Here is a 132,346-nt window from a genome sequence, read left to right as displayed (position 1 = left end):
ATTCATTTAACACTCGTCTGAGTCTTCAGTGAAGCATTTAGCTTTAATGTCGTTCTTTAAGAGTATATTTTAGAAGCTTTTCATGAAATTCATTAATTCATTTTCTACCGCTTTTCCTCACGAGGGTCACGGGGGTGCTGGAGCCTATCCCAGCTGTCTTCGGGCGAGACAGCTGATCGCCAGCCAATCACAGGGCACTTATAGACAGCCATTCACACTCACATTCATACCTATGGACAATTTGGAGTCGCCAATTAACCTAGAATGTTTTTTTGGAATGTGGGAGGAAACCGGAGTACCCAGAGAAAACCCACGCATGCACGGGGGGAGAACATGCAAACTCCACACAGAGATGGCCGAGGGTGGGATTGAACCCTGGTCTCCTAGCTGTGAGGTCTGCGCGCTAACCACTCGTCCGCCGTGCCGCCCTTCATGAAATTTGAGAATATAAAAATAACCAAAATATACAACATGAGAATATAAAAATAACCACTACACACACAAGCCAAGTAGTATTGGAATATTTGAGTTACATTGTTCAATATTTCAAGAAAGCTGCCCAATCATGTCCTTCATTTACGCTTATTTGTTTTTTGTGTGTTTTGTTTTGGACGAAAACACAACTGTGAACGTACAGTAGCCTCAGCAAATATTTTTGTCCAAAAATTAGTCTTTTATGAAAAAGAAAAATAGGGGTTGTTTTACATTTAAGGTTGGAAAATACTAGCGATATGCAATACCACTGATTTGCTATTCTGATCCAATACTGAATAAGATACACGCTAGGATTGGTGATACAGATCCGAAACCTGGCTGGCATTTTGTGCCTATGGCTTCTCCAACTACCACCAAACATTCATTCACGTTCATACGCCAATGTGATCAGCACTGGAGGCCTGGGTGGCCTGTCTTGCCCAGGGACACAATGACAGCAACTGGGTGGAGGTAGCAGAGATTGAACCATCAACATGGACCACCTGATCTACCTCCTGAGCCACTGCTACCCCAAATCAAAATAAAAGATACCACACCTCTGAAAATCTATTTAAATCTATCTATTTCATAGTACTTGAATCAAGTTATTATGAGTTGCATTCAAAGTTGCCACGTAACTTATGTAACCTGTTTTTCCGAAGTAAGAGTTCCGTTTAATGTCTATTTCTAAGTCAGCCAATGCCATAGCAAGGTGGGATCCAAACAGATCTCAAGTCACTGTGAGTGGAGTAATGGGTGTTAATGGAATTATGTACAATTTTAAAATCCCAGCAGGTTGCAAAATGTAGACACGATAAAAATGCATTATCTCTAAGGTTGCTATATTAGAATTGCTTTACAATATCCCAGCCACATTATTATCCCCTGGCAACCTCACTGGATTATTCATTCCTTTCTTATTCATTAGCCGTTGTCCCAGGCAGCAACCCTGACTGTCGGCAGGACGACAGCATCGATGATAGAAATTAGTCTCTTGATAAAGCAAGAGAGAGAATGTTGCATCACAGGAAATTACAATCAATACCAACTCTCATATCCTCATTGGATATCGACCGCACGTCGGACCGAGGAGCACGCTGTCAGGCATGGATACGAGTGAGGGTAGTACATCCACACCTCCACACTCATAGTAAACACAACTAAGAGTCGCATATACTTACACATGGACACAAGTATTGGGACATCTGGCTGTGGCTAATTTGCCTATTGCATATTTTTGTCTATTTGTGAGTTCAGAGGTGAATACAATTAGTCTGTTCCAGGGTCAAACGTGAACCCTTTAGCAACTGTAACACAGTGACATGCAGTGAGGTTCATGGCTGGTGAGGCACTGACTCCTTTAAAATAGTTTTTAATGTTAATACAGGTTGCTCGTTTAGAGAATATCAAGGAAAACGAGAATAATTCACTTGCGTGAAAAACATTTGCTTTCAACTTGCAATTCGTGGTCTTCTTTATCTGTGTACAAAGTATATTCACCCTATCCTTCATACGTATGCTTTGTTGTAAAAGTCTGATCACCCTCTGGTGAGCTTAGATATATAATCCTCCATTTTGACAGTCAAATTAATTCATGAATTCAACACAACATAAACATATCTTGATTGCAATTGACTTTCTGCTCTCCAACTGGTGGTGCTGTCCAAAAAAAAAAGTACCAACTCCACCCCTTCAGTATGAGAAGGGTACTGCATCTCCGTCGCATATGATCTTTCTCTGTGTTTTTTTGCCAGTTAGCAACAATATTGATGTTACACTTACATTAAAGTCATGGTGTATAATAAAAGTTTCTGCGACATTATATGAGCCGTCCAAGCTGAGTAAGACCAATCACAGCAAAGTGGGCGTGCCCGGAGGCGGGCCGTGATTGGAATAAACTTAAACAGACCATTTAAAAAATCCAAGGAAATACAACTAGAATAGGTGCAGATTCTGGAAGATCTAGAAAGCTTTTGGTGCGGGTTATCGTGTGTTGCTGCTCTATAATAGTGTAAGGTATAATAAAAATGGTCGAAAATGAGCATGATAGGTACCCTGAGCACAACTGGTTCCTCAGAGAAAATCTGAATGCACTGATGTAGGTACAGTTGTCCTTCGCTACTACTACAAAGTTCGAACATCGCACCCTCACACGAACTGGCGAGCTGGCTTTATTAACCCGACTCAGACGGTGTGAATAACAAACTAAACACTCTGATAAGTGAATGAAGTATTTGACCGGTGTCCATCATACATTGAGTCCAAAAATGTCTTCATTAAACCAAAAGGCATTAATCTGTGTGTATTCCTACTCAAAACCAAGAGATGAACACAATCTCTTTCGAGAAATGTAATTTTCCCTCCAATTAATATTTCATTTAGGAGAGTCATTTCCGAAAGGTGGTGGCGTCGAAATGAAAGTGACCTTCTGCCCCGGTGTCCATCTCATTGCTACTGACCCTTGGACCTAAAGCTTCAATTGTGGATCAAGCTTCCATTTAGAACAGGCGTCAATAATTGACATAAAGTGAGGCTTCTATTACCATACACATTAGCATAGACATTGCTCTCGTGCCTCCGAGGCGCTTTAGATGTCTTGTGAGAGTGACTGACCCGCTTGGCGCCTCTGGCACACGGTCCAGAGGACACTAAAGTCTAATCAATAAGTGCTTTAATTATAACGGCGCACAGCCTGTGGTTCTTCACGCTTGGGCGGCGTGCAATGCCACAGCTGATCCAGAGCGATCATTTCAGAGGCACTGGCTTTTCACCGCCTCAGTAACTTGTCTCTTTCATGCCAGCGCCATTATAGACAGCAAATTGTCCTTAGATTGGTAAAAGGAGCCGATTAGTAGGAGGTGGAGAGCACTTTTTTATTCCCTTTGTAGCTTTTTATTTGTTCTGTCAGGCCACTGGGGCTCACGTTGTCATTGTTTGCTGCTCTATTTATGTTTAATGAAATGATATAAACGGCTTAAAGGGGAGCTGCTCTTTTTGGGGAATTTTGCCCATCATTTGCAATCCTTATGTGAACCATGAACACATATTTCTTTCCCTTTTCTGTGCATTCTAGTGCGAGAAAACAAGTTAATATGAGCTAGCTAACGATACACATTTTGACGCTAAATCCCTCACATACAAACTCAAAAAAATTCCAACAGGGTTGCATTTACATAACTGACTTGTATATAAATCAAGCTACAACGATATTATTATTATTGGAGCAGCTAACATGGAAAACTATTTTTATCTCATGGACTAACACAACGCATTGCTAATTTCTAGTCTCAGCGTCATTCAAAGACGGAAGAGGCAGTGCCAGTGTGGATATCGAGCTCTCAATTTCGCAACCAAGACCCAACAAGATGCTCGTTTTTTACTTTTTTACTGGAGCACACGTCTGGAGCTATCCCAAGATCCCATCTTATAATCATCCCAGATCTTTAACAACAATAATAATAATAATAATAATAATAATAATAATAATAATAATTATTATTATTATTATTATTATAATAATAATAATAATAATAATAATAATAATAATAATAATAATAATAATAATAATAATAAATTATATAATAATAATTTTGCAACAGTATATATGAGCAGATTGCTCTGCTTTTTTTGAAATACCTACTGCATCTGTGTACATTTCCTTGATCAAGAATGGAAAAAACAACCAATTATTTGATTAATTGATATTTTCCAAAATATTAGTGTATTTATATGATGGGATAATTTTAGGGAGCTGATGCATTGGTCCCGATTGCAACTTACTGCCATTTTTCTTTTTATTTCCACTCAGGCAGCGTCACAGCTTATGGATTTTTCTCTTCAAATTAATCAAATTCATGTTTCTGGCTACTTTGTGTGCTTCCCTGGCTACTTGTTGCTAGGCAGAATTTGTGTACCAAAATTATTTATGCCCCCATTGGTCGATGAAAAACAAATCAAGTACCATTGTAGGTTTTTAAATGAGAAACTAGAAACACAAAGAGGAAGTACACACACACACACACACACACTGAAGGAAATGAAATCTCTAATGTTGTAGGCGATTATCTATGTTGCCCTTAATGCAGTTACCACTGACAACAACATGGTTCCAGTAGGTATTGTGATGATGCATAATGCATCTCACATTGGTCAGCATGGATTCTATGTGTTCGTACACTCATTAAAAGCCATCTTTTGCACAAACTGTATGATGATTAATACTGTAATAATAATTCTACAGCAGCTCCTTTTGTGGACCACTAGATGGCGAGCTCTTCCTATACTCCCTTAGAGAGATGAGCATGTCAGTCTCTGTGAGAGAGCCATCCAAATTTAGCCCAGTAGTTGAGAGCTGTAAAAAAATAAATAAATACGCCTTCAGGCCCCCGAGGCTACAACTGACATTATTCTGCTCTTCATGACACAACAGTGAGTTGTAAGGCTAAAGAGATAAAATGTCAGTTGGCCTTGAACAATTTAGACATCCCATTCTTTGCACATCAGCTTTTACTACTGCAGTAGTATGATATTGTGCTTAAAGAGCTCAAAGCAGGTGAAAATGTGCTGATTGATGTCCTTGTGTGGTCATTGGTCATTTATTTCCTCAGTGCTGTGACAAGACCTCAAATTGGAAGAGCATCAAATAGGATGGTTTTATTTGACAACACCGCCCTCATTCAACATACCTCACTGCAGCAAGGTCTCATTATTTGTTTGCTTTGATCATATAGTCCATTTCTAAACCTCCAAATTCTCCTTTCTGCCTTTTTAGCAGGCGACGAGGAGGGCTTTGTGGGTTCGGCACATGCTCCATGATTGGCTCCCACCATCATTCCAAACTCTTCTCTTCATCCCCCTCTTCCTACAGTTCTATTTTCCCCCTGTGACACCGTGCTATTTGTTCCTCTGTTGGGTTAAGCAGGGTCAAATCAAAGCCTTAATCCCCAAGTGTGTGTGTGTACTCCTGTTTGGGCTAGATTATTCTGAGTTCCTGACCCCTGGGTGATGAGTGGGGCCCGTGTTTGGCAACACAACCACTTGTCTTTGTCTCCCAGGCCCAGCGGGGGAGCTTGGCCAGAGGGGGCCTCTCTTGTCGCACTAGTCCACTAAGCACACAACCCGTTCTGGAGTACATCCGCTGATCCATCTTAATATCAATATGGTGTGAAAGACAGCTGTTTGGGCATGACAACGCTCCCTCGTCCAGACGAGTTGTCTTGTGAGCAAAAACATTGATCCCGAATCCCCACATGCAGAGTTCATCTGGCCCCAATAGCCATTCAAGTGTATCTGCTTCATCGGATGTTTGCAGATAAGAAAGATTCCTCCCAGGATGTGTGTAAACATGCGCAGAGGCGTGTGTGTGATATTGATTGTTGAGTGACATGGAAGTATAGATCCAGAGCAGCTGCTAAGACTTTAAATGAGGCCTAAAGCATATCATTGCCTTTCTACAATACTGCCAAAATACTCTGTTACTCTGTTAATACACTAATCAAATCAAACCTACCTGAAACCCTTGTAAATATGTTTATAACGCCTTCCTTGACATGAAATAACACCCCATAGTCACATTTACACTCATATCACCCAATATAGTAGATATAATAAGAGTATTTAATCCATTTAAGACGTAAATAAGACTATTGTGTGTCATTAAAACTTTATTTTAACTACAGGAGCTTATAGGGCAGACACATAGTGAAATTGGGGGTTCAGTAGCCCGTGTTTTTATTAGGGATTATTGTTCCTGTTGTAAGATCATTCAAACCTGCCATATAATCATGTTGTTTGAGCATGTTGTTGTCGCACCAAACATTACAGTAAGATTACTGCCACCTAGTGACCAGTGTAGAATACTACATTTAATTCACAACATCTTCAATGTTTTCTGGATGCCTTATATTTGTACAGTGTTTTAGTTAATTTTGCCATTCTTATGGTTAAAAATGCTTAATTTAAGCAAAAAAAAATACTTTAAAATAATAATAAAAAAAAATAAATATGTATATTTTTGACAAGGCGTGCTTGGACCCACGTCACACCAAAGGCATGGCACATTTGACTAGTGTGAGCGCACTAAATCTGTACCAGTAACACCACACTTGCTCTCAATGTGTGGTAGGGTATGATTCGTTTTCATGCACTGCAATGTAATTGTGCCTTGCAAGTTCCTATTGATAACCAACACATTTACTAATAGAATTTAAGACTCAAAATAATCCCAAAGTCAAACCCACAGCACCCTCACTCACCTGAGTGAGGCTGAGTGTCATTTAATTCATGCGATCTCTCCTCTCTAAATTAATTAAGGACAGTCCCGACATTATAAAACAGAAATAATCAGAACGACTCAAAATAAAACAGGAAATAATCCACAATGGCCGAGAAATTGCAGCGAAACTGGACAATAGAAGTGATGGGACACGCCAGAAGAGGGAAGGGGAATCATGTCCAAGTGCAATCTATTGAGTATTTAAAAAATAAAAACTTAACACCGAAAAGGGCTATAGTTCCTGAATTCCTTCCATATAACAACTTCTGGATATAAACAAAAATTGTGGGGTTATTTCAGGTGTATAAGAGTGAAGTATAAGAACCAAGAGAGGCCATTTCTTGCTTGGGATCAGTGGCATCATCTTCCAGATGTTTTTAAAAAAGCCTTCCTGCAATAGTGGAAGTCTGCAATAGTGGAAGCATAAGGAAATGTTCACTTTCCTCTCAGCATGTAGTCCCACATAAGAGGATCTGGCTAAAGCTGCTATCCATCCATTGCGTGCCTTTCTGCTTCTGCTTTATGCTTTGTCCTGGCAAGCTAGAGGAGCACGTTCGCAGACTCAGAATGACAAAGTGTTTCCGAACAGTCCAAAAATATGGCCACCACCGATCATAAAGAATCACCATGGGTGGGGCTTGTCAAGGAATCTTCTATAAATCAGGCAGTGCCGGAGCAATCCTGATTAAATTCATTGGAGACATCCTGTGCCATGTCTGGGCCATAAATGTCATGCTTTGTGCATGGAATAAGAAGCGAGGAACTGCACAAAAGAAAAATCCTGCTTCAATGAAGAACTTAGTAATTTTCAAAAATGAATGTTCTTTTGTCTGCATTTTGCTTACTATTGACAATTTTTAGTATTCTCTCATTTGCCATTTCCTTTGCTAAGTGCATGCTGAACAGTGGAAGCAAAACAATTTAACCGCAGGGATCAATAAAATGTGATTTATACAAGTGCAGTAATAAATGGCTGGAGTGAATCCCTTTTCCTTGAGACAAGTGAAATAAATGAAGTTTAGCATAATGATTATTATCATTATTGCTATCTTTGTCACCGTTATTAATCATGGCATTTATATTCTAGTATGTCACAGTGCATTAAATCCTTTTCCGGCTCTATGACAGGAGAGTACTGGATGTGAATATAAAGCTCACACCTGTCATTTGTCATCTTTGGTGCACAACGCTGCAGGTCCGACTAAGTGTTTGCAGCCACGCTGGGTATTTGTTTGTTGTTGTAGTCACAACTAATTGCAAACATTAGCATGCAAATCACCACCACACCACTCACAAACTAATCCTTGGCAGGTAAAATACTGCCTGTGGATTTGCACCAGAAAATGTATGCATAAACTTAAATGAAACATGTATATTAAAAAAAAGCAAATGAATGAAATACATTAACTATTGAATGCATTTTTCACAGGAGAAATCACGTCATAGTTTAATTACATGAAGTTGTTATTATTACTTTTAATAGTTACAGTAAAGTCTTCTATTTGCATTAATATTAAACAAAATGTTACATTTTAGCTGCACAGGCCACACAGTTAGGAAACCTGAGTTCAATTCCACCCTCGGCCATCTCTGTGTGGAGTTTGCATGTTCTCCCCGTGCATGGGTGGGTTTTCTCTGGGTACTCCGGTTTCCTCCCACATTCCAAAAACATGTTAATGTTAATTGGCGACTCCAAATTGTCCATAGGTATGAATGTGAGTGGGAATGGTTGTTTGTCTATATGTGCCCTGTGATTGGAGACGACCAGTACAGGGTGTACCAGTAGTAGTGCAAACATCCACATTAATATTGCATCTGCACCAAATTGCATGGCAAATGATCTACGAGGAGTCGAGACTCCCCTGAGGGAGCTTCGTGGTGCCGTCACATTTTATGAGCCGACATGTGGAAGGATGTGAAAGTTGTATTTTGACTATGTTAAGTGTGAGTTGAGGAAAAAAACCACAATTCCATCATTACTAAGAGCAAAGTTCTCTTTCCTCTCAGTTCTCAGATCATATTGAGCACCACCCTGGCACAGGTAATGCAGCCACAGAGCAGACAGACTGATGTGTTTCTATTATGGGATGGAGCGGCACAAAAGAGGAGGTCCAGGACAAACAAGAAATGGGAGGACGGGAGAGAAAGCCAGTAACGTATACATCAGGACCACGTTTCATAGGAGAGATGGAAACAAGAATGATAAACGGTGAGAAAGAAAGGAGACGACAACATGAGGAGAGGGAGTCGGCCTGTCAATCCGATTATGAACCAATCATTTGGCAGGGAATTGCTTTGACCTGAAACTTGGCAGATCACATTCTCTCCCACGCACACACGCATGCATTCCCACATGCACTCAGCATCACTTCCACACAGTTGCATGGAGATAAATGTGTCTAGCTCGTATCCAGTCTGGTGGTGTTAAGTGTGTGTATTAGGGTGTATCAGCATTCATGTGTCTATGTGTATGAGCGAGCGAGGGAGAGAGAGAGAGAGGGTGTAAGTAAGCGAATGAGTAATGAGTGAGTGATAGATGGATGATAATGCACATTTAGCCTCTCTCACAAGGGCTTACATGTCTCGCCTGGCTCATGCACACTTGCTCTCAAAACTGCTTTTCAGTCCTTATTTGGTGTAAAACATGAAGGTATAAATGTCTCCCCTGCTCACTTTCTCGCTGTTTAGCTTTCAGGACATCCATTTCCCACTATCTTCCATATCTCGGATCTTTAAGTTGTCTCGATCTGTCTCTTTCCCACCCGTGCTGTCTGTCTCTTCGTAATGGAACTAATTTGTTTAGCACACAAAGAGTGTTTGTCCATTAGTGCAAGCGTGTCTGTGCCTCGACAGATGGTGACAAATCACTGTGTCTTCTCCGTGTATGTGTGTGTGTGTAGAAAAGCAAAAAAATGCACATTTCCTCAGTGAGCTTATTTACAGTAGGGTCTTTTTTACTATGACAACCATGTGAGGTAAAGGACTTTATTGCAGCTTTGAGCCTCTTTAAAAAGGCAAACAGACTGGAAAAATGTTTACTGAGCTTCTTCATATTTCCAGTTGACTTTGTTCAGTCATGCAGGTGCAGCTAGAAAGTGAGCTTCTCTTGGGACCTGCAAATGTAATTATTTTTTATCTTTCAAGTTTCTGGCCTTCAGTGAACACCGTAACTAGTGTTGGAGATAAGTAAAGTGAGAAAAACCACTCAAGCACCGTGCAGCCTTAATGCTATTTATTACATCTAAATCAGGGGTCTCAAACTCAATTTACTTGGGGGACACTGGAGCTCGGGTCTGGGTGAGACTGGGCCGTATCAGGTTCCCCCCCCCCAAAAAAACGCATTTATTAAAAACAAAAAAATTAAAAAATTTTGATTCCAATTTTCTACAAGAAAAGCTCTGATAAAACATTCCACTGTTCTCAAATATCTTACTTTTTATTTTTCTACACAAAATAAGATGAAAAATAAATAAACAAATCAAGAATAAAGAAAATCAATCAATCAGTAATAAATAAATATAATAATAATAATAAAACGGCAAATAATAAAAACTTAAGAAACCACATATAGTTGGTGGGTAGGCAAATTATTTTTTGGGTAGACAAATTAAAATGAACAAAGTATTATTAGAGCCCTGTAGACATGACAAAACACGACTATAGTCACATTTATACTCTTTTTATTTACAACATATTGCACAACTGCATTGTCTTGAGACACATGCTAACTCGCAAACTAGAGAGCTAGCGACCTAAACGGTAGCGTTCAAGTTATTTCCTTTAAACTTAAATAGACAAAAACTTACCACTTCTACACGGATAGGGAGGATAACTATTAACAGTTATTTAACCTTTAACATGAACATTAATCAAACGTAATAAAAAACTGCAGAGTCGGTCCGTAATAATATCATCCCTCTAGAGAAATGTGAGCTATAGCTAATCACTATTAAGCTGCAGCTGGGTCCAAACACATGCATCTCAGATTGATAAGAATGTGAGTGTGAAGGGGTGTCTAAATGTGCAATATATTTACTATATATACTGTATATGTATATACATCACCCGTGACCTTGAACAGGATAAGCGGAAGAAAATGGATGGCTGTTTTACTCTTGAATATTGTTCGAGTATCGTTCACCTCCTCCCCTCTGCTGAATCGGCATGTTTTGTCATCTTCACTGATAGGTCAGCTCAGGCGGGAAAGTGATCCAGGAAGGCAAGGTCAGTTTATATTGATTGTTTAAATCATTCCGCTGTTTGAGGAGAACAGGAGTGAGACATTGGCTGCGACTTACGGTAAAGATCCTTCCTCTGAGTGAGGGCAACTTTCACAGGGCCTACCAATCAAGTGTGTGAGTGTACATGTGTGTACGTGTGTGTATGTGTAAAGGCTGTGTTTGTGTCATGAGCATCGATATTTAATTTTTCCCCTTACATTATACAATTTTTTTCTTTTCCCAGCCTTTTATATTTTTTCATTATTTTATAATGAGTCACGAACCAATTAAAAATGAACAGCAGGCCATAAATGGTCCCTGTGCCGCACTTTGGTTACAATAGTCTCTTATTCTCTCCAATTGTCTGCATTGTTGGTATCACTTTTAATGAGAGTCTTTTTCTCTTGCCCTCCATTTTGTGCGTGAAACTGGCAGATTATCATTAGCTTGAATCGCTACTTTCATCTCTCCTTCTATATTCCAGGCTGAGTGGCTGTCAGGATTGAAGGTTTCTGGGCCTCCAGAGACATGATAGTTGATGTGTGTGGTGCATACTATCCAACTAGTGGCAGTCATAAGCTGAGGTTTGAACACACCGTATGTTTCCACTGACCTGGCCAACACATCCTGCAGTATGAAAATATTGTACAACTGAATGTATTGGTTGAAATGTGGCTTTTAATGTACTTTTCAGCGAGAATGGCTCCAAAACTTCCCAAAATACCGACCCACTAAACACAAATATATCCACTTTGTCATGATATTGTAGCTGTACTACAACAATGCTTCCTACTACTGTGAAATCAGAGGAAACGGAGCTAGCTGCAGCCAATCGTTTTCTTGTTTGGGGTAGTGCAAGATGGGGGATGCTTCAAGTGTCGTTGTGCCTGCATATGTAACCAAGACAGGGACACAGACAGGGGGCAGGGAGGGCTTTGTGCACCAGCCCTTTCCCACACTCCCTTTCACCTTTTGTTGTATGGAAGCTCCAGGACTCGCTGACATGACGAATCGCTCTGCCTGCTTAGCCCAGACACAGTCGTAGAAAAGTAAAAATGGAATGAAGTGGAGTGAAGTGATGAATGAATGCGTGTATGTCTCGTGTGTGTAGTCCTTAAATCTCAATCTGTGCTTGCAAATGCTAATACCGCCGGGCAACTTTCTGAGCCGGATGCAGAGAAATTAAGGTATCACAATTTTGACATCTAGACTCACATCCTCCAACAAGAGCCAGCCAGCCAGCACCTCATATTAAGACTCACGCCTCTGTCCTAATGCCAGCACCAAGCTGTTGCCCATAAAGCCTTTACCCAGGCACAAAGGAGACATTACCACATGAGTGAGTGACTTTGAATGCCTCTAAGGGCTTGTGTGTATATAGAGTGTGGTGGCTACAGAGAAGAAGGGGTGCAGTTCCTGACAAGCCAGATGACCCTATCATCACCTCCGACCTTTGTCAAGCAAGCGCTTGCCGCCATTTGCCGCATTCATGCATCACACACTTCAGCTGCAGGTGGAGTGATTCTCCAAATTTAGGGAATACACAGGATCAGATATTTAAAGTTCAGTTTGTTTGACTGGTGTGAGCACTTCAGTGACCCCAGCACACTTTGAAGGGGTGGGCCTGGTCTGGTACAATTGCTTATAATAAATGTGTTTGGTTCTTTTGCAACTCTGAACCAACGTAATAACATTTCAGAGCACTTTTAAGCCATAAAAACGGACACGATTTAGAAGAAGTGCATTTGATAAGAGGGGATCAGCAGGGATCATTTCAATGGAAGAATCACGCATGACAGGAAGGAGGAAGTAACGAGTAAGGAGGACGTGGAGGAGTGTAGCGTGCAGAAGCAACACATTGTAGGGACATTTTCACATGTGCGCAAAAGTGCACAAGCGTCCATACGCATGCGCACACACAGTTCACACACACCTTCTCACATGTTCTCATACACACATGTTCTCCTCGTGCGTGCATTGTGTATTGAGAAATGGCTGGGATTGAATGAGTTAATTATAACCAGTACCTTGCATAGTACAAATATACAGAAAGTAATAATTAAAATAATTCCAAGGTCTGAGGTTGGCTTGCTGATGCATGACCACATGAGCATGCACAATTTTGAAGTATTTAATGTTATCGTAACTGATAAGAATGATAAGAATACACATGGAGAGAGTTTGGATGGCTGGTGTTTAGGAAGGATGCTGAAAGTTATGTCATCTGCATAAATGGGGTGTTTTTTAAGTGTGGCACACAAAATAAAATATTAATAATATCATATATAGCCGGTTGGGCAATTTAGGCAGATGCTAGGACCGTAATCGCCTCTGGGGGGCGCCAAAAATTAGGGGAAAGAATCGTCTTCATTTTAATCATACTACTACTACTACTAATATTATGAATATTAATTAATAATAATTATATGAATACTATTATTAATATGAATCACAATATTAATAATAATAATTACTATAGTAACTCTTAAAATGCTCACATTGATGACAATGTAAAGCAATGCCCAAGCAATATTACAAATGATAACAAATAAGTCAAATCATTTCAAAGTCGGAGTAGCTTTTGTATAGGCCAGTTATTAGTTATTTCATATTTAAAATGTAGCTTTTATATAGTGTTTGCATCCAAATTGTGTGGTTATTTAAGTTGTTTCATGTTGACTGTTGTACATCAACTTGGTAAGTTAAAAGGTTTAAATTTTGTGATAAGGTGCTAATAATATTCTCTACTTTTTTTATTTATTTCTTTTATCACAATTTATTAACCATGTAAATTGGTTTAAAAATTTAGGACATTCATTCATTCATTTTCTACTGCTTATCCTTACGAGGGTCGCGGGGGCGCTGGAGCCTATCCCAGCTGTTTTTGGGCAAGAGGCAGGGTACACCCTGGACTGGTAGCCAGCCAATCACAGGGCACATATAGACAAACAACCATTCACACTCACATTCATATCTATGGACAATTTGGAGTCGCCAATTAACCTAGCATGTTTTTGGAATGTGGGAGGAAACCGGAGTACCCGGAGAAAACCCACGCATGCACGGGGAGAACATGCAAATACAGAGATGGCCGAGGGTGGAATTGAACTGGGGTCTCCTAGCTGTGAGGCCTGCGCGCTGACCACTTGAGCGCCAGGCAGCCCAAATTAAGGACAATGCCATTAAATTTCTTTTTCAGGCTATGTAAAAGAGGGGCACCATATAAAATCTCCCCTAATCACTTTGAGTCGGACTGCTTCTGATGAAAAAAAAACATAGTAGATGAAAAGATGAAGAGCTGCAGGTTAGTTCAAGTTGTGAATAGCTGAGCCATAGAGGCTCGGTGGGGTGAAGGTTCAGCATTAAAGGTCAACAAATGCGGGAAAAGGGATGAGATCACAACTCCCGTCCTTCCTTCCTGGAAATAATGCCAGCCGTCATCTTTAGTAATGGTGATTGTTTCCACAAGGAAACACGGGACATGCCTCAAATGTGTGGCATAAGCGATGGTCACTCAGCCATGACTGTGTTCTTGTTGTGATATAAGCATGCACTGGTGGTCCTTTAAACCGACAACACCCCTCCTTCCAAGCTTGTGTGTGACTGTGTTGAATGAAGGCCAGTGTCACCACAGGGTTACATGGTTTTGTCACAGTGGAAAGGAATGCAGCATCACGGCAGAAGAAGATGAAGGGAGAAAAAAGAGGAAGGAAGGAGTAAAAAGAAAAAAAAATGGCCCACCCCCCCATGCACACTGAATGGAGAATTAGGTCATCTTAATACAACCATTGTAGGGAACAAATCATCATCATCATAATTGGACCCTTAGCCAATTGGAGAGTATACTTCAGACACTCACACACACAATCCACAGAAGCTGTCACACACCTCTAGAGCCGCTCACACGACCCTAGGAGCGGGTAACACAGAATTCCAACATAAATCAGCGTGTGTTTGACACTTTTATATCTCATTCACGAGCCTCATTTGGGGACAGAAGCATGATAGAGGAGCGTAACTTGTGCTATATGTAATTGTGGTCGTGATCTTTCCATCAATCACAACGTGCTTACATCACTGAAGCCTGGTGCCTGGCAGGGCAGGGGAAAATATCCATAGGATCATTGCATGCAGCCATCCATGATGAGCACTGAATAGAAAATGTCTAATTATGCCATATGATTAATTGGTCACCAGTCCAGGGTGTTCAGTCCAGCTGGGATAGGGTCCATCTAAACCATGACCCTGAACAGGATAAGCGGTAGAAAATAAATGAATGAATAGCCTCATTATATTTAAATCTGCCCTTCAAAGGAATTAAAATGAATAATGTACCCTTTTGGAATAAAATAGTCTTCAAAAGTGAAGCACACCATATATTGTGCATGTTTCTTTAATTCTTAATTCAGCCCTTTGTATTGAGTTGTGGACTCCAATAGAGCAGCTACACAGAATAACCAGCACAGAAAGCTTTCTAGGTCTTACAGAATCTGCACCTATTCCAGCTGTATTTTTTGTGATTTCATGCTTCCCAGGAAAATGACCTATTTTAATTAATTCCACCCACGGCCTACCTCCAGACACACCCACTCCACTGTGGTTGGTCACACTCTCAAGTTGCTCACAAGGCTCCCAAACCCAACTTTATAGGAATTGATTATAAACAACAATTTATATTTAAAAAATGTCCGCTGTTGACATACAGCCATATGTCTTGGATGCCGAATTTCTCAAGAAAAGAGGTTACCTCAAGACGTCTCTGAATGGTAAGTAGCTTTAGCATTTTAGCATTTTGTACAACATTGGTAACATGTAATGTGGTCATTATACGTTTTTGAGGGACTACCTGTGTTAAAAAAAAAAAAATCTGGTAAACCCACTGATTGTAGTGGGAAATGGCTATTAGCTACTCCAGACTCGATGAGTCAGTCTTGCAATCGGCTCCCTGTATGCACACTGCTACACAAACACTCCTTTTGTTCCATGATTTACCCAATATAAACAGTCAGGGCACTAATAAATTGTTACCTGTTTGACACGACCAAGTACGCTAGAAAGGCATCAGGCTTCCGTAACAGGTTGTCTGCTCAGCACACTGCATTAAAATATTTTTTCTTTTGCTGGAAGAGAATCAGGAACTCCAACCACATCTGCATGATGTTTGCCACGTTAGGAATTGTAAACAAATTTCTCGTCCGAAGTCAGCCGGAATGGGCTCCAGCATACCCTTGTGATCTTGGTGAGGATAAGTGGCATAGAACATGAATAAATGGATAAACACACAATATTAGGACAATTAAGTCATAATATTAAGAGTAAAAATTACATATATTTTTTTAACAAGAGAGAGAGAAACTAACAAAACAACAAATAAAGTTTGAAATTTAGGAAAATTGGTTTTGGTAAAGGTTATAATATTTTGATAATAAAGTCAAAATTCTGAGAATAAAGATGTAATATTCCAAGAAAATGTATGGAAAGAGAGTTCAAATACTTGTAAAAAGGAGCAAAAAAGTGTAAAGTAAAGAGAACAAGTTCATACTTTTTTTATTTGTCACCAATAACAAAAAGATGATATACAGGCGATATTTTTCTTTAAATATCGAAAGTATTTTTGTCGAGCTGAACATGTAAAAGTGTCCCCCATATCCTATCATTTTATAGTATGTGGGCCACGGTGAACAAAGTTTGGACCCCCCTGCTGTAGTCCTTCAAAATAAAAGGAGCACTCCAGTACAATCACACAGTTGCTCCACAGTTGGATTAGGATATGTTGGAAATGGTAGTGGGAAACCAGACATATTTTCCAGAAGATTTAAAATATCTACAAGTGCAAATGATGACAGGCATGAAACAGCGTCTTCCTTCCACGAGTGGCAAAGGTTTCGCCGCATGAGCCCTGTCAGCTGGCGATTGCATAAATAGGTGGAAGACTGAGCGTTTGACCTCAGCTCCTCCTCACACATTTCATACGAGGCTTTGCACATTATTTATTCATGTTTCAAAACAAGTCTGTTGAGGGCATTGCCAAGATCTTCAAACACACACACACACACACACACACACACACACACACGCTTAACAGACAATGTGTGATATAGGCAGTTTAAATTGTCCTGTTCCACTGTAATCTATTGCATGTGTGGGTTGCTGACATTTGGAGGAAACATGTCAACAACTGGGCAAAGACAAAGGCGAGAAAAGGCAGAGCTGACACTAATCTCCAAGGTAGCATGTGCTCTTGTTGCCTATCAAAATAATTGACAGCGTTTTATACAGCGAGATGCAAGAAGTGTTTATCACGGCAATGCCCACACTGTCGATTATGCATCTTAACAAGTGTGGAGCAGTAATGAGACGTCTGGAGTTGTTGTGGTGGTGTCTTAGTGGTGGCGGTTACACACATCCACTCACTTTACAGCATTGGCAGTTTACATTGTAATATAACAATCTCACTGCATATTAGGACACATTACTGATGTTAAGTAGCCTGAAGTGTGAGTCCACATTCACACTGCGCTGTCATCCACGCTTCAGCACGTGTACACGTGCCATCACTCAATGATACAACGCTGTATTACTGTGTTGATTACGCAAGATTCATCAACCTCTTGCAGGAGTAACAATCCCGTCCACCTCTTCCAATCGGGTTTGAGCACGGCACAGAAAATTCACACACAGACTTCAGGTGCAAATAACTGCTAGAGTGGTATATAAAACAGATATCCTATTTTTTAGCAGTTGCTTGATGACTCATTTGTTGTTTGCTAACTTCCCCAACCTTCTGCGTGTATAGTGGCTGCATTTCTCCAGGTGACAGATACATATGTGTGAGCGGTAGAGAAAAAAGCTCTGGTTTACTTGGGGAAAACTCGGGTGGCACCACCTTTGCATGTCACTTATGGTGTAGTTGAGACTTTTTTCTAACGGTCCCATATTATTAAGTGTTTTGCACAAAATATAGCCTTGATGCTGAATTTAGACTTTAGAAAAAGTTTTTAGTAAGCCAAACAGGAAACACACTGTCCATGCCTATCTCTGTAATGCTGAACTAATAAATAATACACTAATAAAGCATATTAGCAGCCATCTACAAAATTTCTCAAAAGAGGAGCAGGTAATAGATTTTTAGAATCTTGGGTGTCAATTTGACCCTGGAACAGTTGGACCTGTACAGTGGTACCTTAGTTAACGTCCGCTCCCGGTTTGCATGTTTTTCAGTTAACATTCAAAATGTATGCAAACATTTTGCCTTGGCTTGAGTTTGCCTGCTTGGTTAACAAGCAATATGGCGCGTGTAAGAAAATGTATTTGTGCTCGATTTGTTTTTGCAGCCATCTTGGATCACAGGAGCGATATTTAGTTTACACTTTACTATGACAGCTTGTGGTGTGAAAAAGAGATTGCTCCCCCCAACAGAGAGAAGTCATCACAAAGTTTGAAGTTGGTGTCCATGTCTCACCATGATGTGCCCTCATCAACAAAAAGTTAACTAATGTTGCGAAAGGAGTAACTGTGTTAACAAAACAGACACCACAAACCATCAAAGATATTGAGAAGTCTTTGCTGGTGTGGATCAAGAGCTAGCGGCAGCTAGCTTTGCAAAACTAAGAAAAGGTGATGTTAAATATTAATCACTTGTAATTATTTGGCCATCATTTTCATTTTCATGTAAAATACGTGTTTTGTGTTAAAATGTTGGGGTTTCTGAAACTGATTAATTGGATTTACATTATTTTCTATGGGAATACTTGCCTTGGTTAGAGTCCGTTTTGGTTTGAGTCGACCTTTTACAAGGCTTTAATGACACCACCACTGCATTTTCATTTCCATTATTTCCTGTGGTAAAAATGGCTGCTTGAGTGTCCAACCCAGTGTGTACAAAAATTACCTGGCACTAAACGGGTGTACTTTTTTTTATTTTGCACTTCCCACTGTTTTGACTTTCACTCTGCAGCAGTGCGTCCACAGGCTCGCAAACAGCCAGGGGGAGAATGGACATGATTGACATCACTTGGCCGGCCGTAGGAACCCTCCTTCCCGTCGTCTCCTCCTCCTCCTCTCCCTCTCCCTCTCCCCCCACTCTCTCCATCTCCAGGCTGCGAGCTCAGTCACACTCCACGCAGCCAACAGGGATGCATCGAGGGCGCAGCGCAGCCTGAAAAATGGCCCCGACTCCGCGCGTCTTGTGGATCTATCCTTCCCGATTCCTGCTTTCCTTCTTGGTGCTTTTTCACGTGTTCTCGCCGTGCCAAGCATTAAGGAATTACCCGGAGAATGAAGGTAGGTGTCCATACTACTTGGTTGCGTGGACCCGGGGACTGGGGAGGTGAAGGGAGCCCCCTCTGGAGCGTTCACTTGCCGGTGGACATTCCCCATAAAAGTGCTCCACTTGGTTATGAATCATGTATGAAGAGATACAAAAAGAGCAAGGAGGGATAGAAGGGAAAGTATGCGTCACGTTTTTTCTTTTGCATATTGACATTAAATTTGCATGACATGTGACGATAGAAGGCGGCACATCAGTCCACCAAAGTAGGGTAACTTCGAACAGTTTTACACGGACATGTTCATTAAAACACTCTGAGGGATGATGCCTTTTTCTACTGTGGATTTAAGCTATCTGACTCAAGTCTGCAAATGAGAGGCAGCAATTACATTACATTTGTCACAACCTCTCTCTGTTATTATATTAACATCGATGCTTAGCCTCAAATGAGCCAATACATTTAGTCTCTTAACTACTCCCGACTGCTTCTAGGGCTGAAACACGCAAGATGGCTTGTTTGAAGGAAAAAAAAGAGCACATCTGCTTGAGACTGATGATGAACACTTTGTTAAACAAGTTATTAGTGAAAGGAAGACATGATGCTGTCAGGCGATGTCGTTGTCAAGCACATCTTGCATGTGTAATTTGACAGAATGAGGAAATGAAATGGCAGTTATTTCAGAAATTGTACACAGACGCAGGAAAATGCTTAAAAAATGCATAAAAAATAAGCCTCGCCAACATATCATAGCAACCCTAAGGGTCCGCACACCCTTAGGGTTGCATTATAGTGCTCATAAATGATATTAGTAGGTTGGCACATGACAAAATATAGTTGATTGACAGAGGGGAAAATTAACAATTGTATTATTATTTATTTATTTTATTATTTGTTTTATTGTTTCTATTTTAAAATTAAATAAACACTTGGGAATTGTTTTTCTTCATAGATAACAAAACAACGCCCATAGCTGATGTCATGCTCTTCTTTAAACGGCAAACTAGTTGAAGCGAAATCAACAGCGCCTCTGCTGGTTGCAGCCAAGCATCCATTTTGCGTCAAGTTGCTTAGAGTGGCAATTCATCAACAACAACCGTTTTTTTTTTAAATGCTAGAAGTAGTAACTCATCAAAAAAGCAGCTTAAGAATTCAAACCTCCATGTGAAGAAACGTTGGAGCTGTTATTGTAGCCCTTTATGGAAAAAAAACAACTACGGTATTTGGTAATTTAAGTCAAAATGCCAAAACTATGCCAAACTATAAGGCAGTAGAAACATGTGAAAGGCAATAATCTTCAACAATATTATTAAAGTTACAAAAAACATTGCACACGCATTTACAGCAAAGGAGGCCGCCCCTCAGCATAGATGGGACCCCCAATGTGAGAGCCGTGAATAGGTATAGAATGCTGAATGTATGTCACAGCCCGGAGGACTTCATACGGGCTCAGGAGGGTAGACGGCAGGAGCGAGGATGAAGAAGAGGGAGAGGGAGCGGCAGCAGTCAGGGAGGAGTGTTTAAACAGGAGGAGACAATGCATGTGATGAAATATTCATAGTGGTGAATGGAGAATGAAGGATGATGAATTGAAACTCCTGTTGATTTGGATAAATGAGTTGCAGTGCTTGTGGCGGATATGACAAGCTGCAGTCGTTGATCGCTTTATTTGATATGAACACTGGCTGACTTTTCCTCCAGTCATCTTTCTCTGTATCCTGCTGTTTCACACTACATTGACCTAATTTGCACCTTAAACACCACTTCGTCATAGCACAGGCACAAATATGGCAATATGATGAGAGTGAAACTACTCCGTTTTGATAGTGGTCACTGTAGGATAATTATAATTAGGTCTAATGCAGCTAAATAAGGTTATATAATGTTCTTTGTTCTGTTGTTTTGGTAAATCAATGCCTCTCTGAAAGTGTCAATCAAAAGTGAGCATTATCTTTGCACACAGCTTTTGTTTTAGATTGTACTTAATGTTGACGTGAAGTGTGCTTTACAACTTTGCTTTACCTGGAAGCTCTCCATAGCTAAGAAATTGTACCAGTGTGTGGTTTTGTGTGCATCCTTGGCTTGACTGTGACCGTGCACATTGTCCACCCTCATATTTCAGTTGCCACTTTATTCCAGGAATGCCTGCGCCGAAGCGAGGCTGTCGTAAAAACATACAGTTCCCCATGCAATGACCAATTAAAGAGCACAGGCCCCTTGGACGGAGCCGATATTGTTAGCTAAAATAGTGTTACACTGTCAACAAGCGCTGTTTACGACGGCAGTGGAAATTGTTGGCATTTACAAGAAAAGCAGTTGCTGAGCTGGACAAGTGGAACAAAGTGCCTGGAGGATAAAATTGATGAAATTGGTTCAAATTGGTGCTAAATGCAGACAGCACGGGGAACGTGATCCACAGTGGAAATGACTTCATAAGTCGCTGAGACGATGGATCCCTTTTCAAAGTCAGCAGCACTAAAGAGAGGAAGAGGAGAAGGAGGCGATGATGCACCAGCAGAGGGAGCCCCCCCACACACACTCTGAGTTGTGTGTGTGAACCCTGAGGGTAAACTGATGTAACATCAGGTCGGGTGCCCCCAGGACTAACCCCTCTGTGTGTGCAGCGTTTGCACTTTTTACATCGTTTTCCTCACTCCTGCCATTTTCATCTCCACTGTTTTCTTTTTGTGCACATCAGTCCAAGAAAATATGGCAGGAGCTGCCTTTTATGTTATATTAAAGATACATTATTATGCAAAATTCAGTTTTTATGTCAGAAATGTCAGAAAAATGTTATCATCTTTGAAAGAAGAGGTGCCCACACAGTTATGGGCTTCGGTCGTAGGCGTGATACTGCCTCTGATACCACGAGATAAGCAATGGACAGCTTTGTAAAATACAAAAAGGCTTCATTACGTATCCAAAATTAAAGCCTGGAGCTCAGTCAAAACGTTCAGCTACCAACGTGGTAGCAAGTTTTATCATTTTGTTTTCATCAGGGAATAGGCTAACCTTGCATGATGTTTGTTTGTTTCTTTTGGCTTTTTCCTGATTACGGAGTCATGTAGAGCAATAACAAATTCACATGAAAAAATATAACATTGGGGTTGAGAGTTCCTTGAGTTTCGTTAGTAAACGTTTATTCATCAGTTCAGTTCAGTGGTTTCCCTCTTGGGAAGAGATTCTTAATCCATTGATAATGACGAAAAAAAACAGTCCTACCAGCTCGCCACTTCATTGTAAAGGAATGAAATCCAGTAAACAAGTTTTTAATATTTCACACTTCAGTTTAATATGGCAATAAATATCAATTCACAATTTACTCATTTTTAGTTCATGGATTCAGTAGTATTTCAATAAGTTTACATAGTAACCATTATACACAGTGCATCTTCTACTTCGAGTTAGCATTGAATTTAGCAATCATCCAGGATACAATAAACAGCGACAATTATTTAAAAAAATAACTTAATAAAAAAAATTAAAAAATAATAAATTAACAAACAAGTAAATAAGTAAAAACACATTCCTGCAATGGCGTTCATGGCACGATCGGCGCAAACAAGCAAGTAATCTTTCTACACAACCTACACAACATAGGGTGGCACACAACAATTGTGAGAGGTGTGTGCATCTTACCGCAGAGTTGTTTTATCCGTCAGCTGCCAGGTTGCTTTCATGCTGAGACAGCAAATCGGAGCGTACTGCTGTGTGGCTCGGGTGTTGGTCGTCTCCCAACCTGAAGGTTGTGGGTTTGATCCTCCGTCCTGCAGTCTAAGTATTCTTGGGCAACCCACCAGTTGCTCCTGATGCTGCGTCATCAGTAGGTAACTGTGCTAACAGTGTCTTTGGAAGTGGAAAAACCTTATGTAAGTGCCGCATTACAGCGGATACACATCACGGTTTTGAACTTGTCTTTTTTTTTTGCATTTTGTTGTCCTTCTCTTTCGTTGCCTTGTAGCTTTCTCGAGCCTATTTAAACTTCCCGCATCTTCAAACACCCGCTTCCTTCTTATTCCTCTGCGATTCCTTGAAGCAAAAAAAAATCCTTCAATATTTTTTGTGATCGAAGTATTTGAATTATTTGAGTTATCGTTGCAGCCCTACTTCCCAGCGTCACTCGCTCATGATGTGGGGCCGTTTTTTCCATCGGTGTTTAACAGCTTAATGTCCAAGCAGAATCTGTAGTAATGATCAAAGTTACTTAAGATTTGTCAGATTAAAATACAATCACTGCATATCAAAACATGTGATGCAAGTGTCTATTTCACTATGTCCTTTTAAAGCACCCGAAGCATCATGGAAACTGCAGTTCTTTTACCGTGAACATAAAACTAATCTGCAGCAATTTATGTGTCTTTTTGTAATTACAACTCAAACAAGAATTATCAGAATGAGTGTAAAAGTGAAAACCTACCTGGTTTTCATTGCACTAACCACATTTGGCATGAGGCTTTGCATTGCATTGGTCCTCAGGCGAGGGTAGTGGTGGGGGGGGGGGGGGGGGGGGTGGTGTGGGGCGGGTATGGCTGTATTGCTTTGTAAGGTCAACACGAGCAGTTATTGCAAAGGCAAGCATATGTAAAACATGCCCTCTCCTGACACACACACACATGAACACACTCTCTTCTAATGATTCACACAAGATCCTGACTGTGGTATAATGCAGGGTCAAAGGTCTCCTCTACTTTAATTGCTTTAATCTATAAGGCTCGCTTGTTGCTATCGGCAAAGCCATACCTCATGGAAAATGTGCCTTTGTGTGATGGCGGCGCTCCCGTGTAACAACCGTGACCTTGAACAAAAGACAATATAGATCGCTACTGTCATCAGAGAACGGCAAAAAAAGCACAAGCATCCACCTGTTTTTTCTTTCTTTTTTTTTTTTAATCTGCCTCTTTCATATTTGCCCTACTTTGCTTTATCTCGCTCTAGGATTGTTTTCCCTTCTGCTCTTACTTCAGCGCTTTCTCATACATTCCCCAGAGCTCCCAGGACTTGTAATCGGGTAGAGCTGTGTAAAACATAGGCACACAGAGTCTGAAGCACATGCATGCACACCCACAGACACTCATTTCATCCTAATGTATGGCTAGGGGGCAGTTTGGTGGTCTTGGTCCAGAGAATAACGTCAGGTATTCCAGTGGTTGGCTGATAGATGAGGCTATAAATACAGCACGGTGACAGAGAATGATTCTGGTGTGAAGGCTGTGCGTGTGTGTGTGTGCATGAGAAAAAGAGAATGGTATTATCCACAGAAAAGAAAAGAAGGCAAATCCATCGGAGTGAGATGAGAAAAAAGAGACAAAGAGAACACACTCATGGTAAGCAGAGCACCCAATGAGGCTTTGTCTTATCTATGAATGAGAAATAAGCCAAACCAGTCTACCGCTATTTTTTTTAAAGGCTTCACATGTTAAGAAGGGAGAGGAACACTCATCGCATTGATCGTCACTGCATGCATTTCCCTCGAAAGTTGTAAAGTGAGATGAAAAGATACTCTCAGCGTATTTGCATAGTAACCTACATATGAATGGAAAGCAAGTGGCTGTGCAGTGTACAATGTGTGCCAATGTCTCCCGAGCATTTCCAGATCTACTTGTGGAACACATTGGATCCACATGCCTTCTCATTCTCAGCTCCAACTATTTGCATTTTCATAGGAAGATGATGACTGACGTTTTTTTTACACCGACCCATAAAAACATGACCACCATAAAGCATGCACACAGCCAAAACGATATACGGGCCAATTGACCTTTCACACAATACAATACAACTGTCTCAGCATGAACATGTAAACATGAGCCAAGTTGGATCTTAGAAATAGAAATCAAAGTGTCAGCCATGATTACAATCGCAGAATTACGTGAATTGTCAAAGCTGGAAACGTAATGGGGATGAACTGGAAAACTGCAAGCTATATGTTGACATTTATTTTTGACATTATTTGTTTTTTTCCACTGTTGATTAACTTGCATTAGCACAGTTGAAGTTATGCTTAGAATGGCATTGGTTTTGGTAGATTTTGCTCATTCATGACAATTAATTCCCTTTAAATCCAAATCTCAGAAACCAAGTGTGGTCGGGTATAGAGATGCTGTTATGCTGGTCTTATAAGCATACCGGCATCCCATGCCATACAGGCATAGAGAATGCAGGAAAATACAACATAGGCTGGTCTGTGCTGGTTGCTGGTCTTTGGTGGTATTTCCAGCAGGGTTTCGTTTATGGCACCTTTTTTCAAAAGTGGAACAAACATGTGAAGAAGATAGCTTTTTCTCATATTTGGTGGTCATAAACTGACTCTAGTATTGTTACACTGCTATAACATAATTCGGGTTAATAAGGATTGCTTAATAAGGGTACGTCAATGTCAAAGGATGTATTTCTCATTAGTGAAGTTTATATCAGTGAACCCCAGACTAGAAAAGCCCTTAACTGGTAACAATCCCTGATCACCAGACCTTCTCTGTTCTTTACATCGACATTTGTATTCCTCCTCACCCCCCTCACCCGCACATTAACACATTAACACGCACACCTACAAGCTGCTGCAACCACTTTCTTGACCCCAAGTTTGTTTTAATTGAATTAGTTTGCTTCTGCTGTCTCTTTATACTGCCCTCTGTTTGCAATGCAGGCTTGGCTCGTGCTGCGCCATCGAAAGGCAGCAATAAGCAGCTTTACAAGCAAACAAGGCAGGATTTGGGCTCACCGTACAGAAGAAATGGGTGTGCTGGATGTCTTTTTCCTACAAATTAATAGTAAAATACCAGCAGTTCAGTCTGCAGGTATTGTCTTCATGGCTGCATTGGTTATAGAAAGCGCTATATTTTTTCACAGTTAAGAAGTAACCAGAAGTAGAATAAAATAGTGTGCCCTTGAAGGGAACCATTGTTTTGTCTGGAAATACAACAACAAGACATAGCAAATGTTTTCAAAAAACATAGGCACATTGAGACCAGCTGTACTGGTATTTCATAATACAGTGGAACGTTGGTTAGTGTCATGAACCTGTTGTAGTAGGTCAGGACCGGGATATTAAACATTGTTCTATAGTAAAACATAAATATGTTGAAAATACCAAATATGACACAAAAAACATTTTTTTGCCAAAACAAGCAAAACATTTTTGATATCCTGTAATTAAGGATGTGCTGATCAGCATTTTGGGCTAATTTTTGGCCTCAAATTGGATTTGATTTTGAGTCCCGATCTTTGACAATGTTATAGATTAAGGAATGTTTTTAGCAAGGTTCTAAAGTAAATACAATAACGCATTCTTATAATGCTCATTTCATTTGCTAATACAGTAACCCCGGGTTGATCGTAATTCGTTGGTTCCTGACCCGACCGTGATCAGTAAGTTTCCGCGAATTAGGATTTCTTATATCTGAATAAAATGTTATTAGAGCCCTTTAGACATGAACCAACACCCATATGTAGTAGATTGTAGACGTAATATGAGTAAGTAAGCCATTTAATACATACATTAATGAGACTTGTGCTTATGTATGTATGTTGCTATAAGGCTGCACGGTGATTGCGTGGTTAGCGCACAGACCTTACAGCTAGGAGACCCGAGTTCAATTCCACCCTCGGCCATCTCTGTGTGGAGTTTGCATGTTCTCCCCATGCATGCGTGGGTTTTCTCCAGGTACTCTGATTTCCTCCCACATTCCAAAAACATGCTAGGTTAATTGGTGACTACAAATTGTCCATAGGTATGAATGTGAGTGTGAATGGTTGTTTGTCTATATGTGCCCTGTGATTGGCTGGCGACCAGTCCAGGGTGTACCCAGCCTCTCGCCCAAAAACAGCTGGGATAGGCTCCCCGCGACCCTCGTGAGGATAAGCGGTAGAAAATGAATGAATGAATGTTGCTATAAATGGGTTTCAGTGCTAAGAGTGGCAAGCGGACAGCTAGACTATGTCGGGGGTACAAAGTTGAGTTTGTACCCACTTGCTGTGCATTACGACCACAACAGTAGCCTGTGTTTGTATTATGGATTTTTATTAGAGATTATTGTGTGTGTTAAAATTAAATTAAATAAAATTAAATAAAATTTTAGCGCTCCTGTGAGAATGCCGGCCTGGGCAATCGCAATTGCATAGCTAGAACCGCCACTGGACATGGTCTTGTTTACCTCCCAGTCTGCTGCAAAAACAAAGCATTGTGCTTTACGGCACCTGGTGGGCTCATCCTTTGATTGCCGATCAATAAAGAAAACAAAAAACCCTCAGTTTCTCATAAATTTTGTTACCTATCAGATGGCATTCTGACGGTTGTGTATCCATAGGGCATATTTTAGGGGATTTTACAAGCAATGTAAGTTAAAAGAATGGTGGCATAGTATGAGCTGCATTTCTAGTCAAACATACGCAATTCAAAAATCCTTTTCATATAAAATCCTACTAAATCATGAAAACAAACTGGAAGGAGACAGCATACCAGACAAAGCTCCTTCAGAACCTCAGTTTGGCACTGACAGACATGTGTGTGTGTCTGTGTGGGTGTGCATCAATCGTAACAACCTGTCTGCCATGTGATTTCCTATCTGAGTCAACTGCCAAGGCCCACTGCTCTAATTTCCCCTCCTGTGGCCAACCACTGTGTGACAGCAGTGCGGGTCCACAGGGTATCGGCACTCTGCTCTCATCAGGAGAAATGTCGTAAAAGGTCAAGAAGAAGCACCGAAAGAGTACCGCACACCTGAGCGTGACAACTTCGCACATTGTGTTGTGAGCTGAGCTGTCTCGTTGAGGAGAAAAGCGGCTTTTGTGATCATTTGTTCTTTTAATGGTGTTATTTGATTCGCCTAATAAACGCTGGGCGTGTGTAGCCACGTGTCATGTTTACAGTTTGTACTGCAAGTTGTTTCGGAAACCCCAAGGTCTCTGCTGTTTGTGTGTGCAAGTGAAGGCATGTGTGTGTGAGCTGCTCTTTGGCCTTGATGAGTTGTCGGAACTGCTTATTAAAAAGAAACAAGTGTCTGGGTCTGACTGGGTGTCACAGTTCAACACTGCAAGCATTCAACCAGCAGACAATCCTTCTCTCTCTCTCTCTCTCTCTCTCTCTCTCTCTCTCTATCTCTCTCTCTCTCACACACACACATACTACAGCTTCTTCAAGCAACAAACTGGGGCAGCGCTCTTGTCGTCGTTTGCCAGAATGGTGGCTATTTGCGTTACGTTAGTGCTGTGACTGTCAATGCACAATATATGTAATCGCAGTTAATATGCCTTCTGGAGGGAAGTGCTCGCCCATGCCAACAGACAAGCGCTATTGTGCATCTTTGAAATATTGAACAGAAATACATTATAATCACATGCAATTATTACAGATTTAGAGTTATTTCTGGAATTATCACAAACACTGTACAAGCCACTGTACAAGAGGAAAAAACAGATTTGCACATGCATTATATAAGCTGCACCAGACTACACACCGTACATATCCATATCAAAAAATGGAATATTGTGGTGCGCACAAGTTGGTGAGACTATATATTTCAAATTTTATTTGAAAAAGCCGAAAGATACAAACAAATGAAAATCAAATGAAAAAGCCGAAAGATACAAACAAATGAAAATCAAATCAAATAAAACCTGTTTCATCGTTGAATATGGCCCATGTATTAGTCAAGGAATATGTATATTGAATCAATTATTTTTTGCCTAAATTAAGCATTCTCAAGCAGTATGACTAAATGAGTTAAAATATAATATTAGGCATTCAAAAGACTCATGAATAGATGGATAGCTGTGAAATGATATGCAGTACTGTACACTGGTCACTGGGTGTGAGTAATGTTACTGTAATGTTTGGTGAGTGTCACGTTCTTTTGGACTTTGGCCAACCCGCACTTGAAAAGGCCAAGAAGACCACAGAGGACGCTTTACCAACTTAACTCACACAGATTGTCTTGAGTTTTATTTCACACTTCAAATATTTACAGGAGCTCATGAGGTTTATACACTATATGTTGATAAACTTTGAATCTAAGAGGAAAGTTGTTCCATGCCTGTGGTGTCTCCTTGGTCTTCTCTCAATACAATCATTTGAATAGTCGTGACAGTAACATTTGTGATGTCCTCCATATGGCATATCATCATCTCATACGGTGGTCTGGAAAAAGTTTTTGGTCCCTTACTGATTTCTTAGTTTTTTGCATTTGTTTGTTTGTTTTGGCCACAGAGGATCTTTTTGCATGTTTGTCATAATTAAATGTTTCAGAAAACATCAAACAAATGTAAATATGACAACAAAGCTGAACACGGCTTTTATTATTAAGGGAGAAAAAAAATCCAAAGCCCAGTGAATGAGGCCCCATTAAAACATAAGTGAGATTAAGTGAGATCTATTAGGTTATGAAGCCATTTCTAAAGCTTTGGGACTTCAGCAACCCACAGTGAGAGCCATTATCCACAAACGGCAAAAACACGGAACAGTAGTGAACCTTCCCAGGAGTGGCCAGCCAAGCAAAATTGCCCCAAGAGCGCAGCGACGACTCATCCAAAAGGTCACAAAAGACCACACAACAACATCCAAAAAAACTGTGGGCCTCAGTTAAGGTCAGTGTTCACAGCTCCACCATAAGGAAGACACAAGGCAAAAAAACGACCTACACGGCAGAGTTTTAAGACGAAAACCACTGCTGATCTCAAACATCTTGATGACCCCCAAGACCTTTCGGAAAATACTCTGTGGTCTGATTATAAAAAGTTGAACTTTTGGGGAGGTATATGTCCCATTTCAGAAAAAGAACATCATACTAACAATAAAATATGGTGGTGGTAGTGCGATGGTCTGGGGCTGTTTTGCTGCTTCAGGACCTGGAAGACCTACTGTGATGAATAGAACCACGTATTCTGCTGTGTACCAAAAACCTTAAAGAGAATATGAGATGCTGTGGCATGATCTTAAAAAGGTGGTTCATGCTGGAGAACCCTCTAATGTCGCTGAATTACAACAAATTTGCAAATATGAGTGGGCCAAAATTGCACCACAGTGCTGTAAGAGAATCATCGCAAATGATCACAAACATTTGATTGCAGTTGTTGCTGGTGGCTCAGCCAGTTTGGGGGCAATCACTTTTTCACACAGGACCATATGGCATTGGTGTCAAAACAAGTCCATTTGCCATCAGAATTTGTATCAAGGATTTGAAAGACATGCACTTTTAGCGTCATAGTTGTCATAAGAATTGTCATACTATTTGATTAATACCACGCACAGTCATGTGACACTTACTTTTAGCGATTTTTAACAAACCAGACTTGATTGCTGGAATAACAGGCTTTTATTACAGGTTTGAATGATCTCACAACAGGCACAACAAACCGTTGCAATCTGTTCAAGGAAAACACTTCATACATTGCGCCAAATGTGTGGTATTAAACTTGTTAACATTTTTAATGCTGGCAATTAAATGGTCAAGATGTAAATACTTCACAAAGACACCATGCAGCCGATAATTGATGCGTGGTGGTCCATTAAGAACCAAAGACTTCTTCATAATCAAAACAGTAGCGTCCCTCAGCAAAATATGTCTCTATGGTAAATTTCAGTATGGAGCCTAATCACTTGCAAATGAGTTCCATGCACAGTAATATAAATAAATGATCATATGTGACTTTTTTGGCTATTACATTTCTAGTCACATTTGTGCTGTGTTGTGGGTATCTCCTTTAATGTTCCATGGAGCGATATGCTTCATGATTCCATGATTTGTTATGTCAAACCTGCTGGTTATTGCTAATTCTCTGTTTTCCATTCCAATAGTCGGTTTTAAATCCTTAGTCAAGGTCTGCTACTCTACCCTTCTTAGTAAATAAACTCCATTGAGTCCATACTGTATTGACTTGGTCATTCATAATCATGAAAAACTTTCTTACATGTTCTCTACGTCTTTCCTACTTTGCGTGTGGAGGACCATTTACAAAACAACCATGGAAAGTCACAACACACACAGCTTCCTATAAAGTGACATGAGCAGGGGATGAGAGCGCAGGCAGAAAGTGGTAACAAGAGGAAAAAAGAGCACAGAGCCTCCGGTGGGTTGCGGACGAGTGGAGAGAGGACTGATGAAAAGACAGCAGCGAATGGAGCGCTCCCACTGCATGGACACTCCATTTCTAAAGTTCAGGGCTCAACTGTTTTGAGTCCTTCATCCTGCTCACTGTTGGCCCATGTCGAGCAGAAGCAAATGAAATCCACTAAGTACACTACTAGTCCATAGTGTGTACAATCTATAATAACAAGGGCTGGGTGACATTTTTTATGTAGCTATTTATCAAAATTCTTCAAATGATAAGAACGTGACTTATACCGGTATAAATGATAAACGGAAACAAGCCAGATTGATGACTGCGCTCCACCGCGGACATATATGATGCATCATATGCTGTCATCGTGAGGAGAAGGATCTAAACAGGTTGACATGGCAAAAGTTGTCAAAGTTGTCTGGAGGCAGGGGTAAGATTAGTTTAGCATGCTCGTGTGGTTGTGTGTGTGCGACTCGGGCTTGATGAGTATATTTTACAATATACATACGTTTTATACCTAATACCCAAAGATGACTTGCAGGTTCTATGTGAAAGAAATACAAGAAGCATGTTTATTTTTGAACGCAGCTTGTCTTAACTGTAAATACAGATTCTCTACACACATAGAACACAATTTACGTGACCATAAGAGCGCCGTTTGTCCCATGTTTATGTAAAGAAAATATAAGTGTCATAAAACCTATCTTAGATATGCAGTTGGAATTGCATGGGTGACTACATCTTCCTTATTCCCAAGCACAGGTATTATAGTTTGTTGAATATTTAGTAGCAATGTGTGCAGAGGCTGTTGGCCAGTTTTTAACAATATATAAATGTGCTTTATTTTTGAGACAAGTTTAAATTCTATGTCCTTTTATATTGTCATATTGTGATGCATCCCAAAAATAGTGATATATGCCAAGGTCCATATTGCCCAACCTTAATAACAATACTAATTACATGCTGATTTTAAAGAGCAATCAATCCCTCATTTGTATTTCATATTAACAAGGTGTTTTTTGTGGCTCAATTGCTGGTGACAAATGTTTGAACAAAGTAGCAGTTTTGCCTTCGTAGCCAGATACAGTGTCCTATTCTACACTTAATTAAAATCATCCTAATTACTATTGCATGAAATCATGCACTGTGCTTGGAATTGCATCAAAGTGGTGGTCTCTTTCCCTGTAAATATGTGTGCATGCATGTGTGTGTACAGTCGGTGGCTATAAGCATCCTGTTGTCTTTGTCAGCCAGCCAGGTGGGCTGTTGGCAGTGCTGCTTGAATCTTGGCAGGCAGGTGCTGCCCAGCTTACCCAGCGATGCCCACCAGAGAGAGAGAGTTAGCAGAGAGAAAGAAATCCCAAAAGGGCAGGACACAAAAGACAGCAGGAACAAAGGCAGACATGGAGGGACATGAGACAGTACGACATGACAATGTTTTCTTTATAGAAACAACTGTACGATTTTAGTATTTGGAGAGGAATTTAATCACTCATCTGCCGCCTCCTCTATGCTTCATCTTTCAACCTCATCCTACAACCCTCACATTTGGTGTTTCTTGACAAATAAATACACATTGTAATGTACGAATCATTAGCAGTTCAGGTCCTTTAATTCTGGGAAGAGTGACATGTCAGGAGACCATTAAAGTTTTCCAGAAGATATTTATGGCTTCGGTAAGTATTTTGACAAATAAAAAAGCAAGCTATTATTTTCACTATAATTAAAATAACAACTGGAAGCTGAAATAAAAACATCTTTCTGAGCTGCATGTAAATTAATGATTCTGCGTGTAGAATAATCCCTCATTTATTCCGGTTAATGGAGTCCAGACACGACTGTGATATGTGAATTTCTTCCAAGTAGGCTTCCTTATTCATATATGGAATATCTTTGTAGTTAGAGCATAGAAACCCTGATTACAACATTCTAAAAATTTTTTGGACATTAGAGCCATGTAGACAGAGATTAACACCCCTATAGTCACTCTGACACTTGTACCATCCAATGTAGTAAACATAATAAGAACAAATAAGCTATTTAAGATGTAAATAATATAAATAGTTATAAATATGTTCCCTTGAGGACCTGAGTGGTAGGTGGACACGGTATTCAGAGTTGGGTTTCAGCTTGACGTTGGCTGTGGTTGCAAAATATATATTTTATTTTTTCAGGGATTTTTCTTAGAAATTACTGCACCTATTGTGAGATAATTCAAACCTGCAACAAAAGCCAGTTGTTCTTGTGGTCAAGTGTGATGTTTGTGGTTCTCACCGAACATTGCAGTAACATTACTGACACCTAGTGAGCAGGGTAGAATACTACATATCAGTCACAGCATCTTTGAATAGGTCTTCTGATTGCCTTATATTTGCATTTTAGTTAATTTAGCCATGTTTATGCTTGAAAATGCTTAATTTAGGCTAAAAACGTAATATTTGCTTTATTTATTGGCTAATAATATGCGGTATTCAACCATGAAACAGCATTATTTATTTATTAATTAACATATCCTTAAAAAACAAGTGAAGAAAGAGTGAAACCGTGAAATTCGAACCGTGCTATTGGTTACATATTCATCGGCATTGATTGATGATACATCATAATCGGCCTGATTTATTTGCCCACTGATAAATCGGTCGGGCTCTAAAGACAACCTGTATTATTCTGATTTGTTTCATTAACAGTTGAGGGCCTTTAATTCTGGAAAGTTTGAAACATGTCAGGGGACCATTGAAGTTTTCCAGAAAGTATTTAGGACTTGTGCAAGTAAGGTGATGAATAAAAAAGCAAGCTTGCAGAATTGAAGAACTTATAGAATGATGTGGTGCTGGGGCAGTGCGCTCCTTCTTATATAAAGTATGAGTATGTTCAGTATACAGTGTGTGTGTGTGAGGGAGATAAGAGATGACTTATATTGATGAATTTACTTTAAAAAAAACTACCAAAGAACCCCAAACAACAATTGGTTCATTTTGCTTACAGGGTATTTTTTGTGTACTGTATGTTTTTTTTGTTTATGTAATTAAATTAGAAGGTGGCCGAATATGATGTCATATTTCGATGCTCGTCAAACCGGAAATTATGTATGTGTGTGTGCCAGAGAGGGAAAGCGACTAACAATGAGCCGGTCCTGAGTGACTGAGTGGTCTTAGATTACACACATACACACTTTAGGGTCCCATGAGGAGGAGAGAATGGGAAAGAGGGAGAGAATCATGTTTGCAAAGGACCAGATAGACATGAATGCTTCCTGATGTTTGTTTAAGGAAGAGCTACATTCTCTCCTTAACTCATTAGCTCAGCAATGAATTGCACTTGCATACTGTATACTGTTGGTTTAACTACTGTGTGCATACATTACATTTGCATTTGCTTAAAAGGTATAGACCTGCATGCTGATGATTAATAAGAAAATGGTCCCTCATTTTATTGCCCCAAAGTGTCTGAATGATGCGATGCTGTGTCAGCAGTACACAGGAGCTAGTACATTATTGATGAGTGCATCCATTGATTATAAGTGATAAGTGGTATTGACAGGAGGTGCGATGAGAATAGGAATACGTGTTGATGTTCACCTTTATGTCCGTCAGTGTTTTCCCACAGGGTCTTAAAATGGGCTCGGGAAATGTAAAACCTGTGAAAGTGATCCAGCTACAAGGTCGCTTTTTCTATGAGAAGAAACACACTCACCGACCATGGCATTTGGTACACCTGCACAATCAATACAATAAGTGGTGCCTTTAGATAATGTCAACAGCAGGGGGATCTCAATTCGATTTTATAACTCACTCATCATTTTCCATCTCTCTGTCTATTTATCCATCCATCTATCTATCCATTTTATATACCACTTATCATCATTAGGATTGCGGGGGTATGCTGGAGCCTATCCCAGCTGACTTTGGAAGAGAGGAAGGGTGTACCCTGGATTGGTTGCCAGCCCAGCAGTATCTATCTATCTATGTATCTATAGTGTCCATTTCTATTCAACACTGCATGATGGTTCTTTTTAAAATTGGACCCATTTAGAGTAAATGTATATAGCCTGGCAACCTTTTGAGTGACCTTAATGGCAAACAGGGACCCACACTGAGGAAACCTTTCAACTCAAATATCCTTATATATATATATATAGTTTAATATTGAAGTAGTGCAAAATAACAATGTGCCATCACAATACAAGTTAAATGAACGTTTCTGGAACGATACGTTTTAGCCTAAAACTCAAAATGATTTCAAGACAGTGTTTTTTATTCTGCTCCTGTTAACGTTTAGTCTTCTTGCTAGCTCAGCAGACAGATAACAGGTTTTCAATTAATACTCCAATTGGATTCCATTATAAAGCCTGTGCTTTGAAGCACTATTAAAGTTAACATGCAGAAATGAAGCATGTCCATTATATCTTACATAAGATGGAAAAAATTTCACTGTGACATTTAACTAAAAGCAAATGCATTCAAACATGTGCTACTTTACTGCTAATTTACATTGAAAATCCCATATACGAGATTCACATTAGTAATTTTACTTGGTGAATTTGAACTCCTCCTCATATGACTGTTAAATAGACCACTAAGATGTGCCTTCCACTTAAATAGATGCTATATAGGAAGTATAAAATACTTACCGGCAGATACTGTCTTAAGGCTCAACAAGTGGATGGCACATTAATTGTCTTAAAGGGGACCTGTTATGCTCATTTTCCAGTCCTTTGTATTGTTGTGGACTCCAATAGAGCAGCTCCACATGATAACCAGCACAGAAAGCTTTCTAGATCTTCCAGGATCTGTACTTAATCCAGCTGTGTTTCCTTGGATTTGTGCTTCCCGCCAAAATGGTCTGTTTTGATTTATTCCACCCATGGCCCACCTCTAGGCACACCCACTCTGCTGTGGTTCGTCACATTCTCAAGTGATAGGGAGGACTTTTGTCGTTGTGCCGCTCAGCTGTCGAACCCAACTTTATAAGAGTTGATAATAAATCTTTTTAAAATGTCAGCTTTTAGCCATATGTGTTGGATCCCAAATCTGACCCGTAGTAGAGACTGGACAGTCCCAAGTTTCTCAAGAAAAGGGGTCACTTCAAGATGTCTCTCAATGGAAAGTAGCTTTGGCATTTTATCATTAGTTGTTACATGTGGTCATTACATCTCCTTTGCTAATTGTTGTGGGAAATGGCGATTAGCAACCCTGCTCCCTGTATGCACACTCTATAATGCTACACAGACAACTGCTTTTGTTCCATGACTTACCCAAAATAAACACAGTCAGGACACTGATAAATTGTTACTTACTGCTTGCTCTTTTGACTCTTCTACACCACCAAGAGAAGTTAGTCCAAGCTGGAAGGTTAGTCCAGCTGCATAGTGGCCCATGTTCACAAAACAGTCCAGTGTGAAATGCCGTTGACAGATTAAAATCTTTTTCTTTTGCTGGTAGAGAATCAGGAACTCCAACCACTTGTGCCTGATGGCGGCGTCTTTAGGAATTGTAAACAAATGTAGCTTTCCCTTGCTAACAATGTCAATACAGAAGCGGAGCTCGTGGGAGGGCAGAGAGCATATCAGGCCTACAGACACGCCCATATCAGGAAGCCGGACTGTGTATGACATCACAAACATACATTTTACAACAGCCTCTGAGTGTTTTGAGCCATCCCAAACTTTCATGTCTCACTTTCAAATGCACAAACCTCATTGTTTGGCATAGTTTAATACGAGAATACAACATCCTAAAAAACATAACAGGCCACCTTTAAAGCCCTAACTAACAAATGTTATTGGTCTTCCTCCGTGATCACTGGTTTCATATAGCACTACAAAGTATTAATAGACAAAATCCCCTTCAGAATAAAAGCGTACATTTATTTATAATTTTTTCCCCCAGCAAAGACCCCCATAGTAGGTTGGGACCCATCAGTTGAGAATCACTGGTCGATACCTGATTTGCACAAACATGTTTTTGCAATAATATATATTAGTATTTGATATTTATCATTTTTTCCGCAAATAAATGATGATGCTTCCTTGAAAAGCTAGTTCTTGTGCGTTCGATGTAAAGTGCTGGGAACAACAGTCATGTATTTTTAGAAACTGAACTGATTAGTTACCCTGTACAATGCAGCACAGCCTGCATCAGAAAAGACTGTACCCCCTACTGTTTAAAATATATTATTTGTTGATATTCCCCGTTCAGTCATTTTCCTCAAACACTCCTGAGATATATCTTTTATCTCTGCAATCTGCACTCTTTTGAAGGCCCCAGATATCACATATAATTACATTATTAGGTACCCTTTTTGTACGCCTCTCGACAGAGGGCTGTCGTCTAAATGGTCCTAATGTGTAAGGCTGGAGGCTGCTTGTGACCTTTAGCTGCTCAACACCTCTCCTTTTCTCTTCCTTTGTCATCTTTCTCGTTTCTAATACACACACACATACATATACACACACTAGTATAGCACGGCGTCCCACTCTGCTGTCACAGTGTGTTGAGCTGAGGAGAGGAGCCATAGCTGTGTTATGGGGGAAGAACAGCACCAGTGAGAGAGAATGATGTTGGAAAAAATTGTGCAATTGTCTCTTTGTTGTACCTACAAGCTGAATGGATACACAGGAGATTATATAAACAGGCTTATATAGCTTTTGTGGAAAATATGATTACACAATGTATTTTTGGAACAGTTCTGCTGCGTTATGCAACTGGAGGGAATATAAAAATCTATAATACAAGACAGTATAAGCACAATCAGGCTACAATGCACCAAATCATTGCTTGAGGTTTTGAAAGAAGGACGCTATAGTAAATGTTGAGATGGGAAACAGCAAATGTTACCTTTTTGAGTACAGGGTGCTGAATAAAAGTTCTCCTAGATGGTGTCCATACTGTAATCTGCATAACAGAGAAGCTTGACATGGCGGCGGCCGAGAGGAGAGAAGAAAGAGTGAAGCAGCCGTCTTTGCAGATGGATGCTGATTAAATATTGATGATCAGCAGCACTGAAGGCTTGATTAGAACCTGACTAGAAAAAGTGCAGCCACACACATTAAACACACACACAGGTGAAGAAGCAGGTTTTCATTATGCCTCCTGCTGGTCATGCTGCCATCACTTGTCATGGTCACTCAGCGTTTCCCACAGGACTGCACTATTTGTGGTGATGGTGAGGGTCTACATGACGTCATTGGCTAATTTACATCATTTGCCATAGCGCATGTGCATGTAATTGTAACGGATACTGTAGGAGAGAGGAATAAAGTTGCGAGAGAGACAAAAAGTGAGTTAAAAAAACATGAAAGGCAAAATAAATGTGTTTGGAAAAAGAAATGAGCTTTCTTTTGTTGCCGAGTGGTTAGCGCGTTTAAATCCCAGCTCAGGCATCTCTGTTTGGAGTTTGCATGTTCTCCCTGTGCATGCATGGGTTTTGTCCCAGTACTCCGGCTTCCTCCCACATTCCAAATACATGCTAGGTTAAAACGTCATGTGTCCATTATTTTGCAGAAAGATGTGCATATCGATTTGGAATTAGGTAAACATATCCCAAGAACTGGAAGGATTTGAAATACTTTTGGGATGAACTAGAGAGAGGGGAGTCCCTCTTTCAGGTCCAACATCAGTCACCTCTGACCGCACAAATGTGCTTCTGCATGAATGGACAAAAGTCCCACAGACACCTTCACATCTTGCTGTGATGTAGTACACAATATGGAACATTACAACAAGTTGACAACCTAGTACAGCCATGTTCCACAAGTGGTGGTTGATACTGGAAAGAGCTTTAGTGTAACTCTTGGCATCCTGGGCCCCGTTTCACGAAGCAGGTTCAACCAACTCTGAGTCTAACCCTGAACTCTGAGTTGATCTACTCTGAGACAGGAAACTCTGAGTTGCGGGTTTCAGAACAGGTGATTTCATTTGGTTCAATCAACACAGAGTTTGTTCACTCTGACTTAAGCGCGTGCACCACGACTTTAAAAAGCCCTCATCAATGGAGCCCCGTTCCCTCGATTCACAATGGGTGACCATGTAGTTGGTCTACATTTCTCATCAAATGTCTTTACACTTAAGACACCACATAAAAAGTAACTGTTTTTCAGGCAATTTTCACTTGTTTCACGCACATTGTAAATTGAAATAAGTAGAAATAACAAACTTGCTCCACTGACAGATTTTTCAAATTATGTGAAATGTGATTGAAACACGTGAACATTGTCTAAAAACAATTTACTTTTAGGTGTGATTCGTTTTGATCAGAAATTAGACATTTTGACGAGAAATAAGACAAATATTGTTGGTATGATTTTGAGTTTTTGCAGTTTGATGCAGTCTGACATTCAATCTACCTTTGATGCTGTGAATGGATTTTCTGTTCACATAGTCTCCTTCATTTTCTGAAGGAGCAACGATGGGAATGTGCACCCTATCACACCAGGGAATCCTAAAAGAAATTAAAATGACAAATCCCAGTGTGAGGTTGCAGCACCATGTCATTAACTGAATATGATTTATAATCATACATTTTAACTGATTTCTACATTCACATGCAATTCTGTGGAATTCCTCCTTGATGACCCCCACGGGTTTATGTCCCGGGAACACAACGGAGGAGTTGATTCGTCTTTTTAGTGCTAGGGACACTTTTCTCACAGCTCTGCAGACGGGCCTTGCTAATGTTTTCTGCATCACCTATATTATATAAAAAACTTCCGTTGGCAAAAAACCGAAGAGCAACACACAGAATCTGGGTGGATGACAGTGGACGTCCACGGTTGGTGATGTTTTGAATGTCCTGACGGATGAGATTATGGATGTAAGTGATGGATGGTGAAGTGAAGCGGTACCGTTCGAAAAGAACATTATCTGGAAATGATAGCGTGTCCAATCTTGGCCTGTGGATAACTTCCCTACGAATGCGGAGCTCTCTTCTGAGTAGTAGTGCCTCTTCGTCTACAGGGTCTTCTACAAACGGACATGCCATGGTTCAAAAAACAATGCGACACACAGCACACCTTGAAGAAAAACGACCAAACTGGCTTTAAACACGCGCGACAATGAATGAATCACACCGTGTGTAGCGTAAGAGGGCGGAGACAGAAAGAAACTCGAGGTTCATTGAAGAAAACCCGGTCCCGACCAGGTTATGTTCACAGAGTCTGTTGCCATAGTAACTGACACCGAGGTTAAGTTACCTCTCTCTGTGAAACAGGCTGGAGTTACTCCTCTGTCTCTGGTTTGACTTACCTCCCTTTTTGAAACGGAAAACTCAGAGTTTCCCTCATTTCGGGGTTAACATACTCAGAGTTTTTGCTAAACCTGCTTCGTGAAACGAGGCCCTGATCTGTTTTCAATCTGGCTGAATGACTTTCGGTCCCCTTGAACCACCAGCAGCTGCGAACCTCACCACAATGAACGCAACATTGACATTCTACAAAGGTTCCACCTCAACTGTTTTTCAACACAACAAAGGCCTCCCTGAGACAAGAAATCTCTGCCATGAAACATTGATCTGGTTCATTCAAGGCAGCGTTACCCCGAGTGTGTATATACAACCACCTTTCAAGAATGGATTAACGTGTTTGTTCTCTCTCCTCTGTACTCTTGCAGTCACATTGCTGGACTCCATGGTAGCCTTGGCCGACCTGGGCTGGGAGGCTTATCCTAATGAAGGGGTGAGTATGCGCTGCACACTCTGACAGAAAAACAAACATCACCCTCTCTTCATGTCTGTGCCACATGTATAAGGATTGTCATGTTTTATTTTAAGAGAAGGGAGGCCACCATAGCATAGCAGCAGCCGCAGTGCAGTGTGCGCTTGTAGAGAGCACAGAGTTCTTGAGCTCTCCTTGCTAAATCAGGAGTCTTCAGGGGGAATTTACAAATTATTTCCGCTGCGCTGAAAACTGTGCGCTATGGCACAGGAACCTCCATTTATTACGCCTTGCAATTTATTTAGGGACAAGAGTAAAGGGACGAGTGGGTAGGGTAAATATTCTTATATAAGAGAAAATGTAGATGTTTGCATGCATATATAGTATGCGTGCATGAAAGAGTTGCGTAATGCTCGGTTTGCAGGTAAAGGCACAAGGCGAGCGTGGAGTGCAGTCGCCTCGCATCAGAGAGAAGTGAGACGAAGTCTTGGGTGGAAGAACGACAACGTGGATTCAATATAAAAATAAGAGAGAGTTTGTATGTCACGCTAGCAGAGCAGCATTTGAATGGCACTGATTAAATTCTACTCGATTCCAACTTCCGTGCCGCTATTCAGCACGAGAGGCTTGAATTGCAGGATGCCACACACGGTTTCATGGTTGCGAGCAGCAAAGAGGCAGCTGAAGTGATCGGAGCTTAGAAGGCTTGTTTTCCCAAGAAATGGAGGGTATCGGGTTCATGCATTTGAACTGCATTGATTGTGTGGGCATATTGTTTATGTTTGTATATGTTTTCTCTCAATGACGTTCTCAGTGTTCAGCAGTGTTTCATCTGTTACTGATTATGAACAAGAAAGAGTGCACAGGTTACTTGAATGGACTGTAAGATTCAGCTCACACGGGTTTCCTGAAAGGCCCATTTATTCGTATTTACAACTGTTGACTGGAGAGTAAACAATATTTTTCTATTAGCTATTTTTCAAGGATTAGGCATCCCCTCCTGAGAGTATATACAGAGAGGAAGTTATGTAAGTGGATAAAGCTTTGTTTTTATGGGAGATGTCCACTTGCTCTTACATAAACGTGCTGTTTGTCTTATTTGCCGCATTCATTCATTCATTCATTTTCTACCGCTTATCCTCACAAGGGTTGTGGGGGGGCTGGAGCTTATCCCAGCTGTCTTCGGACGAGAGGCGGGGTATACCCTGGACTGGTCGCCAGCCAATCACATGGCACATATATAGATAAACAACCATTCATACTCACATTCATACCTATGGACAATTTGGAGTCTCCAATTAACCTAGCATGTTTTTGGAATGTGGGAGGAAAACCCACGCATGCACGGGAAGAACATGCAAACTCCACACAGAGATGGCCGACGGTGGGCTTGAACGGAGGTCTCCTAGCTGTGAGGTGCACGCTAACCACTCGACCGCCGTGCAGCCATTATTTGCCACATCCTGATCAAAATACCTCAGTACAGCTTTGTGTTTGTTTTAATTTTGTGGCTTTGAAGTTACATTATGGAAGTAGATTCACATTCAAAGCAGGTGGACTGCGGTGGTGTCCCAATAATTTTGGCCTCTACTGTCATAGTACGTGTCCAGTGTAAAATTTGCCCCATTGTTATCATGAAAGTTAAAGGGACTTGATGAAAATTGCTCCAAATTACATATTTTGGAACCAAAATATAAAAGGTCACCATCATATGGCCCGAGTCAAATAACTGCCATTCAGTTTAGCGTTAGTAGCTGAACTCTGTCTTAGCTGTCTTCTGGTACACTCTGGACTGGTCGCCAGCCAACCAAAACTTTATTTCTGGATTCACACATTCATTGAATCAGACTGAATATTTATGACACGGCAGCTAGAAATCTCTAACCTAGGCACAATTAGTGTTTCGACATGACATTTCTCAATCCACACAGGTATCATATGATTATAGTTGCACATTACTTACAGACAAAAAATCTCCAAGGCAGACATGTATTAGAAAATATTACTACTAGTTTACTTTTGATTGTCTAGTGGTTAGCATGTTGGCCACTCAGTCAGGAGATGGGCAAGATCTGGGTTTCTCTGTGTGGAGTTTGCATGTTCTCCTCAAGTGTGGATTTTCTCCAGGTACTCCAATTTCCTGCCACCTTCCAAAAATATCCATTTGACTTGTTATAAGTATGAGTGTAAATGGTTGGTTGTCTAGATGTGCTTATATATGCTGGGTGTACCCCGCCTCTTGCCCAAAGTCAGCTGGGATAGGCTCCAGCATACCCCTACAACCTTAGTGAGGACAAGCAGCATAGAAAATAAATGGATGGATAGAAACATATAAACACACACTCTACTAAAAACTTTTGTGGTTAACAGTTGTTAAGTGGTTTGTTTGTAGAGATGGCCAGTGGCTGTCACAATATGAGAAGACGGGCTAGAGCGTGTTGGAGAAGAGGGTGACAGAGGGAGGTTGCAAGAAGGTCTTGTGTTTCATATAATAGGAATTATCTAGTTGACCTTTGACCTTTAAAACCTTGAGATTGGTCTCAGCGAGAGGCAATTCCCACCAATCTGCGACCACTGTCTACCTGAATTAGTCCAAAACCACACTTGACCCCTGCAGGTCAAGCTTAATCCAAGCTGTGCGGGGCCGGATGTGGCTGAGACGGAGTGGAGCGACCCATTTCTGTCACTGAGCGGGGGTGCGTGTCGTGAGGGACACAAAACAGATATGTCATAATGATGTTTGAAAATGAGAGCCCCCCCGCCCCGCCAAAACATCTCCTGCGCCAGAGGCTCTTCACCCCTTTCTAATTTAGTATCCCTAAACTAAGCCAGAGCTCTTTCCCAACTTTGGGAGCCAATTATGTGCTGGTAGGTGTACACATCAGATGATTGCAGCAACAGCAGCAGGGATATTATGTTAAGCCAGTGAATGGTTGAACTTCAACCCTGATCTGACATCTCTGCTTCACTTCAAAGCAATCAAGGCAGCTTCATGCTGATTGGCTGCACTGATTGAGGTATTTTTGTAAAAAAAAAAAAAAAAAGTAAATTAGTGCTCTGGGTGAACTGCATTTCAGCTTGTGTGTGTGCAAATACTGAGACATTTGGTGAGAGTTCTTAAACGCCCAAACTATCCAAATATTTTCCCAGTTTTTCTCTGTCTCTCACATGGCAAGTGTATCATTAGCCACGTGGAGAGATGACTACAGGTTGTTTCATGCCCATAAACACACCTGTGCTGCACAGCAGGCAAAAATGATGATGAACAGACGCGCCGACTGGGGAAATAAGTTACTCGCTTGGAAGTGGCAATAATCCAGCCACTCCAAACTCTGCCTACAAAGAAATAAACACAGACATTATAAAGCCCTCTTTATCCCTCAATGACTATTCCCATAAATGCTTTAATCACTACTCCCGGGGGAGTGTTGTGTGCATGTGTGTGTGTCCGTCCTGTGATGTCCGACTGGCCTCAGCGCTGCACAGATGGCTCTATTTAGCTGCCAGGCGCGCCTCTAATTTACCAACATTTATTCACCCTTCTCTTTTGTCCCCCGCCCTCTCACAAGTCTCAAGTTTTTTTCTGCTAATTGAATCGAGTGCGGTTGATCAGGAGTACTCTCAGACATTCCGTATCCACGTTGTCTTGCAGGAATCCAATGATGAATCTGTTTGGGGCTAAAACTTCCATTGGCTCTTAGACTTAGACTGCAGGATCTTTTTCCCCTCACACACATTTGGCCCTGTTAAAGTTGGTAGAGAATCAAAAGAGGCCTGGTTGTGCGCCAGTTCATACATACTAGAAATCTCAGTGGAGATTAAAAGCAGCTGAGTGTGAGGAAGTCTCCGTGAGAATGCGTGTTTTTATCTGTTTTAGTGCTCAAGACTTAGGTGAATGGCGTCAAGGTTTTTATTGCCTCGTTGTCGGGACGTCACATCTCATTAACTTCCAGAGGCTGAGAGTTCCTTTTAGCCTCTTTATATCTTCCTGGACAGTCTGTTCTTGTACTCCCACACTTTGGTCCTTGTTTAGGAACAATCGGTGATGACATGCGTTCCCTCCAGGACAATTTAGGAGGATTTTCTACTAATTTTAGATGTACAAAATAGGCACATTTCTAGAGGTGATGGTGGTCATTCTCTGTAAGTTTTGTAGGATTTCATACAAAAGTCATTTTGAGTAATATCACAATTACAGTCATTCCTCGCCACATTGTGTTTCAAATTTTGCGGCCTTACTCAGTCACAGTTTTCCTAACATACTGTATATTACGTAATAAATCATGCCTGGTGGACGAATACGGCCTATTATTCAGAATGCATAGTAAAGGAAATTGTATGCATTTTCTGTCTAAATTAACCATTTTAAAGAAGAGTCTGGATCTTGATTGCCAGAATAATAGACCTTTATTTCAAGTTTCAATTATCTAACAACAGGCACAATAATAATAAATTAATACATTACTACTACTAATAACTACTAATAACTACTAATGTGAGTGTGAATGGTTGTTTGTCTATATGTGCCTTGCGATTGGCTGGCGACCAGGGTGTACCCCGCCTCTCACTTAAAGACTGGGATAGGCTCCAGCATACCCACGACAATCATGGGAATAAGCTGTACAGAAAATGGATGGATGGATAATAATAACATGGGCTACTGCTGCGACTGTAACCCACGGTAACCTAAAACTCAACTCTACATGTTCTGTTCTCGACATAGACATATTTACAAGCACAAGTTGTATTTATGCCTTAAATTGATTATTTTATTTGATTATATCCAATATATCTAATATCTATATCTAATATGAATGTAAAGGTGATTATATCGATGTTATTTCATGTCTAGAGTTCTCTAATAATGTTAAGAAAAGGTACTGAGAAGGTTGTGAGCTGTTTTTTTATGCCATTATTACGAAAACATTCAATTTATGATTAAGGGATTCTACTTCACAAAAGTTCACTCAACCAATTAACCTCGATAAAAGAGGGATTACTATCCTAGAAAATGGGCATTTTTTAGGAGCCATGAAAGACTTTCATTGTGTACTCACAGTGTTCTCACAAAAATTGAGTAAGATTGCAATACAAAGGTTGATTAGTAAATAAGTATGTACTGACCCATTTTGGGGGTTTGTTCCCGTGACAAATTAGTAGGATTCATACAAAAACTTGGAAGTACAACTGTAATAGCACAGCAACAGGCACATTTTTCTTAGTATTAATCATGTGTTCACTCTCACAAGAACCGAAAAAGAAAAGAAGACAAGGGATCATTTTTGGTGTATGAGGTGTGTCAGAAAAGCTCCAGGACTGGTGTCAGAAGATATATTTTAAATCCAAACTACACTTTTCACCTCTTGTAGTCATTCCCCTCATATCTCACACATATTTCCAGCCTCTACCACGCCTTCCCGGTCTCCTGGAATGATTTTTCATGATCCACCACTGCTTGGTCATTATGGCCATCTTGATATCATCCCCATTTTTGACGTAGGTCACCTTGAGTGACACTTGAACTTGGCAAAGAGGAAAAAAAAATCACACCAAGCCAGGTCACCAGCACAGCGATGTTTAGGAATTGTTGGATGCTCAAGGCATCGTGAACGGAAAAATTGTCATGGTGAAGCAGCTATGAGTTGCCCTTGTGCACTGTACGAAGCAAACGCAGCAAGATCGGCCGTCTGGCCTGGTGGCAAGAACTCGTAATGGACGATGCCTCTCACATCGAAAAATGTGATCAACAATCCTGGAACTTTTCTGACACAGCTTGTATTCAGTTGTCATGCATGTTTTTCAGCCTGTTGTTGTGTACATTTTGTCAAATTAAATACAAAAAGAACTTGTCAATAATTACATAATGAAAACTGTATTTTGGATGTGTTCATTTTCGAAAATTTGTTAGGATTTCATACAATTGAACACAAGTAATTCATAAACTAGACTGCGTACAAGAATTTGGTAAGATTTAATACAAACGTTCAGTTTCAGAAATAAGTACAGTCAAATTCTCTTTTGTCCAAAATGTTACCTTGTTTTGTTTATACGCTGTGTCCGTTTCGTACAATCTTGCACGTAGCAAACTAGTCTATGTGTTGCTGACTCACTATTTGTATGTTTTCTATTGGGTGTTCTATTGAGTGTGACTGCTAAATAACCGTGGGGGCTAAGACATTTGTGAGGGCCAGCATTTTGAGAAACTCTATTGAATGCAAACTTGCCAGAATGTATGGGAAGTCTGCATCAAGTCTGATTCTTGTGTCTCTCACAGTAACATTACTGACACCTGGTGACCAGTGTAGAACCCTACATTTCAACAATATCTTTGAATGCGTCTGTTGAATACATCATATTTGCATTTTAGCTTAATATTGTCACAATCCACATCGTTCCTTGTGTGACAGTTCTTGTTTTCACCTTGTCTGCCTTAGTTCCGGTTCTCACGCTCTTATTTTGTATTGTTTCCTGTTCTGTCACTTTCTCTCCTTCATGCACCTGTTAGCAATTTGTTGATTGTATTTAGTTCAGCCGGTGCGTCTTCCTTTGTCGGTTCATTGTCTTGTGTTGAGTTTGCCATGCTAGTGCGCCATCCTGCTACATAGCGAAAATAAATACATTTTTACCTGCATTTGGGTCCTCATCACCGCATCCTGGGGTTGAACCAAGAAACTCACTGTGACATATATTACAATTTTTATGCTTGAAAATGCTTAATTTGCTTAAATATGCAAATTTTAACTAATAATAGGCCACATTCAACCACAAAAACCACATATTTATTCATTAATATTATTTTAGAAAAAATATGAGTGAAAACACAAAATTCAAAGCACGGCATGGTGAGGGACAATTGTATATTCATGTGATGCAGCAGTATGTGGTCAAATGGTAAGGTGATATGTCCTCATCACTGTGGAGCTGTGGAGCCTCAAGCTCCGCATGATGACAGGACCGCAGACCAAATACGGTGGTCCGCTCACACCCCTTGCCACAAACTAGATTTCAGCCACTTGGTTTACGTGGGCGTGTGTCTTGGAGTGTGTGTGTCCAGTTGCTTTCCCCTTCAGTGGATCAGATATCTTTAAACACTGCAACCACACCGGTTTATTTTTCTTGTCTTTAAGGAATAGAAATGTTCTTTCTGTGTATGCCGACTATATATATATGTGTGTGTGTGTAGATAGAAATGTTTTCCTGCTCATGCGAGAAGTGGTCTCAATTACTGCCTTAGTCACAAGTGGAAACAGATGGCAACAAATGACGGGAGACAAAGTTGCTCTGTCTTTCCTCCACACACATATTCGCACAATCCTTCCTCCTTAAGCACCTTCAATGCATTTGCGGTGTGCGCACGTGCAACAGAGACACACACACACACACACATACACACAAAGACAGTCCTCTAGTCATCTTGACACAGCTCATCACTCATACACTGACAGACATAAAAACAGAACTTGTAGGTTGTGCTACACTGCACTTCATTGACCGTGGGGCCGGCTTCCCAAAAAGCAACCTTTTGGACTGAGATGTCTTTTGTTCATAGACTGAAGCTGTGAAATAAGAGCAGCTGTGTCAAGCCAACCCATGCTGCTTCTTTTCAAAATATAGGCTTATTTTCCATTCACTTTCCTTCCACTTACCTCAAGTATTTCCTCTTTCATTTCACTCCCAGCTGCTTTCATCTGCTCTTACCATCCTCAACGTCCTCACGGCAGCTGTTCACACTTTCCCGTGCTTCTCCAGAATGAAATGACATCACAGCATCATGTGGCGTCCATCCACAATGATGATGTAAACATGTTCTAACACATAATCTATCTTACCCACAGTGGGAGGAGATCAGCGTGATGGATGAGCGGAACACCCCGATGAGGACCTACCAGGTGTGTAACGTCATGGAGGCCAACCAGAACAACTGGCTGCGGACACGCCACATCAGCCGGGAAGGAGCGCAACGTGTCTACATCGAGATCAAATTTACCCTCCGGGACTGTAACAGCCTGCCTGGGGTCCCTGGTACCTGCAAAGAGGTTTGTCTTACTTCGCAGTCAACACTAATGGAATAGGTGCCTGGACGGTGAAGTGCACGTCTCATAATATAATATCTTTCATTTTTGTTGTATGATGCAACTACTATACACTAGCATTAACTGATATTGGGATGAATCATACAGTATATACACCGTACCAACATCAAATATCTATATCATTATCTAGATTAAAGTAGTAACAGGGCATATTGTATGCTAACCGGAAAATGTACGCAAACCAAGGCAACATTTTGGCATTAACCAAGGTCCCCTTGTATTTTCTTTGTACAAGCAGTTTTCTATGAAATCTTATTTGACTATGCAGGTGTATCTAACATTGGGATGTGTATTTTAAGCCAGAGCACGGCAGCCAACAACAGTTCTACAACAAAAGTGCTTCCACTGCATATGAGTGTGTGAGTGTGTTAAAAGCAAGTCATCGGGTTTGCAGCAGCAGCGTGCTGGTCTTTTTGAAGTAGGAGCCCCTCTTTTTTTTGCAAGGGGGCAGATCAATATCATGGCAGTTCATTTGATTTGAAACAAAGTCAGAATAGGATTGTCTATCTTTGAGTCTGGATCTTGTCTGGCACAACACAATGCAAGCTGTAAGATTTTTGATGATATCTACCAAACTAAGGTTATCAGTGTAGATCTTTAATTATCATGCAAATGTTAGAAGCAAACATTTTGACATTCATGTAGTTAGTTGAACAAATGTAGCCTGCATAATCAAATCTTTTAACGAGCTTAGCAATTCAGCAAAATCAACATATTGGATGATAACTGAAGGCGTTTGACCTTTGCCTAATATTTGTTCCAATTAGACACTTATTTTGGGCATGCCTTTGGCAGAGTACATAAGACTGAAATCGATCTTACAAATGAGAATGAATTCAGAGTATGGACAAACAAATTCACTCACCGGACGCTACATCAGGTAATGATGTCATGTTTACGTTTCAGATATAATGCCATTGTACAGGCAAAAACTTCAGACCAGAAGTTTCAACCATGAAGCATCTGACTTCCTATTTGGCTCACAATAATGCTGTTAGCTTGACCAGAGAGTAAAAAAAGATAGACCTCAAGTGAATTATTTCCGTTGTGTAACAACAGACAGTGTCAGCTCGGAGTAATTTTTATTAGTTTTTTTTTATTATTGCGCCTGAAAGTTGCCGACCCCTCATATAGTGGACCTTTGACTCGTGCTTCCCTTTCAATTTGTGACTTTATTATTATGTTTAGGTATGGAAGAGTATTGTATTATACCAATGAATGCATGCAGAATATGCCCAAAGATGGGGTACGATTTACCACCAGCGGCTGTTTTTTTATTGGCTGGAAGCACATTCTAAAAACACACCAAAAAAAATCACACAACGCCAAGAGTTGCAATTTTAAGAGGGAATAAAACTTTTTTTAATTAGGGATGTCCAATATTGGCGTTTTGCCGAAAAACAATATTGTCCAACTCCGATACAGATATATGTTACATGACATATCTCCTGTGGTGGAACAGTATTTTTTCGTTTTTCATGATTGATATCAACCAATTGCATTTTTATGCCGATATTGTGTCAATCATCGGACATCCCTGCTTGTAATATTATGAGCCAAAGTGGGAATGAAGTTGAAATATTATAGGAATAAAGTAAGACTATAACAAGAAGAAAATGTAGGAAGTTTATTTAAAATGAAAGTTGAAATATTTGGAAAAACACTGCAAAGCAGAAATGGAGCAAATACGCTTTTTCACCTATATCGCAAACCTGAGATGCAGTTTTTTTTTTAGAAATATATCAAAGTGGACCTTGCATCCTTTCATTTGGCAGTATGTGGCCCTCAGTGGAAAAAGCTCCAGTTTCCATCATTGTACGCTCACTTCATTTTCAACCTTTACCTGTTCAATTCTAAAGACTTTTAAAAATCTCCAGAGAATCTTTATGTAGCTCATAATACATTTTAATTCCTGATATATATACATTTTAGAGGCCACCGGTCTGTCATATAAATGTGATATTACAGCTCCTCTGTATTCAATTCCTTCCACTTTGTCAGCCTCCTGCACCCTTTCGTCGACACCACGTCTCCAGAATGAGTATTGGAGAGATAATATGAGATTGCACAGAGCACTGCTTTCAGGGATCTGTAGTTTGTGAGTGGCTAAGACAGATGGACCGATGTGAGAGGCGAGAGGCCAGCGAGCTTGTTAAAATTTCACATTGGATGAACTGGCGTGTTTCAAAATTCACTCGCTGTGTTTTTTTTGTAGACATTCAACATGTACTACTATGAGTCCAACAACGCCAACGTGTGGTTCATCAAGGAGAGCCAGTACGTCAAAATCGATACAATTGCTGCAGATGAGAGCTTTACGCAGGTATGGATGCATACATGCATACACACTATTACAGCACATCTGTCAAAGAAAATCAACAATCCATGTTGTACAGTATGTATGCACATGAAATACATGCTAATGAAATACAATACAAACGATCTATTAAGAATTCTGCCTATTAATGATCCGTTTTTATTGACACTGCATCAAACTTATATTTTTGACCTCTCATGTTGCTAAATAAGGCCACTAAATAATAAAAACAGCTAGTGATTACCAAGTAATACCATTGGAACACTAGCTGAACACTACTACTACTAGTACTACTACGACTACAACTAATACATTTCGTGTGTATACTGCAAAGACACTTTAAAATGTAACAATTTTACATTAAAATACATGTATAATTCATTATAGTAATTGACTTACTTAAAGCTTGAAGCAAAACATATTTATTTGTTATTGCAATTATTGTACTTATTGAAATAGCATTTTTATTAATTAAGAGATGATCAAGTAACACTATTAGAAATAGCTGAATTTTGTATCTGCTCTTGCATATAATAATAATAATTATTATTTTCTGTTTAAATTATGGCTAAATATAAAAAAGTAGTAAAAGTAAATAATAATAATACACAGTATAATAATGTTTGAAGAGTGCTTTTTCTAAATTAATTTACATTTGATTATATTTATTTAACCGTGCAATCATTGTGGACTTAAAAAGGTCAAATATCTTTGCTCCACAGGTGGACGTTGGCGACCGTGTGATGAAGCTTAACACTGAAGTGCGGGATATCAGTAACCTGAGTAAAAAAGGCTTTTACCTGGCCTTCCAAGACCTGGGCGCGTGCATCGCGCTCGTCTCGGTCAGGGTATTCTACAAGAAGTGTCCACTCACTGTGCTTAATTTGGCCCAGTTCCCCGACACAATAACTGGGGGAGACACAGCCCTGGTCGAGGTCCACGGAGCGTGTGTGAATGCCTCGGAGGAATTTGAGGCTCCCAAGATGTACTGCAGCGCAGACGGAGGCTGGCTGGTTCCTATCGGGAGGTGTGTGTGTAAACCTGGCTTCGAGGAGAACAAGGACATCTGCCAACGTGAGTGGACTGCATGTGTCTAAAATATGTATGCCTGTGGGTGCGTGCCGGCTGTCCAGGATGATGCGTGCGGGTGGAGTGATGCTGTATTTTGGTAATACTGGGCAATTAGTGTGAATATCTGTGAGTGCCATCCCTTAGCTTTTTGCAGAGAACTGTGGGAGTTGCTTTGAGGCATCTTCGTCTCTATTTAAGTGTGTGTTTGTTTGTGAAACTTGAATATCTCATTTTGCCCTGCTGAGCTGAGGAGTTTGAGAGTGTGTATAAGAGAGTGCTTACTGCTACATGTGTGGTGAAAGAGGAAAAGGTATGCCTGAGGAAGATGGTTATTGAGTCGTAAAACTCCACAGATGGCGTGTGCAAAGTCTGGTGTGTCTCTATGTATGCTTTGCCTGCATGTATTTGGTAGAGCTCGCTTTACTTGCCCACCGCATCCCCGCAGGCTCACTTTCCCTCTTGGAAATAGAAAAAGAAAATCAGAGATATTCTTTCTCACAAACTTGCAATGTGAGCACATAATGCAATCTCAGTTGTTTTGGAGAAGCGGCGGCCAAGACGCCTGAAACCTTGGCAGAGGGGTCTTAGAGACAAGTGAATAAGCACAAGCTGTACACTGCAGCCTGCACACTAGTTTTGTGCACAGATTGTGTCGGAACTCTGGCTGCATCTCAATTGCAGCTTTGTGTGTGTCTGGCACGCTTATTTTATGATGGCTGAGCTCCATCCATTTCTTGTGTTAGAATGTACACACTAGATAGTCATCTATTTACCACCTATTCAGCTTTACAACAGTGTTTATGGTTATGGGCCGCCCCCTGCATACTTAGCTGTTAGCGCTATATTTCTTTAATGGACACCATTGTTGGAGGTGTCCCAATACAACTTTCACACTTCCAACACAATGGCAATATTGTAGCCTTGATATCAAACTGATCCGATATCAGCACAAATTATTTTGTAGTGTGGAATGTTAGAAAAGGGCGGCATGGCGGTCGAGTGGTTAGCGCGCAGACCTCACAGCTAGGAGACCAGGGTTCAATTCCACCCTCGGCCATCTCTGTGTGGAGTTTGCATGTTCTCCCTGTGCATGCGTGGGTTTTCCCACATTCCAAAAACATGCTAGGCTAATTGGCGACTTCAAATTGTCCATAGGTATGAATGTATGAGTGTGAATGGTTGTTTGTCTATATGTGCCCTGTGATTGGCTGGCGACCAGTCCAGGGTGTACAGCTGGGATAGGCTCCAGCAAAGTGCAGCCTGGCATTTTCGAAAAATACAATTAAACGGGAAAACTGAAACAATAACCCAGCCATAGTGGGAAAAAACAGCAGTAATTTTACAAGAATATGGTTGAAAAATTAAGAGGGGAAAAAAATGTATAATCGAACCAGAAAAAGCAATTTTACAAGAGGAAAAAAAATTGTAATATTATGAAAAACAAATAAAACAACAAATAAAGTTGTACTTTTGGAAACTATAGGTTGCAGAAAATATAAACATTATAAGGTTATGTAACAATGTATGTTATATATCAAAATATAATGAGAAGAAAATTTATATTTGGGGGAAAAACAACAAAACAAATGGAGTAAACAGCTGTAATTCCATGAGAATAGAGTCAACATATTAAAAGAAAAAGTTATATTGCACCACAACCCATTACATGTAGCGGAAACCCTGCAATGACTACAGACAAACGGGAAACTGATCCCACTTTTATCATCCGTAAGAGGTAAGATAAAGATTTCAGTACCAAGGGGTCTAGTCTCACCTCAAGTGCCAACCTTTTAGTCCATTTAATACTGTACCTCAACACTCGATACTGTTGACCAGAATGATTGATGTGACCTCATTAGCTTACTCGCCATGTTTTATCTACCTGCTGAGACTCTAACAAGATACCTTTAACCCAAGAACAGCATGTGTGTGTATGTAAGTACAGTATATATACACTATATATGTGTGGCTGTCATTGTATGAAGGTGTAAATGATGTAGCTTATTGACAGACAGAGGTCAAAGATCAGGAAAAGCATGTGACCTTTGGCTCTTGCAGTACGTTATGATCAGTAGATTATGTCTTGACAGGCTGCCATTGTTTGCTATAAATCCCTGATGTCGCTTTCAGTGAAAGCATATTATTTCCTCGTGTGGTGGCTATTCTGGAAAGAATGGAGTGGTGCTTGCCAAACAATTTTAATGAATTGTGTTCATTTGAAGCATATCTGCTGCAGGGTTTCTTTCACCTCCCACTTGGAATTAGTAAATATATTTTAGGCAATTTTCTACACAGCCAAGGCATTAGAACTAATGAGATTCAATATCAAAAATTCATATTGTAAGTGTTTTATTATGTTGTTTGCGATAATAAACGTTGCTAAATGTATGTTTCTCTCAATGAAAGCTCTTGCACTGGTTCTGTCCACATATTTTTGTATTTGCTGACAGTTCAAACCATGGAGCCTCCTGCATGACAGCTAGTAATCCAAGGGTGTCCTTTGCGCTCTATTGTGTTCCGGTTTGAGGCATCCAGGCTCTCCTGCAGACCTCTGTGGTGGCTCCAAACAAAATGTTCCTGCCCTGACACATTCTGAAGGTCCTCCACTGGGAAAGCACATGCTGTTAATGCATTTAAATAACCCCCTTGCACTTGCTGTCACAAAAAGAGACGAAGGGGTGAGGAAATGGACGGGGGAGGGTGGTACGTGCCACTGTCATTGTGCAGGTGAACAAGTCTTTTAATGGCCACTTTTTATTCTTTCTCTCCTGTTCCTTGTTGCCATTTAGCAGCAGCGACGTTCATTGTTTTCCCCATGCTAATGTTCTTTGTGAATCCCCTCCTTTTTGCCCCTTGAGCAGCCTCATTTTGTATCAGTGTTTGTCTCTAACTCCCATCCTCTCACCACCCCCCCACCCCCCGTGCTTCTCTCTTTGTGTCCCTGTCTCTCTCATGCTCTCTCTCTTGGTGTGAGGCGCTAATGGAATCATTACTAGCCTTTCTGTGTTAGACAAACAGCAGACACCTCCAATTACTGCCCTTTTTTCCCGCAGTCTCCCCTCCCTCTCTCTGCTATGTCTAACCTGGCTGTGGTGTCTCTCTATAATGGGACTTTTCTTCCTTTATAGTTCCATGTCTTCTTCTTTTGCATCTTGCTCTTATTTGGAGTCTCAATCTCATCTACCTCATTATTTCCACTTAACAAGGCTGATTAGCAAAGCCAAACAACTTTAAACGCAGACGTTGATGTTGTGGATCTTACCACCGTATGTTAAGCTCATGTCTCTTGTTGTCAACGTTTGCTTGAGTTGTATGCCAGTGATGTTCGTTCTTTTCGTGTCCACCAATGGTCCCAAACCTTTTAGATCCAAGGAATGGCCCATGTTCCATGTTGGTAACAGGTAGTGTGCTAGCATAATTTACCTTGAGGTTGTGCACCAAACAAATATGCACATTAGCACTCCATCATGTCATCTAACCTTACCTTTATGCATTACCGCATATCATTTTGGGACCAAATATGAGGTGAAAGAAAAGCATGAAAATATAGTATCGTGGTCCAGCTGTGATAGTGCTTAATTTAGGCAAAAAATTGTTGGAATTTCCTTCAATGTGAATATTTCTTTGGACTAATAATATGTCATATTCAACCACGAAACAGCATGATTTTTTGAAAAACTGTGAGAGTGATAATGTCAAGTGTGATGTGATGAGGGATTACTGTACATCCTTTTCAATGTTCGGGGACTCTGTCCAGGGTGTACGCCACCTCACGGCCAACATCAGCTGACATAGGCTCAAGTTTACTTCCCTGTGACTTTAAAGATGATAGTTCAAAAACTGCCTTTAGGGCCCACAAGTTCTTCCCTGTGTGAGCGCTGGATCAGTCACCTGATGGATAGCCGATCATAATTTGTATTGTTCTTATTTTAATATCAAATGAGATATAGATAAAGATGCTGTCATCGTGAGCAGAAAGAAAGTTTTTGTGGGGAATATTTCCCCAGCTGCTTGCTCCTGATTGGCACCATGTTCCAACAACACCCTCTAGAACAGGGGTCTCAAACTCAATTTACTTGGGGGCCACTGGAGCTAGGGTCTGGGCGAGACTGGGCCGCATCAGGTTTTCCAAAAAAAACAACAACACATTTATTAAAAACAGAAAAATTAATAAACTTTGCTTTGGTTTCGATTTTCTACAATAAAAGCTCTGATTAAACATTCCACTGTTCTCAAATATCTTAATTTTTATTTTTTTTGCACAAAATAAGATGAAAAATAAATAAACAAATCAAGAATAAAGAAATCAATCAATCAGTAATAAATAAATATAATAATAATAATGAAACGGCAAATAATAAAAACTTAAGAAACCACATATAGTTGGTGGGTAGACAAATTATTTTTTTCAGATTAAAATGAACAAAGCATTATTAGAGCCCTGTAGACATGACAAAACACGACTATAGTCACATTTATACTCTTTTTATTTACAACATATTGCGCAACTGCAGGGTCTTGAGACACATGCTAACTCGCAAACTAGAGAGCTAGCGACCTAAATGGTAGCCTTCAAGTTATTTCCTTTAAACTTAAATAGCCAAAAACTTACCACTTCCACACGGATAGGGAGGATAACTATTAACAGTTATTTAACCTTTAACTTGAACATTAATCAAACGTAATAATTATTTCTGGGTACATGATACCATACAGCATCCATATCAAACTTGCGCGGGCCGCACTAACATTAAACTTTCATATCAAGGCGGGGGCCTCAAACTAGTGTCCTGCGGGCCACATTTGGCCCGCGGGACACGTGTTTGAGACGGCTGCTCTAGAACTAAACAAAATGCTGAAGCGGCCACCTGAAACACCCACTAAGTTTGTGAAAGCAATCTGTGAAAGTCTGTCCATTGTCCCTTACATGTAACCAAGCGTGAATGGAATTCACTTAGTTTACTTTAGTTTAGCAGAGCATGCTGGTTCAACTGTGTATTTGCCGTGTTGTGCTTTACCGCTCGTTAATAAAGAGATTGGAATTGCATCGGCAAAGTGGAAGCACCGGTATTAGTTTGTTCAGGATATTGTAGCAATGTGTGCAAAAGTTCTGAAATACTGTGCAAATTTGTCCAATAATGTATAAGAATTTTGGCATTTCATTAGGCTGCACGGTGGACGAGTGGTTAGCAAACACAGGCCACACAGTTAGGAGAGTTTGAGTTCGATTCCACCCTAGATGGGTAGTAAGGTCCTCTCCGCTCTCTCTGCTTCTCCATCACCAACGTTTGCATCCTCCACCCTTTCGCCCCCTTGCTTTCTTTTGACGCCAAGCTTTTTTGTTTCTCTTATTCATTCTGTTCCCGTCGGCCGTTGCATCCTGCGCTGCTTTCTTTCCTGCTTTGCACTCCTTCACCGTCTCCTGCTGTCTCACAGCTGGCAGGGAGCATAGTAAAATCTCTTCTCCAAACCTCTTTAAGCCCATGGGGTACACATTGAAGGGCATGAGTCTGTGTGTGTGTGTCCTTTTCTGTGTGTCTGACAGCACCAATTACTGCCTCAGATGGAGGAAAGAGCGGAGAAGGACAGACACATGTCACCTCAACACAAGTTCTCGCGTGTTCGCCTCACTGGCTCTTTTTCCCACAGCATGCAGCTCTTTGTGACGTTTCTTTCTGCTGCATACACCACTATATTTACCCGCTTTGCTTCTCATGCATTTGGTGCCGCAATAATGATGCGACGACCTAATTTACGGGAAGACTGTAAAAGATGCAATCCACTCTGATTTCACTTTGCTTCTTGGACTGAACCCAAAGGTGTGAATGAATTAGGAGTTCAAAGTCCAAGCACTGCTGATATATACACAATACAGATCCCCAGACTATTACAGGACATTATAAAATACCACTCAGACCAAGAGCAGTGGGACCTTTGCCAAGGCTTCAACATTTGTCCCCCGTGAAATCAATGTATGAATGTCCACAATCTAGGATCTTAATAGCTAAAAGGAGGGAACATTTCATTCAGGTCCAGAATGTGCTATGCACCAAGGGAACGACGTGTAAAAAGAACCTGTACACGCATGGCGAATTACAGCATGATCTAATAAGATCCGACAGAAATACAAGCAGTGTGTTAAATGGGATTTTCCATGTTGAATTTACATTACTGCCAAACGCGGAATCTGGATCAGATCTGATTAATGGGTTTGACATTGCAGCTTCTGCGCATGCATACATACAGCAAAGTCTCAATGTCAAGAGGTTCGCCTGCTATGTAAATGGAATTAGTGGCATTGGGCAACTGTGATATGCTTCATGATTTGGAAGAAGGGAAATGCCCCAAATACTGGACATGGACAACTTATCCACTTGAAAATATAGCATTGTTGTTGCAGTATATATACAATATACAGTTGACAATGTAATGTTCAGTATAAAGTACAGGGCTTAATGAATCTACTGTAATGACACACTTTTTGGGAATAAAATCAAGATATCATGGGAATAAAGTCAAACTATTTTGGGAATAAAGTCTAAATTTTAAGATAATAAAGTCAAAATAGTACTGGAATAAAGTCACATTATGGGAATAAAGACATAATCTTATGGGAATAAAGGCATGATATGGGAAAAAATTCAGAATATTATGGAAATAAAGACATGATATTATGGGAAGAAAGACACAATATTACGGGAATAAAGACACAATATTACAGGAATCAGGTCACAATATGGGAATAAAGTCAAGATATCATGGGAATAAAGTCAAGCTATTTTGGGAATAAAATCTAAATTTTATGATAATAAAGTCAAAATAGTATTGTAATAAAGTCCTAATGTTATGGGAATAAAAACATAATCTTATTGGAATAAAGGCATGATATGGGAAAAATTTCAAATTGATGCAGTTTTGTGGATTAAAGTCTAAAAAAGACACAGCGGTCAAAATAGAAGTGTCCTGTCAAAACTTAAAATACTTCATTGATTGTAAGTGCAGGCCTATATTGGACGGCATCTGGGTCCGGACTCGGACCGCGGTCTGCCAGTAAGTAACCCCTTATGTAAACGGTAATAACCAGACTGTAATTCACTTAAAAAAGAGGCAGACTCAGCCACCTGCCACAAGGGCTTTAAGTTGATATTGTGCAAGTAACATCTTGTAAGAAACCATAGTTAATAACCAACTCTTGCATATGTACCATATGTAGATAGAATTGTGTATGAATTATACATTTCTGCTCAAATTGTGCAGAATGTATGCCCTTCACTGTAAAATCCTGTAAAATCATTGTCCTATCCAGTCAGACTAGTGTTTGTCCCACCTAGTTGTTGAGCATGAACTAATGAAACCTGCTCAGATGAAAGGCAAAATGTCTTGCCAGACATTTCGTTTTTAATTTGCACATCTGCTGTGTTCTGTATTGCTGCTGGTTTTCTGTGATACTTATGATAATTTGTGAATTACATTTAATATTGGTGACTTTATTACTTAAAAATCACGCTTCATGGCCTCACAGCTAGGAGACCCGAATTCAATTCCACCCTCGGCCATCTCTGTGTGGAGTTTGCATGTTCTGCGTGGGTTTTGTCCGGGTATTCCAAAAACATGCTAGGTTAATTAGCGACTCCAAATTGTCCATAGGTATGAATGTGAGTGTGAATGGTTGTTTGTCTATATGTGCCCTGTGATTGGCTGGCAACCAGTCCAGGGTGTACCCGGCCTCTCGTCCGAAGACAGCTGGGATAGGCTCCAGCACCCCAGCAACCCTCGTGAGGATAAGTGGTAGACAATGAATGAATGAATTAATTACATGAAGTTCTCTTTAATGTTTCTGGAATCTAAAGCTTCATGGGTTCCTCCTGATCCCACGCTTTACCCTTACCTACACTTATTTTCATTGAAAGTGACGGGTAAACCAACTGCAATGAAAACATAACCTCCTTGGCAGACGGAACCCGCCTATTAAGGGCCAGCCATGTGCAAAAGTCAGGCAAACATCACTTTTACACACCGTAAAGCCCACTTGGCTGCGGCTATGAGATCATAACGTTTGAGAGGCAAAGCAAAGGTCTGCACAATGTAGAACATTGCCCGAGCTTTGAGGGTTTTCCGTTTGTTCGCTGAGGGGCTGCGATCAAAGGGGTTGCTTCTCAGCTGTTAGGACCATCAGACTTTGCTTGTGACCACAGACCAGTAGAAGAAAAAAAATGTTTATTCATCTCAGTGAAAAACCGACAAGCTAAAGGTTATACGACATGCATCTAGTAGGACTTTAATCAAGCTATGCCCTCAGATGCACAAGATGAAAGCCTGTGCACTTAAAAGGCTTGCATACACACACTCAAGTGCACAATATACATCATATGTCATAACAGGATTCCAGTCTCTTCTCATAATAAAAGGTTATAGTAGAGAACCCATGTAGGGAAAGGCTAATCTTCACACCTGTATAAGAGATTGAGCTCATTTTGAGAGCACTGCAAATGTGTGTGTATGAATATATGTGTATGCATGTGTATGTAAAACACAGTGGGGATGCTCCTTCTCCATCGCTTCCCTCCACAGATACCGATCTGCCTCCATCCACGTTACATCAGTCTTTGTGTATGTGTGGTCGGTAAAGTGAGCAATTTTGTGTTTATTGCGTACAGACGTTTGAAGGTCAATGCGCCAATTCTTTGGGTTTTGTCCTCTTCTCCTGGTAGCAGCTTGGGGAGAGTGAGAGCATGAAGGTGAGAGGAGGCAAAAAGGGGGCGGCAACACAAGGATTTAGACGGCAAGTCAAGAGCCTCTCATGGGTATGCACACATGGTGTGTGTGTGTATGCGCACATCTTTGGGTATTATGGCATTAAGCTGCTGAAGTGTCAGGTAGTTGAGTGATATTAGAAAACAGCTGTTCTGAAAGACCATAATACACACAAAGATATTGGGAGACCTGTCAGTTCCAGTGTAGCAGACTCTAAAGTTCTTCCCTCCCAAACTCATTAAGCTGCTTTGTGCAGAGAAGCACAATCCTGTTTTTGTCCTCAGACTGTTCCCTGAACGTATGATGTCCTCGTAAAGTGGGTTCCACATACCAATTTTAATCTGATTCCCTGCTTCTTACCAAAATCAGCCAGGTTGGTAGGTCTGTTAGTGTCTCTATACATGCTTGATGTATTGGTCACCATTTTAGTTAGCATCCTCGATCATAGCTGCATTTCTCCGAATCACTGATGTGTATGTGTGACAAGAAGAAAAGCTTTGACTAATTTGCTGAGAAGCAACCACCTGTTGGTTTGTATGCATAAATCTCTAGACCCCAAATATCAGACATGTTTTTCAGACATGTGTATAAGGAAAAAAATATCCATCCATTCATTCATTTTTTTTTCTTTTACCGCTTACCCTCACGAGGGTTGCGGGAATGCTGGAGCCTATCCCAGCTGTCTTCGGGCGAGAGGCGGTGTACACCCCGCACTGGCCACCGGCCAATCACAGTGCACATATAGACAAACAACCATTCACACTCACATTCATACCTATGGACAATTTGAGTTTTTAAAATGAAAACCCATGCGTGCACGAGGAGAACATGCAAACTCCACACAGAGATGTCGAGTGGGTAGTCGAACCCTGGTCTCCTAGCCTTGTGGCCTGCACACTAACCACTTTGGTCACCATGCAGCCTGGAAAAAATACCAATACAGTATTAAAGTCTTTGGTATTTATCTGACAAAGACATGCACAAAACAAAAAAAATCAGCCAAACCTCAGTTTTTGTATGATTTCTTTGTCACCAAAAATGTTGCCCCAATTTTCCTACATTCTGTGGAATTGAGTGCCCAAACAAAACAACCCAGGCTTTGGTGACTCACTGTTCTTACATTTTTTATGCAGTGCAACTGCTAAATAACCCGCCATGAGTATACACCACATACTATAAAAATGATGTTTTTCTTGTCATGTGTCAGGATATGTTAGATTTTAAAGACCTATATCTGTGAAAAATTCGATTGAGGTGGAACTAAAGGGTCTAGTACAACTCATGACTGATTAATTAATTGATAAGGGGAGTGTTGTAAAAACTGGCTAAGCAAAGACTCTTTCTACCTGTCTGTACAAATCTGTCTTCCTCCCTCTCAACCTCTTTCATCAGTGTGGCGAGATTCTACTCGTTTTTTTTTAACAATGCCATACTTAATTTGGCCTTTATCTCCCTTTTCTACATGTCTACCTCAACTCCTCACTTTCTCTCTCCCTGTTTCTCATTTCCTCTCCTTTGTGCTTGAACAAATGACACACATCGTTACAAAGACTGAGGCACTCACGTTATCCCCACCGCACAATAGTGGCCATCTACATAGCCACGTGGCATTGATGCAGACATTGTCTAATGACATTGTGCTTACAGCCCCTTTCACCACATTGGATCACCTGCCACACTCTCTCCAACACCCCAAAACTGAAGCCATGGTGTAACCCAAAGGCATGAAGGTGGCAACTCAGTCTGGAGCAGTAGGTTGAGCTGTGAACAAACCCTGAGAAGAAAAAAAAAGGAAAAAAAGCAGGGCAAGAATTGAGAAACCGTTAACACGTGTGTTTTCATCTCCCGGTGTCTTTATATAGCTCTATCCCCCACGGACAGGGGGGCTATGCAGGCACAGAGGGGAGACTCCTCTGGGTACAGTCGCCATTAATTGGCTGTGATTCATATGCTGCTGAGTTCCAGTTAGTTAAACAAGCGCACATTTCTGTAGTGTTGAGTCAGTTTTAGGTTTGCTCCATTTAAGATCTAAAGGCTTTTCAAGATGGCAGTGCATGAGAGTCAGCAGGTCTGGTGAGCAGGAAGCACCGACACAGGAAGGCAGCCATTGACCTTTTCCCTTACAACCCCCCCTTTTTAGTTTATGGATGATTTCCAGATGTGTGATCAGCCTGTCAGAAAGATCAGGTCTACGTTAGCCTGCACCAAACAAGACGTGAAAATGTAGTCTTGGTCAAAGTCTAATTTGTTGTGGCTTTAGTTGGTTGAGTGGAATGCACCCGAGTGTGTGTTATGGCCACCTCTGAAGAACACGATGATTGACAGGTGAGATGTTAAGTCAGCACACACCATAACAACGGCAATGCATGGCATGACTACACAAAGTCAGCATCCCAGTGCCAGAAAAGGCTGAGAGGGCTGATAAGGGTAGCATTCCAGTAAACATACTGTATGAGGATGCAGGCGCCTTTTTTTTTCCTCTGGCACAGCAGCAGCAGTATTGTTCCACCGCAATGAGACAAAGGGATTTCTATGATGGAATTTTCTATTTCCTCCGGTGATGAATACACCTGCTGGCATGAGGTCCGCTTGTTGTAATAGCTTATTGACTTTTGTGTTCCGAATGCACTTTTCAGGAAAGCAAGTAGAAAAGCAGTTTTTTTTTTGTTTGTTTTTTCTAGCCGCTGATGAGAAAATTCCTCCAATCAGCTGCAAGTAAAATTGAAAAGTTGAAAGGAATTCAGTCAGACTGCAACTCTTGATATGCAGCGTCATTTCCAATCAGTGTTAACAAAATAAGGAAATAAATAACATCAGACACTGACAGACAGCTGTGATTCCCTCACAAATTGGGCAGTGATGCTGTTGACAAACAAGGAAAGAAATGCACTAAAGGCTATAATCTTGGTAATTCATCACGACGTATCAAATACATATAGATACATTTCAAATATGCCCCCTAGTGGCGCTGAGCAGATGTAAAGCATGTAATGCAATGTAAAGCGAGGTGTACGCCGTTTTGAATCAGGCCCAATGGTAGTCTTGAGGGGTGCGTCAGTTGTCCATTATTCAGGGGATTTGTTTGTTTTTTTTATTTCTGTGTTTCGCTCACATTTCTATGCTATATCAAATTTAAAGTACATCACATGTTTATACTTGCTCAATGTCCTAGCTGATACAATACTACCCATTTCCCATGTCTTAACAAGTACTAATAGTCTGTTCACTTATCTGTTCACAAGTTCTGATTGTAATAATTAGTAACAGGAAAGTTAATAGATAGATAGCTTATTCAGTAATAAAATAATAAATAAAATGTGAAATACAGTGTATAGTTTGTCAGAGGCTCTTCAATGTGTAAGTGATAGCTAAGAACAAGCTGGACAACACTGCAAATGGACATCAATCTTATTCATGGTATGAACCAAAAAATAAGTCAAAGGTAACTCAACACAACAACAATGGACTATTCTATGTGGGAAACGACGACAACATCCATCCATCTATCTATTTTCTATGCTGCTTATCCTCACTAGGGCCACGGGTATGCTGGAGCCTATCCCAGCTCTGGACAGCTGATCGTAGAAGCACCCTCCAGTAATGCACACTCAGTCCCTAAGTTTTAGGAAGAGTGTGCCAAGCGAATAACGACAAATCTAACATTTTTCCATTTTGCTTGCATTTGTTGTACTTCCCTGGTCCATTTATTGTGGCGAACTGGGTCATTTGAAAAGGTGAACAAGTTTACTCCTTCTGCTCGAGTGTTTGAGAAACACGACAGAAATCCAACAAACATGGGTGTGACATCACTCCGACTCTTTAATGACACAAACTTGACAAGAGTCAACATTTGAGCACACGTTTAACTTAGGTAACAATGACAATGTTGCACAATGACATTTACATGAATGCTTGCTCTGCTGCCATTATATTAGTTACAACTCTGCTGAATCGGTGACCTTACTTTACATAGTCTCATTATCCTACCAGGCTGCATTAGGATCCCATTTACATTACATTGAACTGCTGTCTATACACTTTGTTTATTCAGTGTCAAGCTCTATGGTTGTCGGTACAAAAAGACACACAAAGGAACTATCAATGAGACATCCTTGACTTCCTACAGTACACGGCGCTTGGTAGGAACTAATAGTTCAAGTGGCGCCATTTTCACCTTGCTAGCATCAATTTGCTCACCCACAGAGGAAAGACGACAAGACTTCGGCCTTCCACTTGACAGGTGTGTGTGTGTGTGTGTGTATACATATTGTGTGTGTATGTGTGTGTGACACAGAGAACTGGCACGAGGCTGTAGTTTAAACCTACGCCTGAGAAGATGAATTATTGAGAATGATGAACTGAAAATAACCACAGTGGTGAAGCAAGGACGTGCACTGCCTCCCCCCCCTCCCCCCCCACACACACACACTCAGCTGGTCATGGAGGTCAGATGATCACGTGTTTGTATCCATAGTATGTTAAATTTTATGGGATATGTTTAAGAACATGTGTTCCTTCCTCAGGAGAGCGTGTGTGTGGTAGTACTGAAGTACTAAATCTGCTAATGTTGATATGAGCTATGCATGTGAGTGTGTAGTTCTATTCATAATAAGAAGGCCGATGCTTTCAGATGTTCTTTCATCTCAGTAGTGGAAGGTACAGACAGAAGAATAAGCCATTCAGACTGTGAACCAACCAATACTCCCAACAGACTTCTCCTGTGGGCCTGTCAGGTTCTGTCTCTCTCTTTTACTTTGGCTGTCCCTCGGCCATGACCTCTCTTATACGGGGACACACACACCTGGTATGTATTTATTCTGTTTTTAGACCCCAGGATAATCATCACAACTTGAAATTAGCAAGCCATCCGCTTGGATTACTGCCAGAAATGTAGGTGTGCGTGTGTTTGCTTTAATTGCACTGAAATTTAGCTTTCCATGCGCGTGCATGTGGGTGTGTGTCCCTGTCAGGGAGAGGGTAAATATTTGTGCAGGAGCTCTGGAGAAGGTCAGGGTCAACATATGACAGACAGCCCGCTGGGAAATAAGACACACACACACACCCGCACACAGTCAAAGAGAAAGAAGAGGGGCGTCAAAGCGAGCTAGCAAAAAGGACATGAAAAATAGACAGGAGGGCAAACAGAGACATGCCGAGGAGAAAAACACAGTAGCACTACCACAGATGAAAGACAGACAGAGATGGACAGAATGGGGAAGAAGAGGACGAGCTTCATCCAGTGGTTCCCCTCCACCACCCTCAGTAATTGGACAGCTACACGGAGGACACACTTATGTGTGCTTGAATCGTTTCATATTTGGTTCTGGGCATGTGTGTTTGACAAGACATAAAAAGCCATAAACACTGAGAGAGGTAGGTGTCAGTCATCTGTTCTGTTTTGACACACACACACTCATAGGTCTTAGAAAATTAGACCTTGAACATTTTTTTCATTAATATAATCACAATATTCAGTATTCTAATTATGCTCATTTTCTTCGCTTTGTATTGAGTTGTGGACTTCTACACACAGAAAGCTTTCTAGATCTTCCATATTCTGCACCACTTTCTGCAGTGTTTCTATTGACTTCCTGCTTCCGACCCAAACAGTCTCCTCACTCCGCTGTGATTGGTCATACTTCCCGAGGACTTCTGGATACGTAGGTCTGCGTTAACTGAGCATGAAGGTCGGTTAGAAAAAAAATCTTAAAACAGTGCAGATCAGTATTACTATCGTAATGTTAAAATATCAGAATAAAGTCATAATCTGAAGAGAAAAAAAATGTACAAGAAGATTGGTTCAAAAACGGCAAAAAAGTTTAATGTAAGGAGAAAGAGTTCATACAAATAATCTAAACACAGGATGCAGGCTGTTTTTTTCTTGAAATATCAAAAAGAAATATCTCATTTACCATACATAATCTATATGGCTATATGGATGGCTATATGGAAAAAAAGTGGCCATTCTATGATTTTTCAGTATGTGTTTGGACACCCCTGATCTCGCCAAAGTGCTCCAAACTTTGCTTGTACATTACCTCAAACATGAAGACCTGCAGCGAGTGCTTGAAGGTTTGTAAGTAATCTCAGTTTGTGCAATTAATACATGACTCTTACATGTAGCATTAACCAGCAAACAGCATTGTAACTCTATCAACTATCCATTTCTGCTCTAATTTACAGAATGCATGTTTAAACAGCGAAACATGACTTTAAAATCTATTTTTGTTTTTTTTAAGTACTGTTTTGGCAACCCTCTAAGCACTGACACCGTTTCAAAAGTGCAGATTTGGCACCAACTTTGGATAATATGCCTTATACAATAGCTCATTGCCTACCGAGAGCTCTTCTTTATGTTAATGGTAATACATACACGACTACAAATGATGTAGTTACAATATACAGATGTGGGTATGAATGACATAATTAGAAAGTATATATATTTTCCTCCCACACCTGGAATAATACTGTTCTACCCACATCAGCAAGCTATGCAAACACACATGTTCATTTCAAACATACCACGTGTTTATTTTTTTCCATGCACCATTTATTCATTTACTGTAGTCATGCCACAAAAGTATATTTGATCTTCTCTTTTAAGATCTTCTCATCATGAAAATACTTTTTTGGAAGCTTTTTCTATCTAGCCAAGCTCATCATGTGTATGCAAAATCATTAAAATATTAAAAATTTTGGTTCACTAATGGCTTCAGCATAATATCAATCACAGAGTACCGTATTCAGAACAATACACAATATTTTAATGTTGTTTAAGTCCAGGTCACCAGTTATAACAAATGTGTACATTTTGTGTATTGACCAGTCACACAATGTACCTGATTTTCTCAACAATATTACTTATTATTTTACTTGCAGAGCTGTTGCAAGGCTCTATTATTTTGCCCTTCATTTAACTGTACAAATCAGACCTTTCCCAGTTGTGAAATAGATTGTACCTCTGTACATACATGCCCCGCACAGCCCCCCTACCCAATCCAACCATCTACCTCAGGGGCGTTCCTCCTGAAGATGATGCAACCTATGGTAAACTAGCCCAAAAGAAAGAGCCAAATGTACTGTGTGTGTGTGTGTGTTTGTTTCAGTGTTAAAAATAGGTATGAGCTCTGGTCTCAGCAGAGTGCTTGACATCTCTATTCCACACACAAACACACTGTCATACTGTTATACACACATCCACATGTAATAGCCATGTGACATTTTTGCCAGCTGAGTGCTTTCTATGTTGCAATATCTGCATTTTGGCTTATATTATAATGGTAAGGGTTTCATTTATTTTGAACATGCATACGTTGGAATACATCACATAGCACGAATCGCAGTTCCACATTTCCAAAAAGGAATAGGAAGGAGCAAAGCTTATGTAATCCTACCCTCTCTCTGCGTTCACATCAATTCCAATACATTGTTACAATTTTAAATGAATTTATGTTTATTCATAATTGATGAAAATGTTAATAGTTGACAGAGACAGTTGGATGATGGGTGAGTACAGACAGTGTACTCAGAAGGAAGTGACGAGTTAGTAGTAAGTGCAGAGAACAACAGAGTATGGAGTGAATTTGGTCCACTGAACAGTATTCAGTGTTGAGGTATCTTTGACAGTTTATATTGTATATTTTTAATGTGAGTTTTCCAGCTCATATTATCATCTGTTATGACCCCCAGACATGTATTTATAATTTTTTTTTTAATATAGTCAATTCATCCATGACTTTTTTATTGACTTTTGTGTGATTTCTCCAGAACAGAATGCTATAATATCGTCTACAAATGAAACTAGCTTTAGGTCTTTTGTGGCTTTACAGTTTTGGGCCCAGTAATGACCCCTGGGGTACACCGCATAATATTAGATATGTATTCTCCTGGCTTCCTCATATTGCTTTTTGTTTGCTAAGTTGCTTTTTGCCCAGTTTTTGCCTAAAACCTGATTATTTGCATGTACTACATTGCTCTGCTGCCACATGTTGTTAATGTGGCTCCCTTAGTTTGTTTAGCAGGAGGACATGTCAATTCAAGTGTAAACATGTTTCACGGCTATATGCACTCGAGCACAAACACACAACGAGATGCGGCCCTGGTGGCCGTAAAAGACGTCACATTCAATCTCATCACATTTCTCCACTGCCGCTTGATGTATCAATTTTTAAGTAGCTGGCCTCAGCTAACGCCTGGTTAGTCCACACACACACACACACTACTACTTTGCTTTAGGAGCTGTGGCACTCAAGGGGTACTAGGAGGTTCCATCTTGAAAGCATGTTGCCATGGTGACCATTATGGAGCTCATCTCCCGGGGGCCAGCAGGCTTTACACAACCTCCCGCTCAAAAGAACACACACACACACACACACAGACATTTGCTCACACACTCAGTACACCTCCTGCCCACCCAACAACACACATACTTTTCTTCTTCTGTGCTTTGTGCCAAACCTGCTGGTGAGCCAATGTTTGCCTTGAACTGATTGTCTGCCTTAGTGAGCCAGGAACAGAGCAATTAACAGTCTAACTAGCGCAGAAGTCTGGAAGTAGACAAGGGTGCACACAGTCGCAGCAGCCACCTGCTTCCATGTAATTAAAAAGTATTGACTGTGAGGTATTGGCTTTGCACTTGTGTTCGTGTCTGCATTTGCATGTAAATTTGCACAGGACCTTTAAAAACTCATTTCTTGCTATGGGACAGGTTCTTGCAACTTCTGTCATTTACACAAACAAAATTTTCATCGATTATTTTTGTGTTTGTGAAAACAGCATGTGCAGTACTTGTGAGGTAAAGAGTTTAGAAGACATTTTTAATGCGGTTATATCAAATTTACAGTTAGAGGGAATTTGAAAACAATAATATTCACATACTCTAATTTCTTAAGCATTTTGTATCACTTCACAAACCTGAGCTTGGCATAGTTAGTTTTTTTCCTGCTTGACAGATCGGATGTGTTCCCTGTTGGTATCGAAACGGCCTTTGAAGAGCTGCCCAGCAATTGAGTTGGCAGTCACTGGGCATTTGAATACTTTAAAATTAATGCCTATGCCTGTCACGATAATTGATAGATCGATTAGTCGAACGATTAAAGAGACATGTTGATAATTACGATGCCCGCGGTAAATTGAAATGTGCATGTATGTGTGTGTGTGTTTCATCTTCTCATCTCACTGTGCGACAGGCTGTATGATGAGAGTTCACTCTGCATCTGTCTGTGTGCATTGGTTCTATAGTGGAATGATGAGAGAGAGTGAGCCCTCGTTTAATTCAGCCTCTTTGTAGAGGCCATGCTACGAGTGAATGGATACACAGGGTTAGCAGTTCCCCTTTTAAGACAGCATACGCTAACATAAATGGAGGCACAGAAGAGATGGTTTCTGAGACAAATACTACAGCCGAAAGCCCCAATCTGGGAATATTTGCTTTTTAAACAGTTTCCTCAGCTGGGAAAAAAATACCACTGAAGGTGCAGCAAAGCCTTTGTCCCGATAGTCAACACTTACTGAGGTGTTTGGTCAGCAATGTAAATATAAACAAAATGGTGCATAGAGTGTTGCTTGCTACATTGCAAAAGAAATGCAACCATTCAATACAGTTATACAGCATATATGCCTACATTTTGGACAACATGTCAAGCTAATGTGGCTCACACAGGTAAACCATACTCGAGTACTGTCTAGTGCAGACATGTCCAAAGTCCGGCCCCCGGGCCAATTGCGGCCCGTGGACAAATTTTTACCGGCCCGCGGCCTCTATCATGAAATCAATAATATGCGGCCCGCCATCACTGTTGACCACAGTATAAAATACATGTGTACAAAAAGCTATTTTTCATTTCACCAGAAGATGGCAGTAGCCCTGTGGCCGCACTCTGGCCGCCGTGACCCTTGGCCTTGCGTGATCGTTTCAGCCCAGCCCATTTCTAACATGGCGACTGTAAACAAAAAAAGGAAAGTTGACCGCGAGGGCTGCCGCTTTCAGCAGCGCTTTCGGGACTTTGCAGCTATTGAAAAGGAGATCACGCTTTTTTCCTCTCCTTTCTCTGTGGACCCTGATGACGCTCCAGACCACCTGCAACTGGAGCTCATTGAGCTGCAGTGTGACGCCGAGCATCGCAGTCGGCACCAACAGCTCCCTCTTGTCAACTTCCAGCTGGATAAAGGCAGGTTCCAAGCAATTCGGACATTTGCTAAGAAAATGCTGAGCTTGTTTGGCTCCACATACATGTGCGAGAAGACATTCTCCGTTATGAACATTAACAAGAGCCGCATGAGGACGAGACTGAGTGACTCTCACCTGCGTGACGTCTTGCGCATCAAAACCACTGCTCTTGAGCCAGACCTGGACTACATACTGCAGTCAAGATCCCAGTATCACCCTTCACATTAGTGCAGGCAAGATATTTGTTAAGTCCTCTGAGTTGAATAAATTCTTAAATCTCAGTTAATTAATTTTTTTGTGATGGTCAAAATCACAGTTTGAATATGCAGTGATCATTGTTTTGTTTTCAGCACTGTTCCTACAGTGAGCATATAATAGTGAATAATATGTAATGTTTCACATGAACTTAGATATCCTTGATAGTTTTCTTAATTTTTTGTGGTTTGTGATTTCGGTAAAAACCTAAATGTAAAAAAAAAATGTAAAAGTAAAAGTATGCCATTTGTAATTAAAAAAAATCCCAAAAAGTTAATTTGTATTTAATGGTAATGGTTCAAAGAATGTCAGGCTAAATAGTCGGCCCCCACACATTTTCACCTTACCAAATCTGGCCCTCTTTGCAAAAAGTTTGGACACCCCTGGTCTAGTGGTTCAAATGTGAATTCCAAATCTCATGACAATAATTAATAAAAAAAAATGTGTCAAAAGTTGTTATTGATAATATCAATTATTGATGATCCACAATTTTCGATCACAATATTTGTTATCGTGACAGGCCTACTGATTCCTATAAGTTGATGAAAGGTCTTCCAGGCCAAGTCAATACCTTGTACTGTTTCCTCCCATCACTCGTTCCTCTTTCGGTCTCTGCACTGTGTAAGAAGAGATCCTTGTTAGGCTTGTAAGAGGCTGACATAGCGTGACTCACATTCTCTGTCCCATGCAGGGATATACCAACAATGATACCCTCGAGGAATGGACAAACAGACAGATACATTAGATATATTTGGTCCAGAATATGGCGGCCTTCTTGAGGCTGCTCCCCCAGCACAAGAATGCCTACACGAGGGCACAAGCTACCACAGTCTGGTAGAAGATCTGTCACAGCTTTTTGCTCTGTTGAAGAATGTCAGCCTTGTGAGGAAGCACAAACGGCTCTGCCCTTTCCTGCGCAAAGCATCCATGCTGGCAGTCCAGTCCAGTTTATCACCCAAATGCACTCCCAGGTGGGAACCACCTCCACACAGTCACCTTTAATGAGAACAGGTTCTGTTAGTGTCCTGTTCCTCCTCAAGTTGACTACCATTTCCCTGGCTTTGATGGTGCTGAGGAGGAAGTGCTACCATCTAAACTCATGCAAGTTGTGCAGTCTGTCATATCCATTTTATTGTACACCTCTTAAATATGACCCCTGACCATAATTTAACAATACACTACATAACTGTATGCGTGTGAAGGTTTTTTTTGTTTCTTAACAGAGACAATCTTTCACTTGTAGTACTTCCTGTTTCCCAGAGTGCTTTACTGTACAGTTTTTGTAAAAAAAAAAAAAAAAGAACTCACATCGTAGTTGGTTAATATTCTACATTATACATTCATAGTGTATTGTCTGTGTTGCTGTGTGTGTGTGTGTGTATGTCTTTTGACACCACACAGGTACATTACACTTGAGTACCATCCAGTGGCTCAAATATGATTTTTTTAAAAGCCAAAATTATTGGATATCGATCGCTAAACAATAGCACAATTATCGTTCCGTGCAGTGTGCCCGTAACAGCAACAGCAGTCAAACATTGCATCTAGTCCAAGATCCATCTTTATTTTGTCCCTGGTCTTTTTTTGAGTAGCAACATTTGGATAAATATGGAGAAAATGTTTTGTAGTTTTTTATTACTAATTTATTGTTCCCAGATATTGAATTGTTAATGTGTTCTCCAATAAACAGTCATAATAATTATAACCATATTCCTTCAACGTTGGTCTTGTGGTTTTCATTAAACGAGAAAGAAATATGAATAACTGTGAATGATATTGAAAAGAAAATAATTAAAAAGGTTGATCTGAAGCAACATTTCGGTTCCCCATTCACACACAAACTAATAAACCCAACCCCAAAGTGACTCGCAGGGAGACCACATGACAGGAAGTTAATAACCTTTACAGTCATTTATCAAGCAAAAAGCAATATTAACTTGAGTGCAGCGGAACAAGCAAAAAAAGTGACATTTCATCACCTTTTTTCAGCTAACCTGGCTTGTGCGTTAACATTGTGCTGGGTTTTAAAGCACCTCCAGATGTCCCCTGACACAGAACAGCTTTATAGTTCTTTGAAATTGTGTTTCTGGAGATTTGACAAATGCATTCTCTAATAATCGTACTTTTAGTCACAACTTACAACTGACAAATTGTTTGTTGTGCTGCTTAATGGTCCACATTCTTACAAGATATTAGCTACCTTTGCCTGCTTGCTGTTTGTTAGAGTAATTATTTCATATGACAATAATGACATTTGTGGCACCTCCCATTAGTTGTGCTTAAAATAGGTGATGATGGATATGTATTTCAACCAGTACAATATTTTTTGTGACAACCAATGTGCTGTTATTTTATACAATAATCCACCTGGACAGAAGCCAGTAAACCATCCCAACTTTGGATAGTCTTGTAGGGAGAATTTGGTTTAGTTCATCATCATAATTGCCACTAATACCTGCCAGTTGTGCTCTCACGACCACTTCATATTGGAGCTACCGGCAGGAAAAAATGTCTTCCCCAGCGAAGATTGGTGGGTGTTCAATTTTCACATTACTGGATAAGGGTCTTTTCAGCGAGAGGACTTGGAATGCCGCAGGTCTTCCTCACGCTTCCACATACCTACTTACTTACTTTCTTACTAAGATGTAGTACTTACCACTTACTATCTTGTCATTCCCCTAACAGTGCGCACCAAATTTGGTGACAGTTACAGCCGGTGCGTGAGAAATTTCAAGTCAATCCATCTATGGGGTCACACTTATGGGGTTTAATGACAGCGTCGCTATGTGTTATAGTTGTCACAGATACAATGGAACAGGCAATGCAGTAGTCATGCATGTTTTGATACATTTTGACCATTTTGTGTGCAATAGTTTAGTCAAGAAGAGTTAGATTACACAAGCAAAGAAGCAGGTAAATAATAAAGACTGGAACAGGAGCTACAAAATAATTTTTGAGACTTTTGAGTGGAGAACAGTGACGCGTACAAATGTACGTGAATGTGTACATGTTGGGAGGTTCGCCCATTCATTGGGTTGACTAAGGTAATTTGCATAAGAATCCATGGAGCAAATATTATTGTGTAGTTATTATTTTATTGTTACATTTTTCAGACATTTTGCAGTTGAACAAGAGGAGACAGAGAGACGAGCTATTTCCTCCTCAATCAGAGTGTGTGTGTGTCCTGAGTAGCTCTACTACATCATATCTAAGAGCTATCGATTGGCATAAATACAGAGTCTCTCTGGTGATCGGATAAATATTTAATAAGACACTAGATCTGAGGCCATTCTTTGTCTTTAGGAGAACATAGTCACGCCGTCGCATCCGCATACACACCCTCTACTCTCACAGCAAAAAAAATAAAAAAAGAAATTAAATCACTGAACGTTTACTGACACAATAGCTTGTCACATTTGGTGAAACCCTAATGTAAAGTACATTAATAGTATGACATCATAGCAGCACTTTTCGTTCATACAAAGAACCCGGTGGAGGTGGCATGTTGACACAATTCTGTGTGATTTTAGACACTAACAGCATCCTGGACTCAGACCAGAACTGACTTTACAACAGATTTGCAGAAATGCCCCTAAATAATTTTCACTGGCCACAATGGCTGGCATAAAATGTACTGTAAATGCTAATTATAGCAAAGAGGATGATGGGATATTTGCAAAATGTGAAAACTCATTATATACTCTAAACTTTAGTAATGATTTGGACTGCATGAGAGCTGAATCACAAGGCCATTTATTATCAAGTATATACTGTAACACAATACAGCAGCAACAATGTTTTAATAACAGTAAGGTGCCAGCTGCTTAGCCATCATTAATAGTGCTGAGGAGTTTTTTGTAATTGTTCATCATTAAAAAGCTACATCAGCAGGATGCCTACAGCCATATGTTTTTGACTAATTACATTTTTATTATTATATATTCACATTATTATTTTCACTGGAGGTAGCAGAGATGAGGATGCTGAGGTTCTCATTGGGAGTGACCAGGATGGATAGGATCAGGAACGAGTACATCAGAGGGCCATTACATGTTAGAGGCCTTGGAGATAAAGTCAGAGAGGCCAGACTGAGATGGTTGGGACATGTCCCAAGGAGAGATAGTGGATATATTGGTAGAAGGATGCTGCGTTTAGAGGTCTAGAGGTAGGAGGCGTAGAGGAAGACCAAAGAGGAGGCTTATGGATGTAGTGAAGGAGGACATGAGGACAGTTGTTGTGAAAGAGACAGATACAGAAAACGTGGTTGGATGGAGGCAGTTGATTTGCTGTGCGACCCCTGAAGGGAAAAGCCAAAAGGGAAAGAAGAAGATTTTCAGTAGGGCTGCACACAAACAAAAAAAATCGCATGCAATCCAAATTTATAATCAATGACATTTTTTAAAACATACTTAGGTTCACTACAAACAAATGCTGCCATTTTACCCAAGGACTGACTGCACTGTCCTTGGCATGACAGCCAACAATTGCTTCTCATTTACCAAATCTCCCAGCGATCTGTGCTGCCATGGCTGGTGAGGCGCACTCGCTGTCATTCATCAGCTCCCAGGAATTAATTGACTTGTCCTTATTACGTGCATGAATGTACTGTGGGGTGAGCAAGTGGGACATTTTTTTTTGCAGTGAAGAATTCTCTCTGTCTTTCTATTAATTTTTGCATAAAGGAAAAGGTCCACCATCCACTATCCTATTGGGACTTGAACAAGACAATGACAAGTATTAGCAAGTGAAACATTTTTTCAAGAGAATTTCAATTTTAATTTTAATCCTGCAATCCAACTTTATGTACAAACTGTATTTACAAACATGTCTGAGCCGTAAAAAAAACACAACATTTAGTGTTGAATAATTAGCCAGATGGTGTACGGAGGATGGAGTTTATTTTGAATATTTTACAATATCTATGTCTGCTAAGTTGAGTATAATGCAAATCCGGAGCTTTCTCAAAGTTCCTCGGCATAGTTTTTGTAGCCCAACTTGTGGTCTCTAGTGTGACTGCTTCGTGTGCAGGGCTGTGTTTGTGCCGTTGTCTCGTCTTATCTGCGGTGAGGCATTAATCATAAGGGAGTCACGTCAGTTAGTGAGCGTCCCATGAGGGCAAAAGTGGAGGGGAGGGGAAATTGTGAGACATAAAATCTGCGGTGAGATGAGCAATGCAAAAGAGAAGAAAAATCAGGAGAGGAGAAGCTCTACTTCAAGATGCCAAGTTTGATCAGGCAGTTGTGTGGACGCCAAGATGCTCTGGATGAGGCACCCTGGGAGAAAATCTACCAGTCCACCCTATTTCTGCACCTCAGCCAATAACAGAGCATAGCACATGGACACCCATTACCTTGGAAGACGACGGCAAGGAGGAAAGAGGCCAGAAAGTCCTCCCTTAGAGAATAATCACTTCCCGTCCTTCCCTCTCCTTACCTTGCTTTTACTTTTACTCACAACCAGCACACCTCCAGCTCCTGTGTTCTTTCTGGTCTTTTGGGGATTGTGCGGGTGGACCTTGCTCCCAATATGATGAATGTTTTGCCTAAAAATATAGTCAGTACGCAAGCGGGCGCAGCATCCAGGTGGAAGAACTTACCTCCACTTTTGAGAAATCACACTGCTTTTAGAACACATTTCCATCGCTCTCTCTGCAGGTTAACTACTGCCTTGCATATATGTAGGATGTGTGTAAGTGTGTGCGTATACGCATTAGTGTGATAATTTACAGCTTTCCGGGGATGAGTGGATTGTACCTTGATTAAATCTGTGACCTTCACTACTCAGCAGGCACATACACCCGCTCAGACACACATATTTGTGGCATGCTTAACACACAATAAGCGATGGGCCACGGACATGCAATCAGCACCAGGTGGATTCCATCACATCGGTGGTCTCACTCAGACAAATATGCATAAGCACGCTCACAGGGGCGGGTCTCAGGCACCCTCATTTTCATTACATGGGGGGGTTTGTAGACTGCAATACTGTTTACCACAGAGACGGGCTCGGCTTGTGAGGATTTGAATACTGGGACTATGAATGTATAAATAAATACATGTAATCTATATTCAGATTACCAAAGGGAAAAGTCAGGGATTTCATTCCACTGCCTTAGATCCAAAGTGCACAATTTTATTCCCAAATCCCCAGCAGTTTTACAAGCCCACATAATGACTAATATGCAGGCAGAGCCAAGCAGTAGTCATATTATGTTACTGCCAGCGTGGCTGTGACTGTGTGTGTTTGTGCTTCCCCAATAGCCTGAAGAGCTAATCCTTATCTAAGAGGAGTGACAGTTGAGATGCTGTTTGGCTGTGTTTTGTACTGTACGACCCCGCGGTCATTCTGCCTGATGCAAAAGGATCTCACGTAGACCGAATGTCACAATGCATTAAATCACACTGTTGTTTTCTTGTTCTTTGCCATGGGTGCTGCACGGCACACACGTATGTGCCATCAGTTTGTCTTCTAGTGACTCTGCAGCACCACTACTCCTTTAGTTTTATGCACTTTGTCACTTTTTAGGGTGTGGTGATTCCGTCTGCTTTCTGCTTGGCAGTTAAATAATAATAATGACTACAATAAAAAAGTGGATGAATGAATTTCCACGACAACAGTTAAACACAATGATCTAGTAAACTGCGATGGCTCTAATTATAATATCCATCCATCCATTTTCTATACTGCTTATCAGGTAATACTGGATCCTGGATTGGTCGCCAGCCAATCACAGGGCACATATAGACAAACAACCATTCACACTCACATTCATACCTGCGGACAATTTGGAGTCATCAATTAACCTAGCATGTTTTTGGAATGTGGGAGGAAACCGGAGTACCTGGAGAAAACCCAAGCACACACGGGGAGAACATGCAAACTCCACACAGAGATGCCCAAGCAGAGAATCGAACCCAGGTTTTCCCAATCTCCTGACTGTGTAGCCTCCATGCGAACCACTCGCATAAGTAAGACTCCTGCTTGTGTGTGTTGCTGCTATAAATGAGTTCCCTCGGGGACTTGGAAGAGAGGCAGACGCCTCTTGCAGACATTAACAAAAACAGCTCTGAGTATCATGCAAAGTAGTTGGGCACCACGTCTACAATCACAATAATCACAATCAATGCGTACTGCTCAGATAGCTAAGCACTTGTGTTGAATGTCCTTACTATGGTACCTAATGAAGTGGATGTTGGACACAACCATAGTACTCTAAGTGTCAGGTATTGCACAATTGAGGACATATAAAACAGCTTTGTCCTTGTGTTTGGGCTTGCAATGACTCTATTAATATCTTGTTATTCCTTTCTCCTCGACCCAGCTTGCAGACCAGGAACCTACAAGGCCTCGGCTACAGACGCCTACTGCACCAAATGTCCTCCTCACAGCTCGTCCCTGCAGGAACAAGCCACAGAGTGCATTTGCGAGAAAGGCTTTCACCGTGCTGACAGCGACCCACGCTCTATGGCGTGCACACGTGAGTGATGATTATGCACAAATAGTAAACACACACACACACAGACACACTCACACACTCTTGTGCAGACGACAGTTAATTTCATAGCATGCTGCACCAAACAATGGCTTTAAGTTACAACTATTGGATTACATTCAATTTAATTAGTTTGTAATGTATTCTTGTTAGGATTTACTGCACATGACAGCTTTCTAATTTTATATTTCTGGAACCCCGGCTGGCTTGTAGACACGCTACTGCAACACACATGCATGTATGCTTGTTAGCTTGGAGGTCAGTGTGACGTGAGAACACAAGGGTCATACTCTTATCAAAAGCACACAGGACAGACATTTCATGACCTTTCTGTCTTTTTCACACACACACACACACTGCCAACGGGATTTAACTCTTTCCGATGAGCATGAAGGCGAGGAGGTGGAGGGAACACTGCACGCAACGCGATAGATTGAGATAGACGGGAGGATGTGTGGGTGGAGAGGACAGTGACACGATGACAAAGACTGGGAGAGAAGAAGAAGAGCACACAGAAACACCCCAGAGCGCACACTCACAAGCCCCATTATCAGGTTATGGTAGATTACACTCATTAATCGTTGTAGCAGGTGAGATGTGACAGGTGTTATCAGCTGGAAATGACTAATGCCTCCTTCAAATATGTATGCTCCTCTAAATGGGAACAGGGAAGGGATAGGGGAGAGAGGGAAAATGCATCAAATAAGGAGAAAAGGTGAAGCTATAAGTTAAGGGGAGACATCTGGAATGACACTTAAGACAGGGCCAAAAGAATCGAACAGCGGGGGCACGGCGGTGGACGATCACAGGCATATCATTCGAAATGATGATGATGGACAGTGCACCGTGGCTGAGGGAAGTGGGGGACACCGAGAAGAAAATGACAGAATTAGCAAGATAAGTCAGAGCGCTATTCCTGCAGATTTATTACAGACAGCTTCAATTATCCTCAGCATGGCCTCCGATTCCCAGACGTAGAGCCTTCCGACGCCCACTGCACCCCATGCCCCTGAGAGGGTCACCATTGGGAAGGCTAATCAGGAAAGGCCCAGGCTGTGCCAGCAATCCCCTAGGGATCAGTGCTCAAGCTAGGACCTGATGACATGTCATTAGGTTGGACAGTCATCTGGGCTTTAATCTCCATATGCTTCAACTACTTGCGACACGCTGTGCTGTGAGCAGCCATAATGAGTGCACCTACGCATGAGGTGTTTCTAAACAGGATGGCAAAAAGCTCAGTCCAGGATGATATGTGCCAACAGATTGATATTGGAAAAAATTGAATAAAAAAATCACTTTACTCAAAGATAATCATGCATTTGAATGACAATTACTATGTGTATTACAACTACTGTCATTTTGATCAACCCAGGTATTACTTGTGATATGTTTTTACAATTATTTTTGTATTTGGCAATGGTGTTGAACTACTATTTTGCCATCATTTTGTAGTTTTCAGATGAAAATATGAGCTGGAAATCTCATATTTCAAACATACAACATAAGGTGGCCAGAAATATTTCAGTATTGAACAAAGCAAAATTTGTTCTCAATCAGAAATCACTCCACACTCTTTATTGCTCTCCATTGTTCTACCATATCTTACTTATTGTGTGGAAATATGGGGTAATAACTATAAAAGCTCCTCATTTCCTTAAAAACTCCTTATTTCTAAAATCACAAATACTTAAACTTGCTGATATAATTAATCTTCAAACAGCTAAAATAATGCATAAGGCTAAAAATAACCAATTACCTAAAAATGTAATTAAATACTTCTCTACAAGAGAGGAGAAATATGATCTCAGGGAAGAACTACGTTTGAAACACTTGAAATACTATGCTAGGACTATGTTAAAAAGCCAGTATGTGCAATCAAACTATGGAATGGATTGAGTAAGGACCTCAAACAATGCACAACGATGAGCCAATTCAAGAAACAATACAAGCAGTTGATGTTTTCTAAATACAAGGATGAAGAGTCTTGAACCAGTCATGATGTGCTATATATATCACTATATTGACACTTACTATGGTACCCATTATGTCATTGGATGGTCATATCATCTCGTACTTCGGTACGTGACCAAAATAAAAAAACTTATACTATATTTAACTATAACTTTAACTATATTAGGAAAGCAGGAAGTGAACAAATGTAACAGTTACTGATTGTAAAAGTACCAGATGGAGGGTTAGGATTTAATAAGCTTTGCTTCTTCCTACTCCTTTTGGACATGTGCAACTGTGAACTGATTAATTGATGCACTCAATTGTAATGTGATGCATGTTCAAATGAAATAAAACCATTACCATTACCATTAGACAAATAAGGTAACTATGATAATTTAATGATAAATGAATACCTTTCTGGTATTGCCAATCAAACCTAGGGTTGCAAGTGGGTGGAAATCTGTGCAGGTGTTTCTAATGTGGAGTCATTAGAAATGTCGTGGCTTGCAGAGCACGTTCAAACTACACTGAACTTCCAAGATCTCACATCAAGATATTAGTGGCACCAGCAGCAACATGCACTCAACAGAAACTTGCGCTTTCTGATTTATTTTTTTGGCCACAGGCTTTTCAACACGCTGTAGACTTAACAAGATGCATGTGCACCATCCAACCTGAGCACATAATGTGTGGTTATAATTCCAAACTTTGCTTCAAGGCCCTTTGGAAATAAATACAGCATATATTTGTTTTGCCACCAGAGCTGCAAATGCACTTCCTAGTCACAATTGATGATGCATCAGATTTGGGATAACCTTGTTTGTTAGCATTTATTGTCAAAGAATATAGTGTCTTACTATGTTTGGAGCAGAGCAAGTATCTCGAACGATGCTATTACTTGCACTATTTTTGGTGTCAACGTTTTAGAGTGAAAGGGACTCTTGACAAAATCATACTTTGTACTAAACTCATGAGTAATACTCAGGCCTCTACATCATAAGAAGTAATGATTTATGAGAAATTGACTTTGGGCTGTGCCTATGGAACCTATCGTCATTATGTGATGATTGTTTATTGTAAGCAGCAAAACCCTCTATGCAGCAAGAGCCAATTTAATTCTTTGTGATAGTTCCAACTAATGATTTTAATGTAGTCGCTTATTCTTGCCCAGAATACATTCTAAACCAAGCCAAGCGCTTTTCAAAGTCATTTGTCTACTGAATGCCAAATGTCTACTCTATTTGAATTGACTTGTTTTCATTTATATGAATGATTTATTATTAAAAACTGGCTAAGATCGGTCTAATAATGAGCCTGAACAAAGATAATGTTCATGACAACAATTTTGCAAAACTGTAATTACAAGATTACTGCAAGTTGTCAAGAAACCGGGGGTTGGTGGTCTCCATCCCCCAGGCACTACTGTTGTTTCTTTGGGCAAGACACTTCACCCTCCTTGCCTCTCGTGCCAGCCACTGTTTCAGTCAGCCTACCTTACAGCTGCTGTGGCTGCAGATTGTGGAGTGAATGAACAGTAGGTTCTCATTGTAAAGCGTGCCCCATATGAATCGTGCCACCAATCGTCATTGGCTGACATCAGTGAAAAAGCACGGTAGTGATATTGGCCCATAGTTGCTTTAAAACACTGAGAAGTATTCAGAACAATGCTGCAGCAACAATGCTGGGACTTCCTGTCTTTGTGAGAGTGATATAAGTTTTGCGCCTGAAAAATGTGCCTCAAAAAATGTCTCACCAGGGTGGCAGTTTGAAAAGCTGTAGATTGGTGTGGCATTTGGGGCCAAGCACTTGGCAGGGTGAGGTGAGGGAGTTTGAGGCTCGTGATCATCAGTCAGGTAGCGGCTTTCAAGCCCCGGTCCTAACCGGCTGTATTTGCAAGTGTGAGCAAAAATTGGGGATGAGTACCACCTTTTTCATTTTAAACTTTCTCCAAGATATTAAGGGTTATGGAACAAAAAATGTCAAGTTGTGAACCCCGAAAAATGTCACCTGAGCCGGAGGAACCGATTGGCCGTCTGTCAAGACTCAAATTACTGGTTAGTGGTGCTGTCCAATAGCAATCAGGCGTGTGGGAGAAGGGAAATTTTACAGTCTTGATGGCTTCCAACGTTACTGACATGATAAGGAGATCCCACCTAAGATATTTTCTGCATGGGACAGTCCTTCTTGATCTGGGGTACCTTTCCTTCGCTGGAACAATGGAGCTTCAGGTTGTGGAGGGGAATCAAATGGCTATATAAAGATCTTGCAGTTTGTATCCCTCAGGCGGTATCCCTCAAGACAGAAGGCCCTAGTCTATGTGGGTTTTTTTTTTCAACAGGACAACGCTGCAGTTCACAAAGCCAACCTGAGAAAAGACTTCATCCAAAGGAATTTGGAATTTGAATTTTCCTGATATACAGACCTGTTTAAGACCAGTTTAAAAAGTTGCTTTTTCATTCAGTGGAACACTGGAGCTTCAGGTGGTGCAGGGTCGTCAAACGGTGAATGATAACGTGCAGATATTGCAGCAGACATCCCTCATTACTGTGAGGGATGTTTTTTACGGTGTTTTTCAACAGAACAACGCTGTAGTTCACAATGCTCGCTTGACCAAGGACTTCTTCAGGGAGGTCTTTTGGACCATCCCATATATTCCCCTCTTTTAAATCCCATATAAAAAATATGGGGATGGATGGCAAGGGAAGTTGGCCATCACTTCCAGACTGTGGATGCCCTTCCTGAGGCCATCTTCAACACTTGGAGTAATGTTCCCAATAGCCTCCTGGAAACACTTGACACTGTTGCCCCCGCCCTCACATGGACATCTCACCTTGTCATGCACAACAAAATATGTTCAGCAGAGTTTTAATTGAATCACTATCATAAGTGACTAAAAAAACTCTCAAATTCCCATTTTTGTCAGTATTTCTCAAGTATTTATTATTCTCTTCTCAGGACCTCCTTCTGCTCCAGAGAACCCGATCTCCACAGTGAATGAAACCTGCGTCACCCTGGAGTGGTCGCCCCCCAGAGACACGGGAGGACGTGGTGACATCACCTACCGTCTTCACTGCAAGAAGTGCTCGGGCGATGGGAAACAGTGCATGCCCTGTGGTAGCAGCGTCCACTTTGTACCCAGACAGTTTGGCCTCTCATCAGCCACAGTCATAGTCACCGACCTGCAGCCAGACTCCAATTACAGCTTCATCATCGAGAGCCAGAATGGCGTGTCGGACTTAAGTCCCACCCCCAGAGGAACAGCAGTGATTAACATCACTACATCACAGACAGGTTAGTTTGTCTTAGGGAAGCCATGTGTACAAATACGTCTTTTGGGTCCTCGAAGGTAATTTGCTGAAGACGCCAGCTTAAAATGCACTTGACTATTTGCTGGTGATACAGTATTTTTAACAAAAAGGGTAATTGCGCTCTGTGTAGCTTGGAGTAGTGGTGTTTTACTCCCTACTTTTTCCAGAAAACTGCTTCCTGTTTACATTATTGTAACCAATGAGTTAAAAAGAGTGCCATGCTTTGTTTGTGATTCACATCTCACATCGATTTTACAAACCCATCAACTGATTATAGGCGTGGAAGCACCTTAAAGATATCATGTTTACTACCACATGTTCAAAATACCAATTGGCGAAATATTTATTGAAGAGTAATTCATTGTAACCTGTTAGAATTTGAGAGAACTCTACAAAGCTGTTTTAAAGCTCCTTGGTGGCACAACACCTTCCAATGACACTTTCTTATTGCTCGTCTTTGTGATTGCATGTGCATCCTACACAGTGTGGATGTGTGAAAAACGTGTGCAGCCCAAGTGCATATGACAGGCTGGTGATGACTAATGGGTGCGTAGGAGGTTGTTAACCTCATTAAGAACCCCACACATGCCACTCTCATCTACACATACACACATATACATAGTCATATATAGTTCGAGCAATCAACATGAGGCCCTATGTTGGAAGGCTCCCTTGGAAGTCACAAGGTTTGCGGCTCGCATTAATAATTAGCAGATCATCATGGACCTCTCACACGCACACACCCTCATACATCAGAGAATAATTTAATTACACATATATAAAACACCTTGTAAACACTATCATTAGCATAATTAAAATGGTGTGGCTGTTAAAAATGTGGTGATTTTCATGAGGGAACAGTAGGTATCCATCTAATATCCCCTCCCACAGAGTTGTCCTTTCTTTACCTTTAATGTTAACTTCAATATCTCATTCTGTCTTTCTTTCCCTGCAGTGAGCGTGGTGTTGAAGGAGAGGCGCAGCAAGGACAGTGTGACCTTGGCCTGGCAGGGTCCACAGAGACCTAAAGGTGCAATAGTGGAGTATGAGGTCATCTACTATGAGAAGGTGAGAGGGAGCTCATTTTTTAAAGCATCATTACCACGTGTCACGTCTATGCTATAAATATCAACGGGTTCTGTTTAACTTTAGCTTGACACCAAGAAATGTAGCAAATTATCCCTGCTTCTTAAAAGGGACTGTATGCAACGGATTCCTCGGCTGCCAAGAGGGCACCAACATTCCCATCTGCCGCAAACTTAATATCACGCCCTCTTCCTGCATGCTTTGAGGACGTTTTCATAGTTTGAAAAGTGTAGCAAACCTGTTTACAACCTTATTTTAAACATTCTTTCTTTTTATCATTATTAGAGCCCTCTAGATATGAAATTGTATCCCTTTAGTTACCTTTAAACTCATTTTTCCAATCTAGTAGACATAATAAAAGAAAATGGCCAGTAACCTCAACTATTTCCCCCCCCGCCCACAAAAGAAAAATAGTCTGGAGCTGCAACATCTTATAAACTTTTAAAACTGTCAATCTTTCTTTATTTTACCAATTTTAACAACAGACTACAACAAATAGAAGTGCAGTGTGCATGTGTAACGGATGCTAACTACTCGGGTTATCATCTTGGTGAAACCTCACTACTTGACTCCTTGAACAACTGTGGTGGGTTCACATCCAGAGCAAATTATGTGTCTGCCATGCTTCCCATCCCGCAATTTTTTTCTTTATATCTCAAATTTCTTCAGAAATGTCAAATAGCTCCAGGAAATCTGATGCCTTTTTTCCTTCCATGCTTACCTGTGAAAGCTTACAACATGTCCGCTCATTGGTCAGTAAATGAAACTCCCGCTGATTGCCCTCGTCTGGGCAACAGCAATTGAAAGTTGAACACTTTTCGAATTTCTGGGATGACATCTCACAGGCATACAATTTAACAACGCACGGATTTTGTGTCTCGCATGGCTGGACACAGACTGTCAAAAATTTGGAAGAGGCGACTTCGCCACCCGTGTGTGGAGCCCATCAGTCAGATGTGGTCGCTCGTTCAAACCCGCTGAGTGCAGGGCTGGACTGCAGGGATGACCACTATTATATATGTACGTCTACTTTGAAATAGATGGCAACTTTTCAAAACGTGTTGAGTTCTTGACTTGAAAATGTCTTTCAGCGTTTTGTGTAGTTTCTTGTCACATATAAGCATAGATACAAGCCAGCGATGTTGGCAGAGAAGACAAAGGCTGTGCAGATTTTAACGTTTCTTTTTCGGAGGACATATTGGTTACCTCAACGCGTTGGCTGAATGCGTGTCTGTCGCTCAATCAACGCAGGCAACCAAATGCCGGCTTCCCTCGCCTTCCTTGTATTCATCCAATCCCCAGTCAGTAATCAGCCAGGACGCATTCATGGTCTCACAAAAAGTCAGATTTTCCGTTAAATTATTCCAGCATTGCGAAGGGAGCCACAACAAAAAGGCTGAAGAGCCGCAGCGGGTTGCCGACCCCCAATACAGACTCAAACACACACACACACACACACACATACACACACACATACACATACACATACACATACACATACACATACACATACACATACACATACACATACACATACACATACACATACACATACATAACTTTTTGTCTTTCAATGGATGAGTACAGTATGTCTTCTGCATGCCTTATAATTGCATTTTAGTTCATTTAGGAATTTGGATTGTAGAATGTAATATACGCCAACAGTGAGGAATGATTTTTCAATAAATGTCATTGGACAACTATGATGGAGTGTAGCTGCAAACGTCAAAGTGCAAAATGGTGAGGGACGCCTGGAGTTATGTTTGTTGTCAGCTAATGAGAGCAATTTGGTAAAACACTTATCAAGCAGAACCAGCCCTGAGAAAGTTTCAAAATCCCTGCCACATTCGGGAGAGGATTTGAATGCTGTTTGAATACTTATCAGGAATAGGAGCTGGTGCATCAGGGGGCTCCTGGAGTTCAGCACCTCTGTACTGTGCACACCGGAGACCGGTGATAGCAATGTTTACACTTGCGCACATTTTGCCTCTGCATTGTCTCACACTTTTCCATAGCAATACATGTCATTTAATTGTTTATTGATTAATGGCACACCTTAAAAGCTTGAGGACTCATTTATGCACTGTTTGCATTCTGTTTACATATAAATTACGCAATTGGAAAGCAATTTGTGACGGAAAATGCGGTGCATTGACACAAACTCCCACATGACTTATTTACACATTGTCAAGTACTATTTACGTCTAGTGCACAACAAAATATAGTCATGGGCATTTGTCTAATGATTACAAAACCTTTGAGGATATTAATTCCATCCATACTTGTCTTCCAAAGCACTTTGAACATAAACCATAGGGGGCACCACAAATGGACGAAACTGAATCAACAGTGCTTCTCCTGGTTGCAGTCAAGTAGTGTACAAACTAAACATGTCTCTCCTCTTGGTTCACTGGTTGTGTTTTAGCTTGAGGGCATGTCAGACTTGTTCCTGACAATCCCCTACTGCTCACAACATGCCAATTACTCGCACATCTGTTGGACAAACCTCGTAAAACGTGCTCAAAGTGATGAAATTAAGCCTCAGTACTGGTGTATGTGTGATGGCGGGCATTAGCAGTGAAATAGTCTTAATCCATGTGGCAGAGTGTCTTTCATTAGAAAATGAGCAGTTTCTCTGCGGGGGGTCTGTCTTACTGACACACTCATCCTTCATTCATTCTCCTACACTCAGATTTGAAGATGCACACACACACACACACACACACACACATACACACACGATTGGTGGTCAAGAACCAGAGAATGGCACAACTTGACCACAAGCTGAATTGATGCACCCTCCAAACCTCTTATGTGTTTCCTGAAGTGCAAGTTTTTTGTTTGTTGTTTTGTTTCCCGTAATCTTAATTGTTTTTGACTTTTGTTAATTTATGTTAGTGTACTTTCTGGTGGCTATTGTCGCATCAATCATTACTGACACTTAGACACCAATGCACGATGCACTTCAGCAGCTTTATTAATGAACAGAGAACACGCGTAGTGAACATTCACACAGGAGCTGCTAACAGTCAACTCTAGCTGACATCACACACGTCACTTTCCAGGCGCCGCTTCTGAAAGGCGCACACAGCAGGTCACAGATACTCGATTACTTGTCATAGCATGTCTCTTGTACGCCTTCTATTTGTATTTTCATTAATTTAGGCATTTTTATGCTCGGAAATGCTTAACTTGGGCCATAAATATGTATAATTTTCTTCAATGTGCATTTTTTCTATTTATAGACCATATTCATCCCCAAAACTAACACATTATTTAATAAAATAATTGAATAAAACGGGATTGAGCGTGTGATGTTCAAATCGTTATGTAGCTTGGAATGACTGTATTACTGCCACCTACAGGCATGGAGTATATATGAAGAGCTTGCAACCAAAAGGCGCTAAATCCAATTTTCACTAAGTTGCATGTTTTTCATGAGTTTAATAGACCTCTGTCATGTGTATCCAAATCACATATTTTGGTCTTGAAATCATTTTAAAAAATATGAAAAAAAGTGATATGAAATTTATGCTTTCAACCAAAAGGCGCTATTTCCATTTCAGATTTCAACCAAAAGGAGCTAAATCCCTTTCTTTATTCTTTATTCTGATTGGCCCAAGTTTTCCCATCTATTGATAATCTGACCAATCAGAGAGAAGAATACAATTGGCACTGCACATACAGAAAGCCAGTATCAGTGCGCATCCTGTTTTGTTTGTGTACATTAAATACACGTATGATAGTTACAGTATGTTATGCAATTCAGGAGAACACAAATTGTGTTTTTACAGTATTCTGTAACATGGAAGTTTTTTTTACGCCATAAAAGGCATGTCTCTACCTTGACACCTCCAACTTTCATGAGAAACATTATTTTACTTGTACTAAAAAACATACAATGTAAAGAGTTTGTAATGAGATGATTTTTGTCACTGTCACCTTCATGGTGCAGTCAAATATGAGCACTGCTTTTAATAAAATTTTTATTATTGTCTGCAAATTGTTATTTTTCATGTGTCGCCTGCAATGTATGACATGTCTTGTACCATTGTCTTGTATAATTGGGTATGTTGAGTTGTGTTAAAGCTGATCATCATGGAATGTGGATGATGTTAATGTGTGCTATAATATCTTAACAAAATTTTATCAGTAACAGTGTACTAGTGGTAGGTTATAACATTTTGTTTCTGTAATGTGTGAAGGTGAACGAGTGCGTGTGTGTGTGTGGGTGGGGGGGTGTATTGTATGTTGAGAATGGCTTCTGTGTTGTAATTATTTTATTAGCATAGCACATTAAAGCACCTTACATTCTTTTACAACAATGCCATTGAAGAAGTTAAAGGTGACTTCAAATTTATTTCAGCCAAAAGGCGCTAAATCCATCATTTCAGCCAAAAGGCGCTAAATCTGAAAAAAAGAATTAAAAAAAATATATAAAATACATGGTGTGTGCAGGATTTTTATAGCATGCATTTTTATGACCTATATTGATAGCTCTTTCATTTGCAATATAGACTTGATGACCAAATAGATTGATATGTGCGTAATTAAAAATCATTGATTTTCTCGAAATCAGTCAAAATGGATTTAGCGCCTTTTGGTTGCAAGCTCTTCATATGTATATACATGTATTTTAATTTCTGCTTTTGGCAGAGTACCTTTTAACTTCTAGGGGTAATTTAATATTTGATTATTGAGTACATTTTTTCCCCTCCATTGTCTCCACTTCAGAACCAGCGGGAGCAGAACTACACCGTTTTGAAAACTCGCTCCAACATGATGACAGTAGATGGCCTCAAACCAGGCACCACCTACGTGTTCAGGGTCAGAGCCAAAACCGACGGAGGTTACGGCAGCTATGGTGGAGAGATCGAACTGGAGACCAGCCATGAAGGTAGACATGAATGATCCATCATCTCATCTCTGTGCTGCTAATATTATTGATAAGTCACATGCAAGCAGTGCAAACATGTTCAGATCTAAATTCAAAGAGCAGGCGAGCAAGGAGGACAAAGATGGAGTACAAACGGTGCGGCGAGATTATATCTCCATGTGGTGATTTGTCCCCGCTGGAGTTTAGAATCAATCCACAGGATGGTTATTAAATAGCTCACTTTTCATCTAAATGGCTGCTTCAGTTCTGTTGTCATCAGCGTATCCAAGAAGATTTATTAGATACAAAGAAGTAAGCCAGTAAGCCAAGAAATCCAATTTGTGCCTTTCTTTCATCTTGATCTCTTCTAAAGAAATAGTACTGGCCACTTCCTAACAACTAAATATATGCTTGTTTTGTAGTTGTCACTTATGTGTGTTGTCATCATGTGCAAAACATTCTCTTTCCTGCCACAGAGGCCCCATAATGTGGTCCTCAAAGTGCACATTGATTCTCAGACAGCAAGGCAGAGAGGCCGATAAATCATCTAATGTACAGTAGTGTATGTATAGATCATTTGTGCAGCAGTGTACAGTGGAAAGACATTAGCCTACTAATCATTGGATAGTCAATAAATATGCTTTCTGTGCCTACTCTACAACATATTGTATAATGTTTGTGGAAATGTCGACCATCCCACTTATTGAGCATTTCACTATATTTATATGAGTTTCACAGTCATCTTTAGATCTTTAGATACAGACAGTGGACACTGCATTAGGTACAACTACTTGGACAACATGTATTATCTTGTATTAGTGAATACTAATACTGTGGTTTTCATGAGTCAGTTAAGAGAAGGTCGACGATGCTTCAGATGCTTGATTTGCTCTTTAATCGGGGAGGGAATAGTCGGGAACTATGTCACATAATGACAAACAATAACTTACATAACAATACACACGTCCGTCATATTTATTATTTAAAAGCAGTCTAGCAAAGAATGCTGGGAAGCAAGAATTGCTTCCAGCGATGCTATAGTATGTGGTCGTTGTAATAGAAAGTCGTCCCTCACTGCTTCATGGTTTGAATTTTTGGGCTTTACTCTAATAGTTTTTTTCAGAAATATATCAATTAATAAATCATGCTGTTACGTATGTGTCTGAATGTGGCCTTATTAGTGAAACATACAAATATTTATGCAAACTATTGGGGGCTAATTTTTGCCAAAATTAAGCATTTTCAGTCATAAAAATGGCTAAATGAAATAAAATACAAATATAAGGAATTCAAAAGATACGTTCAAAGACACTGACATGGTATTGTACACTAAACACTAGGTGTCAGTAATGTTACTGTAATTGTTTGGAGAGACACACAATCACCAGAATTGATCGCCAGAACAACATGCTTTTATTGCAGGTTTGAATTATCTCACAACAGGCACAATAATGCCTTATAAAAACACAGGCTTCTGTTGCGACCGTAACCCACATCACCCTGAATTTCAACTCGAAACTCTTGACATGATTTCCTGTCTGCCACTCACTATGCTCCACTAGCGAACACATTAATAGCAATACACACAACACAAGTCTTATTTATATGTTAAATGGTCAATTTAATGTCATTATGTCCAATATGTTGGGTCATACAAGGTCACTCTAGGGTTGTTATTTCTCATCCAGAGGGCTCTAATAATGTTAAAAAATGATCTTAGGTTGAACAGGTTTTCTAGGCTCTAACTATGAAAATATTCAATTTATAAAGAAGAAATCATACTTAGCGGAAATTGGATATTCACTTATCACAATCTGTCTGGAAACAATTAACCACGATAAACGAGGGATTACTTTATTATCACGAGTAGGCATCACAGTAGTGGATTGTGCAGACTGTGCAGGTGCCCCTAATGTTATGTTTGGTGAGAGTGCATAATGCCAATGACATTTGAAATCAGATCATTCTATTGATCACTAAATAATATGTGTGTGCCAGTTAATACAAAGGATCGATGCTGCTGACTGGGTTTGCTTGAGGGAATTCATTTCGCTCACTAACACACACACACGGACACACACATATAGATGTGCCCGCCCTCAGCTAAGCCAGATAAATGGGGCATTTGTTTTGATTAATAGCTCGATTGGTGCGGTGTAAAAATCGATGCAACTGTCCAGAAAGTTCGAGCCAGTAGCCTTATGTGCAACGTTAACATATCCATTTGAGCAGAGGCGGCCCGAGTGGGAATGGCTCTCACATCCTCTCTCACGTCCTCACAGCCAGGCAATGCGGGAAGGAGTTTTAATCAGAAATGTTTTTCACTATTCCATCTAACATATCACTTTCCCCTGCACCTCTTTTTAAATCTGCTATGTTCCTTCGCATCCAATCTCTGCAGATGTCTTTGCTATTGGAGACCCGAACCAGTCCACCATCCTGGCTGTGTCCATCGCCGGCGGCATCGTGCTGCTCATCTTCCTGGTGATGTGCTTTGTGGTCAGCGGAAGGTGAGGTCAACCACACAAGACACCGAAGATGATCTTTAGATATAAAACTATTCTACTTTGGCTTTCCTAAGCGAGAACAAGGGAAAATTAATTAACACTCTCAACATGTAAGAATCTCAATTGAGGAGGTTTGGTTGAAACTGTCCAGCTGCTTCGAATCACACGAGGGGGTTCGACATCACCCGTTTTTGTTTGGTTGTTTATTTTTTTGTCATTGTTAGGTCTTATGGTAACGGATTACAGTACTTGTGTCTGAGTCTAAGCAGGGCCTCCAACTTTGACATTTAAGCCCAAGCAGATTGGTGGGAATGGAGGAGATCAGAACAACTGGATGTAGTTTTTTAGGGGGAAGAAAAATAGAAATGAATAGGAAAGGGAAGGTGGAAGGAGTGGTTATGAGAGGAAAAGGCATGAAAGGAGGTGTTTCCCACAGCACTGCAATCTTGATGGTGTATGATGGTGGTGGTTTGCAGAGGTTGGGGTGATATTATCACATCATCATGACTTTGACGTTATTGGCCATGACGCATTAACAAAAAGTCATTAAGAACACGAAAAGCTAAATTAATATATGTATTTAGAACTCAAATTAACTTTATTTTTGTTTTGATGACTGCCACAAAGAAGAGGAACCCGCCTGTGAATGTGTACTCACTGCTCGTTGAGAAGAGCAATACAGTAATCCCTCATTTGGCACAGTTCAGTGGTTCCAAACCCAACTGTAATAATTCAATTTCTGGGAAGTAAGATTCCCTATTTATAAATGGAATATTTCCATATTACAATCTTCTAAATATGCTGCGTTGGCATTATTAGAGCCCTCTAGACATGACATAACACCCCTATAGTCACCTTTACACTTACGACACAAATAAAACATAAACTCATTGTGTGTGTTGCTTTAAATGTGTTCCCAAGGGGAGCTTAGTGGCGGGCGGACAAGAAGTGACATCGGGTTCAGAGGTTTAGCTTGTTTTTATTGCCATGCAATAAAAACCTGTTGTTCTGGCGATCAAATCTGCTGTGTGTGTGTGTCGAACATTACAGTAGTATTACTGACACCTAGTGGCCAGTGTAGAATGCTTCTCAATGACTTATCAGGGTTTCCGCTACATGTAATTGACCATGCTGCAGCACCACAACAATATAAAAGCTGTCACCCATACGGTTTTTGTGTTTTGCAACTTGACCACAATGTTAACACAATGTTAAGTAAAGTTAAAAAATGGAAGGGAACGTGAGGAGGCTATGAGAAAGGGAATAGGACAAACATGGTCGAGGAAACGCGAGTAGGAAGAAGAGAAAGTAGGAGGATAAGGAGGAAATGAAAGGGGAGGAGAGGCGTGTTAAAAGGATGACATGATTTATCAAGGCACTAAATAAAAGTTAGCTTGTGTGAGCTGCAACGAGAAGACCAACCAACCCTGTGTATGAGCGCACACACACACACACACCTACACTAATGAACACACTTAAAACAAGAGTATTGATTAATGTGATCGCTTATCAGGCTGAGTGCTCTTGCCATTGATAGGGGGGTTGTAATCAGGACCAGACTAACCAGTAAAGCACACACAAACATACTATACACATACGCACACACACGCTTCTCAGTTAGGGCACAACAACATTTCTTTTAATCGAAGGGGAATTGTGAGCTTGAGACGTAAAACAAGCTGTTAACTGTATCGTACGAGTACGCACGTGATGTCACACTCGCACAGTCACACTCAGCTAATAAGCTCTCACAGGCCAGGAGGTGTTAACTGGGTTTTTACGGGAGGGTCGATGCACAGACATCAATTTTAGGTCGCTTCCTCTGTCGCTGTCTTCCTCATCTTCCTTTCATTTTAAGACGGGAACACACTGGGGAGACAGCAATGCTGATTACTGTTTTCTATTAAACAGCGTCTGTGCAGCTGTCAAAAGTTGTGCACCCTTGTGCATAGGTAGGTGGAGCTTTGAGTTGTGTGTGTTTTAGGTCAGGGGGAACGGGGCGAGGATCAAAGCTGCATCACTTGGGAAGTTAGAGCAGGCGCGAGAGGCAGACCTGAGGTAAAGAGACAGGAGTGGAGGATGGGGTGAGCCGTATTTGATTTCATGCACTGTAGAGGGATGTTGCACCAATCGAGAGCTACAATTGAAGATGGAATCAAAGGCTTGGAGAGGGTTGGACAGAAAATGGCATTGATGGTGGAGAGCAACAGGAATGCAATCCAAGATGATATGTGTGTTTAAGAGAGGAGAAGAACCAGGGAGGTGAGGTGTGGGTCGACACAAGAGCATGAAAATGAAAATCAGGAAGTGGGCAGTGGATATTGTCTTTTTTTTCCCCCATTCTGCACAAATTTCTGTGTCGCTTATACTTTTATGCATTTCATTTGGCTCTCTGGTGTTCTTTCCTTGTCAATATGTACTAAAATCATAACATACAGGCTCTCAATTTATGTCAACAAAGATTACTTTGGAATTAACAAAGTTAGTCAACAGTGACATTTCTATAAAGACTTATTTCAAAGTCATTTTAAAATGCGTTTTAATTTAATTTAATACGGTGGAATTTTGGGGGAAAAAAGCAAAGACTGCTGTCATTATAATGTAAGACTGTTATTGGCTCTAGTGATTGTAAACGTGATGCTTTTTATTGACTTGAGTTTTATGAGTCACTCACTAAAGTGAATCAGGTACTCGATTCACTCAAATTGGGTGTCAAAGTGCGCATGCACAAAAAACATGGAGACTCCCATATACCAAACTTAATAAATCTATGTGTTTGGAAGCTGGTATCGCCACAGGCATCATGCAGACTTTGTGTCATAACAAATTCTTTATGTAAAATGACGTAATAATGGCCTAATACAATCAATGGTGACAATTTTATGCAGAACATGAATTAGGCATCTTCTCCATTATTTCTTGGCACATCCAATATGGCAGTGACGTTGACGTGTGATTCAGCGCTCATTGCAGCGTCTTCATCACCTGAGAAACTTCCACACACGCAGCAAGTCCACCTACCCGACTTATTAAGCCTATGAACGCATGTCAGGTTCACGATTCATTTGTCAGCACCTTCATGTCGGCGTTAGCGAGTGAATCCAGTACCCATTTTCTTCGAGTGCTCAGTTCGATGTGGAACTGGAAGTGGATAGTTGATTTCAGGCAAGAAGCAGATCTGTTGCTTTTTCCATGGGCTTAATACATACGTAGTATAAGTATACAAATGCAGTTAGAGTAATTAGTTTCCACCTTTTAAATTGTTTGCATTGTTGCAGTGAGTACTACGAGTTGCAAGAACAGGCCGATGTTATGATTACGTATCTGAATGGACAGTTGAATGGAATGTTGCTTTATTGAGGAACCAATATGTCCATGTCTAAATCTAAAAAGGGGCCCCACCTTCATCAAATTGAATTACAAGCACTTTTTTCATCACACACTACATTGTAGGATGTTGCTGTGAGGGAATTGCAAACATGCCCTACTATCCTACTATCGCTTTATAGTGCATGTTATAGTTATAAATATAGAAACTAACAATGACACTGAAATTTGTTTGCTTGAATGTATTGCTGTAGTAATAGTTCACAAAGCATACAACACACATCTACTTTGCAACATAGTGAACAACACAGTGTACAGGCTGATTTACGGGTTCTTCCGTTCAGTTCTGTTCTAGCTGTCCTGTAGCTGATGCTGCTACAGGAGGCGCAACATAAAAATACTGTCGAAAGTTCTTCAGATGCTGGGTGGCTCTAACAAATCACACTAGTTTTGTATAGGTGCCATGCAAGCAAAGGCGTGGAAGTGTGTGTTTGTGTGTGAAGTTTTCCGCTTTTTGTCCTCCTGAAGGGGGGGCTTTGGCAGGCTGGCAGGTGTGAGCGGTGGGAGGCGAGCAAACGACTGGCATCACCATGAATTGAGCAGATGGCCTTTCACTCAAAAAGTGTTCCCCCCCCACCTACATCGGTCTTCACTTCTCTCTCGCTTCTTGTTAAACATGTTACAACTTCTGCCTCGCAGCATCTGTGTGTGCTTCTCATCTAGAGTACGGTCTAATGACTTTCCGGTTTTGCAGAAAGTAACAGTCTCCTTCTCGAAATATCTGCAGGGTTTGTTTCCCTGACATACTCCTGTCTAGTGTTTGTAACGTGTGAGTTGTGGTGAGAAGTTGAAGTGCTTTTTAGTAGGCCGTCTCATCGGCCAAGTCTGTTAAAGTCTACATTTATTGATTAAGATTGGACTTTTCTTGTTAGACATTGAAAATATCTCAACTTTAAAGTGTGTGGAGTTTGTGAAGTTGGTTCATGCTTTTGTAACTATCCCTTTCCGATGGAAAGAGCCGAACTGAGCATGTGTGTCTGCAAGTCCATCCATTAAGCGCATATTCTGCAAGGTGTCCTGTGTGATCTAATGAAAGAAAAACATTCCGATAATGTGTGTGATTCAAGGAGAAAGGCTCCATGAAATCACAACTACAGGATGATAATAGCGCTACGTTTTTAGCACATTGTGTTAATGTGAATGTTTGTGCGGATAAGCTCTTTTTCTCTTACATCCACAGCATCTGTTGTGCAGCCTAGGGTTGTTCTTAAAAAACTTAATGGCACAACAGAGAGATGGGGGGGGGGTGTCAGTGGTGGATGAAAACATGTCCTGGAGAGACGTGTTTTTTATGTCATGAAAGAACCAGGGAAGCAATTAAATGACAGTTATTATTGAGGTTGAAATGATACTGAAGGATAAATACTATAAGTGCAATATGAATGGTGGAGGTCGAATTCTACCATTGAAGACAGCAAAGCCTTCATGTGTGTGGGTGTTGTTGCTATGTTTCCTCAGTAATAACACTAATAAACATTAGGCATGCATGAGACAGCCCCCCCAAAAAATCAAACAAGGAGGTAATGTGGGATGTGATATTAGCGTGATGTTATTAGACCGATTTGAATGTTTTGCTTGGATTTTAGCACTTTCAGTTAAGCATAGCTTAACTGGACGGTGTAGCCTGGTAAGCATTGCAGTCATTGGAGCTTGTTGAGGCTCAGGCTTTATGCAAATGAGCAGTTGTTGCAATGGCTCAAATATCTAATAAACAGTTGAAAAATGTCTAATCCATTCAGATGCATTTATTAGGCATTTTACAATCGTGACCTAATCAAGTAAGTGACATCATGAGGGGTGTGACTGGGATCTACATACCGATCTATTTGCATATATAAAAATACACTTCACTTAATGCAGTGCTTCTCAATTATCTTCTGTTACACCCCTCTAGGAAGAAGACAATATAATGCACCCCCCACGCTCTGCCGCTACTATTAAAAGTATCATTTGTCTATAAAATTGTTATACAGCTCTGAATAGCATTGTATCCTTATTGTCATTAAATAAAACCAAAAAAGAAAACCTATAGATCAACTTACAGCGGCTTATCAGTGTGTAATGTCTGTAAGTGACATCTTCATTTATCCGGCTTCATGCTTTTTGTGGCATCGTTTTTAGACACTGTAACACACCGGCTTTAGTCAAAGTGAAGCCAAGCGCTACATACGTTTGGTCATATGTCCTGGTCCTAGATTTCAAGAGGCGTCTCACTCTGCCTTTCTTTTCATTATCCCTTGCTATTTTGTCATGCTTTCTCTTGAGAGTTTGTTCGCTGTACTCCCGCTTGCTCAGTGCATAAATACTGTATTGCCTGCCACTGACAAATGCACCTAATATTGCTATACATTAGTTATTATACAATAGTTCCAGGTCCAGCAATGTTAAGTGAATTTCTTAAGTGAGATAGAATTCCTTATTTATAAATCATCATCACATAATTGCAACATCAAAAATATGTTTAAATCTTCTAAATACGTACGTTTTTGAACATTATTACAACCCTCTAATATAGTAGATCTAAAAAGGGTAAATAAGCCATTTGAGATATAAATTAGGATTGTATATGTTAAAAATATGCTATAAATGTGTACCCTCACAGTGCAGAGTGAGTGGTAGACAGGAGGTGACATCCCAGATTCAGAGTTGAGTTTCAGCTTTAACAGGGAAAGCATTGTAGAGAACGGGAACTTACCTGGTGGCACGGTCCAGTGTAGACTGCACTTGCTCCGCCTTCTCTAGACCCAGATTAAGACCCGAAAATAAAATAAAAAAAAAAGAAAATACTTCAATATTTGAGCACACATCTAAAACAGAAGTATTTTTAACAGTGGAAGTAACAAGATTAACATGTGTTTTGGTGTCATGTTTTGATGCCATATGCATGCTGATTAGACTAATAATAGGCTCTATTCAACCACGAAACCCTATGATTTATGAATTCATATTTTAAAAAAACATGAGAGAGTGAAGCCACAATAGTGGCGAGGGACGACTGTATTCCCGTATTCTGTTTCCTCATTCCTTCCCGTACCTTCTTTTTATCCATTTCCATTTCCTTTTCCCTTTAATGAGAACCATTTAATTGAAATGTTTCCAAACAGGGTGCTAATGAAACATGGACAGATTTATTAGTCATAACTCTTTGGCTAATCATTTCACCGTCTTAATAATTAGCCAGTGCTGAGTAAATCTTTTTACAGTATGGTCAGAGATCGTTGAGTCGGTGCCAGACACCGGCAAGATGGAGACTGCATGAGCCAGAGTGTACTTTGTTAGACCAACCAGACTTCTTTTTTTATTTTTAATTTTTGTACCTCCTTTTGTGGCATCCATTCAGAGAATGTTTGGTCATACAGGTGGTTAGTCGAGACATTTTTGCTGTGAAATAACAAAACGGTGAATTGAATCCATCGATTTCATTCTCAGTAATTAGATTTCATTTAATAGCTTGATATTAAATGGAATCGCCATTAGTAATCACCGAGAGTAATGATGACTGCTATGGGTGTGTGGTAAGAGGTGTCACGCCAGAGGGGTGACTAACGACATACTGATTTCATTTTTCTCGTCATTCTGATTAGCAGAGGGAAAATAATGTGGCGAGACAGGAAATGAAAGTGGAGAGGAGCAATGTGAAATACAGGGTGTTCATCTCTGTGTGCATCCGAGCCCTCCTGACTCCTTCCTTGTTCCAGACTGCATCAATTTCTCCTCCCATCAGCTAACCAGCAGCTTTCCTCTAATCCTATAAAATCTGGCCAGTCATATAAAACAAAGCAGGTGATATGAGGCAGGTGCTGAACTACACTTTATTAGCTCTGCTAGTGTCTCAGGCTAACGTCAGTCCAAGGTTATTCACAAGCATGAAAACAGTCAAGCACTGTATCCAATATACGTCCAAAGTCTTGACCCTTTCTTCGCATCTTTTCAATGTACCGACCCTCATTTTGACTCTCCTGTGGACACTCATTGGGGTATAGTTGTTTGCTACAGGGATAATTCTTTGGAAAATAAAATCTGTCGGGGCTTAGAAAAAGATTGCCTAAAATAAAGAATATTATAGTATATTATGACCGCATGGCGAATAAGTGGTTAGCGCTGGGCTCACAGCTAGGAGACACGAGTTCAATTCCACCCTTGGCCATCTCTATGTGGAGTTTGTATGTTCTCCCCGTGCATGTGTGGGTTTTCCCTTGGACTCCGGTTTCCTCCCACATTCCAAAAACATGCTAAGTTAATTGGCGACTCCAAATTGTCCATAGGTATGAATGTGAGTGTGAATGGTTGTTTGTCTATATGTGCCCTGCGATTGGCTGGCGACCAGACAGCTGGGATAAGCTCCAGCAACCCCACGACCCTCGTGAGAATAAGCTGTAGAAAATGAATGAATGAATAGTATATTACACTTACAATTCAATTACCCTTACAGTAGGGGCGCTGTACTTTGTACACATGACTAATAAAGTATCTTTCTTATCTTTGCTGGCATGGTAAATTTTGATGGTGGTATACAGTAATCCCTTGTTTATCATGGTTAATTGGTTTGAGACCCGACTGTGGTAAGTGAATTGCCACAAAGTAGAAATCTTGATTCATAAGTGGAATAGTTTTGTAGTTAGAGTGTAGAAAATCTGTTTACAACCTTGTAAATATATTTTTGAACATTATTTCAGACCTCTAGATATTAAAATAGCACCCCTATATTCACGTTTACACTTGTATTACCCAATATAGTCAACATAATAACAGAAAATAAGGCTTGTGCTCGTGTATTACTGTAAATGTGTTTTGGTGGCATAGACGGGAAGTGATGTCGGGGGCTCAGAGTTGAGTTTTAACTTGCTGTGGATTATGGCTATGTTTTTATTAAGGATTATTGTACCTGTTGTTAGGTCATTCAAAAAAAGCCTTTTGTTCTGGAGATCAAGTTTGGCGATTGTGTGTTTCATCGAACATTACAATAACATTAAAGACACATCGTGGCCAGTGTAGAATACTACATATACTTCACAACATCTATGAATGCATCCTCTGAATGCCTTATATTTATAGTGAACATTTTTATGCTTGAAAATGCTTAATTTTGGCGAAAATATATAAAATTGCCTCAATATGCATACTATGTTTTAACTAATAATAGACGGTATTCAACCAGCATAAAACAACATGAATTATTTTATAATACATATCTGGAGAATCCACCATAGAGTGAAGCCACAAAATTTGAAGCATGAAGTGGTGAGGGACGACTGTATTGTAATAGGTGATGTCAAACACTAACATCTAACCCTCCAGTCAACTTCACCGTCCATTTTCACCCTCCAGATACCTCCTGGTTCGTTTTTGGTTGATATGTTATCCCTGTTGCTGCAGCACAAACACCGCCTCACCTTGTGTCTTTCCACATCCCTTATGTCGTCCCTTTGGCTTTCTATTCCTACGGCCGCCTCCCCTTCCTCACCCCCCTCCCCATGTGATTGCTTGTTAGTTGGTATGCAGGCTTGGAACCCCATTGTGCTTTTTTGCCTGTCAGCACTCTTTTCCTGTCTCACTCCTTCTCTCTCTCTCTTTCTTTTCCTTTCTAGCTCCTTTGTCCACGCTTTATATATATATATATATATATATATATATTAAAAAAACATAACCTCAGAGGAGTAGAAAGCAGAGGACAGGGCCAGAGTGGATAAACAGATGGATGACGAAAGCTGAGCTATATGGCTTATTGGACAGTGGGGTGATTTCACTGAAGAACAGAATTAGGAAATAAAATAATACCCCGTGAGAGATAAAGGGCGGCAAAAGCGAGAATGACAGGACGAGGGGGGGGGGTGGCGTGGGGCTATACGGCAATAATATTATATGGATGGAGTTTTGTGAGGGAAGCTTGCTAGCAGAATGACAAATGGGTCTCAAGTGACAGAGTATTATATTAAAAAGTAAATTGATATGCAAATGTGGAGTGTGTAGCGTCGGAGGACAGGGATAGCCTGTTGTCATCACTGAAGTGGAACAGAGAGAAAGGTAAGGACTCGGCTAGGATGGCAATGCAGAAGTCTATTAGTATGTGTGTGTACATTTGTGCACTTAAGTCAGCATTAATATAAAGGTGCGTGTGTGTGTGTGTGTGTGCAGCATATAGTGCAGTTGAGTGTCAGCAAAATAGCAGAAGAATGTTTCCCCATGGTGCCAAACTGTGCCAACTTCTGACTGCAGGGCATCGGCATAAAGAATCAGCCGGTGGGAACGCAGATGTCCTCATTATAAAATTTAACTCTGGACACTAAATGTCAGTATAGCATAGTAAATACCTGTGGAATGCAAATCTATACCTGACATTTGCCTTGGTAATTGTGCAAACACATCCCCAACAAACTATTTTAGCACAAACTTGCCAGACTAACGATGTTTTGCAAGCGCTTGTTGCATAACGGATATGCCGTGTACAATTTCATGCGGTCGAGGCAGTGTGACATCCTTGCATGACTGACATGCAAAAGCAGGGGCCTTGTGTTTGTAGCCAACGTGGTCCTCCTACCTTTAGGCCACTGTCACAAAGTAGCCGAGAAACAAAGTTGCAAAAATGAAGAGACACGCAGGAATCAGGATTCCTAGCTCAATCTGGATTTGAGCTGACGTTATTTAAAATGTAGGTCAGCAAAACATGATGACCTGATGCGATGCGTGTATGCCATCAACACAGAGGCTACCCTACCAAAGTCGCACTAGCACTTACATTTGCCCATAGCGAGAATTATGCAGATGCAGTCAGTCATTTCCATAAACTAAATGTTCTGCTTTTTCTGCATTTCTTTGCTTCTACACATTAAACGACTGAACTGAAACGTGACACCACAAACAAATAGGAATATAAGACAATATAACAGGAATATAAGACAAGGCTGAATGTAACACAACCCCTTATATTCAAAAATCTTAATTCATAATTCAGTTTTCAAGTTTTCCAAGCAAAGAACAATGGTATATACTATATTCATATTTTCAGTAATATTTTCAAAACATTTTAAAAATATTTTATTTAAATATTTTAATTAAATAGATATTTAATTAAATATTTTAATATTTTAATTTTCATTACCTTATTGTATTATTGACTCCTTTTCAGCTACGAAAATAATGTTGGTAGGTCTTCATTGAAATGAAGGCCCACCCTCCCCCAAGGAGAAACCCCCCCACACTATTTGAGAAGCACTGGTCTAAATTAAGTATTTTCAAGCTATTGGCTAAATAAACGAAAATGCAAATGTAAGGTATTCAGAAGACACATTTAAAGATTTGATATGTAGTATTCTACACTGGTCACTAGGTGTCACTAATATTACTGTTGGAACGGGTGTGTTGTGTAGTTCTGAGTTGCATGTTGGGTTACAAGAAATAGGAAAAAAGAGAACTTGGAAGTCCTCAATTGTTTATACTGTGTTTTCAGCATCTGCCTGTAAGTCACTGTGACCTGTATCTATTCAAATCTAATTCTAATCTATATCAAATATAAAGGTTGACTACTTTACTAATTTACCCTATTCAGCCTCCCATGTATGTTATTTATGATATTATGCAGTTGAATAACTATTCATATATTATGTTAACATCTCAGACACCTAGTCTGGTAGCTGTAATAAGTTTTTAGGGACAAACTGATGGGGCAATGAGCTTTTTTAGTCAAGACAGTGAATTATATGCTACTTATGGCTTTACTTGACTCAGCTCATTTGCAGCATCTATACAGATGTTAAATTTGGCTGAAAATACATGTACTTTATTTTTACGACTTGTCAATGCATTGCCTTATGACACAGTGAATACCCTGTACATAACAAGGTCTTGTAACGATATATAATAATATGTGCAATGTTGGGAAATGCAGTCCGATGGTGGAGCCTTGATTAGCTGACTTCATGTGGCTTTCAAGTGAGGTTGTTACACCAGACATAGTTGACAGGGGAAAACAAAAGGCGAACCCGTGTCAGGTTTTATGCCATGTTTAAGACTGTAGCGCTAATGATTCATGACACTTCTAACGAGAGAGGAGAAATGAGTCTGTCTGTAATTACTATGGAAATGTGTTCATTTCCCATCAGACATACTCAGTCACATCTGCAACCATGCACCGGCACAAACACACACACACACACACCCACATCTAGATGCGGAGCAACAGAAATGTGCTGTCGGTTTCACAGAACATGTATGTCCCCGTGGGATCATCACAGAACTGTGACTCATGTCCCCCATTCACCATATGTTCTACACACGTGCCCTAAAGCGGTGTGTGTCATGGGGGTAATGATCGTCTCACGGTGTGTGAATGGAGCCCAGCTGATAACCAGGTGACACCCTCCCTCTTTCACCGCCTTCATCTCAACTTCCCCCAAATACCAGTATGTCCGCATGTGTGTGTGTGTGTGTGTATTCCCAACTGAGTATCCAAGCAGTCAGCTGTGTAAAACTGACACATGATATTCAAACTCCAAATGCTGTGATTTAATGAGCAGAGCCATCCAAAGGCTCTCATGACTCCCACAAACCAAAGGCTGGACTGCACTGTATTTGCTTAAGGAGTAGATACATGATGATATTGTGAGGCAGTTACACTTTCTGGCACTTCACTCAATGTACCATATCGAATGTCCTGTACCCAAAAATGTGATTGCAGAAACATTTAGTATCTTCACGGTAAATTTTCATGGTGATAACACTGAAATCTGAATTGAATATGAATTCAGTGCAGTTATTATATTTTAATGGAAAATATAAGTCCTTGTTGTTGTTGTTGTGTTGCTCATACATGCACATTAACACTCATTTTACTTTACAATTCTTTACAATTATTCTCATTATGATACAGTGTGTAACTTTGTGCTATTTTTATATAATTGATCCACTGTTTTATTCACTGTTTGCATGTCTGGCTTACCCTAATGTACTTTACAGACTGGTTACTGCTGTATTTGTTTAACTTTAAAAAGAGGTGGCCTTTTCGATAAGCAAATGAATCTAATACTATAGTATATATATCTAATAAGTAAAATACGCTTAAATTGACCCACTACGTAAGGGACATTGACTCGCATGTGCATGGGTCATATACTAAAAGATTATTGAATATATATACGTACACTGAATATCAAGGGTCCTTAGATTGATCCTTGGGGTAGCCCTACTGAACTGAGCCATTGCATGTACGTATGTTATATGGCTGTTATGTCTCCATGTGTCATCTTCCAGTGGATATTCTCATGGTGAGGGGTTTGAACAGGCCTCTCCACCCAATCAAACTGCAGTCCGTCATGCATCACGCAGCAGAGGCTATGTTCTATTTAAATCATTTTTAGCACAGCATTACATCAAACTGCTCTTTTTATTTTACGGCCTGAAATATTTGTGCTAAATCTAAAAAAAGCAGTGAGCCTTGCATGTTTATGGGCGATGGGGGCTGTTAGACTCCTGTTTCAAGCTAATGCTCAACACAGTGGAAAAACACACTGACAAGACACACACACGCACACACGCTCACTGGTATGATTCCCCCTGCAAGGTCGCTGTAACACAATAAGTTAAACACTTCCTCACAGGTGGACAACAGGCTTGTTGATCAATTGATCAATATTTTGGTCGTTGCACAGACCCACGTAGGGTGTGTGTGCACATACAGGCAGAGGGGACGTAAATAGGGTGGGAGATGTGTGTCTGTGTGTGCGTGTGTGTTAGAGTTTGACCCGTAGTAAATCTGGAGGCGGTCATGGCCAGAGGGGCTCTTGATCGTTAATGCATTGGATCAGGGTGTCTCTATAAGAACATCTGTGACTTGCACAAAAACTCAATATTTGGTAATAATGGGAGTGTGAAACTGACAGACGGAATAAGAATAAAGTGTTTTTGCATTTTTAGAGGCTAGCACCAACTAACACAGCGCATAAGTAGTCTCTTTGGATAATTGTACACAATAGGTACTGCGTTTTAATTTGCGGGATTCTGGCTTCTTTAAAAAAGTAAAACTACAAATGTAAGATAATAACTATATTTAGTTATTTATGAGTTTGCGTTTAAATTATAAGGTGATTCCAATATATTCAGTAATCCCTCATTAATTGCAGTTAATTGTTTCCAAACCCAAACGTGACGAGTGACATTTCCACATAATAGGATTCATTCATATAAATATTCATATATATATATATATTTACATAGTTAGAACATAGAAAACCTGTTTACAGACTTCTCGTTTTTTCTGACCATTTAATATGGAGAGTGAAAGAGTGAATTTACTCCCATCACAAACTTTGGGTCATACAGATGATTTTCTCTAACCATATTATATCTAACCATAAATAACATTAAAATGAATATTTTCTTGAAAAAAAACTTAATTCAGATGTACAATTTGCTATATTTAAGTATGCTGGAATTTACACTGAAAAAAATGATCTTAAATTACGTGATGTCTGTTAACATAACGCCTCATCGCTCATAATAACACAGTTTAAAGTGTAATTCAAATATTCTACTACTATTAAAGAGGTTTGTACTTTTTCTTGATTGACATAATCAGTTCATTTGGAGCTCTTAATACAATACATACAAAAGTATGTATCACCCTGTGCTGTCATGTATCTTTCTCTTCATTAAAAACAGTAAGTTGGCATATTTTAGACATAGTTCTAAATGGTAATCGTGATTAATTAATGCAGAGCGGATGAGCTGATACCTGCCCCTAAAGTTTATTTATTTGTTATTCTTATAAATTTTTTGGTGGTGCACATATATAGCAGTCTGTGTCTTTGACTTACTGATTTGCAGGAGAGTGTTTGTAATGTTTGTCAGTTGATTGTTTATACTTGGGTAAATTTAGGAATACTTCCTCGCCCTCTATTCTATGATTCTGTGGACGGAAAAAGTCATGCATTTTTTAAGGGGATGCTGCTAAGAGGTGGAAATAAAAAATAAATAAATAAGCTGATTCATGGATTAATTGAATAAATAATTGACAGATTAATCAATTATTAAAATAATCATTATTTTCAACCCTAGTGTAAAATACTACATACGTACAGCAATCTGCAATGATGTTTAATTGTTGTCTCGTGGAGTCTAAAATGAGCATGTGTGGGTTTTTTTGGTCTGTGAGTGTACGCATCAGGATTATAACGCAGATGGTTATTTGTTTGTCAGGCACTGTGGGTATATCAAAGCCAAGCAGGACCCCGATGAAGAGAAGATGCAGTTCCAGCATGGCCGAGGTAATGACACAGCAACATCACATGTTAATGGCCTTCACACACATAGATGGATGCATAATTATTGATTAAAAAACATGTTTTGACATGGTACTTCTATAATTAGCATGGATACTAATGCATTGCATTTCATTAAAACAAACTGGCTCAAGTTTTATTACAAATCTTGTTTCGTTCAGACACCTCCACTGAAACATTGGTGACATTTATGTTGGAAAAAACAGTTTTTTGCATAAATATCTTGTAGGACAAAGTTCCTCATGGGTTCCTGTTAACATGATGAGTCAGTTTATCACCACATTCTGCATAACAAAGTAGTTATGTGTCTAATTATGCCATCATTTTAACACCATCCGAGCAAAGTATTTTACCACGGACAGTCTTACTGCAGAGATGGCAAACACACAACTTTTATTAAACCCCATAAACCCAGTGTGCTCCTTTTCCTTTAACATTTATGAGATTTAGACACAAAATTGATGCATTCTTTATTATATTATATTTGCATGTTCACAGTCAAGCTCCCCGGCAGTAGGACCTACATCCATCCACACACCTACGAAGACCCCAACCAGGCTGTCAGGGACTTCGCTAAAGAGATCGATGCTACTAATATTCGCATAGAGAGAGTTATTGGAGCTGGTATGTTAACATCTTGAAAACATATTCATGCATTTTCCTCCAGGGTGTTTTAAAAGAAATAGTCTGGCTTCACTTTAAATCCAATATGATATTTAGGAGAGTTCGGGGAAGTGTGCAGCGGGCGGCTTCGTGTGCAAGGAAAGCGTGAGATCTACGTGGCCATCAAGAGTCTAAAGGCGGGATACTCGGATAAACAGAGGCGGGACTTCCTATCTGAGGCTTCCATCATGGGGCAGTTTGACCACCCGAACATCATCAGGCTGGAGGGCGTCGTCACGAAATGTGAGTCATGGTTTTATATGTGTTTAGCCGTTAATGTAATCATACGCACCCCTGGTTTTTACCACGTAGTAAGCAGCAGCAGGTGTGTGACTGTGTGCCACGCAGAAGAGCTGACCCTGGATCTGATAAAAGCTCTATTACCATGGTAACACCTTCATAAAGCATGGCAGTGGCGACAGTCTGCGCCCCTCAAGCAGCCACTTGTTTACCTCACATGATTGTGTTAGAGCCATCGTGTGTGTGTGTGTTGGGGGTGGGGGGGTGAGATGGGGGGGTAGATAGACACAGGCCTGGTTCAACAAGATAGCTGATTGGTTATCTGTGGCCCTCGCTCTCATAATCACTCTCTCTCTCTATCTATCTGCTTGTCTCATATGTCCATCTCACACTCCTGCCTTCTCTCTCTCTGTGTTCATCTTATCTTCTCATTTATCGCTGGCTCTTATTCTCTCCGTCCGCTGCCTCTTTCAGTCTGTCCTGCACTGCTCTTCATCTCGTATTTGCTGCCTTTTTAACAGCTCACTCTGTCACAGTGAATAGACACCCTTGTTGTTGTTCGAAAGGAATAATAAAACTCTTGATTTCTCATTGCGGTGTAGAATATTTAATATAACTTATTTTTTACTTTGATAGTGTGTGAGGGACGTGTTGGCACGACTGTGCGGTTTGTGAATTTTCCGATTTACATTGACAATGTACACAAAAATCTTGGCTTGGTATGCTTATATTTCCTGGATAGCATACAATATGACACACGTCTTTTTCATGTTATTAATATGCTAATAACGATATGCCCAATCACACATAAAGATTGAGATTGGGTGAAATGGCTTCCATGTTAACTTGGCTAAGGTGTGGTCATACGAACAGGACCGAGAACAAATCATGACGTCATTACCGAGAATATGCATCATGAATAAAGTTGCTGTGCACACGGCCTCTAACTTACTGTTGATATTGTTACGCCCTGTGTGGGTTCCCAGGTGACAGTTTGTCTATGTTCCCTGTCTGGGCTTTGGTTTCCTTTTTGGACACTCTTATTTTGTATTGGACTTCCTGTTTTCCCGTGTCTGCCTTGGTTGTCCTTATGTCCCACACCTGTCCCTAATTTGTGCTGTCTATTTAGTTCAGGTGTGTGCCTCTCCCTGCGTGGGATCATTGTCCTTTGTTCGTCTGCTACCTGAGTTGCTTTTTCTTCTGCTGCTGTTGCACAGAATAAATATTATTTACCTGCATTTGGTCCTGCTCTCTGCATCCTGGGGTCGAACCGTAAAGCAATGAAGCCCGACTGTGACAGATATTGTGATGATGGTGGCATTTTATTAAGGAAACCAAGTGAGCCAACATGCAACTTCAAGTAAATGTGGAAAACAATGGCACAAACCCGCTCAAGGGCCATGCGGCATTGAAGTTAATTGGTGTGTTCTGTTGACACGTTTAAATTGTTCACATAGACAAGTGCTCTACTTGAGCTGTATGTTTACGTATGGAGAACGGCAGATGCACACCTGACCATCTGTGGCGCATTTCACTACAGGAAACACACATTTTATGTTGCGAGTGGAAGCTAATTGTTGGAATAAAATACTTATTTTTAAAAATGAGTGAGGATGTACTCTGCAGTGCTCATCATGGCCAACTGTTTCCTTTCAATGCTTTGACTTTAACTCCTTTAACTCTAAGGGGAGAGAAGAAAAAGTTGTAAACACATTCACACATTAAATGCACACATAGTATAAATTCTTCAGTGGGACTCTGGCCAGCAACAAAAGAGCAACTGCATATGCATGAATATCAATAATTCATAACATCAATTGGATGTGGCTTTAGCCTCATGCATATTCATCACCATGCATTTAACAGATGAGAAACCATTCTTATTAATTGCCTCTTTCTTGCTTTGTCGAAATATTGTGGCCTTTGGTGTGCAGGATAGGGACTGTTTTTTTTTTGATAATTGAATTGTTTTGTTACTGTGACGAGCCCAATCAAAAATTAGAATAGACAACAGCGGTGGAACATAACACAAATGACTATAAATTGGTCTTTACGGTTATTGTTTGAAATGGCTTTTGACTGATGGTACACGCAGCATCAAGCTGTGTTAGCGCCAACATTACCGCTACTGATACAGTGCTTATACCAGATATTTTACAGCCCATAAAATGATCAAATAATGCATATTTATTATAAGATGTTGTGCTTGTATGTTCGTATCCCTCTACTTCTTTCGGTCCTGAGTATGTCCTTTTACAACAACTGTGTCTTTCCTGCTCTCAATTTTAATCGCACACTGCAGTAATAGTAGTAGTGCACAGGACTCGTGCTGCACTTTCTACAATCTGCATAGTGAGCTCAGATAAGAACTACTTGCTTCAATGGTAGCATCAAGATCAAAATATATTAATAAATCATGCTGTTTTTGTGGTTGAATACAGCCTAGTATTACTCAAAATATATGCATAATAGTTAAGAACTAAACTAAGTTAAATTAACTAAAAATACAAATATATGGCATTCAGGCCACTAGATGTCAGTAATGCTGCTGTAATGTTCGGTGCGACACATCGCTGGAACAATCGCTGGTCTTTTTCTACTGTTATGGCCGTAACCCATGCCATGCTGTAACTCATCTCTGAACCCCGACCACTACTTCGCTCCCGTACAGAACATATTTAAAGCAACACACCAAAGCACTAGCATTATTCATGTCTCAAATAGCATATCAACTGTTATTATGTCTACTATATTGGATAATACCAGTGCAAAGTTGTTAGTTCGTTAGTTAGAGCAGGGGTTAGTAGACTCTAATATTGTTAAAGAAAACATATTTTGATGGTCAAAAACAGATTTCCAATGTTCTGACTATGAAAAAAAATCATTTATTAATAAGGAATTCTACTTTGTGGAAATTCCTCAATCATCACAGTCTGGTGTGGAATCAATTAACCACGATAAACAAGGTGTTACTGTAGTCATTAAAACGTAACAAATAGGTCAGTAACCACTGAGACAGTCTACGGTTTGTATTCTGGCGCCAAGGAAGGACTCTATTGTACCTTTAATGGAAATAATACTTCTTACTCTCACTTTACCCAACCTGGTGTTGGTAACCACAATTGCGACCTGCAGGGGGAGCCAGCAAGAGTGTCCATTTAATTGGCGTCTTTCGTACCTTTAACATTCATTTATTCCTTTTTGCCTGTCGTCACGGCACATTGAGAGGGTGATAGAGCTCCTCTGAAACAAATCTCACAAACTGAACCATCATTTTACAGGTCACAGACTAAGGTGTGTATGTGTGGGCTGCCTGGCTGGGTGGGGGGCAGTTCCTGATGGGTCAATAATTCCTTCAGGGCCCTTTTCCGTGGCAGCAGCTGGACCCTTCACACCACCCTCAGTACGCAATCAGGCAGGCTGACCCAGCATGTACTGGGTCTCAGGTGGGTTCAAGGGGGGTGAGTTACTAACTAGACTTCACGGTGGAAAAGGTAATTGCAGTAACAGTCGTGCCGAAGTAAAGCTTGGAGGAATAGTAATGTTTCTTTAATGCTTAAACCATTGATTTATTTATATGATACCAGTTTAGAAAATACAGCATGTAAGCACAAAACAAGCAATATGAAAGCATGCACTAATAGCAAGTAATAACAAATGTTGACTGATGTGTACATAATTTCCATGCTAGTCATTGCATTTCATACTAATATCCAGATTTCACCTGACAAATAAACATAGTTAATGTACTTGAGCTGCGGATAATTAACTTCCTGATTAGTATTTCTGTATATAAATTAATGTAAGTGTCTCTTTTGTCCTATTCACTGCTTTATGAATATTTTACTGCTTCTTAGAGTGCCAGTGCAGGAAGGAATGTCAAATAAAGCAATTATACTAATTATAAATACACAGAAAAGTATCTCCCAAATCCATTGTGTTGCTTTTACAAAACTTAAAAGCATTAAAATGTATTGTTATAGGTGACACTAAAAGGGAGAAAAGCCTTTGGTGTTTATTGTAATTCAGCAAAGTAGTATTTTGTGCATTTTTCCCCTCAATTCTTGCATTTGTTATCTTTTATGTGTGTGTTCTGTCAGCTTACAAGCACAGAGGCCTCAGCTCCCATGCCGGGTGCCACTCTAATAAGCTTCTGTGCTGTCTGTCATCTGATTGCCGCTATTGTTATGCTAATTGGAGGGCCACATGCAGGAAAAGAGGGAAAAAATAGACCCCCTTTTCTTCATCTGCCCCTCTACACATAAGGAAAACGCTGTAATCTGCACACCCCCTCCTCGCTCTCCTTATCATCTCCCCCATCTCTAATTTGATCCACGAATGGCTCATGTGTTTTTAAAAGCGCTGCGACAATCAACTCATTGGAGAAAACCCTCAATTAGGGTGCTTGCATCAAACAGGTACGAGTCGAGATGCTCTACAAAGATGCAGTTAAAGCAGGAGAAACTGCACACAGGGTGTTTTTTTTTTCTCATACTTGTCCTCTGTCTTTGAAAACTAGTGATTAGCTGTAAACCTGCATGTATAACAATACAAAGAAATGGTCTGGGATTATTATTCATATGCAAATCTGCGGTGACAGGACTGCAGAGGCAAATGAGGGGGAGTTAAGATAGGAGGAAAAGGTGATGATGGTTGCAGGATGGAGGGAAGATAGAGGTGGGATGGTGGATGAGATGAGATAGGATAGGATACAAGAGCAAGGAAATTAGACAAGATAGGACTTGAGAACAAATGAGGGCGTCAGCGAAGATATGTGCAGAGATTTGAGTGTGCAGGAGGGGCAGGAAGGCGAGAGGACGGATGCCAAGGAGATGAACGTGAGGAAATGAGAGGAGGAGAAGGTGGAGAGAGGCGAGGAGATAAGCTTATTGAGTTTCTGTCTACCTGTTTCACCACATGCTTCCCCCCCAACCCCACGGCCTTACATGGAGCTTCCCAGAGATTTTTCCTGTGTTTAAAGCATTGTATCATTTAGTCCAGGGTCTTAACATGAATAGTGCACTTATTTCATTTTCTCTTTTCTACTTTGGGCTTCATTCAATAACACCCCGATTGAGTCCTCACATGCACACACACACACACACACACACACACGCAGCCACTCATAATATAATTGTATGCATGTGGACACACACTCTTCACTTTCATGTACACTCACAGCAGTGCACGTGCACACAACTACAGGCACTCTAATGTAATTTAGCAGGTACAATGCATGCGTGGTATCCTGGGGAAATACAAAAGCCACGCCCCATTGAACTCATCAGTCAGACACTAAGGCCCTGTTACCACACGGTAACGCTTCTGAGATTTTTTTTTTCTGGATCGGCGATTCATTTTGGAGAAAACGACAAAATATCAGTGGAATGTCAACTGGGGTCAGTCATGCTAGTAAAAATATTCAGCTATTATGTTGGCGTGTCGGTAGCACTCACTTCTGGTCACGTGACGTTGACTGGTCAGTGACATCATAGTTTTTAGAAAATGTGGGTTACTTGTTGACATGTCAACCACGAGCCAGCGTTTTCAGATTTTCACACTCTTCAAAAAACCCAGAATGCTGAAACGATAATATACTTTGTTATTTTCACCTGAAAACCTTTCCATGTGGATAACCCATAAGAAACTAAAAGGAGACTTCAATTTCATTGAAGAAGAAACTGAGGGCAGTAAGAAGCCAGGCTCTTGAAGAAAGTTCAGATTTTATAGCAAATGTTTGTTTGTGCATCCACAAACCCTCTCTTTTCAATTAAGTCGCATATACAGTACAGTCTACAAAAGTGAATTACAATCAGGTAGCATTAAGTGCAGTGGCTGTAGGCAACCTCCTGTTGTGGTTTTTATCAACCCCGCAAAATGGCAGTATCATTAGAAATATTATGGGTGGTCAACACCTCTGCATGTGCTTTAAAACGGCATATTCTTGTTTACATCTAACTCATTAGGGTATTAATGCTGACTGAGCAGTTTACTCCTCACTGGTATTACATGTTATTGGTTGGTTCTTTTGCTGCTGTGTTTTAAATTTTACACTGCTGGAACTCAAGGAGGTTTTAAGTAGAGCTTCAAAATGCCAAAAGAAAAAAAAAAGAAATGAGAGGAAGACAAAAATGTTTTGAGTAAGCAATTCACTCCAAACAAGCTGAAATAGGCTGTTCATCAGATAATCAAATTCAAGTTTAAGACCAAATGTAAACAAAAATCCCCCATTCCTCCCCCAAAAAATAGAAGTACAATATTCATAAAATAAATCATTAATGAGTGAGTGTCTGCACCATTCTGATGTCCATTTTTGGAAACATCACTGGCCGTGCATCCCCACATGTTCTCAACTGGATTTAGATCAGGGGAACACACAAGACGGTCTAAAAGAGTAACATTAGTCCTCTGGAAGAAGTCCACTGCTAGGCGGACATTGTAAACTGCAGAGTTGTCCTGCTGAAAAGCCTTCAGTCATGAGGGATACCCCTGCAACATCTCCACACAACCACCGTTTGACTCCCCTGCATAACCTGAAGCTCCAACATTCCATTGAAAGAAATATATTTACATATGTTTCATGGTATGTGTTTCAAGATGCAAACTTAATATCATTTTCACAAATGGCATATACTGTAATATGTTTCGTTTTGGAGCCACACGCCTGCGCAGTGTGAAGGAAAGAAAGAGGGGGACACTACCCAAGACATTAGAACAAGACACAAACCGGGATGCAATACAATAAGCCATCGGTGACTGATTTTGAAAGGCATTTATCAGCATATACCAATCATGAATATTGGCCAGTACACCAAGATAATGACAATACCCGACAGAAAATGACATTCAATCCATATTTTTGCAAAAAAAAACAATTTTAAAGCCTGTAGTCTTAAACTTTTGATCAGCTGATGAACAGTCTATTATACTTTAATGGTGGTTTGCAATCAATTGCTTACTCACATTTCTTCTTTTTTCATTTTAAAACTCTGCTTAGACCCTCCTGAAGATCCAGCTTGCAATTTTCTAACTAGTCTTAACATTTGGATCATTTTGTTTGCAGCGGTTTTAGGGGGCACTCACATTTGAATGAGTTCCAAGCATCCTATTCCACCCTCTTCCTGGTCTGAGCATGCAAACGATACCCCACTAATACACACGCAAAACAAAGAAGAACGTTATGTTACAAAACCAGGGTTTGGAAAAACGTCTGATTTCACTCAGCAGTTCAACAGGAATACAGCAACAACAGCATTCATTAAATCCTAAGTTCTCTTTTGTGACGAGCACGTGCGACAGACATGCACATTATCCAGACAGAAACAGCATTTTTTACTGTGTAACTTTCACTTTTTAATTGTAACTTTAATTGTGGCAAATTGTGTCGACCACCCTTGGTAACATATGCTAGCCACTGGTGGTGTTCCTAAATTTTTTGGTTGAAAAAAAATGTCATTTTGAGCCGGTGACATACAGCAGTTTTAATATTTTTTCCTTTACACCCACTGCAATGCATTATTCAAGTTAAAAACAAGTTGTTATATAAAATGACTTTCTCTTTCCAAAAAAATACCCTCTTTACTAAAATGACTCTCTTTCCAATTTTCACCTGCTTCCAATTAACACCCACCCACTTTGCTTTGGTAAATAAACTCCCTGGCTATAATTACAGCATTTACGGCGGGATTGGTTGTGCATGCTCAAATACTAGTTACTAGGAATAGTTGTTCCAGCTTTTGCCAATAGCAAGCCGTGTGAAGGCATGGAAAACGGGGCATATTTCACACACAAACACTCACAGCGACACACAAGATTCTGATGATCGTCGTTTTATGGCCAAGAAAAGAAAGACAACACTTACTTCCACTTAATGAAGCGCCGTAAAGACGAGCAAACTTGTCTCTGATCCATTCAATGACACACTCCACCTGGCAGAATGTCAATAGCCAATCTGCAGATACACACACACAGGCCATTTAGCTCTTTGAATTATTTCTAAGCACGATGAAAAGCAATAAATGGGAGTGAATACGAACGTGATTAGTTAATTATGTGCTTTCAGGAGGAAATTGACAAGTGTTTGACGAGTGCTTCATGACAAGCTCCATCCTGCATGTGTGTGCTATTTTTGTTTGAAAAGTGGATGAAGTCGCTCTGCGAAATGAAAAGGATTCATTGTGTTGCAGTGTGTGTGTGTACGTATGTGCATTGGAGTCAACGAGAAGAGTCGTGTGGTGTGTGTGTGTGTGTGTGTGTGGTCAACATTATTGGTAAGCTCTGTTATCCGTCAATTGCAAGGATAATTTAGTATGGCAGGTGTCCAGATGATGGCTGCTGATGGTGTGTGTCACTGCAAGTGCGTGTGTTGATCGTGTAGACTGAGACAACAGGATGAATGTGTTTCATTGTACCTCTCTCTTCCCACAGCTAATACTGCGGGGCCTGCAGGTAATGGTCTATACTTCACTGGCAACAAATGAGTTTGCACACATGACACATGGAGCAGACACACAAAAGCCAGGTTTCATAGCCATAATTTATCCTGATTTCCTATAGAATGTCAGGTTTTTACTCCTGTAGACAGGAAGGTAGCAGAGATGAGGATGCTGAGGTTTTCATTGGGAGTGACCAGGATGGATAGGATCAGGAACGAGTACATCAGAGGGATATTACATTACGTTAGATGCCTTGGCGATAAAGTCAGAGAGGCCAGACTGAGATGGTTGGGACATGTCCAGAGGAGACATAGTCAATATATTGGTAGAAGGATGCTGCGTTTAGAGCTGCCAGGTAGGAGGCGTAGAGGAAGACCAAAGAGGAGGTTTATGGATGTAATGAAGGAGGACATGAGGGTAGTTGATGTGAGAGAGACAGATTCAGAAGACAGGGTTGGATGGAGGAGATTGATTTTCTGTGGTGACCCCTGAAGGGAAAAGCCCAAAGAGGAAGAATATTTATTTATATCTCAAATATTCATTTATTTATTATTTATAAATATTATTTTCAGTTGTTGATTTATTGTTTTCCCTTTATTTCAATTTTTTTGCTACATATTCAAATTTTCTCTATTAGAAGATGGTAACATTCAAATCCAGGAAGTGAACAAAGTATCAGTAATTGTTACGACAGAAGGGGTAGGATAAAATAAGCTCTCCTTCTTCTGACTCCTTTTCAGCCATTTTGAATTGTGCAAGACTAATGTAACTTCAATGTAACTTGTTAAGCAGATCCGAAATAAACCAAACCGTTTCCTTGACCATTTATTTTCACTGAAAAGCCAACTTACACACCAACACACAGATCACGGGCTGTAAAGAGTCACACTCTTTTCCATCAGAGTAAATCTGACACTAACTGTTGTTTGAGCACTTTTGTTGCATCCTTTTTCACTCACCATGCCCTGAAACCAGTTCTCCTTCACACATACACAAGAACGTGGACACAAAGCACCAAATACCACACAAGCACAAAGAAACACACAATCCAGGGACCGCGTGTAGATAAATGCGACCAGCAGTTCTCACCCCCAGCAGAAGAAAATCCAATTCTCTTTCACTTTTATCCCTGAGACTAATGTTACTGTCAAAGAAGACACCACCACTAGAGACCCCGTGTGTGTCCTTTGCGCTGTGTGTGTGTGTTTGTGTTTGCTGCAGTGAGATAGTGAATTCATTTAAGTTGATGCATTGCTGTCTTTACCTGCAATCTAACTCAAGGCCTCTGTGGTGTTGTTCTGTTTTTCCGTGACAAGATTGCCACCCCGGCTCCTTCGCGTCTGCTTTCCATCTCCTCTCCTCATTCATATCTGTTTCTCATTTCTCTGTGTCATCTTCTGTTTCATTTGCTCACTCTTTCATCCAGTACTCCCATCTCCTTCCCTTTGTTTTTAATTATCATTGCCACTCTATCTCACCTCAGGTCGTTCTCATCTGTTGTCCTCTTCTGGCCCTTCTCATCCCCGTCTCCTCTCCATCCCATTGCTTCTAATTCCCTCTCATTGCCATCACTTGTCCTCTCCTCCTCCTCTCCTTCACATCTTACTTTGCATTTCTTCTAATTTTCCTTTCCTCACACCTCATTTCATGTTCTTTTTTCACCCCTTCCTTGTTTACTACAAATTCTTTTAAAGGGCTGGCCCTTTAAGGCTGGCACCTTCTCATGTGTTCTCACCCCTTTCCATTTCCTTTCATTGTCATCTCTTCTCCATTCCTTCCCATTACATCTTATTCCCATTTGTTTTGCATGTTTCCGCAACCTGTCCCCTTCTTTTTGTTTCATCATCCCCATCTCTTCTTCTTCTTGTCATCCACTTCTCCTTTCTTGTCAAACACCTTCCCTTCCCATTGCTTTAGATTCTCATTCTAATTGCTTCTCATTTATTCACCATTATCTTCTAATTTTCCTCACTTCTCATCCCATCCCCCCTCCTTATTTCATCCCCAATTCATTCCCATTATATATTTTTCCTCATCTCATCTACATATTCTTCTCATCTGTTCACATCTTGAGTCTCGTCTCATGTCCTCACCGCCCTATCTCCGTCTCATTTTTTCAGTTTCACTGATTATTTTTCATTTTTTGAAGATGAAAATGATATTTTCATCTGTCTTCTTACTTTTTCTTGGCTCATGACATTTCCAAGTCAACAAATTGACAAACCAATTGTAAAAGGTCAAAGTAAACATTCCTGTCACTTCTCTTTCTCATTTAGGTCTTCTTTCCTTCTCATCTCTGCCACCAACCTTGTATTTCAAACTGCACTTACATCTCAATAGCTTTGTTGTTAAATGAAACATCATAGCCACAACCTGTTGCCAATAAATACAATAAACACACACACAATATTTAGTGATTGGCAAAGCAGGGCTGTAGGGGGTCATCAGCAGGGACAACTGCTGTTTTTATCCCATGTATGTGTGTACGTGTGTGCATGATTGCGGCTACTTTGTTAATCATTTGTAAGCCCTAACAGATGCCAAGCAGGGGAGCAGAGGGCACAGGGCCTGTCAGTCAACCTTACTCACACATACATGTGCAGGTGCACAGCGATCCAACCGCAACAGCCCCACAGCCCCACAGCCACACCAGCCTTCCCTTGAGGCTGATTAGTATGCATGAGATCTCAGGAGGACCCCTAAAACCCTCTCATACACACACATAGATATTGTGGTGGATCGGTCCATTCTAATTATCTCCTGGCGTTTATGGAGAGGCTTGATTAGAAGCTGTCACTGTGACTGATGACGACACGCCACGTTATCCCCCAGAGAGACACAACCGAGGGTGGGGATGGGGGATCGTAGCTAGAGAAGAAGGCTGGTCACAGCTGTGGGCTGCACCACTTCTTCTTCTGTCCTCTTTATAGTCCACCTCTTTGTTCCACATAATTGCATGTCATTACAGCTTCCTTGTTATGTCTCTTTTTAGGTAAGCCGGTGATGATCATAACGGAGTTCATGGAGAATGGATCACTGGACACCTTCCTCAAGGTGAGTCACAACGGCTGCTTGCTTCAGCAGGAAGTAACACAGCATGCTCTGACTTTCAAGATCAGGGCTTTAACCCCTTTTGCAATATGATGTCCCCGCTGTAAAGTGGTCCAAATTATACTTTGTTTCCCAAAAAATCGCTGCAGCTTACATCCGGCAAATATTGTCAATGTTCACCAAGGACTTCATTTGGAAAATAGTTGAACTCCTGATTCAGTCACTTCTTTATTTTATCATAACAGATATTATTATTTTACAGAAAAAGTACACCCTTTAAAGTTACACTTAAGGTAGAAACTACATGAAATGATCATCTAGACTAGAGGTCTCAAACACATCTTATATAGGGGCTGATAGAGTGGGTGCCTGGTTGAGGCTGGGTCGTATCCAGTATCCATTCATCCATTTTCTACACCGCTTATCCTCATGAGGCTCGCGGGCATGCTGGAGTCTATCCCAGCTGTCTTTGTGCGAGAGGCAGGGTACACCCTGGACTGGTCGCTAGCCAATCACAGGGCACATATAGACAAACAACCATTCGCACTCACATTCATACCTATGGACAATTTGGAGCCGCCAATTAACCTAAAATGTTTTTGGAATGTGGGAGGAAACCGGAGTACTTGAAGAAAACCCACACACAAGGAGAACATGCAAAGTCCACATGATGCCAGAGGGGGGAAATCGAACCCGGGTCTCCTAGCTGTGTGGCGCTAACCACTTGTACAGCTTGCAGCCCCGTATAAAGTATTCTACAAAAAAGGGATTACAAAAAAAAGTGCCAGTGGTACAATCTTCTGATTAGGTTGGCCAAGGAATTGTTTTCACATAATTTAGATGTAAAACATCAAAAGACAGATGTTACATATGTAGAATACCACAGCTGAAATAGCTGCCGTAGTAGAAATACTAACCATCAAACTAGATTAGCAAAGCCCTGACTGATTCATGTTACAAGAAAATCACTGGCGTGCTCCAGAGCATGGCCCAAAGCAAAATAAAGACCAATCTCATCAGCACCACTGAGGCAAAGTAAATGGGAAGTGACAGACTAAAACGACCAAAACGGAACACAGTTACAAAATGACACACTGGAAAAACAAAAAAATGTTGTGTGTAGCAGTTTGTATTTTAATGAGGGTCGTAAAGAGTGTCCACAGTGCCTCAATATAATAATATTTTATGTTTTTTACAGCTGATCTGTGCTCCAGGCATCCATATGTGTCTTTAATTATGCTGACCATTTATTAAACAGCCGTCCCTGAGAAAATACAAAACCACTGATCTGTCAGGGAAGGTCCCCCCCACCACCACCACCACCATTATTCTCATCTTACTACCCTTGTTGTTTTGCCTTCTCACTCATCCACAATTGCAACAAAAGTGTGCAAGTCTTTACTTATATTTCCATCTTTCCTCATTAGTCTCTTTCCCAGGTTTTTCTACCCTTCCTCTCCAACAGCCTGGCATTACAATGTGGTGGGCAGATTGATAGAGGAAGTCTGTAGGTTTGTTAGACACTCCAATCAATCAGCATCTAACAAAACCACCAGCTAATTAACTTACTATGCAGCTGCTCAGGGGCGGGTGAGGGTGGATGGCAAAGAAGTATAGTTGTTGGTAAAAGGGGGCGTGTGCAGATTCAGGAAGATGATGGATGCCGGATAGATGCACATATGGACACTGAATCCACATAATAAAGAGTTCTGTCTTGGAGACAAGAAACCAAGGAAAGACAGAGATGGATGGAGAGACATCGAAACAAAGGGAAGGAGAGATTAAATGAAGGGGAGAGGGTGACCGATAACATGGATGGTTTTTTAACGCGGGCCGTTGGCCCATGGCAGAAATAATTTGCAGAGGAAGGTGAGCTAGACTGCCATCGATCAACAGGCTTTGCTCCCTGCCAAAGACGCAAAAACTGGAATCCAGTGAGCTCCGCTTGAGCACATTCAGGGTCCTCCATTGCTTTCCAGTAGAAGAAATTCATCATTCATTGACACCCTGCAGATAGAGGCCAAAGGGCAAGGTTAGCCAGCGCCAAACGGCACCTTTTTAATTGTTGCTCAGGGACACTTCAGAGGGGTGAATTTCCCTGTCAGGATGTTATCATTACATCATCCTGCCGTTGCTGCATACACAGTGTATTAATTCATCTTTCTCCTTGTCTCGCCCTGCAGAAACACGATGGCCAGTTCACCGTGATCCAGCTGGTCGGCATGCTGCGTGGCATCGCCTCAGGCATGAAGTACCTGTCAGACATGAGCTACGTTCACAGAGACCTCGCTGCACGAAACATCCTGGTCAACAGCAACCTGATGTGTAAGGTGTCTGACTTTGGCCTCAGTCGGGTTCTGGAGGACGACCCAGAAGCTGCATACACAACCAGGGTAAGACACACTCATGTGGTCTAACACTAATGCTGCATTGTTGTTGCAGTAAAGAGCATATACTGTGAAGCACAGATGAAGATTAACACTCAAAGATCATTGTGTCATGTCATTATTGTGCCACAGTCCCATTTGAGCCACTCAAATTAGCTACGAATCGTGGAGCGTCACCGGCTCACACAGTTGTGGTGTCCACCCAACTAAACACACAGCAACACAATAGGTGGATAAAACAGACAAGACAATACCAATGCATAATGTAGACTATTAGCCAACTACTATGTGTAGGTGAGTTCTTACCATGTATTTTCCAGCCATTTACAAAAACATATACTGTATTTCACGCCTTGGCTGGTTTGCCCAAGAATCCTTTGACTTGATAGATCTTCAGTGTTCAGAATGCTAAACACTAGGCACCGTATCATATAGCAGCTGCATGCAAGCAAAGTTTTTTGGTCACATCACCATCCTTGCACAGAGCCTGACGTCAGTGAGTTAAGCTACGGCGGAGCAGCTCATCTAAAATGCCCACAAGGAGATGGCATTATTCATATGCATAGGAAGAACTGTCGAGGTTGTTATTTTTAATATGGCATTAGCATTGCCCTGGGAGGGGTGCATCAGCCGCAGACAGCTCTATTGCAATCAGACACACACCCACTGATGTCAGGAGACGTCAATGGGGAGCTGGAGGCGCTGGGAGGAAGGGGGGCGGGGCAGGAGACAGAGGTGAAGATGCGGAAGACATCGAGAGAGAGAGCACGAGAGAGAGAGGAGCGGGAATCAAATAAGGCTGAAAGGGAACAAGGGAGGGGATCCAGTGAGAGCAGTTAAGAGATAACAGAGGATGTTTGGGGACGGGCAAGGGGGCGATGGAAACAAAAGTACAGTGCAGAGTCACTTGGCAGCTTTGTCTTCTATTTGACTTTGACCATGCAGAGACAGGGAATGCTTGGTGGTGCAGAGGCAAGGGCCGCATGTTAAAAGGCTGACTGGAGCCTTGGTGGTAATATATACAGTATATATTATGTGTGTTTGTGTGTGTGTTACGTGGAGCGAGAAGGCAGGGGTCTCTGTTGTGTCTATACAGTGGGGCTTTATAGAATGTATTTGATCTGTGCAAGCACATCAACAACAAGCATGAAAGCAGAAAAGGAAATTTGGCAGCACTAGGACGACGTGCAGGAGTAAACACATGGATGCCCTTGATGACAACACAGCACTCAGCTTCCCTGCAGCCTCGGCATATTATTGCTTTTCCTTTATTACACCACCAAATCCCCATGACTCAAACAGCATTTTAATATTTACACTATATCAAGCATCAAATTCAGGGTGACATATTTTGTGTTGCTAAGAAAATCTTAACTATTTACAGGGAGGGAAGATCCCCATTAGGTGGACAGCTCCAGAGGCCATCGCCTACAGGAAGTTCACCTCAGCCAGTGACGTATGGAGTTATGGTATTGTCATGTGGGAGGTCATTTCATACGGCGAGAGACCCTACTGGGAGATGTCCAACCAGGATGTGAGTTACAATCACATATGCAAGCTCATGCCTCAATGATAACCTTCACACACCATTAAAGTTGTGGTACTGTTGGGGATTAGCACGCTGTAAAACACTGCACAGAAAACTATGCATTCAGCTCCACTTAAACCTGATGTGTTTGCCTCCTTTGCAGGTTATCAAAGCAATAGACGAGGGATATCGTCTCCCTGCACCCATGGACTGTCCAGTGGTACTGCACCAGCTTATGTTGGACTGCTGGGAAAAAGGACGCAGTGAGCGACCCAAGTTTGGCCAGATTGTCACAATCCTGGACAAGCTCATCAGAAACCCTGCCAGCCTCAGAGAGCTGGCCAACAGCCCAGCAGGGTCAGTTGGACCGAGCTGAAAACATAATTACTGCTTTAGATTTCATTTGCAACCTATTTGAGGGCTAGAAAACAGTCTCATTTTTCAGTCTCATTATTGCTACTGAGAAACAAGTACAGGGATGTTGCAAGCAGATGCTGACCACAAAAAAAAAAAATGCTGCGATTAGACGAATGCCATAGTTCGCACAGTCCAAAAATTGTACATCCGGTTATGACCTACTATTTATATTTGTATCTTATTTCATTTAGCCAGTTTTGTGCTTCAGAATGCTTAATTTAGGCAAAATAAAGTAACACTTGCTCTAATACAAAGCAGTGTTCGACCACAGCATTATTTATTTATTAAAATGTTTTTTGGAAAAGCAGTGATAGAGTGAAGCCACGATGTTTGCAACTCAAAGTGCTAAGGAACGGCAGTACACAGACTGTGCAGATGGACCAATCTACTGTGCTTTGTATCTCAACAGTGAGGAGCCAACCACTCCAGAATTCAGCGTGAACACAGTGGATGAGTGGTTGGAGGCCATTAAGATGGGCCAGTATAAGGACAACTTTTCCAGTTCTGGTTATGTCAGCTTAGACTCAATCCTCTACATCAGTATCAGGTGAAGATGCCGTACATATTGAATGATCAATAAACCATTTATAAGAGATTCTTCTCACAGTTATATACACCTGCTTTTTTTTGTATTCCTTGCAGTGAATTGTCCAAAATGGGTGTGACACTTGCCGGCCACCAGAAGAAGATTTTATCAAGTGTGCAAAGCCTGCAGACCCAGGGGACACACATCCAAGTATAACACTTTCCACATTAATGCACACTGAGACAGAGCCAAGAAGGTGGACGCTTGTGTTAAGATTACCACCACTAAAACGGAGACGTCGACGTATACTCTCTGCTTGCTCCTGCATTGGTTTTGTTAGGAGGACAACAAGGACACCTGAATCCTTCACATTCTTGCACCGTTCCTTCCCACTTTCATGGACACTACCAGCTTTGGAGTCGCAGCAGCAGCAGTAAAAGCACCGATATGGAGCAACACCTAGAACATTAATTTACATCACTCAAAGACTAAGAAAGGAATGACAAAAAAACTAATTAGAATCTAAATATCATGACTGTCTGTGAGGTCTACGGTTGGTTTTGTTGTACTCTTATTTCTGATTCAATGTACATGTGTAGATATATGTTTATAGGGGTGGTGTGTCCCACCCCTGTTGAGATGGACCTAATGTTTGTATTGGTGGGGAGGATTTCTCAGCGATGCGCAGATGAGGGAGCCAAGATCCTGAAAGACATGAATGTTTGGGTGTGAGGTGGGAGATAGAACTGGACCTAAAGTCAGATGGTATAATGACGGGTTACACTTGACAAGGACAAGGGCTTCCCTCGTGATGGCAAGCAGACACACTTCCATCAAATTATATTCATGATGTGCAAAGAACATTTTTCTTCCATTACACTGTTCCAGAGCAATGTAGGTCATCAGAAGCATTTGCCCCCTTGAAGATAGTAGTGTTTTTTCCCCCAAACAACCTCCTAAAATGAAGTCATTATTTAAACCTCATAAACAACTTATTTAAATCAGTCACTGGGTAACTTTGACAGCAAAAGTTATCAGTTGATTTTCTGGTGAAAAATAATGATTTAATATGTTTTATTATATGGAAGTCTAAAGGACAGAGAGTGGCATAAACGTACAGTATATATGATTGTATCATAGTGTAAAATATGTACAGCGTTGATTTCCAATGTTAGAATGTTTGTAATGATGATGATGCTTTTATCATTAGGAAAAAGAGATTTTGGAGTGCTTGTTGAGGGGAAGGTCATGAAATGGGAAAAAAATGAAGGTTCTTTATTTGTTTGAACGAAGGAATGTAGCATGGGTGAAAAGTCTGATCTTTAATTAACAGACGACAATGACCGCAGTTTCTAACACAGAATGAGTAGAATGGGCTTGAATGGGCTCTAAACAGGATTCCCATTGCATTCGCTGGTTTTACATACATACATACAGACAACTCTGATGTGCACAAGGATTCTAGTTATTACTGCCATGCATATATACAGTTCACCAAACTCACTCCCAAATTGTCTAACCATGTAACCCAAATGTATAAAAGTCATTGCTACAAGTGCTACGAGGCTTTTTCCATTTACAACATGGATATGTATTTAAACAGCAATTAAGGGTTTGGATGTTGTTTTATAGCCCCTTGCAAAATCAAACATAGAAATCATATTGGACAGAAAAAAGCTTTCACTGCCAATTGAGGATGTTTGGGGATTCTTTTGGCTCATCCTATTCATGCAAAAGTAATAGAAATATAATTTGAAGATAAATGGACTGTCCTAGGGCAAGGAATCTTAGTAAGTGAACCCATTTTCTTTAGCAATATGTACATATTTACCTCTATTGTTATTGTACAGTTCCTCCAACTACAAACAATTGAATGTTTTGAGAGTTTAGTGTCAGGCGTTGGATTAACCCCATTTAATACCGTACTGGGGGCTCCACAGTGGTTAGCGTGCAGGCCACACAGCTAGCAGGCCCGGGTTCGATTCCCCGCTGTGCAGTTTGCTTGTTCTCCCTGTGCATGTGTGGGTTTTTCGGTTTCCTCCCACATTCCAAAATCATGCTAGGTTAATTGATGACTCCAAATTGTCCATAGGTATGAATGTGAGTGTGAATGGTTGTTTGTCTATATGTGCCCTGGGATTGGCTGGCGACCAGTCCAGGATGTGCCCCGCCTCTTGCCCAAAGACAGCTTGGATAGGCTCCAGTATGCCTGCGACCCTCGTGAGGAGCGGTATAGAAAATGAATGAATGAATGAATACCATACTTACTGAAATATAAGGCAAACCTGAATATCAGATGATCCTTCTTTTTCAATACTCGTTTTATTTTAACTGCTCGACAGATTGATTAGTCTTCCACATTGATCTGCATTATCCTAAAATATAAATTTTTCCCTTGTTGTCGACTCTTTGAGCCACTTTTTTGGTGGTTTTTTGGTTGCCCCAAGCAGCATAGAAGTTGGATGGACTATTTCCCCAAACGTATACGATTTTGGTTATGAAACGCAACTGTGCTTATGGTTTTAGTACATGATCAGTACATGGGCAGATAATTGTGAAGTTGAGAATACTGGCCTAAAGTCTGCCCAGTGAAGGAGTGGAGCTTGGTGAACTAACTGTATTCTTTATGTCTTTTTAAAAAATGCAAATCAATGGAAAATAAATTACTACACACCAATAGCCAAATACACATCATGTATCTCACTACTCCCAGCCACAGCAGTATTATGTATACCACTAACGTATTCTGACATTGTGAGCACATTCTACTCATACTAACTTATGACTTCAAGGGGTTGGCAGAATTCCCTCAAATGCTTGGCCTTGAGAATGCCTTATTTTGCTGATCGTTTTGTTGGTCTGTAAAGCCGATGATAGAAGTAAAGTGTGTGTACAGGAAGTATTTATCTGCTCTTGAGATGATCTTGCATCAACACACTTATTTTCAAACACCAATAAATCTTGGTTTCGATATTTGGGGGGCGAGTTTGCATCATAAGGTACATAAAAGTTGCAGAAACTTGGTGATGATGATGACTGTGTATGTGATTGGATCTACTGCAGCGGTTTCTTGTGTGAGCGTAAGGTGGGCCTCCCCTGGGAGACTGCAGGTGGCACAGAAACTTTAGAAAAATCAAGAAAAACATTTTCAACCCTGCTGTGTGAACTTCAGTTATGTTAAAAGATTTTATCTTCAGATTTTATAGTGGTTGATTGTTAAACGGAGTCTGGGGTAAAGGAGGCCGCTGCCATATTATATTCTCCAAGGGGAGGCTCACTGTGCCACACTTTGAAAACCCATGATCAATTGTCTGTGTTGTCTTTTCTACAATTATAATTATCAATAATTTTTACAGTGTTTTCAACTCTAATTCCAGAATAATGATGATGACATGCCCACATTGATGCTTGAGCCTCAAAGATGTCCCGACGATTCACTAGGTAGAAGTCAACAACAGTACGGCTTGGTTTGGCGTGATCTCACACAGTCTTTGTCCTCCATCTCCTTGATTGACTCTCACCGGAAGTTCCTCTCATTTCTCCTTTTTTTGGCCACCCAAATAATGTTGATGGACCACCAAGCTTCAAATTTCTCCTCTGTCTTGTGTGTTGTAAAGGGTGTAGGCATTCTCATGTCTTTCTTGTTGCTGTAATAAATATGCTAATATTTCTAATTTCTCAGCCGCAGCCTGCATTGTCTCGTTCTTTTATTTTCAACACACTGTAATTCACACACACAATTCCAGAGAGAGTGTATAATAATTCAAAGTGCTTTTACAGGAAAGTAATATGAGAACCTGGCTTAATTATTTTTGCTGCGAAAAAGCCTCAAAGTATCAAATGTTTGGGTGAGTGCTGATCGGGCAGCATTATGGAGGAAAATATCCCTCAATATTTGTGCACGGCAAAATGTGTCCAACCTGCTGCCACATTGTGTGCTGTGGTCCTTCAGGAGAGATAATTCTGTCTCCTGGGACTGGGAAGGTCAGTGACTCCTGGCCTTAGTTAACCCCTTAATGCAGTGTCCCAGTTGCTGTCGCTCTATGTTACTGCCATTACACCTCATTTAGCCCATCATATTAGTCTCCCTATTCCCCTATCACTCGCTCTCTACCGCATAGACACACACACACACAGGGCAAAACATACACAAATCCCTGGGACTGTTCTCCATTTCCTCAATATCTCTGTCCTACTACTCCCTACCCTAATCTTTCCACTGGCCTCATGCATTCCCATCCTCTCCGTGCCTATCCATCGTGTGCAGGCAGACAGAAAGGTTGAGGCTCGTTTTCTGACCTTGACTTGACTGTTATCTTCTCCCCCATTTTCTAATTTTCCCCCACCGCCATCCATCACGCCAAAAAGTTTGCCCCTCATGCATTCCCATCATCATATAGTTTAGATGCTGTTACCGTATTTCCTTAAATAGTGATCGGGGGTGTTTGGTTATTCCGTAACTAGACTTAAACTGGGTATATGTGGAGCTGGATGTTGATTGGTTGACTTGTTACTACTGTGTTATAATGGGAATTAAATGAGTAACTGAGCTTCTATTTGTATTTTTTTTAAATAATGCAGAGCATTTTTTTCAAATATGAGAATGGAAGACTATACGTTTGTTAAATGGATACCATTACTGTCACTCTGCAATAATGTCCAGTGTTGGGCAGATCATAGTGGAACCTCTGGGTTCATGTGCCTCGGTTTTTGTAAAATATGTACCAATATTTATACACTGTCTCTGTTAGCGTATGGACAAACTGCGTCTAACAAATGACTTGGTTTACCTCCGTATCATTCTGTGGAAACGAGTGCTCAAACAAAGTATCCACATGTTGGTGTGGCAGAGGGTTCTTTTTGAGTTGAGACACTACAGACAGATTCCGGCCTGGGAATATTTTATTCATCTAAAAAGTAACCCACCTAGACGACAAAGAAAGTTGTAAGTGCCAGAATTTTTATTTAAAAAAGGTGAAAACCCAACCATTCACACTCACATTCACACCGAAAGACAATTTAGATTCTCTTATCAGCCTAACACATACATTTGAAATGAAAAGTATGCACGCAGGGAAACTGCTTGGGGCCCCAGTCCAGTTGGGGGCCTCAGAGGGTTGACAAACTTTTAACTTCTACAGAGGTGCCGATGGGGGTCTCCTGAGCCAATATACGTACCACGAGGCTACCTTGGAGCCAACCAACGTCCCACTGTACTTTCAAAAGTAATTGCTTCATCTGCCTTCCCTGGGCATGTAAATCACTGGAGCTTCCCATAATGGGAAGACCTGCTTACAGTATATTATGTGTTGATGTTTGGCCCCCTCTCTTTCCCTGCAACTGAAACCCTCATTCATATCTTCATCACATCACGCAAAGACTACTACTACTAACGGAATTCTCGATGGCACACCCACCCATCTCCTTAACAAACTCTAACACATTCAAAACTCTGCTACCTGCCTCTATCCACCCCCTCTGCAAATGGACTGCCCTATTTTCAATGTATAACTTTTCAAAACATTCTTTTAATATTGGTTTCTCTATGTACTTTTTTGCTTTTGTTCTGTTTTCTGTGCTTTTATGCTTTTTTGTTATGTTGTATATTGCTATTTTGTACATTCATGTTTATTTGCTTTTGGCTTGTAAAGAGTTTTTGAAAAGCACTCTATAAAAGGAATGTATTATTATGATGGTTATTATGATTATTATTAATTGAGCAATTGGACATTTTTTTTGCTTGGTGAAAGAGAAAAATTAATTATTCACAAAAAAATAAAACATTCACTAAATAATGAATAATCAATTGGTTTTAGATAAAAATTTTATTTGTTAAATGGACATTGTGGATATTGTATTGGTGGTTATTTTTCATGTACGTGATATGCAATTTGTCTGCACACAGATTCTTGAGGGAGGCAAACAAAGATTAAGTAAATGCTAAATAAAATGTTTTGAAAAAGGTGTATGTGGAATAAAATATAACAATTAAACAGACATTAAAAAACAATTATTTAACAAACAGAAAAAAACAGATGCTTTTTGTGGAAAAAAAAATACTTTGATAGAGGTTGAGAGTTCCTTGAGTATTGTTGGTAAATATTAGTTCAGGGGCGAGCAACCATTAAAGAAACAATAAACAACATTGACAATTATTTTTAAAAATAACAGCCGAAATTAAGGCAACACAAAAACATAACCAATGACACCACTAGTCACTCAGTCACGCAGTAAAAAGTTAAACAAGTAAATGAGAAAATACATTTCTGCAATGGAGTTCATGGCACGAACGCTGCAATAAAACAAGCAACTTTTCCATACAACTTACACAACATTGCGGCTGAAAATACAGTTGTTTTATCCATCAGCCACACCAGCAACCGCTTGGATTTCATTGTTGCAGCATAGCGAAGTGATGGCGAAATGTGCTGTTGCAAAGGTTTGCTGGTGCTTTGTCTCGTCCCTCAAGTGGTACATAGGTAATCCATGGTACATAGTCAAATGTAAACAGTTCTAATGGACATAGCGCACTGAAAAATATCTGGAAGTAGACAATAGAATGTAATTGAGCTCCGAGAGCCTACAATGAAGGATATATGTTTTAAAATACGAAGAAAATCCGATTTAAAGGCCAAACCGTAAGATGCGCTTGTCATTTAACGTGTTTACTCAGGATAAGACAGAGGTTGGTATGAGCTTAAGGCACAGGGAATCGATTGATCCCACAGCTGCTATTGGCTTCATGTGAAAAGGTTACATGTCCCTATGGAGAACGCTTTAAAAGGCCATTGATGACTGATGAGGCTGTCATGTTTCTATCACACGCATGTAGAAGCGTTCAGTCTCTGGCGCTCACAGACGCAATCACGTAGGAATGGCAATTAGGCCACTCATTCTAGCGGTTTCCATCGGTAGCATCCCGAGACCAAAAGACAACAGATGCACCATGACCTCTATAGGTTTATCCCATCATCTGTGTGCGTGTTTTCCTAAAAGCTGTGGAGATCAGCTCAACACCAGAGCAAATGTTCCATCAGACGCCTATTAAACATGGCCCTTTGTCATTAGTGTTTGCATTACCTGTGTCCTTTCCAATAAAACGTGGCTTTTCAATGTTTGTCCTTCCACACTCACATACACACGCCAGCGCCCCGCTGTCTCACTCACTTTGCTATCAAGGCGATTTCCTGTCTCAAATTTTCAACAGTAATCAAAGTTCCTGATTGAATTTGAAAAGTGAGCTCGGTTCTATAAATCATATTACATGCTTTACTCTCATCACACTGGACGAACCACAGGAATGAGAAGTCACTCTGTGTATCTGGAGCTGTGTGTGCGTGTGTGTTCGTGTGACTGCAATGGAAAATGGATGTTGACAGAACACTGTGATTTGATCCTTGAAGACGGTAAAGGGAGGACAGAAAAGATAACACACCTGGGTTTAATTGTATACAGGACCAGTTCTTGCTGCTTGGTCTAACATCCAGTCAGGCAGCGGTTGGGTGGAGTTAAATGAAAACTGGCACATGGAAAATAAAGTCAAAGGAATTAAGAAAAAAATACATTTTGGACGCTTCTCAAGTTGACAAAATGGGCTGAAAAAAAAGCCACAAGAATTCCC

The 132,346-nt window shown here is 40.5% G+C and overlaps 1 protein-coding gene across 1 annotated transcript; it reads left to right on the top strand.

The window, feature by feature from the left end:
- Positions 1 to 19,057: 19,057 nt before the first annotated feature.
- Positions 19,058 to 128,406, top strand: LOC131126447 (ephrin type-A receptor 3). The gene is made up of 19 exons (XM_058068979.2): positions 19,058 to 19,251; positions 40,892 to 40,956; positions 48,771 to 48,971; positions 51,244 to 51,351; positions 52,068 to 52,419; positions 78,918 to 79,073; positions 83,997 to 84,332; positions 85,305 to 85,417; positions 90,170 to 90,332; positions 92,713 to 92,821; positions 107,396 to 107,463; positions 107,977 to 108,102; positions 108,199 to 108,384; positions 119,809 to 119,870; positions 122,051 to 122,260; positions 123,639 to 123,788; positions 123,946 to 124,139; positions 124,609 to 124,746; positions 124,842 to 128,406. Exons 1-19 carry the CDS (start codon positions 19,134 to 19,136, stop codon positions 124,939 to 124,941), a joined length of 2,955 nt encoding a protein of 984 aa, XP_057924962.1. The 5' UTR covers positions 19,058 to 19,133; the 3' UTR covers positions 124,942 to 128,406.
- The last annotated feature ends 3,940 nt before the right edge of the window (positions 128,407 to 132,346 follow it).

The sequence above is a fragment of the Doryrhamphus excisus genome, linkage group LG6 (genome assembly GCF_037039965.1).
Source record: "Doryrhamphus excisus strain RoL-2023G ecotype Guam linkage group LG6, RoL_Dexc_Guam_v1.1, whole genome shotgun sequence".
Classification (NCBI taxonomy): domain Eukaryota; kingdom Metazoa; phylum Chordata; class Actinopteri; order Syngnathiformes; family Syngnathidae; genus Doryrhamphus; species Doryrhamphus excisus.
The sequence above is the reverse complement of the archived record's forward strand: the minus strand, read 5'-3'. Positions and strand labels throughout refer to the sequence as shown.

What these genes read in the sequence shown, in the direction of transcription:
- LOC131126447 (XM_058068979.2), top strand. Translation starts at nt 19,134, where the DNA reads ATGGCCCCGACTCCGCGCGTCTTGTGGATCTATCCTTCCCGATTCCTG. An exon ending in ACTGGAGACCAGCCATGAAG is followed by an intron (nt 90,333 to 92,712) that starts GTAGACATGAAT and finishes CAATCTCTGCAG; the next exon opens with ATGTCTTTGCTATTGGAGAC. An exon ending in AAGCTGCATACACAACCAGG is followed by an intron (nt 122,261 to 123,638) that starts GTAAGACACACT and finishes AACTATTTACAG; the next exon opens with GGAGGGAAGATCCCCATTAG.